The 144,179-nt window shown below is 32.8% G+C and overlaps 9 protein-coding genes and 1 long non-coding RNA gene across 10 annotated transcripts; 3 read left to right on the top strand and 7 right to left on the bottom strand.

Moving 5' to 3' along the window:
- Positions 1-15,473: 15,473 nt before the first annotated feature.
- On the bottom strand, positions 15,474-22,113 carry LOC132731550 (uncharacterized). Its single transcript, XM_060717741.1, has 3 exons — positions 21,165-22,113; positions 18,040-18,081; positions 15,474-15,521 (listed from the first exon to the last, which is right to left on the bottom strand). Exons 1-3 carry the CDS (start codon positions 21,498-21,500, stop codon positions 15,474-15,476), a joined length of 426 nt encoding a protein of 141 aa, XP_060573724.1. The 5' UTR covers positions 21,501-22,113.
- Positions 22,114-22,259: 146 nt separating this feature from the next.
- Positions 22,260-26,116, top strand: LOC132731565 (coiled-coil-helix-coiled-coil-helix domain-containing protein 2-like). The gene is made up of 4 exons (XM_060717756.1): positions 22,260-22,425; positions 23,986-24,154; positions 24,730-24,940; positions 25,718-26,116. The coding sequence occupies exons 1-4, from the start codon at positions 22,388-22,390 to the stop codon at positions 25,726-25,728; spliced, it is 429 nt and encodes a 142-aa protein (XP_060573739.1). The 5' UTR covers positions 22,260-22,387; the 3' UTR covers positions 25,729-26,116.
- A 1,165-nt stretch (positions 26,117-27,281) lies between these two features.
- Positions 27,282-52,104, bottom strand: LOC132731564 (kinesin-like protein KIF22). Its single transcript, XM_060717755.1, has 17 exons — positions 51,972-52,104; positions 43,911-44,059; positions 43,234-43,361; positions 42,173-42,330; positions 41,658-41,803; positions 39,898-40,062; positions 38,363-38,438; positions 37,877-37,921; positions 37,085-37,238; positions 36,051-36,171; positions 35,620-35,744; positions 34,775-34,966; positions 34,080-34,262; positions 32,239-32,337; positions 31,809-31,933; positions 30,959-31,018; positions 27,282-30,456 (listed from the first exon to the last, which is right to left on the bottom strand). The coding sequence occupies exons 1-17, from the start codon at positions 51,972-51,974 to the stop codon at positions 30,433-30,435; spliced, it is 1,953 nt and encodes a 650-aa protein (XP_060573738.1). The 5' UTR covers positions 51,975-52,104; the 3' UTR covers positions 27,282-30,432.
- Positions 52,105-58,536: 6,432 nt separating this feature from the next.
- LOC132731551 (DNA repair protein XRCC1-like) lies at positions 58,537-78,725 on the top strand. Its single transcript, XM_060717742.1, has 17 exons — positions 58,537-58,692; positions 60,839-60,931; positions 61,753-61,860; positions 63,144-63,302; positions 64,074-64,142; positions 64,823-64,943; positions 66,072-66,229; positions 70,797-70,962; positions 71,702-71,870; positions 72,496-72,609; positions 73,025-73,098; positions 73,615-73,647; positions 74,210-74,303; positions 74,777-74,901; positions 75,367-75,517; positions 76,196-76,271; positions 77,366-78,725. Exons 1-17 carry the CDS (start codon positions 58,642-58,644, stop codon positions 77,480-77,482), a joined length of 1,878 nt encoding a protein of 625 aa, XP_060573725.1. The 5' UTR covers positions 58,537-58,641; the 3' UTR covers positions 77,483-78,725.
- Positions 78,726-80,398: 1,673 nt separating this feature from the next.
- LOC132731548 (transmembrane protein 47-like) lies at positions 80,399-83,304 on the bottom strand. Its single transcript, XM_060717740.1, has 4 exons — positions 83,121-83,304; positions 82,623-82,794; positions 81,488-81,634; positions 80,399-80,634 (listed from the first exon to the last, which is right to left on the bottom strand). The coding sequence occupies exons 1-4, from the start codon at positions 83,154-83,156 to the stop codon at positions 80,399-80,401; spliced, it is 591 nt and encodes a 196-aa protein (XP_060573723.1). The 5' UTR covers positions 83,157-83,304.
- A 2,668-nt stretch (positions 83,305-85,972) lies between these two features.
- On the bottom strand, positions 85,973-91,110 carry LOC132731559 (uncharacterized). Its single transcript, XR_009625909.1, has 2 exons — positions 86,349-91,110; positions 85,973-86,298 (listed from the first exon to the last, which is right to left on the bottom strand). It is a non-coding gene; the product is annotated as an uncharacterized LOC132731559 (long non-coding RNA).
- Positions 91,111-93,404: 2,294 nt separating this feature from the next.
- On the bottom strand, positions 93,405-104,762 carry LOC132731558 (eukaryotic translation initiation factor 4H-like). The gene is made up of 7 exons (XM_060717750.1): positions 104,622-104,762; positions 100,840-101,020; positions 100,133-100,246; positions 99,704-99,818; positions 98,020-98,322; positions 95,126-95,358; positions 93,405-93,885 (listed from the first exon to the last, which is right to left on the bottom strand). The coding sequence occupies exons 1-6, from the start codon at positions 104,672-104,674 to the stop codon at positions 95,165-95,167; spliced, it is 960 nt and encodes a 319-aa protein (XP_060573733.1). The 5' UTR covers positions 104,675-104,762; the 3' UTR covers positions 93,405-93,885; positions 95,126-95,164.
- Positions 104,763-110,112: 5,350 nt separating this feature from the next.
- Positions 110,113-121,824, top strand: LOC132731547 (myb-binding protein 1A-like protein). The gene is made up of 12 exons (XM_060717739.1): positions 110,113-110,310; positions 111,449-111,631; positions 112,047-112,229; positions 113,298-113,420; positions 113,569-113,658; positions 114,112-114,217; positions 115,034-115,137; positions 116,300-116,422; positions 116,848-116,991; positions 119,521-119,591; positions 121,114-121,273; positions 121,819-121,824. The coding sequence occupies exons 1-12, from the start codon at positions 110,137-110,139 to the stop codon at positions 121,822-121,824; spliced, it is 1,467 nt and encodes a 488-aa protein (XP_060573722.1). The 5' UTR covers positions 110,113-110,136.
- A 3,290-nt stretch (positions 121,825-125,114) lies between these two features.
- On the bottom strand, positions 125,115-127,862 carry LOC132731554 (protein toll-like). The gene has a single exon (XM_060717746.1). The coding sequence runs from the start codon at positions 127,831-127,833 to the stop codon at positions 125,272-125,274; it is 2,562 nt and encodes an 853-aa protein (XP_060573729.1). The 5' UTR covers positions 127,834-127,862; the 3' UTR covers positions 125,115-125,271.
- A 7,558-nt stretch (positions 127,863-135,420) lies between these two features.
- On the bottom strand, positions 135,421-141,429 carry LOC132731557 (uncharacterized). The gene is made up of 2 exons (XM_060717749.1): positions 141,347-141,429; positions 135,421-140,183 (listed from the first exon to the last, which is right to left on the bottom strand). Exons 1-2 carry the CDS (start codon positions 141,349-141,351, stop codon positions 137,009-137,011), a joined length of 3,180 nt encoding a protein of 1,059 aa, XP_060573732.1. The 5' UTR covers positions 141,352-141,429; the 3' UTR covers positions 135,421-137,008.
- Between the last annotated feature and the right edge of the window lie 2,750 nt (positions 141,430-144,179).

Raw genomic sequence — 144,179 nt, 5'->3', positions numbered from 1 at the left:
GATTTTTTAAGTTTTTACTTTATGCATATAGGGAAAATCAATGACCCCCTGGGGCGGGGCCAATTTGGACCCCAGGGCTTTTATTTGAACAAACTTGGTAGACATTCACTAGAAGATGTTTCATGCCAAATATCTAAGCTCTAGCTCTTACAGTTCTTTAAAAGAAGATTTTTTAAGTTTTTACTATATGCATATTGGGAAAATCAATGACCCCCTGGGGCGGGGCCAATTTTGACCCCAGGGCTTTTATTCGAACAAACTTGGTAGACATTTACTAGAAGATGTTTTATGCCAAATATCTAAGCTCTAGCTCTTATGGTTCTTTAAAAGAAGATTTTTTAAGTTTTTACTATATGCATATAGGGAAAATCAATTACCCCCAGGGCGGGGGCAATTTTGACCCCAGGGCTTTTATTTGAACAAACTTGGTAGACATTCACTAGAAGATGTTTCATGCCAATATCTAAGCTCTAGCTCTTTGGGTTCTTTAAAAGAAGATTTTTTAAGTTTTTACTTTATGCATATAGGGAAAATCAATGACCCCCTGGGGCGGGGCCAATTTTGACCCCAGGGCTTTTATTTGAACAAACTTGGTAGACATTCACTAGAAGATGTTTTTCATGCCAAATATCTAAGCTCTAGCTCTTACAGTTCTTTAAAAGAAGATTTTTTAAGTTTTTACTATATGCATATTGGGAAAATCAATGACCCCCTGGGGCGGGGCCAATTTTGACCCCAGGGCTTTTATTCGAACAAACTTGGTAGACATTCACTAGAAGATGTTTTCATGCCAAATATCTCAGCTCTAGCTCTTTGGGTTCTTTAAAAGAAGATTTTTTAAGTTTTTACTTTATGCATATAGGGAAAATCAATGACCCCCTGGGGCGGGGCCAATTTGGACCCCAGGGCTTTTATTTGAACAAACTTGGTAGACATTCACTAGAAGATGTTTCATGCCAAATATCTAAGCTATAGCTCTTACAGTTCTTTAAAAGAAGATTTTTTAAGTTTTTACTATATGCATATTGGGAAAATCAATGACCCCCTGGGGCGGGGCCAATTTTGACCCCAGGGCTTTTATTCGAACAAACTTGGTAGACATTTACTAGAAGATGTTTTATGCCAAATATCTAAGCTCTAGCTCTTATGGTTCTTTAAAAGAAGATTTTTTAAGTTTTTACTATATGCATATAGGGAAAATCAATTACCCCCCAGGGCGGGGCCAATTTTGACCCCAGGGCTTTTATTTGAACAAACTTGGTAGACATTCACTAGAAGATGTTTCATGCCAAATATCTAAGCTCTAGCTCTTTGGGTTCTTTAAAAGAAGATTTTTTAAGTTTTTACTTTATGCATATAGGGAAAATCAATGACCCCCTGGGGCGGGGCCAATTTTGACCCCAGGGCTTTTATTTGAACAAACTTGGTAGACATTCACTAGAAGATGTTTCATGCCAAATATCTAAACTCTAGCTCTTACAGTTCTTTAAAAGAAGATTTTTTAAGTGTTTACTATATGCATATAGGGAAATCAATGACCCCCGGGGCGGGGCCAATTTTGACCCCAGGGCTTTTATTTGAACAAACTTGGTAGACACTCACTAGAAGATGTTCCATGCCAAATATCTTAGCTCTAGCTCTTACAGTTCTTTAAAAGAAGATTTTTTAAGTTTTTACTATATGCATATAGGGAAAATCAATGACCCCCCGGGGCGGGGCCAATTTTGACCCCAGGGCTTTTATTTGAACAAACTTGGTAGACACTCATTAGAAGATGTTTCATGTTAAATATCTAAGCTCTAGCTCTTAGGGTTGTTTAAAAGAAGATATTTAAAGATTTTTCTTTCGGTTGCCATGGCAACCAGAGTTCTGCATGGAATTAAATTCTTTGAACAATTTTTAAAGGTGACCACCAAAGGAACATTCCTGTGAAGTTTGGATGAAATTGGCTCAGTGGTTTATGAGGAGATGTCATTTAAAGCAAAAGTTTACGGACGGACGACGGACGACGGACGGACGACGGACGGACGGACGGACGGACGCCGGACGAAAAGCGATCACAAAAGCTCACCCTGTCACTTTGTGACAGGTGAGCTAATAAAAACTTTTCAGGGGCAAAATGGGCCTTTAAAGTGGTAGGATAAATCGTCGCATGTGTTAAACCTTCTCCCCTGGCCTCAAAACTGACAAAATTAAGTTTATATAATGACATATGAATGCTTTCTGTATTGGATTTATTAATTTTACAATAATATTACCTTTTATTAATCACAAAGCCTCTTAGTGAAGGACATACAAATAATATGACCTTTTTTATAGTTTAAGTTAATATTTCCTTCATATACAACTGTATACTGGATTATCAGGCAATAATGAAATCAAAATTTGTTTAATAAAAGAGTCATTTTACCATTATTAAATCAATAATATTTTCATTGACAGATATTTATGAAATGTTTTGTCATTGTTGGAAAAAAAATTGATGATATATCATTCAAATTTATAAAAAACTAGCAGGGGATCATTATTTATATATTATTGGTTCATTTTTCCCTTTAATTGAAGACGAACAAAAAGCTGTGACACCAATACCCATTCTAATTCAATTATTAAATTAATGATCTGCAGAGTAATGGTAGATCACATTTTTCAAATGAAATACATGAATGTACTTTCTTTGTATTTGAGGTGAAAAGTTTAAATACTTACCTCAAACATACATTACATTCAAATATCTAGGTTTCTGCAATGTAATATAATCCCATTAAATCAGCGATTTTCTCTCATTGTTGGGTCCAGTAAATATAATTCCTAATCAAAACTAATTATTTTTCCCAATTTGCTACCTAAATATTCTCAAAATGTAGATTTGAGTCAAGTAATGTCAATGACCAAAAATAATTAATGAAAAAACAAGAAGAATACACAAAGAGATACTGGAATAAATGTAAAAAAGAAAAGAATATATAGATTGTAGAATAAACATTCATAAATTGGTTAACAGTTTTACAATTTCCAGCTAGGGACTCTCCATTGAGGTTTTTTGACATGAGAGGACTGCACATAATTTTTTCAAATAATAAAATTAATGTTCGATTTCGATGAAGGTCTAGACCAGTAATTTGTGTCCAAAATTTTAGATGCTTCCCTTGCTCAGTTTCTCCAGAATAATTATTCTGTTTGTGAAAAACAGGGAGGTCTGCAGGGGCAATTTGCCCCCTTAATAAATGTCTTAAAATGCTCTTGATTCTTGGAGGTGCAATGTATATTTATTATAATAAATATCTTCAGGGGGATTGTTAGAAATTGCATTCTTTATTTGCTGCTGTGTATTATATACCTGCTAATTCTAAATACCGGGTAATGACACAATATCTTTTAAACATAATAAAGCCACAGCCACAAGTTATTCTGATTCATAATTGTTTACAGTACATTGTTGTTGTTGTTTTTTTTCTGAACAAAATATATCAGTGTATCTTTAAATTAGTGTCAATCTGAAGTCTTTAGTCTAAAGGTCACTTGAACATTAAGATGTATCTTAATTTTAATTTTTTTTAACTTACAAAACCAAAAGGACTTAATATTTTTTTGAGTATGATTATCTATGCATACTTTTAACAGCTTCAATTCAAAACTTTAAACACTTTTATAAAATGAAATCAAAATTAATAAAATCTGATATGTCAGAAGTTACAGTTTCTTCAACACACATTTCTATATAATTCTATATCAAATATCTTCTCATATCTACACCGTAAATTGTGCCTCTTGATATTGACCAGGATGACATGGACAAGGGAGGTAATTAAACTACACATTTTTATAACATTATGAAATGAAGTTACTTCCCTTGTTATCAATAATTTATGATATTTTATGAGCCAATAAAGTATTGGAAAAGTCATAAAAATGACATTAAACTATTTAAACACCCATAAAATTACTAAATGATATATATTTGCCTTCTGTGTTGATAGTGACAAGACGTAAGATAATTTTTATTTATTGCTAATGTTAATCAAAGCACTGAATGTACTGATGGGGAGGCTATGAGAGAATGTTTCAGACTTATAGTTTCTTTTCTTTTTGCTTAAAATATGCTACCAAAATAAAAAGATATGCACATTGCGCTATTTATCCTTACTGTTGTGTTCAACCATTCATATATATGGTTAATGAGGTTGACTATTCATTTTGTTAATATTCCAGAACATTTAATTAAGGTCTACATTCGGACTGTTAATCATGCAAATTTTGAAAAAAACTAAACTGTCAATAATAAATGAATACCAGCAAGTATGACGACTGTTCATTATCAGATAACAATAACATTTTACAACTGACGGTTCCTTATCAAAATATTCTAGGACTGTTCATCATAAATATTTTATGTCATTTTAATATTATTGAATGATAATAACAACTGCAGTGATGCAACATTTTTATTGAACATAAAAATTATACACGTTTAGATGTACCATAATTGAGATCAATAAGATACTGTCTTGTGATGAGTATTAACATTCATGCTCTACGGACAGAAGGTTGTCTTCTTCAGAAGCAAATCTCGAATAAAATCACGTTTCAGAAAATTAATCCCATTTCATTACTGACGGCGTCGGATAATATTAAAGCTAAATATTTCTTGAAAAAATACATCTCTGCAAAGCTTATTCAAAACTGAATCAACCTAAGTGAAAATTGATCAGGAAGTTATATCTTCTTTTTTTACCCCAACACTCAACACTCAACCAACTTATGGTAGTTAATCGATAGATTCTACGTGTATTTTTAAACCTCACTAGCTTGAAATATATACTGCGGAAAAATCTGTTGTTAACAGGGTGTGCGGTTATTACGTAGGGTTTTCCCTGTCGACCATTTCCCGCAAATAGATGAGAACATCGAAGCCGTCAGTGCTATGAATGGTGTTATAAATGGCGTGTTTTGGAAGTTTTTGTTGAAACTTCTCCAAATACCTCCAGAGGCGTGCACGTCGCGGAGAAGGCACACGGAAGGTCATAGTCAAGTCATCATAAGTACCAGAGGTGATTGGTTGACCTGTCGTGACTTACTCTGGAGGTTTGGCGCTAATAGATGCCGTTTTTGTTGTCGTCAGTCAGAAAGTTGATGCCTTGACGGTATTGTCGTCTCCTTTACCACCAAAGAACGAAGAATGGGCTTCCAGGAAGAATCTGCTTGAAAAAGACGTCCCAGATGCTATAATCTCGGACATATGGTTATTCCGGCGCCGAGTATAAATAAACTTAAAACACACACACTTTTGTTGAAAACAAAACAACATCACATTTTCTGTAGTAATTTTTTCAAGTGTTGTAAAATGAATAAGAAATTCCTCTTATGCCGCCCATTATTTTTAGAACACAACCATAAAAGTTCTTTTTTTTTATTTTTCAAATAAACATTTATCACTTCAGCGCGAGCAAATATCGGTTTCAAATTAAAGTTTCGTAAGATATGTTAATGACTTCCCGATGCTCGACTGTAAGTAATTTGTATATGTATGCGGTTTTTTTTGTTTTTGTTTTTTTTTTTGTTTTTGTTTTTTATTTTTAAAGCTTCTTATTCTTTAATATTTTTATGTATCTCATAATCTGTATTGAAAATTTGAATTTTATTACAAATGGACTATCAAATTATGATGTATGCCCTAGAATTGAATAAACTTTCTAATTACACAATACGGGGTCATACTGATCTTGCGTCTTTCTCTGAAATACTTATTTCCTTGTTAAAACATATCTGACCACATATTTCTGTCAATTAACTGTTCACTTTACTTCCGATTTTGTTGTACGGAAACACATGTTTCTATTTGTGTTTTCTAATCAATTCGAATCTATAATCAGTTTAATGGGATCACCACCGGGTAAACGACTACTAGGTACTTTGGTCATGTTTTTTACCACAAATATTTGAATGTTTCTATTGGGATTAAAATGAGCATAGTTAACTAAACAACTGTTTGTATAAATTCCTGACCTGTCTAATTCTAATTATGAGATTAGTGAATATATAAGACTTTCACTACAAAATATTCCTAAACAAAAGAGCACATGTTTAAATTTATTCCTATACAAATAAAAGATCAGAGTAGGGATCTGTCAATTACCAAAGATACTTTTATGTTAAAAAGTTTGATTAATGAATTATGTAAGATGAAAATATAAGTATTGCTTTTTTATTTTTGCTAATGTAAAATGTAATATTGTGCTGGGATTTTGTCGGAGGTCCTTAGGGTTTTGTAGTTAAATAGTTTTTTTTCGGCGATAATGGTTAAAGAATAAAATGTTTTTAAACTATATTGTTCATCACCATCAGTGAATTTTTAGTTAAATGTATGCAAAATATTTACTAAACAGCTATATGATTTAGCGGTTTATGAGCGTTTTCCGCGTACAGCCTCCTGGGGTGTACAAATAAGTTAGTTTTCCTTAGTTATCACGCAAGCATGATCCATGTCTCTGATGTAAGCGACAGTTTACAATTATTTGTCTTTAAAAAATATTAAGGACTATTAATAGTTTATAACAACAAAAGCACATGCATGATATTGAGAATACGTAGTTGCAACGTTCTAGTTAATGACCCGTCATAAACAGTTGGTCGCTGCGTAGTAATTGGAAAATTGTTATCAAAAATAATAAAGAATATTTGCCACTGAATTAAAGCATTTACTTATAAATTTTTCATTTATGCTTTTTGTTTAAAAAAATATGGATAAAGTTATTATTTTGAAGGGTTTTCATACCAGAACTATTTAATACAGACGTACGTAATATGCCTAAACCTGATTACCGCGGCAGTATGACGTCACGGAGTAGTGATTTAAACAAAAATCAAGAATTTTTCAGAGAATTATTATCTTTACAAATTGCAGATATGAAATTAAAGAATGAAAATATTTTCATATTGTAAATGTCTGTGATGAGTGATGAGTCAGCTTAGAAAAAATCAAAGTACTATTTTTTGACCTGATAACCGTGGCAGTATGACGTCACGGAGTAGTGATTTAAACAAAAATCAAGAATTTTTCAGAAAATTATTATCTTTACAAATTGCAGATATGATATTAAAGAATGAAAATATTTTCATATTGTAAATGTCTGTGATGAGTGATGAGTCAGCTTAGAAAAAATCAAGGTACTATTTTTTGACCTGATTACCGCGGCAGTAAGATTTGACAGACAGTTATTAACATTGGGTCGGCATAGCCTCCCCAAAAATGAAACAAGACCTACAAATTTATTTAATACATCCCTTTTGACAACTCATTCTTGATGTTTACAAAATTATTGTAAGTGCTCTGTCTTTAAAGCTGGTTAGCAAACAGGAATGAAATTCATACATTTTTTTTGTTCCTAAAGGCCCATTCAGCCCCCCAAAAAAGCAATTTTTACTTCTCAAAAACTTTTTTTATTTTTGATGTGCAGTTGCAATTTCAAAAGAAGTACTCATTGGCCATGAAGCCAACCCAGTTCTTTAATCGGCATCATTTCCCGCTCAAAAAGGAATATATATTTCCCCCTATTTTTATCCCTACTCCCCTGATTTTTTTTCAATTTTTACCTGCTTATAAGGAGATCATTAATTTTACAATAATCAATATCCTATTGAAATTTGCTTATTTTTTGCAGAATGAAATAGTTATCATCATATGTATTGTCACTATTGTCAAAACTTGACTGAGCAGGAAAAAATTCCCCATGTAAGAAAAACAACATAATAATTCCCCTCTCCAATACTGTTCCCCCAAAACACAGATAATACTATGAACAAGAGCCATGCCAACATGGCCATCCACCGCCGAATGTGTTTGCTCAATGGAAGAATGTATAATTATGTAGTAGAGCAGAATAATACAATTTTAAGAGGTCTTTTGGTAATGAAAACTGATGGCTGAAGTGATTACGATTTGAAACCTATGTGAATAATAATGGCTGAAAATAACAAAGGGCAATAACTCAAAAATTATGAAAGGTAGAGTTATCATTCTTGTACACTGCACACCTCCTGAGTGTGATCTATGCACCTGAAAAATAACAAAGGGCAATAACTCAAAAATTATACAGGGCAGAGTTATCATTCTTGTGCACTGCACTCCTCCTCAATGAAATACATCCGCCTATGAAGTTTCAAGTTGATACCTCAAATACTTTTTGAGATAAGCTCCGGACAAAATAGTATGAAAAAGAACAAAGGGCAATAACTTAAATATTATATAGCAAGGAGTTATCATTCATGCGCACAGCATTCCTCCTCAATAAGATCTATCCACATATGACATTTCATGTTGACATCTCAAACACTTTTGAGTGTAGCTCCACTCAGGTGAAAAAATAAGTATGAAAAATTACAAAGGGCAATAACTCAAAAATTATGAAAGGTAGAGTTATCATTCTTGTGCACTGCACACCTCCTGAGTGTGATCTATGCACCTATGAAGTTTCATGTTGATATCTCAAAGGCTTTTTGAGTTATGTTCTGGACAAAAATTAATTTTGAAAAATAACAAAGGGCAATAACTCAAAAATTATGCATGGTAGAGTTATCCTTCTTGTGCACTGCACTCCTCCTCAATGAGGTCTATGGAGTTTCAAGTTGATACCTCAAATACTTTTTGAGATATGCTCCGGACAAAAATGTCCGACGGAAGGACGGCAGATGGACGGACGGACGGATGGAAAGACGGAAGGTCGGACGGAGACTAATTCTATTTTCCTTGGGGGATAACAAGCCATGCTTTAAACGTTTGTGACATCACATTACAGCCAATTAATGTTCAATTACTACCAATCATAACATAGTTTACTTACAGCTACAAATTTCTTGTTTCCAACATCATGATACTTATAAGCCCGCTCCTGGCTTCTGCTAGATGATCCTGAAGACTTCTTAGATCTTTTCTTAAACATTCCGACTTGAGTTTATCTTTAAAACTCTTACACTATCAGAAATGTTACAACAAACCTTTTTGTCTATAACAATTATTCAGGTCACAATTAAGAATCCAATTATTTTCAGTTTTTTTTGTAAATTTGTTAAAGGATAATACGAAACTTTTTAAACAATAACATATGTTTTTAATACAATTATACAACATTGAATCTGCCAGAATAAAATTTTCAGATTTCACTTATAAATACATGTACAATGCAATTTAGTTCCAATATATTACTTTAATGTCAATTACTGTTATATAACCTCAATTAAAACACATTTTTTGTCAAAATGAAAAATAAATTCAGGTTACTCAATAAAATTCCACAATTAGCACAGAGAAAAATTATTCCGATAACCTTTTCAAATACAAATAGTCTATATTCAATTCTCCCTTTTTAATAATAATTTTTATTTTTCGAGTAAAAGATCGAACCTATCAGCCACTTCAAACTCCGTAAAAAATTACACATCAAAGCTTTTTAAAATGCAAACAAAGTCATTATTCCAACAGTTATCAATACCGCCAACATGGGAGCACAATTAAATCTACTTGTTTACAGAGAAAAAAATCAAATACTTTCATATTAATAAAAAATACTATGGTAAGTCATCACGGTCCGAGTCTAACGACACTCCATTTTCATTCAATACTATCAGTAAACACTTGTGATTACGGGTGATTGCCATTAAAAGTTACTATCTTCCCAATTAGGAACGTTTAAGGTATAGGGTACCCTGTTAACCTTGGTTTCTATAATTCAAGCCCGTTCAACAATTTTACCGGTTGAGTTTTCTAAACATTGTAAGACTTTGACAAGTAAATATAAATTAAAGAGCAACAGGTGATTAATATTTCATACATTTTTAAGCCATTATTCACTCAAAAAAAAAATGTAACAGATATTCTATAAAAGGGACAATATACTTGGTGAACATGATGATTGTAAAAAAGATAATAATATTTTACTTTTTTATCGATATAGAATATAATGATTGCAATATATAATATATATAATAAACATGTACAGAGAAAATTTTTTTTGACCACAATCATGATATCATTAATATCGAAAATGACAGCCTGTTAATTTGCTTAAAATTTTATTCATATGTGATTAAATCTTCCTGTATATCACATAATAGACTAAATAGACAGGTAGATTCTCTAATTACATAGTTAAAGAATTATTCTATGCTCAAATTTGATATTAGAAATTATTGATAATTGATACATGGTCTCTTTGTAAATATAAAATAAACACATGTTTTGACTTTACAAAAAGCAGATACATGTATGTGGTGTTTAAAACTCTACACACTATAGATGGTCACAATATGAATATACATGTACATACATGTATATAATGCCACTGACAGGTTTTTTAAGAAAAGACGAAATTTACTTGACCTGCAATTGGGAATGCAGCTCCCATACATACATATACGTTTTATTCAAACTAGACCAAGTATTTCATAGATTTAAATAAACTGCAATTAAAATATTTTACTTACGGATGTCATTGAGCATAGTATATCTTCAACATGTATTTGAGATTTCTTAACATTTTTTTTATTGGAACTTTTAACTACATGTAGTTTTGTTTGTTTGTTTGTTGAACATTTACAAAATGTAGTCACTGTAAAGGTCATAAGAAAACTTTCCAGCTTTACTGGTTGAGGAATATCTCAGCTGCCCCAAATGGGGTATTACAGGTATTTCAGACAGAAGCAGGCACTTTGTTGAGCCATCAACTATACTTAATCTAAACTGGATTAATAATATCTGTAATATGTTGCGGATTGAATTGGAATATCCGTTCCGAGGGGACTCCGCCCATTGGGCGGTAACGAGGCTTGCCAAGTTACCGGCCATGGGCGGGTTCCTGAGGGACGGATATTCCGATCCGAACCGCAAATATAATTATGTCAGATATTTTTTTATTTAAAATGGTTTACCTCAATAAGATATTTTTTCATGAAAATTAATGTCATTTCATCCGTATTTTCTTACAATAGCGTATGAATTTACAACTTTATTAACAACAGCCAAATGACATCATCCTAGGCACATACTTCCCTTCTAACATGACATCATTTTAATATGGTTCATTCATAAAGTGGGCTAAAATGACGTTTTTGTATGGCACGTGACTCAACTGGCACCCCCCATGCCAGATGAAATTTCCGTCATGGGTAAAACTAACGGAAACACCAGTCTGCTATGCAAGAAAGCTTCCTCACTTGAAAGAATCCGAAGTCCTTGATGTGTCTCTTAGAACTCACAGCGGTGAGGGGCAAGTGATGTATACCCGGTGATCTTAACCAATCAGTTTTGTATTTGTATAGCACTAAACTTAATCCTTAATCTCTGTATATTGATCTTTATGAACTCAGAGAAAATATATTCATTAGACCCTATTGTGTACCATGAAAAGATTTCTTGTATAGTTTATGTACATTTTACGTACCTTATTAATTTGCATCTAAATAAGAAAACCAGTTACCAATTAAATGTTAATTACGAAATGTAATTGAAATTTAATCTAAAATGCACCCAAAGACTTTAGACTGTCAAACTGCCATTACAATTATTCGAAATGAACTACAATTGAAAAATGTAAGACATTTGTCACTTGATGGTTGTTATTTTTCCCCTATTCAATGTTGTTTCAATGAAAACTCAATAGTATACAGTTGTAAAACACAAATTTAATGAAACCTTAATTAGCATTTAATTGAAATATCCCAGGTTAAAAACACTTTTTTTATAGTTTCTTTCACAGGACAATTTAACAATAAAATTTTTAGTGTTTTACTAACACTTATGTTTAGGTAATGATTTTTAAAATCGACAAAATTTAACAATACAATTTAGTACACTTTAGAAAAGGCAATGAACTGATTTTTTTGACATGGGGATCTTAAATTATCATTGTTATCATACAAATATAGGCATGCAACAGGCTGTACAATTAAATTTGATTGTAGGACTTGCCCAGTATAACCATACATGCAAAATATGCAATACTTTTTATAATTCAGCCCTGTATAATTTATATGCATATCTAAAACACTTTTTCCAAGAATTTCTTTATTTATACCATACCTTAACTTTTCTTGGTTGTCCACAAGACACCCTTTGTGTATTCATAACAATTCTATTATTGAGAAGATAGCTTTTACGTCTTTCAAGCATATCCGCAACATTTTCCGCCGCACTCATCTTGTATTATGCTTATTCGTTTATTTTTGCTGATGACTTTATTTAATTTATCACAGTGAACAATACTCAATTTTCCGCTGAATAAATTCCAATCTCTATTTCTAATCATCCATTCAAAGCTGTATCAAATAACCATTTTCTCCAGTCAATGATGAATAATCAGAAAAAAAAAACAAATTCCAATCAAATGTTACAATAGCGTTTTGAAAATTCAATTTGAAATTACTGCCATAAAATGAAATATATCCATTAAAAAAACTTTTTTCGTTTTTTTTTTCTGAATCTTTTATAAAATATTTCCAGTTAAACAACTGTTAGTTGCAAAACAAATTTATCAAATGCTGAATGCTTGTCAAAAACATTTTTTTATATTCCACGATTTTTGTTTATGACAAATCTAACGTTAATTAAAACAAACTGAATTGGGTTCTCGGGTAATGTTTGTTACACATGGACAATGTTATTTTAATCATAGTAACAGAAATCATAATAAATTATGGACGAGATTTCATGTTTATAACAGTAGACAATTCTCAAGTGCATCTCGTATCAAATGCTACTAGACAATAAAACTACCGCAGTTACTCTAATAATTAACCCAAAGGAAGACTATCAATTTGTTCTTTTAAAGGCACATTATGCCTCAGAAATGATAAAAAAAAAATTCATTCTTTAGACAGGCCAAAAATGAGATTTATAACATTTTAATTATGGTTCATACAATGTGAACTGTTTTCAATGATCAAGTGGGAGATTTTTCTTCAAAAAGAGGGAGATTTTAGAATTTGCAATAAACAATTAAAGAAGTAAGTTCTGACATCAAAAAGAGGGAGATTTCTTTAATTTGTGAAAATACCTCTTATCTTAAGAAAAATCTTTGAAAATATGGCTGCAGAAAGTGGGAGTCTCCCGCTGAAGAGCTCACATGTATGATGGTTTTAGACATGTTAGATGATTGTCACATGAACAAAGTAGTGCTGAATGTGAAATTATTTACAATAAAAGAATAGAAGTATGTTGACTTCCATATTACAAAATGCTAATTTATTTGTTACCTCTATACTTATTGCCAAAAAGCAAAAGATGGTTCAGGAAGATGGGCAATGATGCCAATGAGTAACTTTTTGGAAATTATTACAGGGCACAAAAAGTAAGAAGCTTTTGAGAAATAAAAATTAAAGCCTATTTCATATTTTCATACTTTGAAATTTTCCTTAAAAATGATAAATGATTTTGACAAGTAAATTTGAGATATTAAGTGTGGTAAGGGTTTAGTAGGCAGTTATAAAATAGCTGGCCGGGGATTCTAACCCAACAACCAGGTCAACCCGGTTATGATTAAACCGGGATTGCGTTATGAAGAAGGCCTTAAATGTTACTTCCTTGCTTTTGGTAAACTGTATTATCCAGATAAATATTTATTTCACAGTCTCTATGTTACATTTTATTCCAGGTTCTATAACAAACAATGTGCTTAGTGCTACCAGAAGTCACGTAAGAATATCATCTTAATAAATAAATGATTGATGACACTGAATATGCTCAAAAAAAAAAATTTGCATTCCCATTCCCAACAAAACCAGAAATATTCTTTGACCTGCTGGTATCCAAGGAGATTACATTTGTATGAATGAACAAGACGTATGCTTGACAGTAAGTTGTCTTAAATAAAAAACTTACTCATTTTAGGATAAATATTTTATATAATAATATATAAAAGTACAATATATTGAACTTGTGCCCATTCATACCATTTTCTATTAACTTACAGGCAATGAATTTCCTACAAAGTTAATGCTCCTAATAGTAAAATAACATATATAACTGTATTCGGTTTTCAAATAGATTTTTTTTAAAGTAAATACGGTTAAACAAATACTGTAAAAACTAAATTCTATTGTCAGATAAGGGCATATAAACTGTTCTCTCACGAGACGTAGGGTGACCATCAAGGGTACTTCAGCTGAGGAAACAATCTACTCTTCGTGCATTATTAATGTGATCAACAAATCGCAACACGCCACAAATACCCCGAACAAAATCAAGATAAAACACCACTATATCTTATAGCATACATGATAACCTTTGACCTCAACGTTAGAAAATACCAGGTTAATATTATAAAATTTTTGGTTATAAATAGGCTGTTAGAGGGTTTTAATTATATAATTACATCAATGGACAATATATACATAGTTACATACATGTACATATGGTCACCTTGGTGCAATAATGGGTTAACTCTTATAAAATTATATAAGGAGTTCACCCATTACTGCACTAATGTGACATTATATTTATTATATTATCATGTTCAACAGCAGAATTTTCAAAGAATTAAAGATAATAAAACTGTTTTATCAGGCAATACATGATGTACAAGTCCTTCAACATTATTGACAAACTACTTGATTTACAACTGCAGTTTTTTTTAATTTTATGATATTTCATTCCCCTAATAGTTGAATGAATAAATAATAGCTTTTAAAGCCCATACATACTTATATTTAAATGTTCAGGGATTTTTTTTAATGACATATTAGCAATAAACTTTTAAGTGAATCTTCAATACTGAATCTTTACAAAGGATCAGGATATCATTTAAATAACATTACCACATACCTGTGCCACTTTTGCGACTGACCGTAAAAATGGTATTGCATGGCCGTGCATATATTTTGATCTGACGGCATTTGTGCTATACAAACATACTTTAAAGACGTGCTTAATGTTATTGTTACACTATTAGTGCATCAATGAAATAGTTAATTTTTTTAAATCATAAACAGCTCTTATTTTGGATATGTGAAAAAAAAAGAGTATTATTTTTGTGTAGCTTCATTATTTATAGCATAGTGCATACAATATTGTAACTCCCCTAGTAGACCGAACATAAGACATTGGGGCTACATCTTACAATGAAACCAGCAGTACAATTGCATATTCTTATTAACCCATGTGGTTTACACCCATGTAAAATATAGACAGAGTGTTGCAAAAAGTTATCACTCAAAAAATTTGCTCTTAATAAGTAATATCACTTAACCCCCCTCCGCCACCTCCTAAAGAAATTCTCTGCTGTGATTCATACACTACAATTTTTTATTCCTCCACTTTTAAAATTTAATGTAATTTACTTTATTACATCATCAAAAATGTGCAAATACCGTGTCTGCAGCCATATAAAATAAGAAACCTTTGAGCGAGATGCATAAAATATTAAAATATTACTATATGAAGGTGCATTACAGTTCACTGCCAATTTAGACACTGAAAATTTTCGTTACACACATCCATCTTTATCATCATTAAGTTCCACTATTTCATTTTCCTAAAAAAAGAACATCAGCTATTTTTAATGTTATAACAAAGCTTTAACATATTGCTTTTAAAAAATGTTCAAAAAGTCTGGTGTTACAAGGAAGAATGCATGTTTCATATTTAGTTTATTCATACAAATGTGTTTTAGGTTCACTCAGATTGATGGAAGCTAAAAGCGTATTGAAACACTCAGTTCCTGGAATCTGTGTCTGCTACCATAACTAAGCAATGAGTGTAAAGTTTCTTGCTCATGAAATTGATGTCTTGCCTTGATGGGGTTTGAACACACCCCAGACCAGCAATTCTTACATCTTTAGCTAAAAAGACTTCAGCGAACAGGTTTTATAGTACTGCACAACGTCAAATTAAAAGCAACATATAAAGTTATGGAAGCCAGAACTATTAGATCTCTTGTCTGACCCTCGGCTGTGCCACCACAAAAGATATTATTTTGGTCTTGCATCATTATAATTGTGACATTCAATAAACTCCTCACTTATTTCAGTGGGGATATTTACAGTATATAATTATATAACTCGTTCAATAAAATCCTACATTATTAAAGGACCTGAATACTTTGAAAGAGAACCATAAATATCTAATGGATAATTACCAATGGATAGTTACCAAAAAATAATTTAGAAAAACACCTTTATGGTTCAACCCTGATCTAAAGTTTCTGTTTAGAATGCTTTAAAACCTAAGGGTAAAGATTCCCATTACTTATACAAATGGTACATAATGTTCAGGACAAAGGGAGGTAATTCAAAAATGGGACATTAAAGTAATAAAGATGATCATGGACTGGATCACATGGCTAATCAACTGCCCATATTAGGTACAATGTCTCTCCTAGTCTAAAATTGTTTGGCGGTGATAATAAAAAAATCATTATTCACCCAAAATTACCCATTACAAAATCTCAATAAAATATCTGCTGTACTTTTTTTTCTTCTGTTCATTAACTATTTACAAAGTCAAACAAACCATTACCCAAGATACAGAAAAAACCCTTAAAGCTAACTGTTTGATTGACCTTGTTTTAAATAATCTGGATGAGAATTTGTACAAATATTGAATACTTCTATCCAATAGAATAAATAAATATTGATAACTTTTGTTTGGTTAGCAGGCCATAAATTTAAACATGAACTTCAAGTGGCTCTAATCATGTTCGGTCAAAACTGTAACAGCATTTAGAATAGAGATTATTAACCACACTTTTCAGAATAAAAATCCTCTAATTTCTTTTTCTATTTCTTTAAAGTGTTTTAAACAGTACAGAAGCCTTGGTAACTGGAGTCTAAACTGATACCAATAGAAAAATCTAAAATGATCCAAAAACAATGGACAGATCCCTATATGACCCTAAAACTGCATTATTTAAATGATCACAATGATTAGCACATTACAATAAGAATTGCACCTGATAACATAATTGTTAGCACAAGAGCACATGTCAATGTTTGTGGTATTCAAATAAATTAGGGACAAATCTATCAATTATTTAAACCTGAGTTACAATACTGCATTTAAATATTATAAAATGGACTTGTCCATCTTATAATCTGGACAAAACCATTTTTTAGGTGAAAAGTTCAGCGGTCACGGATAAAAATCTCGAACCAAACTGGTTGTTTCATTGGTCCAGTAAAGAATTACTAGAGTTTCAAATTAACAACTCTATAGTGTCTGAAATAATAAGGTTTAAACAAGAATATTTAACAAAGCCTAAAAAGTCAGAGCTATCAAATCTGCACTCAGATGTTATTAAATTATGGCATGTGCCAGCTGATTTTGGTCTGCACTGTCTGGGTGAGAAGATGTAGATGCCAACAGCAGACTTTGGGTAAAAAAATAAAGAAGAGTTATATTTGATTCTATTTGATTCAATAACTATATTTGTCTTATAGACTATTATCACCATAGATTGGTCAATTTTGAATTTCAACTCAGATGTAATCAGACTGGTACGGGTTTACTGACACTTAAATTACATGCAAAAAGCTTTCAATATTATCATATAAAACCCCTGACTGCATGCTCTTTCTTAAAGAGTCATGAAAAATTATACAAAACTGTGTAATCTCTGAATGTGAGTACAACTCAAAATCTGTGAACAAAAACTCAACAATTGTTAGTGCAACACCATCAATGTTCATACCTTTCATTAGCTTCAAAGATATTTTTCATGTGTTACATTTCATAAGAATGATTAATTTATGAGTAATCTTTAAAACCTTACTCCTGTCTACAAGAAAAATTCATTTTTGTTTTGATTTATCTATGATATAATTAAGTTCCAAAGTGTTAATCAAGTGTTATTATTCTCAGAGATAAAAACAAGATATGTATTAATTAAATAAAAAGTACTTCACTTAATTCAATCTAAGGCAAGAAATGGCTAAATGTTGTCAAAATTAGTTTGTTTGTTATAACAATTGCTTTACGGTATATCAGAAATGATTTTATCTTCAAAGCTAATGAAGAGCAGATAACTACAACAAAATTTTAACACGTAAACTTACTCCAGTTGTCTGACCATGTCGTCCGCATAATTCTGGGGCTGTCTGATAAATCAATGATTTATATTAAAATGCTGTATAAGATCAAAACTAAGGAGATGATTGTTCTATGCTAAGCTTGATTAAGATAAAATAATACAATATTTACCCTTTATGTGCTAGAAACAACAGTGATCTAGTATAGATCCCGGACAGCCTGCATGCTGGCCAGGTGATATCACCAGGCTAGACTAAAGGGTTTTAAAAGGTTCTAAAATATGATAGACAAGATCAACAAGGAAAGACGGCGCTCAATGATCGCAACCCTCACACAACCTAGCAACAAAAACAAGCGTTATCGCATGACCGCCACAACTTTCCTTTGAAGATCGGCGTTCTCTAAATTTCAGTATTGGAAAACTTTGGGGTGCTCTAAATGAAGTATCAGTACGCTTTGGGGTGCTCTAAATGAGGTATCAGTACACTTTCTCGCGCATGCCCAGTTTATTATTTTATTTCAAATAATAAAATGAGCATACCTGAAAAAGAGCAAAAAAATACATTACACAGTTTACAGACTTTTTTTAAATACATGTATTTATATATCATCTCGATTTTTTTCAAAATCTGAAAATGCAGTTATTATAAAGATGTTGACTCCAGTGGAAAGTAATCGCCATTTTCTGCATCCTGACCTTGAGGACAAATCTGACACAATGGTCAAATTATTCTTTTTTTTTACTTTAAACAATGCCTTCGTTTTACAGGAGATTCTGACCAGTAAGCCATTCAGTAAATCACTACACGCATATGAACATAATATTCTAGCGTTATTATTAAAGGCACATTATGCGTCAGAAATCCTAGCATTTTTATTTCTCAAAATTTTAAATATTTGGTGTCTTGTTACAAGTTCCACAAAAAATAAATGAACTATCTTTGCATCTTTTGCTTTGCTGGCAATTGGTACAATTATAATGAATTAGTATTTTGTATGGAAGTCAAAATACTATTTGTTTTCATTTTGCTACCTTTCGACACATTACTGCACATTCAGCACTACTTTCTTCAGCTGTTAAATATTTTACATGTTCTAAATCCATTATTAAAACATTATTAAACATGTGTTTTACATTTCTAAAGAATTGAATAAAAAAGGATTTCTGAGGCATAATGTGCCTTTAAGTAAAACTCACTACATTGTCGTTAGTTTTAAAAAAATACGCGTACAAGATATACCTCTGAAATATACACCGGGATACTTATCGACAATATTTCCTATAATATTTTGAAAATGAGCTGGAAAGATGATTATTATTTCGCATTTAAAAAAAATGCATCAACTTACCTCGTGAAATGGTTATTTATGTCAAGTTCCTTTAACGGCATCTAATGGGTGTATTTCTGTGGGTATTTCTTAAAATATTTATATGTTTAAATAAAGCAAATTTTACGAGAGAAGAAAAAAGTCGTGATGGTCATGCGATAAAACAGTTACAGAATAAATACTCGGACTTCACCGGCTGGTATCAGCGCATGGGGCGACAACAAGGGTCAATCATAGGAAATTAATCGAGACGGAACGTCGAGATTAATTTTCATGATTGACCCTTGTTGTCGCCCCATGCGCTGATACCAGCCGGTAAAGTCCTCGTATATATTCTATAACTATTACGTAAGGAGCCCATCTAAATTTGATATGATAGAAAAGTTGGCTTGGTGGTTAAGATGTCAGTCTCTCCACCCAGAAAGGCTTGAAGCCATGCTTTCATATGACACTAGTTCATTATACTGTTTAGTTCCTGGAACCAGGCTCAAAAGCAAATGATTAAGCCTGCAAGACTTTGTTTGACATAACTGACCTAAAAGATGATAAATTTGTAAAAATATCATATGAAAAAAAAAGAATATTAGACCTTTAACTACTTATTATATCATAATATGCATGAAAATCTAAATATGTTAACCAATATAATTATTAATACCATGCATGTGCATATTTTCAACTTTTCATAAACAATGTTATCAATCAATTCTATTTTTCAAATTTAATATCAGTAAAACTTTGACAAGGTTAAGTCACAATATATAGCCATTAATGTGCAAACATTCATCTGTATTCTGATAAAAGGTTGGTCTACATGCTTAACACATAATGTACTGTATAAATAGAAGCCTATTTCAATACCTTCTGAAGTGTTTTAATGCAATACAATGGATTTCAATAGAGAAACTTTATACCGATGAATGGTAGTTAATGGTACAGCCTAAAGGCCTACACATTTTATTAACAAAATATCAAATTCCTAAATGAAAATGCATTGCAATTAAGATGTGAAATGTAATTAATTTATAAATACAAATACTGTCATTGTTTACTCCATAAAGTGACAGGACTGATTTATTTTTCATTACCTGTCCATTGAGTTAAACTATAAAGAGACTTAGCAAGTAGGCTTCAAAGACTTGAGCAAGCTTTAATCATTTCTGATGCCTTTTCCATACAGTGAAAAATAATGAATCCCAACCATCAGAAACATTATTGTGAAAAAAGTATTTCTTCCAATAAACTCTCAATTTTCTTCTATCTCAAGGACCTTTAAACATGACATGAGCTTAACTATCATTTAAAATATTTTTTGAATTATTTCTAATTTTTATTTTCAATACCTGTAGGACAGAAAAACAATCCCAGTCAATACATATGTTGAAGTTTCATGCCAATTTGAAACATTATTTCATGTAAGGAATATACTTCTATATGAATTTCAATTTCGAATAGTAATGATCTTCTTGTTCAGTCCAGTAAATCTTGTAAAACAAATCTCCTTTTCTATAAATTTTCTAAAGGCAAAATTTTATCATTATAATTTCTTTTCAATGAAACTGAGACTTTGGATAAAAAACAACAGAGAAATTATAACTAATATACCAAATAAGCATCTCTCGATTTTTTTATGTGCTTCTGATCTGCAAATCAACACTATCAGAAACTGTGATGTGATCCTACGAAATAGTGCTTATATTATGAATAAGCAAAAACTACCAACATCTGAATCCCTAAAAGAGAGCCATGTATACAACTATACATCTTTCTATTTCTATCATAAAATTTTTATGTACAATTTTCAAAAGTTAAAAACTCTTACCCTTCTACTGGCTGGTCTAGTGCCTGGTATGTGCTCAAAAACTGATCTAGTGCTACTTGGCCTGTCAGGTCTGCGGCTAGCTGGTCGTGGTGAGATACTCAATAATGGTGACCTTTTCTCACTTAAACCTGTCCCTGGTCTTTTCTCACTTGAGCTTGTTGAAGGTCTGTCATCAAGCTTCAGAATGTCAAATCCAACAGTTTCCTCATGGACTGGACTTACAGAAGTGATGGGTTCTTCAATGGAAGGCTTTCTTCTACCGTGACTGTGCCTGCAGTGCCGTTTACTTTCAGATGGCTGACCTCTTGTGTTTGTAGAATTCCTCTGAACATCCATCTTACTTTATCTTTAAGTGCAACATAAAATATCCCTACTTCTATCAAATCAGATATAACCTGACACTTTCCTGATTAAAAGTTGTATTACAGAATCAATGAGCCAACTATCAATAAAACTTATCACTAATATTGATCATTTTTATTAATGCAAAAAACAATAGTTCAAGCTAGGAATTTGTTTTCATACAAAGCAATATATCCATAGACACACAAGTTTACCATTGTCACTCCTTTATTCTGATAGTATCTCAAGTTAAACAGCTGAATAAATGAATGTTTGTTCAATTAAATAACTGTCACTTAAAAAATCCAATATCAAATTTAAACTATATACCAACCAAGATATTATGTATTATCAGAAAAATTGGACAATCCAAATGACATTTAAATACAACAAATTTATTCTTTTTAGTGAGAGGGGAAAGGTAAATATTTATACAATGATTTTTGTCGTTTATTTCACTCTCTTTTTTTTCAATTTGACATTTAAGCGTCGTGTTGCTATGGGCCTTTCTTTCATTTTTTTAAACGTGCGACAGGCATGCTGATCATTTTTTATCAAAGTGCGAAGTTTACTTAGTGTATTCGACTGGTGTTATCTAACCTTTGATTTATTACGCAATCGTGTCTCGCACGATTAATCCGGATTAAACTTTGATGAAGTTATTGGAGATTACATGCTTGATTACATTTCGTCATGGACTGTAGACGCATTTTATCAACAAGCATGCGCTGACACTGATTTGTATTCTAACCAATCAGAAATCGTCCTACATTTCTAGCATTTTCCTCTTTCGCAGGTCAAACAGAAAGCTTACGAAACTTCAGCAAATACACAGAGAAATTTCGTTTCAAGTCAGATTTTACTTCAATCGTCAATCAAATATGCCTAGACGTGGAAGATCAGGTGGAATGGGCATGAGGTTAGTAATATTTTAAGATTTCTAATAGTAAAATTAACCATCTTATAGCATCAACAGATCAAGGACATTCTGAAAAACGTGTTGCGTAAAAGATGCCCCTGACCATTTGTTATGGTTATGTAAGCTTTTATTTTCAAGAAAGTTAACCATAACCAAGTGACGATATCTATATAAAATTAATGAAACAGTTTTACATTAGAATTTAGATCATATTTTAATGTTTCTATAAAAATTAAGTGTAGTCATTTTGGCTATATTATTTTCGGATATATCCTGCAAATATGTAAACAAACCAATTTGCCATCGTTTTAGACATGAAATTATATCATATAATATATATGCAATGTTTTATCTATGGAAATGTAATGTCACTTAGTGTTGTACAATTAATATTCCAAATTAACACTGATAAATGAAAATATAAAACAATGTAACTTTTTGTATCAGTAGTATATACTTTATTTAGTTTAGTTCAGTAGTTTGACATGAAATCTTTTAAAGACTTGTTTGACACAAGAAACATAATATTAAAACAGGGTGTTCATTATTAACAAATAGGCAAACTGTATCATCCATTGAAATGCTGTTTAAATTAATAGTATTTTCAGCCTGTGGAGTATAATGTCCTCCTAGACCCTTGGCCATATCGGTTATATTCATTGGCACATCTGTTGCCTCAAATTAAAAATGAAACCCTGTTATAATGAATCAAGTTTTTTGGCAAAAGTATGTATAGATTCAATACCCTGAATAGATGGAATACCCTGGTAGATTAATTTTGTTACAGGTTATGACAATCACAATTTGAATCTTGTATAACCATCTTGAAGGATTTCGAGACGTTTCGGCCCCAAGACGTATCGGCCCCAAACTACCCAAGACGTTTCGGCCCCAGACGTTTCGGCCCTTTACCAAATCGGCCCCAGAATAAGAACTGTATTTTAAACCGATATATTAATAGCATTTCAATAAAAAAATAATCAATTAATATATATATTTAATCATTTTGTATAAAAACTAGATTATTATAGTAGTAGGGGGAAAGTAATCAATACAAACAGAACAGAACATAAACTTTATTTGAAAAAATATAATACACAAACAAACAATTATTAACCTGAATAGATAATATTTTATTTGAAAGAAGCAAGACACAAAACAATACCGCCAATTAGTATAAAATATAAACAGTTAATTAGTTACACTTAGAAAAAATTACGTATAGTTTAATTAAGATCAAAAGATAATGTTTTATAAGTAAATAACCAGCCTTTATTGTTTGTTACACCTTTAAAAATATTAACGTATATCTACATGGTTCAAGAGATCAAAAGATAATAAATAATTATTCAAAGAATTAAAGTGTCTTAATTGTTTAATTGTGATTAAATTAATTGTTGTTAATCAATCAAGCAATACACTATAGTGGGGCCGAAACGTCTCACGGAAAAGGGCCGAAACGTCCAGGGGCCGATTTTTAGACTGGGGCCGATTTTGTTTGGGGCCGAAACATCCTGTTTGCATCTTGAAGTGGTTAAGTTTAAAAATTTTATTTTTCAGCCGTCCAGCACCGGCCCCAGCAAGACCAGCCCCAGCACCAGCCTCAAGACTTCCAGCTCGTGCTGCACCAAGTCAGCCACCTGTACCAGCAGGTGCCCAACCAAAACAGCCTGGTTTGATGGCACAGATGGCAGCTACTGCTGGAGGTGTTGCCATTGGATCTGCTGTGGTGAGTCCCAGTTTTAAATTACACAATATTATTGTAATTATTATAATCTTAGTCATTACTGTTAATAATAATATCATAAATAAAATGGATACAAACCATAAACTTGTGTTTATTTTATACATCTTAAATTCACAAAAACTATGCCCATAATGATGTTCTTAAAGGCACATTTTACTTCAAACAAACAAATTTTACTTTAAAAATCAATATTGTTTAAATAAGTGTTTTAGAAAATTGTTAGCTGTTTTAGAAAATTGTTAGCTTGTTAACTGAAGAAAGTAGCGATAAATGTGAAATATTTTAACATAAAGGTAGCAAAATGTAAATTTGACTTCCATACAAAATACTAATTCACAGAACTGTATCTATTGCCAAAAAGCTACAGATGAAAAAGATGGCTTTGGTAATTGGCCAATGAGTTAACTTTTGGGACACTATAAAAGTTCAAAATTATAAAGCTTTTGAGAAATAAAAAATAAAATATTAAGTCCATATTTTGATCACATATATAAGAGCCTGAGAGGCATACATGTATACAACATTCATATGTTATCTGTATTTTGTTTCTTTTCTAGGGTCACACTATTGGACATGCAATGACTGGCGGTGGATCACAGCAGGCACCAGTTGAGCAATATCAGGCTCCTGCTGGCCAACAACAACAACAATATAGCAGCCCTTGCCAATATGAACTTGATCAGTTTCTTGAATGTTCTAAAAACCAATCAGACTTATCTATGTGTTATGGATTTAATGAAGCTCTGAAGGAGTGCAAAGTTCGATTTGGTAAGTTGAAAGTGTTACATGCTGTTTTATGAGCATTAATGTGAATGGTTATGACAAGTTTTCTAAAAATTACTCCTGAAATTTTGACTAGTGTCCGAAATTTCTTGTTTTCCATAGAAATTACATGTATTAGAGTTTTTAAGACAGTCTATTGTCAACCTTTCTGCAGGACTTGAAATATAGAGCAGAATAAAGCTCTAATTTTCTTATTGGAAATAAATCCCCTTAAGGTGTTGTTTTGTATTAAAATCTCTCGAAATCTCTTTTTCAAAAGTGAAACAAATCAGTTTTCTCATAACAAATAACAACAAATTTACATCTTTTTCAAAAGCAATCAATGTTCTTCTACATAATTGGCTCTAGATTTTTTTTGGGAAAGTATTTCTTAAGATAAAATTTTGGAAGTATAAAAGCTGTTACAAGTCTAGAATTTATTTTTTTGTAAACAGCATATTTAAAAAAAAAAAAATAATTGGGTGGCTTTTTTAGGCCTTTGATCATGTTACTAAGATGGCATTTGTAAGATAAAAGAAAGACTTGTAACACCAGAGTTGAAGCGGATTTAATTATTATTGAATTTAATCAAAACTTAATCGGCAGGATTTTGAAAAGACAGTTTCTTCCACTTGATTTTATATAACAAAAGTACCACAGAACTTGGACCATTCTTTTAGGTCATGCTGTGCAATAAGGCAGTTTACATAAGGTTTATTTACCTGTGTTTTTGGATGGTTTCCAGTTCTTTTATTATTAATTCTTTCCTATTCCTTATTTCAGGTCAAGCATGAGATGGGAGTTGTTCCAAAATATTTATGACTGTTACATAGGCAGTGATTTCATCAGAATAGGTGCATTTGAAATCAACAACAAAAGATAAAACAAATATGTTTGTTTTTCGAACATTTTCCTATTTGGACATTGCCATTCTGTTGACTTGTCATGCATTTCATTAAGTAAAAACACCTTTCTTTGTGCTGTTTGGATTAGTTTTTTTCTTTTAATGTTATAAATGCTATTTCTTTTCTGGGATTAATTTGAACATTAATAAATAACATAGCTTAGATAGTTTACTTGTAACTGAAGACATTTGTTTAATTGTTAAATTACTTAATTTTTAAAAGAGAGAGTTATTTATGAGTTGTACAGATGAAAATAAAATGGATTTTTATCATTATATATAGTTATTTGTTTTGATACTTTCATACCTCAATTTTGGAATGATCTGAGGAAAGCGGGGGTGCTTTGTGCGTTTATCATCATTTTATGTTTACTATTGAGAAACAACTATCATATAAACAATAAACATCCCTGTAACCTTTACCCTTCAGATTTTTAAGCTTTGAATATAGAATAATGAATTTCTGTGTGTAAAGACTACTTGTAAAGAAGTCACAGTATTTTGTTAAAATTTAGAGCTGTAGTCTGTACTGATAATATAATTATGTAACAAAACTTGCAAGAAGAAATGACGGCTTTCAAGTCCGATCTCTTACTGACAATTCATGACTGACAAAATAAATATTAAGGAAAGGATCATTATTAATTTCATACAAGAATAAATACAAGTTAAATTCTGCATTAGTTTGAAAATAATTTATTTTATCGAAGTTGGCATTATACATGACAATATTTTTATACAAAATATTGTTTTATATATGTACTTTTGTTTAATCTTATAATCTGTTGTTACCGTCATAGGATTTGCCATTGCCAACAGAATAGAGCCAGGTCAGCCTGCATTTCTATGCAGTTTGACCAGGCTCTTTATTGTTGGCTGACCAACAGGTAGGGCATTGCTGTGTTGAGTTTGATCTATGGTTGGGCAATGTTCACTATGTCGATTTGATAACAGTTTTCTTACATTTATTTGTCCTCCACATGGGAATTATGTGGAGAAGTTGTCAGATACTTGCTGAGAACAGGTATGAACTGACTGGTACAGAATCTAGGTATGGTTAACTGCCCACCGATACATGACTGAAATTATCAAACACTATTGAAAACAGTGTTAAACCCCAAACAAACAAATGTAGATTCCACATATCTGTAGTTATGTTATTTCTAAAGGTGGCGAGTCTTCAATAGCATGATTGGTAGACTGCATCATGAATGATTTTTAATATGTGAAGTTTATACAAGCATTATTAAGAAGGAAATGGGTCAGGAATAACAAATCTTGGTCCGTTCTTCCGCTAAATATTTATAATTATCCAACGAAATATTTTTACTTTGCGGAACAAAACTGAATTTCAATAACTTGAGTTTGTGCACAATGCTGAATGTAATAATGATATTTCAGCTTTTTGGTACATGTTATTTCACATTATATATGGCAAACATGTCTTTAAATTTAATTTAATTCTTTCCTTCTGCAAAGTATAAATAGCCATTTATTACAACACAATTTAAAAATCAAATCTTTTTACAAATTTAATACAAAAATAATTTATGACATAAATCAGAAATAAAACTTAAATATCATATTTGTTGAATTAGTCTACATGCATATAAGTTAATATGAAATAATGCACAGAAGGGTACCCAAGGTCTTCCTCGAACAGTAAAGCTGGAAAGTCGCCATACGAACTACTGTGTCGGTGCCATGTAAAGCCCAATCAAACAAAATCAAATATAAGTTTACAGCAATAACATTTAGAGATCATCTTTTATTAACTTTCGTGTATAAAGCTATATATCTGCTGCCTGTAGTCTACACAATTCTTGTTTTGAAAGAGTATACATAGAAAATACCTGTATGAAAGAAATTTGTTTACTTCCTGACAAATGAATGGAGCATGCAAAAAAAACATTGCCAAACAGTTAAAACCCTACTCTAAATAAAAGCATAATATTTTGTTCCTGAACATTTTATTCTATTTCTGTATAAGGTTCATGTGTGTTAAATGAGCCACGTCACAACAAAACCAACATACCAGCATGGATCAAGACCAGCCTGCGCATCCAAGTAGAGAATATGATAGCGAACAGCATGGATCCTGATCAGACTGCACGGATGCATCCATGCTGGTCGCAAACCCATTATGTTGGCTTTGTTGTGACGCGGCTCAAATGATAAAAACATCCTGTGATAAAGCTGTTTCAAGAATCAACCATAGGATTATTGCAACAGCATAATTTTACCTTATATAGATTTTATAAAGTTGTTACATAAGATGAACCTTTCAATACAGAAATAATTATATAACATAATAAAATATATAAAACTTTTTTACAAAATCAAAGATAAATCATGACATCAATGCTAAATGGTTAGAAATTATAATAAAATCCATATACAGGTATTTTAATGTGGTGACAAAATTTCTAGGAAAACAAAATTTGATTGTGGCAGGAAAATACAACAATGCAATAATTATAAAAATAAATATAAAAATCCTTATTTTAAAGATGAGTGGCTACCCAAGTGAAAAATGATCATTTTCATAACACAAGACCGAAATAAATTCTGTATTTATCAAAAAATTTGAGGATATACATATTCACTTACTTGACATTATAAGAGAGCCCAACAAGACACCAGTGAAAATACAAAAGATATGTTTCACTGCAGTGAATAAAAAAATTTTACGGTGACAATATGGAAAATGAAAATACGCATTTTACTTCATCAATATTTCATTTACAAGTATAATATAAAAAACTTATTTTCATGAAATATTCACATATACATCATCTCTAAAGATTTAACAAATCAACAGTCAGAATAAGCAGTTTATCCCTTATTATACTAAATATTTTAAATGGACTTCAGAGGCGGCAAAATTACTTGTCAGTGTTGCCCAGGTTATCCCACAGCCTGTTCGGACAAGTGAATTTTCTCAAATATTTACTTTATAAATATCATATGGACAAGTGACTAAAAGATTTGATCATTCAGAAAATGGAAAAGTAAGACAAAATCAGATTTTGCCGGCCCTGGACTTGTTAATCTGGACATAAACACATTTTAACGGAAAACTTCAAAACATTTACTGAGTGAATAATAAACAGTGCAGACCAGGATCAGACAGGCATGGATATACTGGCTAACCTTGGTATGCATTGATTACATAGTCTTGGTCTGCACTGTTCATATTGGTACATAATCACATATACATATATATTTTTGGAGCTGCACTTAAATTATTGTATTCTTTCAGTCTAAATCAATCAATATTAAAATACTTTTAATCCTGACCACACTAAATGTCATAAATGGCCTTGCCCATCTTTCAGTTTGGACAAAACCATTCAACCATTTCAGGTAAATTTTCAAATGATGTATTGACTGAATAACAAACAGTGTAGACTATGATCGTGGTCATGGTTTGACAGAAGTTACAAACATATATGCAGGAGATTTTTTTCTTTTTTAAGTATTTCAAGTTTTAACTTTTTGCAATAGGACTTTTGACTAGTTTTTAAAACGTCATTTGAAATAATCAGAAATGAAGAATAATGAGATTGTTTCCTTACTGATCAACAAAAGATGAGTATACAAGTAACTTTCGTACCATATACTCAAGATGCGGAGCTGATTAATAATGGTTAGATATAAAAAGTAATATTACAACTATCTGTACCAGAATGGTGATTTTTAAAATGCTTTTTTTATTGTTATTACATAATTTGACAAATACATTGTATGCTTTTAAAGAATAGTAAACAAATTTTAAATATCATATAAATACATGTTTATAAATTATTTGGTCCAATTTTCGGAGGTATGTAAACAATGTAGTTAAAATCAAACAGAAAATGAATATGAAGTTATGAATAATATGAAATATTTTTCTGAAACATATTTAAAATATTACTTCAAACAAGACAACATTCTGACAAAATTATATACACAATTGCACACTTTTATAATGTTACATTCTCCTCTTCTATCTATATACAAATGTACATGTACAAAGCTTAGATTAAATTATCTTAAAATAGGCCAAATATCAAATATACTTTTAAGAAACACTGGTTGATGACACTAAGAGTACTGTGATTTGGTTGTGCCTTAAAACTGCTATGTTTGTATAATGGACTTTCCTTGTTTTGAATCTGGAACAGTCCATTAGTACATTAATGGGGAGATCAGAGTCAAGATACTAAATATAGCCAATAGGTAATAGCAAGGATATGAGCATTGTAGCACATTCTGACCCCGTTTGTTATTTGCACCATACAAAACACATATATATGTATAGAATATTAAGTTGTGAGTGCTGGAAGAGTTAAAATAATTATGTACACAAGAATCTAACTCATTCCTGTATTTTCTTCTTTAATCATGAGCAGTTAGTAATTCATGCCAAAGCAGAATCCACTACATCCATATCAATGAAACTATGCTTTCCTGAATAGAACTGTGAATATTTTGACATTGTTTACGAGTATATTTCATATTTCATCCTGCCTGTAGATTTTATATATACATATTGTGTCACATGATTAACTTCAGCACAATAATTTTCCTAAGCTCATTTGTTCCTCCATCAAGTCACTGTCACTAAATTACTCTGAAATACCAAAAAATAAAAATAAATAAATAATATTTTAATCCTTTTATCATTGCTAATTCTGATAAAAATAATGACATCTGCATGGTGAATTCTACAACTTCAAAGCTAATTATTTTCCAAAATGAATCAAAGTGACCCTTGGTGGTCCAGTTTTGAAAAATAAACCACTCTATTGTGCTACCTGTCTATAAGTATAATATATACATGTATATATATCTAAACTCTGTATTATGGTTCAAGGCAAAACAATTAAAAAGATGTTGAGTTTTTTTATTTTAATGTAGAGCAAGAAGAAGACAGGAATTTGTGTATGTGCAGGCAGCGAATAAATCCACAAAGACAAAATGATGAATTTTCATCATTAGTATTTTCATCATCATTTTCAATGACTTCCTGAGACTTTTCAGTTCAGGAGTTACATCTAAAATCAATGTCAGAGTTCAACCACAAGCATTATATTACATGTCACATGCAAAAAGAAGAATTTTTTCACACTTACATGTAAAAGCTTTTGAAATGTTTTTTCTGTAAACCCAGGTATTTTCTTCAAATCTTCAGCCTATTTAAACAAAAGATCTGAGTAAATAAACTATGTACACATGATACAGAAATACATGAAATCTAATACTATTTCTTGAAAAGTAGAAATTACCCTGTTGGACAGATTATTACCATAAGCTTAACCCTTAACTTGCTAAAACCAAAAGTGAATACACTTTGTGACCAGTATAGATCTTGGCCAGTCTGTACTCCTGAGCAGTCTGACCAGGCCCTATACTGTTGGTAGTTCAATCTTAGTATCTTGATATTGAAAAACCTTAAACTTTGAATGGACCAATTCACTTTTCAAGAAGGGCAAATTCATTACAAAAAGTAAGCAGGGTGCTTGCCGCAATAATGACGTCCATATGCCAAAAGTATAGTGCCAGGCCAGCCCGACGATTCATGCAGACCAATCTAACCAGGTTGCTATAGTACTGTTAAGATAATAAGTTTATGCATTAGTAAAACTGGTTAAATTTTTTCTGTCAGATTACAAACACAATTCATCAAAGTATTCATTACAGAAAAAGCATATAAAGAAATAAGTTATGAAACTTTTCTGGATATTTATTGAACATCCCAGGACCCTCTTGTTAGCCTAGGGCAGGACATATTATATGTTTACTTAAATAAATTTTAGTAAAACAGTTTAATAAATTATCATAAGATCTGCAGAAATATCTAAATTTTCAGGTTTTTCAAAAATAACTAGTTTGACTGTAATAAGACTTCCTTAAAGCTTACAACAAATAATAAACATATCTAAAATTAGACATTTACAAAAAACAACCCCAAAGAAAACTTACCTCTGAAAAGGACCCATATGTCTCCCTCCATTCATAGATAAGTTTGGCACGCTTTGCTCCCACTGTTTGTAAGGACTGGAGATCTTTTACTGACGAAGTGTTTAAAATCTGTAAAAACTCTTCATCTGAAAAAGATGTTGTTACATGTATTATCATATCATTATTTTCTAAGGAAAATGTAAAACACTTCAGAAAAGTTAGAAATGCCCCTGTTGTCTGTCAGAAATTGTTGTGCTGGGGCCACTTGCTCAAAGTTCTGTTGAATTTAATCCTCTGTTAACATAGCTATTTAATTTGCTAATTGCAAAGTCATTTCAAAGGTCTATTACAATTTTAAATTAAAATTTTCTGTTAAAAACCTGAATAATTTACACCCTTGTATTTGTAACAGCTCAGTTTTACCCAAAGCTTTTACTAAGTGTCCACTTACTTCTTTTCTGTTGAGATACTGAATTGAGCAGGGCTGATTCTGCTTTTGCTGATGTTTTCTTTTCCCCTTTGGCTGAATTCTCTTTACTTTCATCAGAATCTGAAAATACAAAATAGCCAAATGCATTATCGCTTAAAATATTTCTATTTTTATTTCTGAAAGCATGTAGATATTAAATAAATTCTATCATGCAGTTTTCATTTTGCCTATACAACTATATGAAAATTTAAGCCTACTCCTTTAAAACAAAAATGATATGGATTGAAGAAATTTTTTGGCAGGTTTTTAAATCACATGAACACTGTTAAAGGAACTCCAACAATGAGGTCCAACAGCCTAAAGCATAAAATTCGAATTTCTTAGGACACTTAAAACAGAAAGGTATGCAAAAGATATTTAGCAATATACTCAGAATAAATTGAAAATCATAATTTTGTTTTATTGTAGCTCTGAGTGAAAGGTGTTGGTAAAAAATTTTGTTGTAAAGAAATAATGTTCATTCTTATTAAGTTAATCCATGTATTAACTCAGTGTTCAATCTAGAACAAATTTCCAGAGGGCCCTTTGGGCCCATAAACTTTTCAAAAGGGGGTCATTTGAGAAAAAAGGGGGCCCACACTTAAAATGAACATCAAATTCAAATAAGGTATTGTATCTTTTAAGTTCCTTGTTCACGTACCATATATAGACCAAACACGGTTGCAAAATTCGATGACAATCAACTCAACTAAAAAAAATGACATTATTTGGACCTTTTTGGAGAGATCTGTTAGTGTTGATGCAGGCTCAATTTTAAGAACTGATTGGTAAAGAAACAATGACATAATGTTCAAAGAAACATATGAATCTTATTTTATTGTTACCTGGGATATTTGATAATAATGTTCAGTTTTTTAATCAGCGCCCGATATTATAAAGGAAAATTATATTTTGTTGATGAAGAATATAATCCTACAATAGTCACTAAAACATTAACCCTTCTCAATATATCCAAGCAAAAAACAAAGTGTCAACAGGTGCTAAGAAAATGTATATTGACATACCGGTACCTTTGAAATTTTGTCAGGGCAGCAGTTCTTAGTTCTTACGCCACGCTTAAGATGTCTGTATTGATTAATGATATGCACAATGTTTTAGCGCCACCAGCCAAAGACCAATCAAAGTTAATCTAATCAATTGTCAGACACTCCCTAGCCAATCATGTTTGATTAGCTCCATCTTTAAGACTTTTTTAATTGGATGAAGGCGTGTTTGTAATAATTTATGTACACTTCTCTATAATTAACTCGCACCTTTTCACAAATATAGTTTTTTTTCCTCCGGAAAGTTATTACATATTTATTTGTTTTGACCGTTAAAAAACTATTAACTACACGCACGTATTGGATTATCTGTGACAATTTGTTTTGTTTATAAAAACTGTGACTCAAAAGTAAGTAATAGTTATGGTACGAAAAACAGGTCTGCATAGTATTTTAAAAGGGTTACCAAGTGTGGTAACTATCTTACCATCATACTCTTGTTTTTCTATACAAACTTCAGTTTAGAATTCAGTATTTATTAATATTATTCACAAGAAATTTTTTTATGTACTTAATCAGGTTTAAGAAAGCATTCTAATGTCATTTAGGGCATTTTCTACCAGTGCGCCCGTCTGGCCCACGGTTGAATTTGTTTTGCGCCGGCGGTCTTTTCAGGGGGTCAATGGCGCGCTCTAGATTGAACACTGTTAACTTATTATCTATACTTCATAGTAAAAACATTATCACTTTAAAACAATCCTTTATGCAGAAAAGAAAAATTATTGAGATTTTAAAGATGCAAAAATTGATTTGCTTTACCTTTTATACTAGCAGTACTAGCTGACGATACAAAGTTTTTCTTCTTCATTTTGCCGACAGGTCGAGCAAACAGGGGACTACATGAGAATTCTTCAACCTTCTTTCTCTTTATTCCACTAATTGGACGCTCAAACTTCTCAATTTGTGGTTTTGGCAGTTCTGACTTCCCTGAGTTTGTCTTGTCTGAAAGAAACAATGTTATCTTTCTCATAGGCAAGAAAATAATTTATGATAGTTTGTACTATTATATCTAGTAGAAAATATGATGAATAAAGGTCAAGTTAAATCTGGTCTACTTGAAGGTGGTGTCCGAAGGGTTATGATTGCCAAATATGAAGAAAAGTAATGATTAAGGTTAAAGTTTGCGGACAGCAACAGGAATTCCACCATGACTGTAACAATACTTCTATATTTTTTTTCTTCGGAAAAAAAAATGTTGAGTTAAAAACCAGCATTCAAGCACACTTTATACTTTATTCTTTACTAAAACCATGGCATTAACAGTTTAAGAATGGAGGTTTCTTCTGATGTCATGCATCAAGCACATGAAAACAATGTGAGACAGACTATACTGATTGCATAAACTTATTATTTTGGTTCAATTACGTTAAGGGTTAAATGAACAGATTTCATGTTTTCAAATACAGTACATAAAATTAATTAATTTGGATTAATAAATAAAAATCAAGCATTACCATTTAAGATATGTTTTTCTGGTTGAACTGGTATAACAGGCTTCACAGGGGGTGGGGACTTTACAGGGGGCGGAGACTTCACAGGGGGTGGAGACTTCATATGCCTGCTAGTCAACTCTTTTAACTGAGCATGACTAGCTGCTAATTGCCGCTGCATTTCTTGAATTGCCTTTGTTTTGGGGGTCTGTGCACCTGAAATTGGAAAAAAAAAAAATTTTTTAAAAATTTCAGCCTGACTGGGACTACAACCCAGGACACCCAGAATACCATACTGCGGCTCTACCGACTGAGCTATCCGGCCACTTACACAATAACTACCCTAATTAGTGAACAGTTCTGAACTGTGACAATAAATTCTTAAAAAAAAAATTTATACCCCAGTCGAGATTCTAATCCACAGCAGTTAGGGGCAAGTGATTTGAAGTCATAACCCTCAGCCACAGATGATCCTCTTCAGTAATTGTATGTGATTGTTATGCTACAATGTGGGGTATAAAAATGTTTTCAATATTTACCAACAGGGACACAAGCAGGTAATGCAGTGTGGATTGTACGAGTTATAATACAAAAAAATATTAAAATGTTCATGATATGTACTGACATGGACAACAACAGGTAATACAGGGTGACTGTCATGTAATGATGTGTGGAGGAATAAAAATATGATAATGATATTTACCATCTGGGACACCAGCAGGTAATGCAGTGTGAATTGAGTTATAATACAAAAAATATTAAAAAATGTTTACAATATGTACTGTCACAGACAACAACAGGTAATTCAGGGTGATTATTAATAATTATGTTATAACGCTGAGAAATACAAATATGTTTGTGATATTTACCATCTGGGCCACCAGCAGGTAAGACAGGATGAATTGTTTTCATCTGACTGATGAGATTACTCTCCAGTTCTTGTAGACGTTTGTTCACCGTCTCCTCCCACTGCTCTTGTCTCTTCATTAGAGGACTGTAAACAAACAATGCTGTCATTTCTGGTGCCTCAATATTTAATAGACTTTTTTAACATTGATTTTTTCAAAATAGAAATATAAATGAAAGAATACAAAGGTGGAGAAAACTATTTTGGATGATTCCCTAGGTAAGTACAATATAAATTCTCATGTTGCACATGTGTATGCTAAGTATATCCCCAAAGTGTACAGAATTTTAAGAGGGTATATATTCATTTTTCATTGAAATATGGAATATATTTTCACAAAAAACTTTCTGATACCCTTTATTAGTAAACGCTTGTTTTTTTGGTTTTTTTTACCTTAGTGACGGTGCATCACTGGAGATAGAATCTGTGCTACAATCAAGGCGTGGTCTCTTCACCTTGGACTCCGACTCCCTCACAACTGGAGATGCTTTCCTCACCTGAGGCACTGGTTTTACTATATTAATGCATTGACAAATAATATCATTGACAAATTATATATCATAAATTTTCCACATCAAACTTTTGATATCTTACATATTTTGTGTTTTACTAAGAGAAAAAAAATGTTCAATTAAGGCCCATTCTGTCCCAGTATAATTTTATTTTCATTGCTCAAAAGCTTTTAATTTCTGGTATCACACTATAGGCAATTAATACAATATATAGTGAATTAGTATTTTGAATTGATGTCTAAAAACTACTTTATTTAAAATTTGCTATTTTTATGACAAATAATTTCACATTAAGCAAAACATTTTGCTTATTATAAGCGTCTAACAGACTCTAGAACCATTACACTACTGCTACAAAACTCATGCTTGCCCTTTTTCTAAAGAATTAAAATTTTATTTGTTTTTAGGCTTGATGTACTTTTTAAGTTACACAACATTTGCAGCTAAATTTTTAGTACAGTTATTTTCTTTTCTTCTTATTTAGCAGAAAATGCTATTTTTTAACATATGGGAATAAAGTTTCCAAAATTCTATAAAAATTCATACTACATGTATTTATTTTTTTCTCAGATTGACAACTCAAGCATTTCAATATTGGAGGAAATAGAAGCCATTTCCAAAAGGATGGGTAAAAAAAATCCACAGAGTTTAAACGTATTCCATTCAAAATACACGTGAAAAAATAAGACAGTGAATTCTATGACCATGTGCTAGACAAACATGTTTTCCTGACCTTTGACAATCATTGCTTCAGATTTCAAACAAGAGCATATAGTCTTAGCCTTACTATATTTCCATAAGTATTCTGTACACCTGAATCAAATATTTCTGAGGAATGTATAACACAACATATTTATCTGGAAAAAAAATACAAGCACCGAGTTTATCTAGAAGTACAGAAGTTATTTTTCTCACCAATGCCTACAGCAGTTTCTCTGACTGCCGTGTTATTTACAATTTTCTTGCTTTTAGTGGCGAAGTTAAGTGTACAGTAAGTGTCATAATAATATCTCTCCTCTGGTGCAATGTTTGTTATCATTAATGAATGACAAGTTCCACCAATAGAATCCTGAAAAACAATTACATTAATAAACATGACTATCATAGAGATCCAGTCTCGAGAAAACAGAGGCTAAGTTGTTATTTGTTTGTTTTGGGTTTTTACGTCACATCGACACAGCATAGGTCATATCAGGACGTTCCAGCTTTACTGGTGGAGGAAGACCTCAGGTGCCCTTCCGTGCATTATTTCAGGCACAAAGGGGCTAAGTTGTTGTGGTGCCTACCTATTACCAAAGGTCTGATACCATAAGAATATCAAAGACCAGAACCCATCATTTGCTATGGTTACTGTATATTCACACCTATCACAAAACTTTCATTAAAATATAGTGTAAGGCCTTGCAATGGCATTGTAAAATTTTGTTAATCAGCACAGACACCCTTAATATCTTAAGTTTAAAAAGACAAATTCTTATCTTAGTTTCAAAAAGATAACATCAGAAGTTAATAAAGATGAGTGTGGCTTTAGCAAAAATATAGGAACTATGAATCAATCACATTTGACAAAAGTTTAGATTAACAATGTAACATGTGTCAGGTGCCTGTCCGTTAATTTAGGCACAAGGAAATACCTGTACACTGTAATCTTGGTGGATCATGACTAAGATAGACATGATAATAGTACATATATCTAGTAAACCTTACCTGTAAGAGTCGGGTCAATTTGCTGTTTCTGTATGGAATTCTTGGCTGAAAGATAAAATATAGGTTGAAATTTTATTTTATTTTTCTTCACAGTTGTATTTTGCCTGTTTTGCCTGTTCTGACTTACAATTAACTAAACCAGCATTGTTGAAAATTAGTTTTATCTTCTTCACATAAAACATCAAAAGTCTGTATAAGGCAGGCTGTGGTAGACAATCTACTTTAAGACATGCAGTTTTCATTATTGATTAAAATGAATATAAAATGTACTATTTTTAAGGAAAAAACCTTGGACTTGTCGAGCTTCAATATTTTTTATTAAATTTTCCATAATCAAGTTTGGGGATGTGAATGAAAATATACAGTTGGGCTACCCCCAGTAAAAATTCGGGCTTCACTGCAGGGATGTGCAGACTGTCTTGGCTCTATGCTCGTGGTAAAGACCAACCACTTTTTGTTCCTGCAGATAATAGATAAATGACTTACTAATCCTGAGTTGATGGCATCTACTACTTCTCCCAGAGAAAACAAAGATTTGTTTATTGCTCCACTTTCTTTCAACCTGGAATGAAAAATGCATATGCTACAGATAAATTCTGTTGTGATTATACAGCTTAAAAAAAACAACTTCAGCTTATAGATTGGCTGCAGCCATTTTCACAAAAAAACTTACGAAGATTTTTATTGTCAATAAATCTCATTTTCACGAAATATCTTAAGAAATCTTAAGTGAAAATTCTGTTTTAACTTTACGATAGGTGTCCCAGATTTGTAAGTGTAAGTTTTTATCTCTTTTAGAGTAAATTATCATGTATCTTATATATAAACAGAATGAAAACAAACAAAGAATGGAAGAAAAAATAGCAAACAGTATGCTATAAATAACACAAATAAAGTAAAAATTATTTTTCCAACATTAACATAAATTTGAGACATCATGACCTGGTGACATCATAGTGGAAAGGATTATGGATAGTTTATAAGTGAACTATGTAGAATTCTTGACAACTAATGTTTTGTACAATTTTTTGGGTTCGATTTCATTGCTAGCATGTACTAGTGGCACCCTTTTACTTACTTATAACATAGCAGACCTTCTCTCTGAATCTTTTAGATATATATAATTATTTTCAATTAAGATAGAAAATATATCAGTTTGAATCATTGTTTTCTTCTTATTGTGTGTTCAATACATATTTCAAGCTCTTAATTACTTGATTTTAAAATCGGAAACAAATATAGAGCATGCACATCAACATCAAATGAAAGTTGCAAGGGATGTTTATATTGTAAGATTTATCGTAAGTGAACTTTTTATTTTAAGATAAAATTTCAACTTACGAGTGGCTTTGTGAAAATGACTTAAGATCATTTACAATTATCGTAAGTCAAAAACTTAAGATAAATTGTAAGATATTTTGTGAAAATGTCTGAAGAATGCCAACATATGTCCACTATCAAATTTCATTTCAAAACTAAAGTATTACAATGTATAGCGTAGTAGATTTAGTTTTAATAACTAGCATTGTAAGATTGGTCTTCTTATTAAATAAAGATTTAGCAAGATCTGTGAGACAGATAGCTTTATTGTCTTCTTTCAGTGCTTGACAGTAAAAGTCTTGATAATGCAGTTAAAAGTAGATTTCTTCAATGGCACACAAGAAATTGTGTTACACTAATGCCACAGCGCGTACTGTATATTTTCAGGAAATCCAAAGCAAATTGGAAGTGAAACAAAATTCTTAAAATGAGAAATATGCCATGTTTGAGAACCTATAAAAAATGCCCATTTTTCTCAAAATAGAACTTTAAAAGTTCTCTATGACAAAGAAAATTCTTAATTGGGATATTGTTGTTTTTTTCTCCCTAATCGGTTTACCTTATTTCATAACTTGAAAATTTCGAGTGAAAATTTCTACAAATCACTTCCTAGATTGGTGGCTCTTACTGCACATAATGGTAGTTACCAGCAGATATTGTAACTGATAATTACTCACAAAACAGTGGAAAAATTATTATACCTGATACCCTGGTTCCCTGTACGTCTATTATCTTCTGAGCCAGCCAGATCTATGAGATATATTTTCCCGTGCAGTGTCCGGCATGGCTTTGACTTTGTGACAGTCAGCTGCACTATACTGTGACTTCGACTTGAGTGTTCATTCAACTTGGTGGCTGCTACAGTTCTGTAATATATTTATATAATATAACTTACACTTACATAAAGATGAGTACATAATTCAGACAGGTAGAGTTTTAAAGTGATGGTTTTAATATATATCAACACTTACTGCACTACATTTACCTCGAGAATTAAATACTTTTTTTGGCACCAGTTATCATATTCAAATATTCTACATTCATTAACAATATTAACTAATTAGATTTTACCTTAATCAATCATGGCACAATTTTATGCTTTAACAAATAAATATGGAAATTTATTTGTAACTGAACATTCAAAAAACAGTACACAACAAAAAAAAACAAGAGCTGTCACAGGAGACAGCCAAGCTCGACTAATAAAATACTGGACACAGTAAGGAGGACAAAACTATGAAAGGAAAATCAATTATGTATAATTATGTATTATGTTATAGTAAAAAAATAACATTTGTTAAAATAAATTCCAAGATCAAGGGAAATAATTCTAGAAATAGTCACGCTAGAGTTATGAACCTTGTCACACAACATGCATGTAATGATAAGCAGTATATATTTGAAGTTTGAAGTAGATACCTTAAAAAGTAACAAAGTTATAATATTTCTTAAAGAAAATCCTAAGTTCAAAGAGAAATCAGTCTGTAAAAATTACTTCAAGAGTTATGAACATTGTCACATAAAGTATAATTGATTATAAGGAATAAGTATTTGAAGTTTGAGGTAGATAGTAAACTAACATTTTTCTAGTAAAAAAATCTAAGTTGATGAGGAGATAATTCTTGCAATATTGGTGCTAGAGTTATGAACCTTGTCACATAAGATGTGGATGATGATAAGGTACATATATTTGAAGTATGAAGTTGATCCCTTTAGAAATAAATAAGTTACAGTAAAAAATAATATTTTTTAAAGAAAATTCTAAGTTCAAGGGGAGATAAATCTGAAAATATTGGTGCTAAAGTTATGAACCTTGTCACATAAGATGGGGATGATGATAAGGTACATATATTTGAAGTATGAGGTTGATCCCTTAAGAAATAAAGAAGTAACAGTAAAAAATAGTATTTTTTAAGGAAAATTCTAAGTTCAAGGGGAGATAAATCTGAAAATATTGGTGCTAGAGTTATGACCCTTGTCACATAAGATGGGGATGATGATAAGGTACATATATTTGAAGTATGAGGTTGATCCCTTAAGAAATAAAGAAGTAACAGTAAAAAATAGTATTTTTTAAGAAAAATTCTAAGTTCAAGGGGAGATAAATCTGAAAATATTTGTGCTAGAGTTATGAACCTTGTCACATAAGATGTGGTTGATGATAAGGAACATATATTTGAAGTTTGAAGTTGATACCTTAAGAAATGACAAAGTTATAGTGAAAAATATTTTACTGCACCAAAACTTTAATCTAAAATCTGGACGCGGACGCCGACGCCGACGCCGGGGCGAGTAGGACAGCTCTCCATATACTTCGTATAGTCGAGCTAATAGTACAAAGAAAAACATTTCCATTGCTTGTCAATATTTCTGAATCTTTTGTAACACAAATCAGATAAAAAATTCAAAGGTGAAACATAGAAATAATCTCTGCAAGAACTTTGTAACACATTTAACATACCGATTATTGGAAGCTGGTCCAAAAGCCATTTTAAATTCATCAAAGCTGTGTATTTCTTTTCTGGCTAGCCCTGGAATAAGTATATTCTTATCAGCATCTTCCCTGATAGGCAAGTCTGACCCAGATGGCTCCAACAAATCTTGAACCTGAAAAAATGCATATGCATCAAATGATATGTTACATAACACTGGAAGATAAAACTTAGATGTATAGCAATGCAAACCCTTGGTGATCTCTTTAAACTTTAAGCAAACGACACCGCTACTGCACAATGCATAATATCCAGCGGTAACCTTCCACAGACCTCAGATTCAATAACCAAAGCAGAAATTAAATTAAGCCATATAAAAGATCAGTACTAGATAACTCTAGAGCATTTTTGTATGATAAGATATGCAATGCTATGCAATTGTATACAATCAACTAATTATTACTTTAGTCCAATAACACAATAAATTACTGTGAATCAATCAGTGTAAGTCTACATATTCATATTGATATAAAACAAACCTTACCTTTTCATTATAAATTTCCAAAAATGAAAAAGTGACTTTATACTGCCATTCATCCTCTTCTGATATTTTGTCCTCCTCAATCTGTTCAAACAGACCATTTATAACTCTAGGTATGACACCTGGATTAGATGATGTACCTAACATAGTATGGGTCTTACCTGAAATTAAAGAAACATTAAATATGAAAACAAGTGACATGAAATTGTCATAAAACAAGGTTGTCAACAAGTATTACACCTGTGAAAGATGAAAAGAAATGGCTAAAATTCCGACAATAAATACCTGTAATTCTAATAATAAAGATTTAAACATAAAATCCTGACGAAATAGCCATGACTCTTGATGACAATTATTCTGAAAAAGTTTGGATAATATCTCTTGAGAAATGTAAGAGGAAAAAATGTTTCAAACAGGAATTCTCCCATTTCAAATTGAAAACATAACTAACAAACCTTTGCCAGTGTTTGAGTGATTTTAACAGAAAAGTATTAGTAAGTACTCATATTCATGCTAATTTCACAGTACTATCCAGTACAATCTTACTGAAGGGAAAACTTTTTTCAAATTCCCTACAACAAATAATGAAAATTGAGGCTTTGAAAGAAAAATTAAACTCAATCAGAATAAAATGTACCAACATCACTGGTCTCAAACAGCCATGAAAATTACACTCTCACCCAACGATTTTCTGCACCTAGTCTAAGTACTGGTTAGGTTATCAGTATTTCACTTTCCCAGTAGGAAATGACTTTCAAAATCCCAAAAAGCTTGAGTCAATGAAAGACCTTCATGCATTACATAATACCTTACATTATGTTCTCTTCGTTTTGAATCTGGACTAATTACTAAATTAGCATAACTCTATACAAATCCCTATCACCATGCCTCTCGCCAAAGTAAGTACTATCATAGAAAACTATCATAAACACCTATTTTGTATTGACTGATAGTGATATCAAAGATAGACAGTATTTTTGCTTTTATTACCTGTTGTACATGTTGTATTAATGAATTCAATTTGGGGAAAAAAACACTTAAAGAAACAGCCCAAATATACTCACCAGCACCAGTGGGTCCATAAGCAAATATCGAGACATTCTGCCCTTTAAGGGCTTTTGGTAAGACTGGTTTCACACAGTCTGTGTAAATCTGAAGCTGTGTGCTCTCCATGCCATAAACAGCTGAAAATCTGCAAAATATAAGGATTGTTATAAATGTGGTTATAAATTTTGTCTTCAATGGTGTCAATTTCTTGTTTAAGCCATTATAACAAACAATAATAAGTCTAAACTGGAAATGATATAAAATGTTTTAACAATTCAAGAAATTAGATACTTTGCATACACTGTACAAATTGATTGCTCACATCATAATCTAAATGTAAACAAGAATTTAAGCAACAGAGGTTATCATGATTGCTCTGACATTGAAAATTAAATACCAAAGATACATTTGTACTGGTGAAAAAATGAAGGAGCTGTGTGCTACGAGAAAATGTGTGACAAAAAGGGCAATAAGACAAGTTAGACAACTATATTCTTCTCCAATATTTATTCAGGGCAAATAAAAAGCAGTTGGCTAGAAAAGCTCTAAGTCACTATGCAGTAAGATGAGTGTACATTTTTGGCATCCTTTCCATTGGATGAAATGATTGCAGAGTTTGACTACACCAGAAAATAATAAGTTTTTATATCATATATTATAGCTCAAGATAAACTTTATATATTGTTGCACGTACTGATATTGTATATTTTCCTTGACATTTCTGTGATTGAAGATCTGTACACTATCACTTGTAGCACTGACACTTGTCTTGTCATCTGGTTTCAAAGGGGGTCGTACCCTAATTACTACCTTCACCTTACACTGTTTCTTTTCCATATCCTTCTAATATAATAAATAGAAAACAACAATATTGTACTCATTAGTATCAAACTGCCCTTAAAAAGATAGATAATTTGATTGACTATTGACATTAACACAGCAAAATCAAATTAAGTATTTATCTAACATGTTTAGTATGCTTCGAAACTTTGTGTTTATATTTTCGAGACTGCAATCTTTACTTTTAGGAGACTTGGAGGAACATGGGTTTTTTTTTTATTCTTATGGGAATGGTTTAAAAAATAATTTTAATGATTAAGATGAAATGCCCTAGTTTTTATTGACCGTTCAAAAGGGCGGTTCATAGCGGGCGAAAAAGGGTCTGACCCCCAAGTTTCTATGGCTTTATGTAACTTGAGACAGTCCCATATGGCTAGCCACTTTCTGTAATAAACCCATTGACAGTTTCTATATAAACTATGTGAATAACAGAGGTATATTGAGTGTAAAAACTCAACTTGGCTGGTTCGCTTATCTTCCAGTAAAATCGATTTATATCTAATGCTAAACCAATACAAATTTTGCCGTTTTTAAACAGCTAGTTAATTGCAATTTATAGTCCAATTTTATTTTATATTACATCAATGCAAAGCTCGTGATCTTAGCTTCATCTCAGTATATAAATCAACATCTCTTTAGACAAAAGTATTTAAATTAATTGTTAAACCTACCACATGGCAGGCCTTAAACATATGATTTATATAGAGAGACACGCAGCCGGTAATCTCTTCTCACAAAATTACTGATGAGAAAAACCTGTCGTCTGCTAGTTCGTAAACTGTCAATTGGTGTTTACATCACTTATTTGGATTGGAACTCACTGACTTGGAAGCAGGTAGTACAATATATAGCAGACTTCCCGAAAGTTGAAAAAAACTGTCAGACATTCGGTCTGACAAACCATGAAAATCCGTCGGACCGAAACGAAATCTGTCGGACCAAATAAAATTGATCAAAATCAAAGAATAACTTGTGTTTGTATTTCTAAGACACTTTTTGTTTTTAATTTTTTCGCCGTAAAAATCGGCACATTCCTTACAGCGCATTTTCATCTCCTCCCTATCATACACCAACAATTCACTGTCTTGCTTCTATTTTTCATTAAATTTTGTCTCAGGTCTATTCTTTTTATCCTTTTACTGCTGTTCTGCCTGTTCCTCTGACGTAAATTTTTTATTTTCCCAAGGTTTGGCACCTTTAGCGACGCCATTTTGTATACATGCGGCTTGGATAAAAGCCGGACAGTCGGACCGATCCGGAATAAAAACTCGTCGGACCTGATCGAAATTTATCGGACATGTCCGTCGGACCGACGTATTTCGGGAAGTCTGATATAGTTACAGGTTTGTTATAGTTTATGTCGGTCAAGCCTGAAGTCTAATAGTTATTGCTCATAAAAATTTCAAAAAAGTCTATTGTCTTGCCTTTCAAGCATTATTCAAAGCTTATCTTCTTTTCTTTCAATTTTATGCTCAGTCAATCATTAACAAAAACTCTCAAACAATGTACTTGTCACGGTTTAGAACTGTTCACTATTTAGGGGAGAAAAATGTGCAGCCTGACCAGGACTCTTACCCGGAACCCTCGGAACCGTTCCACGGCTCTACCGACTGAGCTATCCGGACGCTTAATCATATATCAATTTAAAATAAAATATTAACATCAATCTATTTTTGTCTATCGGCATATGCAGTGTCTATTCTAGAAATTCAAAAATAGGGGTGATTTTCCCCCCTCTATTTAAAAAAAGGGGGCGATTTTCAAAATCAAGGGGTGCCAACAAAACTGCCAAATTTAAATCGTCTGCATTAAGTTTACACTGAGGCGTTCAAAAGATGAAATATTTAAAACGAAAATATTCATTTAAGGCAGCAGAAGTTGTCCTCCCTTAATTTATGAACGAAAACAAATTATTATAGAACTGTCGCGATTGATTATCAAGGGATTGACAATACAAACAATCGACTTATCTTTTACGTCATAACCGTAGCCTAGCTAGGAATTGCCTCATTTTTCTTGATTATTTACAATACTAAAATGGCGCCTAACTGTCAGACCTAGCACAATATTTCCGGTCGGTATGGAACATTCCGTTAATTTCCGTCAACTCACATAACCAGTACCATACGGTACTAAATTATTATAATTAGCTTACAGTTACCTCCCTTCAGTTTCCGGTGTAAATGTAAACAAAACAACCAAATAAAATGCGAAATGGAATTATGCATGCGAGGGATCACTTTGTTTCCAGAATTCTTTTACGATTTTATTAACTTTTTTATAGATGCGCGATTTTCACGCATATGATTTTGAATTGTGCGCGATCTGTTAAATATTAGCGTGAATCCCGCAATCGCGCGTCCTAGAATAGACACTGCATATGGTTAAGTAAAGGGCTTTACAGATTGATTCCAAATTTTTGAACGGAAAAAATATATTTGAGTGACAGTACATGGGCAATTATTTTGTTCAAAAACATACTGTTAGAAACTTCTGACTCATTTTAATGCTTGCATTTTAATTAGCCAACCATATGTCGCACACTGTATGGGTGGCCATTTGTTTATCGGCTGCATAAGGAGAGGATTTAATCATAATTTTTCTGATGTGACAGTTTTATTATTTTGTTAAAAGGTATTTATTTTTTACTTTAGTTCATAATTAGGTCAAAATTAATATAAATATACGCTGTCTTAACTGTTTTTTGTTCCCCAGATTTTCTTGCAGTTTGTTTGTTTGTTTGCTTCATTTTACGCCTTTTTCAACAGTATTTCAGTCATATAGGCGGGTAGTTACCTAACCATCGTTCCTGGAGAGTTACACCAGTACTAGACTACCTTCCTCCGCGCTAAACTACCAAAGCATCTCCCGGGGATCGAACCCACGCCAGAGAGGTAACTGGATTAGAAGTCATCGACTCTAACCCCTATACCACGGAGGCGGTCTTTTCTTGCAGAACGTGCTTTAGGTTTTTGAGCAATTTTGATATGATGTTGCCTTGCCTTGAAGCAAAGATATCTCAAAGTGACGTCATTTAATAGGACTAGGAAGCAGGAAACAACTGTTTCTAACCTCCCACTCCTAAAAATAGTAAAATATATAAACTAATAGCGAGCTTTACGGTAATGCGAGTACCTGCTAGAAGATGGTTTTGAAAACTTTCGTCCAAAGTACCGAATAACACATCGCAACTTTTGGAATTTCAAGATTACCATAAAAGCCAAGTTATTCTGATTGAAAATGGAAGCGTAGACTGGTGTCCTACGCAGTTATTTGGGAACCATAATAGAACTTGCTTTGTGGCTTTGCCTTTTTCATATTACAGATTCCTTAGTCAAAATATATTGACGTGCCAAAGCTTGATTCTGAGATATTTTCGTTCTGGGGCAGAATCTCGCTTTAACGTCAAAACCAAAAGGAGACCTTTCTGTGGTGAAACGTGGATTTCGATGTTATGTAAAAATGCAGACAATTTAAACTAAGAATCTATTCAACAATACAATTTTAAGGAATCAACAGCACAAAAAGTGCTAGACTATCAACTTAGAAGAAAGTAAACCACGTGAGTTTCATTTCACCGTCTCGTTTGTGTACCAACGCCGCCATATTGTGATGTTGCTACAGTAATGTAACATGTACGCTAAAAATCGATATTGTTCGGTACCGTGCGTGAATGTTGTCATTTTTTTTTGCGTGGCAAAAAAAAATATGAACAAGAGCTGTCCGTAAGACAGCGCGCTCGACTTTTTTATTGCTTGCCAATAAAAAAAGTTTTTGCAGTAAAAGGCAATACAAGAATCTCTGTATTTTTAAAGTGAACAATGGCCATGAGCATTAAGATATTTAGTGAAGAATTATTTTACTGAATTGTGTGATACCCTTGAACACTGCAGCAAAGTTTGAAATGTTTAAGTCAAAAGAGGGCTGGACATGTTTGGGAATCATGATTGTAAACAAGTATTCCAACTTTCAAATTAATATCTCAAACAGTTCAGTCAAAAAGTGGACTGGTACTAAAAACTTAACCAAGATTCTAAGTCGATAAAAGGCCTTAATTTTTAAAACAAATCCTTGACAGAGTTACCTTCTCTTGCGTACAGATGGGGGTAATGATGTGAAATAGCATTAAAAGTTTCAAAGCAATATCTCAAAGGGTTAAGGCAATAAGTGGATTTTACCCATATTCAATGTATTTTCTAAGTCAAAAAGGGGCATAATTCTGTCAAAAACCTTGACAGAGTTATGTCCTCTTGTCTGTTGATGAAGGTCGTGATGGTAAACAAGTATGGTCAGTTTCAAAGCAATACCTCCAATGGTTTTGAAATAAAGTGAGGTGGTACAAAAAACTTAACCAAGCTCAATACACTTTCTAAGTCAAAAAAGGGCCATAATTCTGTCAAAAACCTTGACAGAGTTATGTACTCTTGTCTGTAGATGGAGGTTATGATGGTGAACAAGTATGGTAAGTTTCAAAGCCATACTTGTAATACTTCTGAAATAAAGTGGGGTGGTACGAAAAACTTAACCAAGGTGTGACGCCAACGCCAACGCCGACGCCGGGGCGAGTAGGATAGCTCCCCTTTTCATAGAAAAGTCGAGCTAAAAACTGTTAAACAGTGCTTATTATTCTTTAATCTTGTTATTATTATTTATATTTATTGCTACATTAAAATAAATCACCAGGAAATAATCTTTAACTATTTTTTCTAATTGATTGAAATCTTTAAAATGATGCGGAGAAACTTTTAATTTAGACCTCTATTTTTATAAACATGTTTATTAAAGGATAAACACATACTGTATTTAATTAAAATTTATATTGTCACCACTCTGTAGTATTATCTATGTTAGAATAATTATGTTAGTTACAACTTGCTGCGTATTAAAAACAGCAACTCCTTGCCTAGGAAAGTTTTGTTTTCCAAACGTGCATTACGCTATGAAAGATTTTTTGATTTCAAATGGTGAATTCTTGCGTTAATTTTTCATTCCTCAACAGTTTTCAGAAAAGTAAAACTCGTTACTCCGAGCGCCCATTTTTCGTTTGTCTGCGTGTACATGTACCATTTATCCGTGTAATAAAAGACTATAATCATAGCATGGCGTAATGGCCTGGATATTTGGGTGTTGTTTAAGCGATATTCCAGAAAAGTTTTTGATCCGGTATAGAAAATATATTCAACCATGTATTTATTTTTGAAACGTTACGTGTCAACTATTCCACAACGCCGACACCGGTACGCTGACCAATATTCAGTTCGGAAATGTTGACACTGCGCAGTTCTGTTTCTTCCTTACTTAAATTCTTTGTGTCAACTTAAAATTTATAAGATTAAGTTTTAAATAAATTTGATTTATAGATAAGTATTTAAATTGGAGCCGTGATTCCTATCCGGAATCAGTTAAACAATTTTCCATGCTAACATGGTCCAAATTGTAAAGAAAAGTTAGTTTTAGATTGTAATTACATGTATTTATTTTTTCAATTTATAATTATAAATATACTTGATGATGATTCATTTTAAAGACGATAATCTTATGCTTAAATTTCTTTCTAAAATTCATTTATGAAAATTGTTTAAACGGTGGTAAGAATTTAAATGTGTTACGGTCACGAGTTTCCTCGGTATATTTTCCCGACTCTGAATTTACGCAAGATATACCAACTTTTTCATTTAATATTTAGGAACTATTTTCTGGTTTTCTATCTAAATTCACTACAAGGTTAAAAATTATTGAAAAAAAAAAAAGAACTGAAGAGGCGCCGTGTTTTCTTGCCGATTTTAAAAGTTCGTTCTCCAAAGCAACAACTTTAATACTTGGGGCAGTAGCAATCTGTATCATATTATTGTTTAAAATGAGTAAACGTGTTGCATAACCCTTAAATCTTATATGATTGGACAAGAATCAAAGAAATCACAGACACTTTGGGTGTGGTGCTCAAAACGCCTTTAAAATCCAAATGAAATGTATATTTGTCAACGTTGGGGTGCCACGTTTGAATTTGTCGAAAGATTTTGACGGCGATAATCTCGATGTTTATTTCGGCTGTTGCGTTGTTTATATTGATGTTGAAGTTTAAAATTGACCATCATCATGAATAATTATATCTACTGTGTCGGTGGGCCAAAGGATTATGTGAAAATATTGGAAACGGAATATAATACATGGTGTTTTTGACGGTAGGTGTGCGGATTTTTTCCGGCGAACATTTTTATCTTGTGTATTATTATAGACGCTGAAATATGATTTTGTTTTCAAAACGGCTTATATTTAGTATTTATATATATATATATATATATATATATATATATACATGATCAGTACATGTGCTGGGATTGACAAATATGCATTTCTTTATTTTAAAATCGTTTTGAGCTCCACACCCTACACCTCTGTGAAAGAAATTAGCGGCGCAGCGTTTTGTTTATGTAACATTGTAAAATAACCGCGTTGATTCTTCAAATCGCACTTCGCAATGCGTGTATTTTAAAGAAGAAAATAATTTCTTAGACGGGATATAAGTGAAATATATGGAATAAATCTTTACTGTATACCAACATTATGAAAGTCTTTTGCAAAACAAAAAACAACAAACAAACAAAAATGGAGCGGGCACCTGTTTCATGAAATATTCCGTACCACGGTCATTTTAAAACAATTTCATACCTACGTGTGTGTGTGGTTTTTTTTTTCTATAAACATCTTCAGAAAGCTTTTTGGAATAAACTAGCCAGAATTATGGACCTGCGTGGATGAGAAAATAAAAAAAAAATTACATGGAATGTTGTTTCCGCACATACATGTATAATGTCGAGGCACCGCGTTTGACATTCATTCGTTTTATTATTGATAATAAATATTTTGAACATTGAAAATATCGTTTAATAGTTAATCAACATTAATATAAATAACAGACTGTCAAATTCCTTCGAATGGTGTCCTCTCGTAGTCGCTAAGGCACTAGGAATCCGTTCGTTTCTCTTTAAACATCTAAACCTCGTGTTTCTGCTGTTAACATATTCCTATTTTCATCATAAACGTGGGGGAAAAAATCTATAGTTACCAATAGGTCCAATGTCCTATATTGACTGGGAAAGCTGAACAAAATAAAAAAAATTTATAAACTAGAAAATGCTTTGTGAGGAGTCCATTTACAGAGTAGCTTTTCTAAAAAGATACTGTAATGATGATTCTGATATTTCTAAGAACGCTCTGACAATAACGAATAAGTTTTGCATCTGCCCCAATAAAATAATATTTTCATCCTTTCATAGTTATTAATTTTTTTGCATAAATAAATGTCTTAAATATAACATTAAACTTGATATTTTACTAAGAGTGTTTCGGCGTTTCTCAGTAACGCAGTAACGCAGTACCGCATACACACCAGTGTAGTTATCAACAGTGTATTTGTCACGTGACATTAGCGGCGATGTCTTTATTTTGATGGTTCATGTGTTTACTTTTCTATCAAAATCTTTATGTTAGGAATATTTTCACAAATAAAACATGAAATTGATGTAGAAATGAATAATCTTTAAAGGTATCGTAACAAATTTATTCAAATATGAATTCTAATACGATTTTAGACGGTCCAAAGCTTGCGCTCAAAATCCCGGCGCAAATTTCACCACAGAAAAGGTACTTTTTATGTTGTACGTAGAGGCGAGATATTGCCCAGACACGAAAATAGCACAATATCTCGTCGCGCAGTACAATTAGTTGGACTAACAGATTCCTCTGCAATGCAAACTGCAACAGCAGCATTTATTTGACGATTTTATTAATTTAATCCATTAAAGTGCATCTACATACTTTTTTTATTTTTGTAAAATCGCGAAAATATGTGAAAAATTATTTTCTATGTATAATGGGATGTTTGGCAAAAAAAGAACAAAAATGCAATGAATACCATTTAGCATGTAAAGTTTTCTTTTAAAGTTACTACTTGTAAGCGATGAACAACGACAATTAAATCATTTTTTGCATAAAAATAGCTTTCTTTGTTTTGAAATTCCCTCTTCCGGTTAGTTGACCAATCGGTAACGAAACTCAGGTTTGGTTTATATAAAACCCGTAAAGTAACGGCTGAGGTATAAAACCCGTTGGTGTCAAATGAAAGATTACTAGAGATGCCTTTAAATTAAAAATAAATTAGACAGAAAAATGTTTTTCATTGTTTGAAAGTTTACATTTTTCTTCTGAAACCACACTCCGAAATTCGATAAGAAAAACACGGCGCCCTACAAACTTTTTTCTTTTTTAATTTAAGCTTTAATTTTCTCCAATGGGGTTTTTATATCTAATTTTAAGTGAATCTTAATTTTAATCAGCTCTTTTACAGCCGTTTATTAGATAAGCCAGGAATGTAAATCACCACGGTTAACCTTTTTGTCATATTTTCCATTATTATCATGAGACTAAGAACTAAATTGGTGCAAAAAATAGTTCTTTTTAACAGAGATGTAGATATCCCATGTTATCTATGTCTCTGTTTTTAAGTTGTTTTTCCTAAACACAGAAAGAATCCCATTTAAGAAATAATTATTGAAAAAAGTAAACATTATATAACAGTGTAAAGTATAAAGATTTTTGTTATTTGTTACTGACCGTCAACGACTTGATGAACTAATTAAGTACTTTGTCGTATTATCTAGTAATTTGTTAGGTTGCTGAAGGCTGGTCGATATGTGATATGTAAGGACAAATATTTTTTAAGAACAAATCATTAATTAACGAACACAAGTCTGGATTAAGGAAATGTAATTTCATTGACACGTGTCTAATAATTTAACTTTCTGATTGGATCCGTACAAAGGGTTACTGGTATGGTATTTCTTGACTTACAGAAAGCATTTGATACCGGACGTCAATCGTGATATTTTGTGTGATACATTAGATCTAAATATTAGGTGTCATATCTATTTTTGTGTTGAATTCATTCTTGTCAGGAAGGTATCAAAAAATGTGTATCGGTAACGCTGTTTCAGACTCAGTTCCTATTACATGTGGGGTCCCTAAGGGCAGTATCTTGGGCCCTCTTCTATTTCTCAGCTACATTAATGACATGGTAACTAGTATTTCAAGATTCTGATTGCAAGTTATTTTTATATTAAGATGAAATTACAATACTGATTTTGAACAAGGACCCAAAAACTTAGAAAGGTTTTTGACGATACTTGTTTAGTTGACAATAAATTATCACTACACGTACCTAGGCAAGACTAAATGTACAGTAATATGGTTTGGATCTAAATCAAACATTAAAAAATGCTTAAGTTTTCTATTTCTTGCAATGATCAAACAATAGTCTTCGTCTGAAGTTAAATATTTCAAATTGGTTTGAATATCGATTGTTCCAGGTGTCAGGAGAAAAAAATGCAAAGAGCATTCTGTCAAAGGTGAATGGAAGAATACATTTTCTATACCGTTACAAAAATTGTTTATCGGGGAAAATAAAGAAACAGTTATATATCATGCCCTTTTACTCAGTCACTTTGATTAATAACTCTTCATCTTCTTGGTTCGAAGGACTGCTCGAGTAAGTAACCGAAGCGCAAACTTTAAGTACATGTAGCTCAAAATATGTTGATGATAAACTTTGAATCGAATACATTTTTTGATTTTAAAGTCTCTCTTATATTTTACTAAAACATTTGGGACTATTTCTAAAGATATGACCCTCAGCATATTACTGCGCGTGATATGAACATGAGCGGTTCTTGACAGGTTTTTGATTCATTTGAAATTTAAAGAAGAAACGCATTTCACAATTGCAAACATGCTAAATAGAATACCAAACAAATGTCTGATATAATAAAATTTATCATGCTCGTGTTGCTGGGTCGTTTGGGGGTTGCGTTCATTGAACGCCGCCTTTCCTTAAATATCATATTTTATGGAAAAAAGAAGAGCGAGGCTCTGCCCCAGCAACCACATGAGGTTGTATTGAATGTTAGTTGTATATGAAAGTTTTTAGACGTCAATCCAACATCATTTATGACATAAATCCAACATCTTTTCAACGTATATACACAACTACTTTCCACCAATTCCCAAACATTTTTCAACGTGATTCCAATCAGTTTCTAACATATATCTAATTAGTTTCATAAGTTATTCCAACCAGTTTCCAATGCTATTCCAAACAGTTCCAAACAATTCCAGCCAGTTACTAACATAATTCCTAACAGTTTTCAATGTACATACATAGCCAAACCGTGGAAAAATTTCTCAATAAAAAGACAACAAAGAACTCTGCATATTCAAAAATAATGTTTTTATTCTGAATTAAAGAATAATCAGAACAAGCAATATAACAACATATAAAAATGCTTACTTTATCCATCAAAAACAAATTGACTATTTATAAAATAAAAAAGAGCATCTATGTTAGACAATAACAAAAAATCAAACTATTATATTCTGTTCAAATCAATTGATAGTATTTGTATCAAATGTTATACCAAAAAGAAGCATCTTACACCAAAAAATATGTGAAATACATAATTCAACTTTGATTCTAGATGAAAACCCAATCCCCGTATGGTATGTTTTGTCATTCTTTGTGGTCAAGACTCGATTTCCTACACAACCCCCCATGGAAACGCTTCTCTTTTATCTCCTATCACGCCTTTCTGTTGAATGCCGAGCTAACGATTTTGTCTGTCCAACTCTAGTATGTTACAACCCATGCCTGAAAGTTCCTGACTGACTACTTGTCCTTGGCACATCACTATGTCTATCACTGGACATAATTCCTGAACTAAATTTTTCGTATGATCTTGGAGTGCTAATAAAATGGCTACAAGGGATCTTTATGACCTTGGCCTTCTTTCCGATGACCTTTCAGGGCTGTTGTATCTTGATGAAGGTGACCGTTTCTATAATGTGGTCCTCGACCCTCTAGAATCACTGTCAGAAAACCTATGGGACATTGGCCTACGACTATCCATTGACTGCCGAGAAATAGACCTTTGCGACAGTCTATTTTGAGATGAAAAAGATCCTTACCTTTGACTTTCTCTTGACAATAACCTGTCAGAATGACTCGCTTGTGAAACTGACATTCTTTTATCCCTCCGGCGAGTTTCATTTAGCTGTAATGACTGCCATGAAGATATTCTGACCTTGACGTGATAGATGATGAAGACTGTGACCTTTAAGAGGATGGATAATCCCAATCAGACCTTGATTACGGTTTATCATTATGATACCTGTCCTTTATTCCTATTGGCGACCTTTCACTACCCTGGACTACTTCAGTCACTGAAATTTGGCTCGAGGCATGGGAAGCAGGTCTATCACGGGACTTTGTTTTGAACTGCCTTTGACCACCCTGTGACTCTTTAAACCAACTTTTTAAATGATTTCCAGAAACCCCCTGTAAAGAGGCAATCTGTGAAAATGAATATCTTGGCCTGTCCGTTGATGATATACTGTTTCTATCTTTTAATTTAAACAGTATCTTTGTTGACAGGCATGTTTGGTTAAGACCTTGGATTTTCAGCCACTCGCTTCTCACCTGAATCCTTCATTGACAGTTTAAGGTGACAATGGAAGTACAGGTACTCCTTCATCTACAGGTACAAAATATTTAGCGTTAGTTCTAATACTAGACGTGTAGATTATTAAAGTAAATAGTTATAAAATTTTATATGTATTCATCTAAATTTTAATAAGGGTGACCAACAATACCATCCTATTAAAAAGTTGTACAGTATATTACTTAAAACATAAACCTTTTTGACAAAAAGGAAATAACCTTTACTGAAAATATTGCTACTTGGTTAATATGTACCTCACGTATATACAGTAAGTAATACATGTACATATTTACAAATAGATTCAAGTAAATATTACAGAATACATACCAGATAAAATAGTTTCTTGTGAATATTCGACAGCTTGTTTACCTTGATTTACGTCACTGCTCCTCCCCTTCATTGATTCGTCGGTGTTCACTTCATTAGCTTCGCTTAAAAAAGCACATTGAAATCATTATATATAAATAAAAAATAGCAGTACGAAAAAAGGACAATTCAATAAAAATGGCTAGAACTAGAAATTATATTACTATGTTACTTTTTCGCGTAAGTTACACTTTTTACACATTAATAGCCAAGATATATTTCTCCAGTAATCTTGCGACGTATGTAATTTCAAACTCATAAAAAGATGTTTGGTTGGGTTTACCAACATTTTAAAAGCTTTACAGGTCGATGAATACCTCAGATGCCATTGTGTGTGTTATTCCAGGCATGAACAGGCACTCGAGTAGAACCACTAAAGGTCCGTTACATAACTGGATAGCTTCCTCGCATGAATTTATCGAATCCCTGGAAAGTGGTTTTTAAGTTAGCCCCGGAAGCCCCTAAACTCTCATGATAAAAGGAAACATTTGATAAATAGAGAATATTAAAGTGTAGATTAAAGAAAAATGAAAACCCCCAAAAATATATATATTATATAATGAGAACCTCTGGCCAGCATAATATGTTACAGATTTATTATTAAAAGTATATTGTCTAATTTTATGACTTCATCATTGTGTCAAGCCCTTTTTTCTCAACCTTACCTGATAAATTGTGTAATATCAGACACTAGCATGGTATTCTCTGCTTATCTACTTTTAATTTGACACATTTTTATCTGGATTTTGACAAGGGTACGTTTTTTTGGATACGTTTCTGGATCCCATGCAAACACCGATTATATGAATTTTTCAAGATCATGTACGAGAAACCCTGATGATACGAGAAACAGTGACCCATACTGAATATGTTTGTGAGTAAATAGTTTGCATGCTGCTTTATATAATGTTAATTAATATTTGTTATAAATAAATCGACGTCAGACAAAATTTATTGTTCTATGTCATAACCAAGCATCGTCCTCTAGCCTCTATTACGGAGCTTTATATGAAATCAAAGGGCTGCACGCTCTGTGGTATTTTCTGATCTTTGCAATATAAATCGTATTGTATATCTGTATGTATTTTTCTGTATAAGTTTATTTTTATATACTATAATTCATCTTACAGGGCACCGAGATGCAGCGAGTGCATTTAGATTTTTAACTACATGTATAACAGTTTGAGTTTGATACATACGGAATTTTTGCAAAAAAATCATATATGTTCATCTTTTATGACAGCTACACTTTATCCTTGCATATCGTGGCCACTTCCTTCAAAATACACTTAAAAATATAGTTGCTGGGGTTTGAACTCAAGACCTCTCACACCCTTAACGAGTGCGATACCCATGCACCACGAGAAGTTATATGAAGAAAGCTTGAATAACATCAAATAATTCTAAATTTAGAAATTCCATTTCGAGTTTGTAATCCTTATTAATTTCGAGTTATTTCGTTCACGATAAACCTGTTGTTTAACACCGATTTAAATAATTTTGCGAATTCTTCTCGCCAAAACAGTCTGACATGTATATATTCCACTACTCGACATTTTTCCATTGATTAAAATGATATTATTCCGCGTAATTTGTGATTGTGCATTTATTGACAAATCTATAAGCCAGCGCTACTTTTAAACTTTGAATGCGTAGTAATTTGTTTGATACTTGTAACAAAATAAAAATATTTCTTTCTTTTACATTGCTAGTTTTAAGCTGTTTTGAGAACTACATGTTGTTAGGTTTGTCTTGAAATCTGTGCCAGAGATTGAATGTCAGCATTGTATTTCTTGATCTGCGATCAGAAAATACAATAAAAGTCTATGACTCCTAAAATAAAGAAAAACAGAATCCCTAAAGAAAGCCCAACACGGCAAAATTGAAAATGTTGTAGGCTCGGTTTGATTGAGCCTGTTCATGGACGGCACTGGCAATGCAAGTTACCGTCCACGCCCCCTAGCACCAGCTTAAGCAGAATTCAACATTTAAACACAAAAAATGGTGAAATTTTGAATTTAGAAACATCCGCAGATGTGTTCATACGGCGGTTATCATGGAACCTTCAATGTGACACGGTAGTGCCATTCCATGAAAAGCGGCATATACATGTATGGTCCGGCCCCTATTAAAAAATGCTTGTGCCCTAAACGAGAAAACAATGGGCAGAACTAAATAAAATGGAATTTTGAAAGGGGATTTGAGGTTATGAAGCCTGCATATCACAGATAAGACGTCAAAAGACAATTTAAAAAGCAGGCAATATATCCTTAATTAGGGTGATTAGACAGTATTCAAGTAGGAATACTGGAACCACCCAAGTTGAAAAAGGCCAAATAAAAGAAACTAAAATACCACATAACATGTAAACACAACACTTATGTCGTGCTGAACGATCTCCAAGGATAGAAAATATAACATCTTGGGGAGACTTTTTACGGCCTAAGCCTTTAAAATATTACATTCGGCGGAAAGATAAATTCTTTAGTGGTGTTCAATCTTTTAGTTTAATTTATTAGTGTTTTGAAACCTTAGTGTTCGGTAATTTCCGACTATCACGGAATTTGACGACTGCATCCCGGCAAGTTTGTAAACAAAAGTTACAGACTAAAAATATTTACCCAAACATCAAAGAAGTTTATAATGCTGATGTGAAAGCAAACACTGAAAATGCCTGAAATAAAGCTCCAACATATTGTTTCATTTAGTAGTGAGGAAAAGGTATATGATAAAAGATTATTCAGCATAATTTCTTGTGCAACAAATTTTCGCGACATTGCCTTTGTGAAGTTTTAAGAAAATTTTAGTTTTTACCAGCTTAGATGTCAAAGTTTAGTGTTAAGTTAACATTGAAAACTATTTTAAATGATCTACATACAGAAAGCTTTGCATGATTTATTTACTTTCTTATTCATATAATAATATTGGCTCATAGTGTCACACGGAAATCGCAATTTCAGCATTTTTCAAGCTGGGTTCATCTACATTATACTGCTTAACAATCAATTCTGATTTGACTAGCAGGCGAAAGTATATATAATAGGCTCATTCTATATTTGTAGTATATAAAATTGACAGTGATAAACATACCGGTCTGTTCAAGGAAATTGCTCAATCATCATGTGAATAGTGCATGGCCAGATTCAGTAAAATTTGGTACCCACAATGCCAAAGGTGTTAGACACATTTGTCAGAGTGTCTTGCCAATTGACCTTTTCGAAAACCTAGCTAAACACCGTTTTCCGGTACGTTACGGATTTAGCTCTGGGGAATTACACCAAATGAAGTACATAACACAGTTACATGATATTTCTATTTTTCTATCATTATTTTACCGTTTAAGGTGAACAAAATTGATGTTTTTGAAAATTATCAATATTACTTTAATATCTTTTGCAAATTTTTAAAAAAATAAATTGTTTATAATGAAAATCAATAAAATTTATACAGACGTAGTGGAATCTTCCAAAATAAATAAGGTTATTTTCTGCGTAAACTTGTGTATTTACTTTATTTTTTGTATGGAATTATTCATACAATGATATTTAATTATTTTCTTATAAAGAAATAATTTTTATTTCAATTTAATTTAAAGAAAGGGCCAAAAACATCGAGTTCGCTGTTACACTCCATTAGGTGAATTTACCAGAGCTATGTACAGAATGTACCGGAAAACAGCGTTTAGCTAGGTTTTTTGAATTCGTGAATAATGGTCAAATAATCATAAAATAATATCCACTTGATCATCATGAACAAAATAACTATCCATATATATAAAATATATACAAGTTATATAACTCACCGTAGCGTATTTCTTGGCATGGTCAACATATAGCTCTCGCATTTTTTTAAATAAGACATATTTTTATACCTATACAGGTTTTTTTCCCCCACATGTTTGGGAAGCAGCCCTGCCCTTAAATTTGGGGGAAAATTACATGGTTTATTTGCAAAAAGGGAAGAAAAAACTTGATGTAAATTCAATTTTTGGGGAAAACTGCATGATTTTAAAGAATTTTTCTTTGGGGGAAGCAGCCCAGTAACAGCCCCTGCTATAAACGGAAAAAGGGCTCTGCTATTTTTGCAAACATAGCACAATAGATGTATCTTTCAAAAACCGTTAAAAATATTGAGCCATCAGTGTCTTCATTTATGATAAATGAAATATCAAACTTGAGTCATGAAGAATTACCTAAATTTTGCTTGGTCAACATGTTATGTGCAATTGAAACTTACATATCCACGGTAGAACCACCATGAGTAAACATACATTTAGCTGTTTGCTTTTCATTATAAAGTCTTCCATTCTTAGTTTTGAGATGTTTTACTTGCATACTAATGACTCAAGGAAATTGTACTTTAGTCTTTACAAACAAAAATTTTCAGACTGATTTTCATTGGAAAATTTGTGGCACAGTGCATACCAAATAACCAATTCATGAAAAAATACATATTGAGTGAATATCAAATGCGCTATTTTAGTTAGGACACTTTTAGTCCAAATTAGTCTCTTTCTTTCCTAATGTCAAAAAAAAAGTGGAGAAAAAAACAACAACCCAACGTTAGCTAAAAAATAAACTTTTTCTCATTCTGAGAAAAAATGAACTGTATGTCTTTTATGCAATGTATATAGTAACTACACTTTTCATACATGTATATTAGAATTATGAACAGTTTTTCATTGCTTTTTATGCACTCTGCATCTGCACTCATCCCATCCCATAAATTAAAATATTATTAGACATATTGATATTATTTTTCTATAAACTTTTGAAAACAGGGTTTACCTTGTCATGTACATTCAGACCAAAGTTTTTAAGAATTCATTTCAAGCATTATGACTATCATACTTTTCTTTACTTACTAGAACCATCCAGCAGACAATCTACTGAAGCCTGAAGGGACATATAAATGGAAATGTGCAGCACCGGGTGAAAAGAGTGTATCTGTAGTTATTCAGGTATTGTATATTAAAGAAGACTTTTTAATGTATCATTGTGTCATCACCTGTATAGAGTAGCTTCAACATATAGAGATCAGTCTAGTCGTGCATATTGTAGGCATTTTCCAGTTAAGTGATTTCTGTAAGAGTTATTGCCATCCAATGATTTTTATTTTCAAAATTTGTCCGGACTACTTCTCTTTTACTACTGATGCAATTTGAGTGAAACTTTAGAGCATTGATCGATATCTCAGGCTCAAGTACTAGCTTATGTTTTATGGGTTTTCAGCTGAAATGATTTTTAGGTGAGTTAGTGTGTTGTGTTTCTTGCTACACAGTAGCTGCAAATGCAATGAAATAGCAGCGACATACAGTGAACCAGGGCTTCCATTAATGGAAGTTTGGAAGTCATTTACTCCCTGTTTTTCCTTGTGACTTCCAAAATTTAAAAATGTTCCTTCTTAGCCTATATGCTGTGACTTCCAATCTTGGAGACTTGGCAGCCTCTGACTTCCAAATTTTGAAACTTAATGGAAGCCCTGGTAAACAAACTGGTCAATTACCTCTTGATTCAACGCTTATTTAGCTATCGTCAGGCGACACATGGTCAGTGATCGCTCTTGTTTTTAAACATGAAAAAGGCACAAAGGTTTTTGATATTTGAAGGGAAAATTTCAGCATTTTAATAATATTGGTGAAAGAAAAACATCAATTTTATATGAGAAAAGTACTTACCTCACCTGGTAAAATTTTAAAAAATATTTGCCTAATCAAATTGATTATACATTGATAATATGTATATAATACAATAATTTATATATATTTGTATATCTTCACAGTTTGAGAAAGCGTCACAAATACAGAGTATAGATATAGGAAATGAAGGGTCAGCATTTGTAGAGATTCTGGTTGGCAGGTCGTCTGCTGCCAATGATCATGACTATCAGGTATGATAAAAATATTAAGGGGAACGGTGGCCTAGTGGTTAAGGTGTCTGCCTCTCAACCTAGGGATCGTTGTTTTGAGCCCTACTCGGGTTACGATCATGATTCCTCATATGACAGCAGTACTGGTTAGTTCCAGAAAGCGGACTAGAAAGTGCTTACCGTAATAGAGGCTGCAAGAGTTTGTTTCACAATCAAGCTAAAATAAATATGTTTAAACTAATAAAAATGTTTTTAAATTCTTTTAATTATATAATAGTCTTTGTTATGTTACAGTCAATCTTGTCTAATCAACTATGGTCATTTATGATACACAGCAGCATTATTGCAATTTTCATATCTTTAGTTTGGTGACATCATCGAATACCCACGGTTTATATTAGATTATGTATTATGTACAATTACATACCCCGGGTAACCAGCAATGGTTTGGTGACAACTAGGTAGCATTGACTATTGTATGGGTTCAAAATAACTCTCAGGATGTCTTATTTACATGGCCATTGGCCATAGAAAGCAAGTGATGCTTTAAACTACCTTTTGTGTAGAGATTTTAATGATTGGAAATCAACATACAAATGACAGTGACTATATCTCATTAAAAAGTGAGATTTTGAAAAAAATTAAATTCTCGAAAGAGTAAAGCACAAATAAAACTATAAAATAATTCATTTTTTAAAGTGAGAGATATAGCCCATCTTCACTAATAAGATACACATTTTCTGTAAATTTAATGGCACATTTTAATAATAGGTCTCAGAAATGAATAAAATTTTCTTCTTTAGAAAGAGCAAACATGAATTTTATGATTGTCTAAATACACGCATGACTGTTGATATCTTTTCACAAGTCGACTGGTCAGCAAGTGGATCTGCGCCAATTAGTCTGGCTTCGAATGATAATTAGTATGGCTTCGAATAATAGGTGTGAAATTCTTTCATAATTGTATAATAGGGATTGAAATTTACGTCGAAAAATAGGATGTATACTATTCGGATAATGCATTTCGAATAATACGCTTATATTGATATTGATTTATATAGAGATAAAAACGGGACCGCCGATCTACTTCAAATAATGCTAGGTATTCGAATAAAGGGTTGTCAAATAACTGAGGTCGGACTGTATATTAGATTTGGTTTTTTTTTAGATGTTTAAAGTGCCTTTGAAATTAATTTTAAAGAGGTAATAAATTGAAGATTGTGTTCTTAGCAGGAAAAGCCTAAATTAGATTTATGTCTTGTTGAAAACAAGATAAACTTTAAGAAATTGTTATTTTTACTCAGGTATTGTTGGTTGCATCATCATTTATGACGCCTCTAGAAGCAAGGAATGGTACAAATAGAAACAGTGTACGCATGTTTGATGCACGTAAATTATCAGCTGCTGTCTCCAGCCAAAAATGGGACAGGGTGAAAATTGTTTGTACACAACCATTTAACAAGGTATACTTTTTTGTTTCTTCTCCTTTTATTATGTTCCAGTTAAATAAAAAAAATTCATATCAGAATTAAGTGTAACATACAAGTCAGTTTATTTATTTCCATTGCACAACATTTAAACAATTAAAAAATCCATGTATGTTTAATCAACTGTACTGTAAGCATAAAATTAAATCTTTAACTGCTGAATGTCTTAAATGGACTTGTCCAGCTTCCATTTTAGGAACTGTCCATTACCAAACTTGGGGATATCAGTATAGAGCTTGGCACAGATGTGCAGGCTGGCTCTATTTTGGTGGCAAAGGCTATATACATTGCCAGCATTAGGTCATTAGACATTTATGTCAGAAGTTCTTGTCTGTGGTATGGGACATGTTTGCTTACAATTTTGCTGATGGCACTGTATATAATAACAATCTTCCTTCACCAGTTATTCAAATGATTTACATTGAGAACTATGAGAAGATAACAGTTCCTGGTGGAATTGTAAGTTATCAAACTCAATTCAAATTAAAATCAGATCATCCTTTTCGCTCTGATACTCTTTGCTGCAAAGGGTAGTGTGGAACAACAGTAAGGATATGATTTTAATGAGATTGTAAAGTCCATGCACTGATGTTACATGAAAAGGGAAGTTTTATAAGTAAAGCACTTACAGTGTATTTGACAGAAATATATGTATTGCAATATTGATGTTAAGCTCAAAGCCTCGGCAGCAAAACAACGAAAATATTTTTCAAAAAAAAAGATAATGTTGTTCCATTATGATTTCAGACAAGTACATTTGGTTTATCATTCATCAAGTTTCACAGTCCATCACTACCTGGAGATAAAGGTTCAGGGGTAGGTATTTAGCAGGTTTAATATGTATCTGACTTTTGCAACAACATTTGAAAACTACAAAATTTATTACATCTTTAAAGTAACACAGTTTTTGTGACAGAAAATTTACAGGATACTTTGTTTAAAGCACCATCTTATTTTCTCATTTCACCTATTGTTCCATCTCATACTATCCAGTTCTTGTAAACTTATGGCCAGTTTTCTCCTTGTCCTTCTTGATGTGATCAAGTTCAGAAAACTTACTATTTTATTCACCCTCTTCACTATAAACTACATTGTATACTAAACAGTAAAAACATGGAGGAAAAGGGATATTATTATTACTTTTTATTTTATTCATTTATTTCTCTGTATTTAGATTGAGATCTTTATATATACATATAGATGGAGTTAATGCTTATTTGAACTGTCTTCTTGAGTTGATCAGGAATGTATTCCATAAACTGTTATTAAAAGTGTCATTGAAATAGAAAAAAGATGAAAACACCTAAAATAGTTTAAAATAGAAAAAAAAGAAAACCGGTCAAATTTCAAAAATGAAAATGTTGCAGACTGTCAAATTTAGACTGTATTAAAAGCCGCATATTATCATACAATTACAGATATCTTTGCCTCTTAAAAAGTTCACATATTTTAATGTTGTAAATATATATATGTTTGTTCAACCCATTATGACATAGGAAGGTGAAAAGAAGGTTGGATTTTTCAAGCTGAAGACAGATGATAAGGATGATGTTAAAACAGGAAGTCTGTTTTCACACCGGAAGCCAGAAACCAGTACCCCTTCTACTCCATTGTCAGGTATACTTTTTATTTCCATGCTTATATTTAATTGTGCACCATAGTTTAATGACCAATGGATTGTAATGTTGTTGGATGGGATGGCAAGATAAATCAACATGGACATTAGCCAGTTTCTACCCCACTTATCAGTCTTTCCAGCTGTAATGTATTAGTCAAATACAAATGTATTTTGTTTTCCTAATAAACTTTTGCTTACTAAGCATGTTCCTTAATTTCCGATGTATTATATATTTGTTAGTTTGAAACATTATTATTTAACTGTACGTTATTTACATGTAATCCTTAACATACTAAAGTTTTACTGGAGACTTTTGTAATGTTAATTTGAGGGATTTGATATTTAATGGTTAATTTTTAACCCTGAACCTGCTGGCGGTAAAAGATTCTACCCATGCCCCCATTGCAAATCAAGATCAGATTGCACATCCACACTGCCAGATCAAGGTCTCCTCTATTCTTTTTTCAGTCAGTACTTATCTTATAACTTTCACTATAAAAATGATGAATGGTTTTGTCCAGATTTAAAGATGGACAAGTCTGTATAAGATATTTAGTGAGATAAGTATTAAGTAGTGAACTGTAAACAATATAGTCACACTGCCAGGACATTTCTTTTCACTGGTTTGATAGTTTAATGATTATTGCTATTAATCACTGAAGAAAACAATAATAATAGTTTGAAAAAACAGACTAAATATTTTAAATATTTGGTTCATACCAACTGTGTATGATATATGTGTATGTATGATAATTGCCAAAAAATATCAATATTCATATTATCGATATTGTAATGTAGCGTTTGCATTGTAACCATTCGATATTATGACACAGAATATTTCTAATTGCTGAGGTTTTATTCAGGTTTTAGGTTCTATTGCTACCCATTAACAGATACAATTGATAGATTCCTACTCTGCACTTTCATTTGAATAACAATAGATTTAACCACAAACTTTGACATGTGCACAAATAGGTTGTGATGAAATTCTTATCGTATCCACTAATCTGAAGTTAAGGGATCTATGCATTGTAGTGAGTCTGCGATTTTCACTTTCATTTCAGTACTTTTCTGGTGTTTCACTTGTTTAGAATCAGAACATAACACATAAAGATAAATATTTACAGGTGCTGCAGCTGTGAGGGCAGCATCAAGGTTAGCGGAACAGTCTAAACCATCAACCTCTCCATCGTCATCATCTACACCTGCCAAACTAGCAACTAAAGCTACTTTTGAATCCCCGAAAGAAGAGCCCAAAAATCAGGGAAAGAAAGTTCCCACCCCTGTAAGTAGCATATCTTATATCAAAGATTAACAAAAAAAAAATAATCTATAATGGTGGGTTTCTTTCTTTCTTTGTTCTGAAATTTGTGAGGGTTGTGTAGATGATATTGAAAGGTGCAGAGTGATGAAGGTTTCCAAAATTGCATCGCTTTCCACAACTGCAGTGAGATCAAATCCTGCTTGAGGCTTTGAATTCTTTCAGGCTCAGAAGCTACAAAGCTAGCTCACAGAAGGTTGGTGGTAGGCGGTTCTTCTTATATGCCTGCTTATGCCAGAAATAATGCTGGGGAAGCGTCTGAGGTTTTCTAGAAAGTCTCTGTATAATTACCTTTACATTGTCACGGGGGAGGAAGTGTTACACGAAGGATGGAGTTCTTATGATAACTTGTTTGGAGTTCTTATGATAACTGTCACGGAGTTCCTGGAAAACGTTACGGATTTCTGTGGAAAACTTTTCTATTTACTTGGAGAACTCACGTGAAAAATGGTCATTTTTACCTTTAAATGGGGAGTTTGAGAGGCTAAATTAAACTTTGATAATTAAGCTTGCCCTACATATTGTATTATGTTTCAGAAAAACCTTTTATTCCATTTTTCATCACCTTTTTTTTTAAAAATTTGGTAGTTTTGAGTAAAATTTCCAAATTACTTGCTCATTCGTACATATTGACCTTTTCATTTGTGATCTTCTTCGTTGCTATACATAATTACATAATTATAATGCAGAGTTGCAAACATAAAGCCCAGGCTAATTAATTTATACCCGATTTTTCAAATGTCACGGAGTTCTTGTGATAACTCAAAATATGTTCCGGAGTTCTTATGATAACTTTTGTTACTGCCAGTGTGTTTCTTGTGCTAAATTACGGCCCGTTTAAGCATATTTTATTAGTCAATAAGTGTGTAAATCATTATGAAGCATAGTACGCGTATCATTTGCACACACATTTGGTTATATAACGGTGGTTTAGAGTGTATTTCAGTTCAAGAGATATTTTTCTTACCTCCGTTTCTTGTGTTTTTAGCTCACCTGTCACAAAGTGACAGGGTGAGCTTTTGTGATCGCTTTTAAATGACATCTCCTCATAAACCACTAGGCCAATTTCATCCAAACTTCACAGGAATGTTCCTTTGGTGGTCACCTTTAAAAATTGTTCAAAGAATTTAATTCCATGCAGAACTCTGGTTGCCATGGCAACCGAAAGAAAAAACTTTAAATATCTTCTTTTAAAAAACCCAAAGAGCTAGAGCTTAGATATTTGGCATGAAACATCATCTAGTCAGTGTCTACCAAGTTTGTTCAAATAAAAGTCCTGGGGTCAAAATTGGCCCCGCCCCAGGGGGTCATTGATTTTCCCTATATGCATATAGTAAAACCTTAAAAAATCTTCTTTTAAAAAACCCAAAGAGCTAGAGCTTAGATATTTGGCATGAAACATCTTCTAGTCAGTGTCTACCAAGTTTGTTCAAATAAAAGCCCTGGGGTCAAAATTGGCCCCGCCCCAGGGGGTCATTGATTTTTCCTTTATGCATATAGTAAAACCTTAAAAAATCTTCTTTTAAAAGTCCCAAAGAGCTAGAGCTAAGATATTTAGCATGAAACATCCTCTAATGGGTGTCTTCCAAGTTTGTTCAAATAAAAGCCCTGGGGTCAAATTTGGCCCCGCCCCAGGGGGTCATTGATTTACCCTATATGCATATAGTAAAACCTTAAAAAATCTTCTTTTAAAAAACCCAAAAAGGTAGAGCCTAAATATTTGGCATGAAACATCTTCTAGTCAGTGTCTACCAAGTTTGTTCAAATAAAAGCCCTGGGGTCAAAATTGGCCCCGCCCCAGGGGGTCATTGATTTTCCCAATATGCATATAATAAAACCTTAAAAAATCTTCTTTTAAAAAACCCAAAGAGCTAGAGCTAAGATATTTAGCATGAAACATCCTCTAATGGGTGTCTACCAAGTTTGTTCAAATAAAAGCCCTGGGGTCAAAATTGGCCCCACCCCAGGGGGTCATTGATTTACCCTATATGCATATAGTAAAACCTTAAAAAAATTTTCTTTTAAAAAACCCAAAGAGGTAGAGCTTAGATATTTGGCATGAAACATCTTCTAGTCAGTGTCTACCAAGTTTGTACAAATAAAAGCCCTGGGGTCAAAATTGGCCCCGCCCCAGGGGGTCATTGATTTTTCCTATATGCATATAGTAAAACCTTAAAAAATCTTCTTTTAAAGAACCCAAAGAGCTAGAGCTAAGATATTTAGCATGAAACATCCTCTAATGGGTGTCTACCAAGTTTGTTCAAATAAAAGCCCTGGGGTCAAATTTGGCCCCGCCCCAGGGGGTCATTGATTTACCCTATATGCATATAGTAAAAACTTAAAAAATCTTCTTTTAAAAAACCCAAAGAGCTAGAGCTTAGCTATTAAGCATGAAACCTCTTCTAGTGGGTGTCTAACAAGTTTGTTCAAATAAAAGCCCTGGGGTCAAAGTTGGCCCCGCCCCAGGGGGTCATTGTTTTTCCTTTTATGTATATAGTTAAAACATAAAAAATCTTCTTTTAAAAAATCTTAAAAGCTAGAGCTAAGATATTTAGCATGAAACATCTTCTAATGGATGTCTACCATTTTTGTTAAATTAAGGGCCCTGGGGTTAAAAAATTGGCCCGGCCCCGGGATCATTGATTTTCCCTATATGTATATAGTAAAAACTGAAAAAATGTTCTGTTAAAAAGCCCAAAGAGATAGAGTTTAGATATTAAGCATGAATTATTTTCTAGTGAGTGTTTACCAAGTTTGTTCAAATAAAAGCCCTGGGGACAAAATTGGCCCGCACAGAGGGTGTGGGTCATTGTTTTTCACTATATGTGTTTAGTAAAAACTTAAAGATTTTCTTAGAGCTAGAGCTTAGATATTTATCATGAAACATCTTCAAATGGGGATCTACCAAGTTTGTTCAAATAAAAGCCCCTGGGTTAAAATTAGCCCCGCCCCGGGGGCCTATATACAGGTGAGCGATTTCAGGGCCATCATGGCCCTCTTGTTTGTGTTTGTTTGGGTTTTTGGGTTTGTTTGATTGTTGTTTTTTTCCATTTCATTGGAATGACTGAAAACATACTTGATGTAGAGCATTTACTTACAGGATAAAACTACGCTTTGAATTTAATATTTAAGCATGATTTCTTCATGTATACATTATTCCTGGCAGTTCTAGAGAACATAAAGTAATTATGCTATCGGTCTGCCGAAACAAATTACATGTAAATGGATGGTTTGCAGCAAAAGTATGCACTACCTTTATCTAAATTTAATGAGGTGGGTGTCATCTTTAGATATTCAATGGATATCTTAATTTCTAAAACGTATCAATTTTGTCATAGAAACGTAAAAAGTACTATGACAATGATATGACAATAGAAAGTAAGAATTTAATAATATATGTGAGTCACCATTAAAGGCTTACTTTCTATTGTCTTAGAACTTAATATGTTTCTATGACAAAATTGCAACCATTTACATGTAATTTGTTTCGGCAGACCGATAGCATAATTACTTTATGTTCTCTAGAACTGCCAGGAATAATGTATACTGAAGAAATCATGCTTAGATATTAAATTAAAAGCGTATTTTTATCCTGTACAGTAAGTAAATGCTCTACATCAAGTATGTTTTCAGTCATTTCAATGAAATGGAAAAAAACAACAATCAAACAAACTCAAAAACCCAAACAAACACAAAAAACACAAGAAACGGAGGGAAAAAAATATCTCTTGAACTGAAATACACTCTAAACCACCGTTATATAACCAAATGTGTGTGCAAATGATACGCAAACTATGCTTCATAATGATTTACACACTTACTGACTAATAAAATTAGCTTAAACGGGCCGTAATTTAGCACAAGAAACACACTGGCAATAACAAAAGTTATCATAAGAACTCCGGAACATATTTTGAGTTATCACAAGAACTCCGTGACATTTGAAAAATCAGGTATAAATTTATTAGCCTGGGCTTTATGTTTGCAACTCTGCATTATAATTATGTAATTATGTATAGCAAGGAAGAAGATCACAAATGAAAAGGTCAATATGTACGAATGAGCAAGTAATTTGGAAATTTTACTCAAAACTACCAAATTTATTTATAAAAAGGCGATGAAAAATGGAATAAAAGGTTTTTCTGAAACATAACACAATATGTAGGGCAAGCTTAATTATCAAAGTGTAATTTAGCACCTCAAACTCCCCATTTAAAGGTAAAAATGACCATTTTTCATGTGATCTCTCTAAGTAAATAGAAAAGTTTTCCACAGAAACCCGTAACGTTTTCCAGGAACTCCGTGACAGTTATCATAAGAACTCCAAACAAGTTATCATAAGAACTCCATCCTTTTTGTAACACTTCCTCCCCCGTGATTGTGGTGTGACTTTAAACTCATTCTGCCATATTTGCAACAAGAAAACATGAGCAGAGGTAAGGCATTTGAATCAAGCCTTCCAATTTGGCTATAATAATGATATTATATTTATTAAAGGCTACTATTCAGATATTATGCTCTTGTTTTCTAGTCACAGAACAGAGAGAAGAGAAAGCACAATGTTAGTGATAATGATGACACGGATGAGGAGACTGATGACATACCTGCTCTACGTAAACAATCTACCAGTCTTAGTTCTGTCGCATCTAAAGACTCTGGAAAGTCCCACAAACAGCCACCTTTGAAGAAAACCAAATGTAATTTGTGTGCTAGATTTTTAGTAGAATATAGGGAGCTATTTGACTTTTCGTGTCATTGGTTTACTTTGTGCAATTTCATTTCTTATTGTTAGATATACAATTTCATTTCTTATAATTAGATATACTATGAACTTCACACATGTGTCTTTAGGATTCATGTTTTAGGGCCAATACCTAAGACCCATAACTCTAGCATGAATTTTTATTAAATTTTAAGCACTCCTATTTGTAATTTAGAAATTTTTTGGATTTAGTGCAAGACTTGCTCAAGTTTTTCTTACAATTTTATATCTCATTAACAATTCACTAGCAATTTTATGTAAGTCTTCAGAGTTCAAATTGTAGGTACATGTATAACTCTAGCAAGAATTTCTGAATTATTTCCCCGTCTGGGATTTAAAATTTTTCAATGGCTCCAGTTTAACAAAAGTAAGAGTGCACTTTCCATATGACAGCTCTAGTTTCATAACAGCCTAACAATTTTAAATATACTAGTTTGTAAATGGAATGAAAAGATTTCAACATTTTGAATTTGATTTAATTTGTAGTATAACACAATACAGCATACTCTAAGATAAATAAACGTCAGTGATAATTTGGTATAAATACTACTGATAATAAATAGGTACAACTGTGAATGTTAGTTTAAAATTTTCTTCTTGCTTGATACATGTATTTAGTATATTTCATGTCAAGTCTTATCCACATTTTAAACAGCAAGGTTAATTATTTGCAGCTGAGCCACCAAAAGAGTCCCCAGTGAAAGAGTTCAGCAAGTTAATGGATAGAGTGACATTTGTAATGAGCGGGTACCAGAACCCATACAGAGCAGAGTTGAGGGATCGAGCCTTGTCCATGGGTGCCACTTATAGACCAGACTGGGGGAAGGGATGTACACATCTTATGTAAGTTTTTTGTTTTGTTTCTCATGCTACATTGATTGTCAGAAATGGTTCTTGTTACTATAAATAGTTAATTTACTAGATATCAGCAAGACATATTATGGAGTTTTCTGGATTGTCTTAGAGAAAAACCTACCTTTGTATTGAATCAGGTGTAAATATGCACATGTAGTTCATTTGAATCCTAGTGTTCTTATTTTAGAATTTTAATTCACAGATACGAGCTTGATTGTATGGTCACATGTGCTTCTTTTATGTAACAAAGTATGTTTTTTGTTTTTGTTTTCAATTCCAAAGGTGTATGTTGAAAGAGGCAATTGAATAAAGATAAAAATGTTATGTTAGACTTGTTAAAAGGATTCCTTTCATAGGTTAAGTTCAATAAATTTCTTCATATGTTGAATTTGAATGTGAAAAAGTAATCATAATACTGTTCTCTTACTAGGTGAGCATGTCACAGGGTGTAAAAAATTTTTCAGCCTGTCTGAGAAGCCGACCTGGGACACTCTTAAGTACTGTTCCACGTCACATCCGACTGAGATCTCAGGCCGCTTACATTTGATTTTCCCTAAAATATTGAATAGTTCTTTACAGTAATAATAAGTAAGAAACGTTATATTTATTTCAGATGTGCATTTGGAAATACTCCAAAGTATAATCAGGTTAAAGGTCGTGGGAAAATTGTGGATAAAAAATGGATAAATGACTGCTATAAACAGAAGAAATTGTTGCCATGGAGAAAGTAAGAAAATCTTAAATATCAACAAAACTGTTGTTACACATGCATGGCAATATGTTTAGCAATTTCATAAGTCATTCTTGCTGTTTGTTTGTGTGATGCCATTTGAATTGTAAAGTGATATCATACTTTATGTAATATATAACATTATATACAGTGCTTGTGACCAATGGTTGTATTCCTTTTAATAAGAAAGAAATCACTTTAAGATTGGTTTTTAAGAAAACTAAATGTATACTAACTAGAACTATATATATGTGGTATGCAATGTTATTTGTGACAGACTTAAGCTTTGCGGGTTAGGTTCATTTAAGAAGAAAATTTGGAGCAGAGTGTAAATTTTCATTTAAAAAAATGCTATTATGTCTAAACTTGTTATTCAGTAAAATACACTGAATATATTGTTTTGTTTTTACAGTTATAGAGTAGGTGATGCAGAGTCACCAGATGAAGATTCTGATGAGGAGGTTTTACCTGTTAAATCTAAAACAGGTAAACAGACAACACTATTTTATCTATAATAAAGTGCTTATTCATAGATTTGTGTTGTTGTCTTTTAAACAATTGTGTAAATGAAAATTTAATGAACACTGAACAATTATAAAGCCTTTTTTTGGTTGCTATAAAATATTCTTTGCAGAACTCTGTGTATGGAACACATTTCCAGCATTTATATAATTCATAAAGAAATTACTAAGGTGATTCCCTGCCGAATTTATGTGATAGATTTGCTGTGTTTCAGTTTGTATCAGTCCATGTGAAGTTTAGGGAATTAAATATCATAATGTAAAAAAATTGAGCTACCAACACAGTATTGAGCCTGGTCAGACACAGAATTGCAGTGTGGCCAGGCTTTGAATTGGTTGGTTTAAGCTGGTAATGCGTTAATCCATCCAATTTTTTATATAATTTCATAAATGAATCTAAAAGACATGCACATAATAGAAAATATAAGAAGTAAAACTTGTTTAGAATTGAATTCATAAAGGCAATTTTTTTTCACTTCAGAAACACCGAAGCAGAAAACACCTAAGAAAGAAGGTAAAAGATTTCCTCTTGATTTACTTGTTTTGTTGTGCATCTTTTATGTTAAATGTGGCACAGTGCATTATAAATTGTTTGCAGTTGACAAGGTAGAGAGAGAGAATAAATTATTTCTATAGTTATATGATCATGTGTGAGCAAGTAAGAGAAGGAGTATTCTTTAAGGTTGTAGACTTCTTACTATCTCAAACACTTGTTTTCCACTATGGTTCTGTTCCTTTGGAGAATGATCAGCGTTAACATCATCATTAACAGATTGATGATCAGTATTATCCGATTGGTTGCCTCAGATAAAAATGAAAAGTCTGATGATTTTTTTTGCCACAACATAGCATGACATTATTTGATTCTATTCAAGTTTCAAGCAATTACCAGAAATACTGTGGTAAGAGCTGGTTATGCTCTCAGTTTTAGACACTCGCCTCAAGTATTACAGTAAAAGTTTGTGTTTATGCTTTACAAAAAACTACTGCTGTTGAATATTTTGTTCTCTGTAAATGTCAAAAGAATGAGATTAACCTAAAGCCTGTTATAAACCTAAAGTGGTTGTAAATTATAGAAAAGACACCAGTTGTGGATGTTGCCGATAGTGATGATGATATGTATGGGGGAAATACTGACTCAGGGGGAGACACTGAAGATGAAATAAGAAGGTAAATCATTATACAGTCTAACCTGTCAATAAAGGACACCTGCAGGTAGCTTTGTATTGATAACTTATTAGACATTGTTGTTTTATTGTTGTTTTCCACACTTAAATATGACATTTTCCATATAGTTTGAAGCATAAATCTGTGCTACATACATTATGTAAATTCTATTAAAGTCTTTTTAAAGATCAATGCATTATATTCTCATAAAATAAAAGAATCGAGAAGATTTAGAAATTTTTTATCTTCTAGTTCTCATAAAATTATGCTTCATACACATATATATATATATATATATATATATATATATATATATATATATATAATATATATATATATATATATATACATAATACTGATGTTTCCGTGTCAGGAACCTGTACAAGATTGTTGTCAGTTCTGATAATTTGCAATTTCTCTTAGATTCTATACTTACTGATTAAGATATAATTAACCAGTCTAATCACAATTTTAAGGATAAAAGAGGGAAAAGGTAAGAAAAAGAAGGCAAGTCCAGGGAAGAGTCCAAAGAAAGAAAGTCCGAAGAAGGCATTACCAGCAGATCCATATGATGTAGATACAGATGAAGATGATAAACCAGGTAAGACAATATCATCAAAGTTTAATGTTCTATTCCAAAAATAGAAAATATCATCTTATTTGCAATCTTGTATATACATTACAAGTGTTTACACAGAGGTGCGATATTTTGTGCCCAAAAGGGAATATAGTATTTGATACAAGTGTCACAGGGGCGTCTGTGGTCAAGTGATTAAAATTGCCTTCTCCAAATCAATTGCACTTCTGCACTGTGTGTCCAACTGCGGTGAACCTGAAACAATGCACAAAGGGACACCATAGGTCTTCCTCCACCAGTAAAGTTGGGAAATTGCTTTAGGATCTTAAGAAGTGTTTGTATGATTTTAAAACCAAACGGAAACAAACTTGTCTTCTCCTGATCTAAATCTGATCAATGGACAAGTAAGATAGATATATCTACAAAGCATGTCTCATTGTTTTCCTGGTTCATTTCCACATCCGGCATATTTTTTTATTATTATTTCAGGACCGAGTGAAAACAATGATGCAGATTCCGATGGTGATTCTGGTTTGCCGGAACTTCCTGACTTTTTTGCAGACAAACATTTCTTTTTATATGGTGAGATGGAAGCTTCAACGAGACGTCTGATGACCAGGTTTATCACAGCTTACGCTGGGTAATATACTTTATTCTGTACATACACACGTTTCTCTTTTGTGGCCACCGTTTAATCCCTGCATGATTGTAAGAGGTGACTAAATGGGTTTGAATTATTAGAGTCTATGCCTACCTTAGCTCCAGCAGGTGCAGTGGTGTTGACCCCTGGTGTTGCTTTAAGTTTGTAACACCCAAGGTTAGCCAAATCATCTTTCCTCTTAACGGTGCCATTTGACCTAAATTGTGTTATTGTAAAACCAAACAAACAAACAAAAGATACACTTGTTTCATTTGACCTATTTTCTAGCAACTATTTGGCTATAGTTTTGGGTAGGATGTTGAGCATAAGTTAAAATGAAATATTTTTCTTAGTAAAGTGTACATGCTGAAAATAATATATATTATGAATTAAGATGCTATCTTTGCCAAATTTAAATCAAGTAGTTTCTCCTATTTTTAAGCAAAACATAGCAAAATTTAGAAATGTCTAGGGTTTGTGTTGGGATTATGTCCCAAGATTGACCACCTAAGGCTGTAAATGTTCCTAAAATTCAAGTTTTGAGGTAAGGGATTTTTTTAAAAATGTAGAGTTTTTGACAATAAATAAAAATAACAACCTTTTTTTTGTTTTTGAAATTACTACCACTTTTATTGTTAAGATTAAGTATTTTACATTAACCTTTGATTAACATTTCAGTGAGTTGGAGGAATATATGAATGACAAGGTGAAGTATGTTGTCACCTCCGCTAAATGGGATAAAAATTTTGATGATGTAAGTTACTATTTTTGGTTGCTGTTTTTATTGAATTGAGGAAGTGTAGTTGAACAATTGTGTATACTGGTCGCCAACCAGTATATCAGTAATAATCTATTATAAATGAAATGAAGATGATCTGTTAGCCTAGTGGTCTGCCTTTTAACCAAAGGATCATAGGATCAAGCTCTATTTAACATTGACAACAATTTTTTCCTCATATGACAGGTCCATTTCTGGTTAGTTCCAGGAAGCCAGCTTTATAGTAGTTCAAATAATCCTTAGTTTTCATCACAATTATATGGCATAAAGCACTATACCAAATTTCTCTATGCCAGTAGTAGGCAACTTTTTTTCACATTCCTACACAATCGAGGTGATGGGTTAAAGACTTAGTCTTTAATGCAATAGTTATTGCCAAAACTTTTATTATCTTTATTTAAAGCCTTTCAGGAGTATTTGACATGTGGGTAGAAGTCATTTTTGGTTATAATGAATTATCAGCGATTTTTTTTTTTTTACATAAAATATTCCTTTATCATTCAAGTGCAGTGGTACTAAAATGTCAGACAGTTTTCATTGACATATTGTAAATGTATTATTCAGTCATTTCTTCTCATGTGGGGGAAGATTTGAGCATGATGACCATGAAAGTGCAAATAAAAGTTAATGTAAATCATAGTGAAGTCAGTAACTATACATACTAACCTTTGAGTGCTAACAGTAACAACACCTTGTTTAAGCAATAACTGATTCTGTATGATGGATTTGTCCTGCTTAAAAATCAAAACTGTTTGCTGTAAAGTTTATTGAATAGAGTAATAAATGCATGGGTGTAAGTTAAAAATATCAGAAAACCTGAAAGCCCTGAATTTAGTATTATTTCAGTTGGTTTTATAAAGGAAAAGCTCTCAAGAGAAGGAAAAAACCCTGAACTTCAGGGAAATGCCCGAAAACTTGTACCCATGTAAATGTCTGGTAATACTGCAGGCTCTGGTGACATAGGCAAGTTATCAGGACTGTTAACACTTTAAAAACAAACATTTTACAATTGAATTATTGATTTAAATTTATGAATATTCTTATTCAGTTTTTGCTCTCTTTTTTTCCAGGCATTATCAGAGAACCCAAACCTTGTGTTTGTGAAACCTAAATGGGTGCAAATGTGCCATGAGAAATTGAAATGTGTACCACATCAGCCATACATAGTTGTCCCCCCTGAAGACTGAAACAAAATTGTACAGATAATTGTCACACATAGAAATAGAGATTAGAAAATTTAGAACCTCCCTGTGGTGATGATTAAAAGCTTGCTTTTACCAATGAATTTTGAAAACTAAATTGTATTAATGTGACATATGAAATGAAAGTTAACCATGTGTTTTACAGCTATGCTGGATAGGGTGGGGAGTTAGTATAAATTTGCAATAAAACATTTTAGTAATACTAGTATTATGTAATAGAAAGGAACACATCTTGTTGCATAAAAAATTTAAATTATAACTGTTGTAGGTTAGAATTTTGGACATGAAGTTTACAAAAGTCCTGTTGTTTTTTTAATGATATATGTGAGATATTATTGTATAGAAAATTTTTTAGTGTGTTATATAATACTTAATGAATTTTGATGGCAGCTTAATGTGAAATGTTATTTAACCATTGGACTTCGACATCACATTTATCCAAATACATAACTCTAGAAAAGCTTAGAAAACCTGGCAGCTTTTCACCTTTATTATCTTTTTGATTTTCTCTCATAAATTTTACTGCAAATTTTCAGTGAAGCATCTTTAAGTGTTCCTTACCCTCTGTTATACTATTTGGTCCCTTTTATTGAAATATTTTGCTCTAATAAAAAAAAACTGTTTAGTTAAAGCATACAGTAGGTAAGTTACTAACTTGTATGTGAACATTGTAGTGTCATCAAGGGCTCACCCTCTTTAAAAAAACTCGTTCTAATTGCAGTTTTAATGATACAAAATTTTACCTTTTTCTTGAATTTTAATGAAGAGTTTTAAATAAAAAGGAACAACAAGCAATATAAGTTCCGTCAATTTTATTGAACATTTGTCTTCAAGACTATATTAACATATTACAGACAACAAAAGCAGTTAAATTCTGACAAATATCTTATATTCTCTTTGGTTAACTACCACACTAATCTCATTTATTAAATAAGTATACATGTACAAACTTAAGCTGAGGTAGAAAGTAAAGCCATTAAGATAACAATAAAAAAAATAACACTTTAATAACATGTTAGCAGCTTTACCCTTAATCTGCAGAATTTCATAATGGATTTGCCCTAATTAGAAATTGGAATAGTCCATCTAGCTGCTAACAGTATAGGACCTGGCAAGGTTGCACAGATGTGCAGGCTGCCCTGGCTCTAGACTGGTGGCAAAGGGCAATCACTTTCTGTTTCAGCCGGTTAAGGGTTTGAATATCTATTTCATATAAGAATTAAGACTTATAAAACAAAGAGATAATGTACATCTCATCTTTAGATACTAGTAGGTTAGAATATAGATTTAACTTGGTAAGACACTACTAAATGCCTCAGTGGCAAGATCTAGGCTTTAAGATGCTAAATCATTACATGCAAATAAATAAATAAATAAAAACAAATAGCTATTTACAATATGAGTATAAATATATTAACAAGACAAATCAATGGGGAATGACTGTGTTATATATTGAATGGAATGTTTGAAAGTGGTTTTAATTATTTATAACACATTTTTATTTCTATTATATTTTTTACATTATGTTGTTAAAGATACATTAAGACTGTGTTTAAGTATTATTGAAGAAAGTTGTTCTGAACAAATGAAATTTTTAATTCAGTGAACTTCGATTACCTGATTACAGAATTTAAAATCAGAATTTGTGTCAATGGTTACTGATTTTGTCCTAGTTTATTGTGTGTAATGTAAAATCTGTTTAAAATTCTATTGTTTAAACATTATTGTAATCTGATTCCCTTTTTGAAAGATGTAAAAATCTGTAAACTAATTTATCATGTTTACATTTATAATTATATAAACACAGGGTTTTTCCTTAGAACATTATTGTAAAAACATTGAATAATGTATGTAAACTTTTTGTAACTTTAAAGAAAATTTGGATTCAGTAAAACATATTACTTCAGTAAATGTGAACATTTGGTGTTATAACTGTGTTAAATTGTAAACATCCACATTTTCTTTATGAATACAAATGGTGAAATCACCTGTTGTTTTATCATATGATATCTGTAAATTGTTTTAGGTGTAAAAATTAACATTGATTTAATGAACAAATTGCACCACATGTAACGAGATGGAGATCAAATCTTTTGAAAGTAAGCATTTTGTAATGTTATCATCTTTGACTGTTAACATTTGCATTCAATTTACATGATGTGACATTATCTATCTATATTCCATAAAACAAGGCATACTATTCATATCACTGTGTCAGCTAATCATTTAACCAGGGTCTTTCAAAAAGAATGGTCTGGAGTCGGACCAATTTTAGGAAAAAAGATGTCTAGGTTGAATCACATGATTAGGTTGTGATTAGGTTATTTACCGACCATGATCTGGCATAGTACATGACCATTCAAAAATCAAATTATAAGATAATGTTTTGTTAAATCGGTCAAAACATTACTGAAAACTAATCCTGGCTACATAACATTACAAGATTTTGCTTTTAAAAGGGCAGTTTTATAGATTTGCTATGAAAATTGAAATACCCTAAATTTAACTTAGCATGTTTTACACCATCTTGTAAAATCTGTAAGCATTTGGTTTAATAAACATATGGTTTCGTCAAAGTTTCTTGTAAACAGTTAAAAATGTTTACCATATATCATGTAAATGTTTACCATTTATCATATTGTAGACAAAAATACCAGTGTTTAATTTGCAAGTATTTATCATTTTAGCATTTGATTTGATTGCCATAAACGTGTTTGATAATAGTCAATTGACTAAAACGCACCAATTTCATCTCATTTAAACTGTTGTTAAAAAAAAATAATTAACTTAATTTGTGTCCTATTTTTAATGTAAACAAAATAATGATATGTCTATATTGTCTTTCCCATATTTCTTTGTTTATTTACAACGCATTAAGCATCTACGTGATTATGATCATAATTAGGGCTCCGGGACGCTTGATCCTTTAGAATATTCTTCATTTCTGTTATCAGATTTTATAGAAAGGCATTTCATAGGCATGACAAATGAAATTGCTGCACCTATACTAAAAATAAGTCCTCCCCATGCGAACCCATACGCCCAGTCAAAATCCCACCTCCTAACGGCCTCCGCATACCGGATATCCTGACCAAACTTGACCGGAAATATAACCACGACCATAAACTCTAGTAAAGCTGAAAGAGAAACAAAAAACACCTATGTCAGGCCTCGCAGGTGTAAAATTTGACATAGTTGTGCCTCTTTTTTTCGACTAGCAGCACTTTTATCTATAGCAAGCAAAGACTGTACTATACAACAGTAAACTTGCGCGGTCTCGTTTTGACCGATTGCTCAGACCTTTTATGACATTCAAATAGAGGCACGTGGTTCTGAGAAAATTATACGTGTCAAGGTACTAAAATATTCTTAGGATAATTTTGTTGTTTTGTTATTGTAAACTCTTAGTGTTGTTGTTATATGAGAATAATTGTAAATACATATATTTTTGGTAAATAAAAACATAGATACACATTTAGTTTATCATCGTTTGTTTGATTTACTCAGGGTCTTTCAAATATTTGAAAGACCCAGATTTACTTTACTTTTAAATAGTGTCACTCACAATGAAGGTGATGACAAGCTTTTCTTGTTGCCTGGTACAGCAAACAAACTTAAATCAAAATGTTATGGTAAAAATCACAGACATGACATGTAGGACTGTCCTTGATGGCAGTAAAATCTTTGGATCCGGCTGGCTGCTTAGACAGCTAGTGCTTGTTTCTAGTTGGAGATATTTTAATACGAAGGTCCCATGAATAAGTGTTTTACATCTGTTTTATTTATAAATGCATCGTTTTTACTTCTCAAACTTCTTGCCATATCCTCCAGAAAATTACACTTCTGAATGGACTCGCTCATACAGGTGATTCCGGTGGCGTCTTTTAATAAAACAAGATTCTAAAATGGATTTAGACATCGACCAAAAGTGGTTGCTTTTACTAGCATTTATTTGTCTTTACAGAAAGAATAATAAAGTTGATACTTTACCTACGACAGAGAGAAACCCGGCGGCAACTTTATAGAATATGTTGGGTTTATTGTCGGGATCGCGCATGCCCAGTAACCCACAAACGGAGGCCGCCATTGACAGGATCAGTGCTATTATACTGAACACGAGACATACTGTAATCCAGTCTGAAAAATAAAAAAAGTTTCATTATTCAATTTAGGAAATAAATAATTTAGAAAAATAAATAACCGGCTGCTAAAGATGTTATAGCTCCGCCTACAAGATCACGTGGACACTGAGCAGTTAATTTGGCGCTTTATGATGATAATATTTGGCGGGAAAACCACAAATAAAGTGACTATGCAAAAAATAAATGCCATCAGAAAACTTACTTAGATATGGGAGATTTCTTTTCGCCAGTAATTGAAAGTTATGAATATAATTATAATAAATGAATAAGTTCGAGCGGATAGGCCGCCTGCCAGCTTCGGCAAATATGTGCAGTTTGTGTAATGAAAGTATGATGTTATAGTAACCACATGTCAACTTTTAAATTTATTGAAATTGTAATGCAATTTTCTCATCAGTATAAACACGGACTTAAATTATATAACTAAAGTCTGTGGTATAAACTATCGAGATAATGTAAGTAGAAATTTTCGTAGGCTGCGCATAATGTATTAAATCATTTTTATGAAATAGATGATTTTGCCTTACAAAAACAAAAACGAAAAAAGACAGGCTCTTTATCTGCCAAAAGCATGTTACGTTTAAGGAAAATATGTACGCGTATATCTTTTTGTACGACAGAGACAATCATCAATACATCAACTAAGTAGGCCTGCCTAATGGAGGGGCTTCTATCCAATATATCACTTTACTTCGCTTCAGGACATCAATAGATTCTTTATTCAGTATTCAATGTTCGTTTATTGCAAGCGATACGGTCTGTCTGTGCAGAAAATAAAACAATAAAACACTAAAGAATCAACATGTTTGTTAATTTATCAACGGATCTTTTTGGCGTCGACTGCAATTGGCAGCATGTCAAATACGTACAGGTCTTCTATTATTTACAAAACAAGCACTTTTAAAAGAAAGTGAATGTATCTAGATCTATTTTAAGCAGAAACGTGCATTTACAAAACGAGTGAACGAAATATATACTATTACCTTCATTGACACAGATAATTAACACATCTTCGAGTCTGTTGCACGTTTTCCAGAGTCCCCAAGTCCAAGTTTGATCCTCGAAGTACAGGAACCGAACTACCACCCAGCCTTCCCCTGCCACTGCCACAAGTAACCATACTACTGTAATAACGCATAGAACTTCTGCCACAATCTAAACAAACAACAATTAAAAAAAAATAGGAGAAGATAGCAGACATATAGCAGACGAACTAAAAGAACTGCTGAAGATATATTTAAGGGTTTCTAATTTGTTACGATTTGCTACTAGATGTAACGCCGTTAGTAAATGGTAAAGGAATTCTGACCATTCGTCAATGTGTCAAGACAATTCTGACTACCATAGCATTCTGCTATTTCCAAATCGATAAAATATTTCCAAACGCTATAAGGTTTAAGGCCATATGACAGATCCGTTCAGCAGTTGATTAATGCAAAGTTAACATATCTAAAATCAATACAAAATGTAAATTGACTTACTTTCGCAGGCGTAATAACAATAATCTTTTCTCCCATTATTCCCAGAATTGTTGCAGATATTCATTTGATATTGTTAGTTTATATAAAGTTATCATCGTGATGCACGATTGTGAGCAAAAAACATCCAAATTCCCGAGCACGAAACAAGTGCATTCCGGACGGACCGGAAATTTATCGGTAAACTTCGGTAATTTCCGTAAGTAATATGTGTGTTCATTAGAAACGTTCATCGTTCAAGGTGCAGTTGATCGTAGCATTCAGTTTAGAGCAAATTTGATTTGATTGTAGGCGTATGATACATCCTGGAGTCTTGCTAAAAAGGACATATGTTAAACTCGTATGTAGGGGTACTGATAGCCTTATCTTTATAAACAAAAGTTTTTCCATTTCTATTCGTACTCCTCGATAGTATAGTGGTGAGTATCCCCGCCTGTCACGCGGGAGACCGGGGTTCAATTCCCCGTCGGTGGGAGGTGTTTTTTTCTTCTTTTTCTTACAATATTGTTTTTATATCACCATTCATTATTCAATATTTGCTATTTTTTTTTAATTTATCTTTTATACGGTTTCAATCAGATTAAAATCAGCTGCTAAATATCGCTATGCATGAGCTTTTACATGATAGATCTGAATCTTAGTCACATTAATACAATTTACAAGAACATTTGATAAGATGTTTCTGTAACATTTAAATTGCAAACTTTTGCAAAGATTTTCAATGCTTTCTGTAAGTAGTGTAGGAAAGTGACCTGCCCTGTAACTTCCGTTTGTATTGACGCATCAAGGTTTTTTTTTTTTGTTTTTTTTTGAGAATAAACTTTTTTATTTTAACAACCTTGGTAGATGATCTCTCATTTTGTGAAATAATATAAAAACCAGAGTAAAAGTGTTGTTTGAAGGAGAAATAGACCAAGGCCTTGTGTGGTCACGTTTCACAATATTAAAAAAATTGAACAATCTTGATAGTCATTGTCATGTAAATACGAGGGATGATTGATAAATTGGCAATATTGCTTTATTAATGAAACCTGGATTTAATAAAAACAAGCTTATTGGACTTGATGCCATCATGGTATACCGTATTTTTTCATTTATGTAAAAATTTTTTGAAAACCTGTTTTGTCGTTGTAACAGATGTCCCATACGTGTTTAAATATTAAAATATTTTTGATAAGAGTATTTACAGGGGCGTATCACGTTGGGGCAGGTTCTGACCCCAAGCGTCTGTGTCATTATGTTGACATCATGCGCCTTATGGACAAAAGGTGTTTCTGCGTAATAACTTCTAAACATTTGTATGACGCCGAAGTGTCACGCCAATGTCATTTGCGTTCGCGCAAAATTTGCGTTAAACTAAACATGTTTAATAAATTCAAAGTATTTCAAGTCACCAAACAGTGGTTGTAAGAGATACTATGTAATTCTTCTTCTTAAGTATTAAATATCTACTCACCTAACTAATGACAAAAAAAAGAGAAAATAAGTTATTTCACTTATACATGTAACGAGTTTTCTTGTATTTTGATGAAGAAAGCCGTCGTTTATCAAACTTATAAAGAGGATTTTCAGTTATTCTTTTTGGCTTACATGGTAATGAAAGTTCTGAATAAAATTGAAATATTCTAACAACATTCAAGGATCTCCTGTGAAGTTTTAATGATACCTACCCAGTGGTTGAGGAGGTGCTTGGACAAATAGACAGACAGACACACAGTGATTGATCAGCATGTTGTTCATAACAAGAGCGATCAGTAATCACATGTGTCGCCTCATGATGGCCAATTTCATGTTGGGACAAATTTTGTGACAGACAGACGGACAGTGCACAACTAGACTTGGTACTGATCATTCCTGTAAAGTTTGGATTGAGAGGTTTGGAAACCAGACTTGGGGACATACAACGACAAGCAGTGATCTGGAACTCAGACATTTGTTCATAAAACACTTATTATGTATACATGATATCGACATCGAGTCAAATTTGAATAATATAGATGTTGCACCATGGAGCCATTCACAGTCTACGACCAGTTAAGCTGACCACAACAGTGTCAGTCTGGTTTAGAAACTAATTAAAATCGTTGCATTAAAGTGAAAATTTTCATACCATTAATAAACCAGCAATAAAATCAATACAGATAAACGATGTCTGTACAAAATATGCGCATTTTTACTGCCTGCAGCGATTTGCAGTTTACAAATGTTAGATACAATTTATTTCTTAATTCAATTAATGTATATACAAAGCATTTTGTTTCAAATTTAAATCAGAAAGTATTTGCCAATATTATAAGAATTATCATTTTGAATTTCAATTTGTCTGCCAATGAAATTTTTTTGTATTTTAAAACTTGCCAAAATTTAATTATTCCAGTCCGTTCATACAGTTTCCTTTCTACGGTCATTCGCACTGTACCTATGCTCTGGCATGTACCAGAAGTCAGTTCATTGCGAAAAATGAAGGCAACTAATATTGTTAAACTACTTGGAGTCTGCCCCGAGGAAAGATGTGCAGGTTGAACTGCGCTCTGGTAAATTCAATGATCCAGAGAGAAAACTACCAACACCACTCCAAATATGGTGGAAATAAAGTACCTATCTCTGATAAATGGAGGCATTCCCAATATCTTAATGTGGGGCATTTCCCCAGTTGGTTACGTTTTCTTTGATATATTATTTGAGTGTAGACTTTTGACAGATAACCCCTTATTTTTTTGTCATTAAATGAATATAATAATTATTTGTTTACAGTAAAACAAATAATAGACAGTCACAGTGAGTGATAAAAGTAGCACATATTGAGGATCATACTGAGCTCAGGTGAGCTAAAAAAACAACAACACATTTCAATATCTCACTTCATTTAAATTTTATTCTGTACAAGGCATTTTATTTAAATTAATATGCCATTTACACAAAAAGTTTCTAAGCTGATATATATAACAGGTAACAGTTTCATGTACTCTTGAAATAAAAACAAAAACACACTTCATAAACTGTACAACAGAGATCTTGAAAACATTACTAATCATAATTACTTCCCCTGATAACCTACAGCAATTACTTCCCCTTTTAACATAGAGTAATTGCCTTCCTTAATTACCTCCCCTGTTTACCTGTAATTACCTCTCTCGATTACCAAGAATATTTACCTCCCCTGATAACCAAGAGCAGTTACCTCCCTTGATAGCCAAGAGCAGATACCTCCCCTGATAGCCAAGGAGTTACCTCCCCTGATAACCAAAAGTAATTACCTCCCCTGATAAAACAAAAAAAGTTTCAACACAAACCCTTTCATACCCTTGCTTATTGCGATTTTTGAATAATATCAATATATGTATTATATTATTTTCTTGTCAAAAATAAAAACCAAACTGTTTTCTGCCTCTCTACTATACAGTCTTTTCCTACGGACGATGAATCTATTTACAAATGTACATATAAAAATGTCTAAATATAAATTGCTGCAATTTTTCAATGGGTGGGGTAAACACCTTATAGACTACATGCAATTATTCAAAACAATATCATTTTATTTTTTTTAATAATTCATTAAAAAATAAGCTCAAACATTACTAAGAATTTCACTCATACTGGTGAAATATGGAGAACATAATTCAGTCAATCCATTTAAATAAATCTTTTAGTTTAAATATTTATTTTTTGTTAATTAGATGCCAATGAGATGTATACAATGCCCAATTTTTAATCTCAATTTCTGACCTTGACCTTATGGCTACGGATACAATATGATTTTTGACATTTTTCATTTGAATACAATACACGATGATGATTTATATTATTATTTATAAAAGTTATACAAAGCTCATATAATTCTGTAGGATTTTTGTTTTATCCAATAAGAAACCAGAATTGAAAGTATTGATTGATTGATTTTGATAAAAAAATAGTTAATGGCAAAACCAATCCCCTTAAATAAGACAGAGAAAAATAAAAGAAACCAAATTATAAACATCCCTTAACTTTCCAACTACATCATCGCAGCTAAAAAAACAAAATTCTCGCGGAAATTTAGTTAACATGATGGTATAAAAGAACCTATATGTTTTGTGTCTGAATTATTTCATGCAGTATATTGCAAGTACATGTGTGCTACAAGATTTCACTCAACAACAAAGGGGGGTCATATTGTAATGGTGAACACATTTTTACATTTTTAGCAGTGATTATAATATGTACAGTTAACCCATTACCCGCTGAATTTCTTCAATGGACCAGTCCAGCTTCCATTTCTGGAACAGTCCATTATCAATCTTGGGTATATCAAGATGAACATTTTGAATCTGCTTAGTGTTGAGCCAGGCCTTACTGCATAGATATACAGGTTGGCCTGGCTCTATACTGATGGCAAAGGCTAATCATTTTTGTTTTCCAGCAGGGTTTGAGTAAATACTATGAAAAGAACACTACCAGATTATCTTGAATACATATCTAGGCACAAGAAAAGAAAAAAAAAAAATATGAATGAACCTGTAAGAATCTTAACAGATCATGTTCAAAAACTATTTTAAACTTACCCAAAAATTTAATAATTCTTTAATACATTTAAAACAGTTGATGATTACTAAGTAGTAAAAATATTGACTTTCATCATGGTCAATGTCAATGCATCAATATATCTTAAAGGGGGCTTGCTTTTAAATCAAACTGTCAATGTAATGGTTGTAAAGTTCATATAATGTAAATAAACATCATTAGTTATTGCCTTCATTAAAAAAGAAAAATCTTGGAAAAAAAAAAGAGGAAAATATTACCTTATTCTAAAATGTGAATAACAAATTTATGCAGTACACTATTTTGAACATCTAAAGTCTAAAAGTCCTGAACTGAATTTAAAATTGAGCCGCTTCACGACAAAACCAACATAATGGGTTTGCAACCAGCATGGATCCAGACCAGCCTGCGCATCCTCGCAGTCTGATCAGGATCCATGCTGTTCGCTGGCAGACCCTATAACAAGTAAAGAAACTGATAGCGAACAGCATGGATCCTGATCAGACTGCGCGGATGCGCAGGCTGGTCTGGATCCATGCTGGTCGCAAACCCATTATGTTGGTTTTGTCATGACACGGCTCAATTAACCCTTAACCTGCTGGAACCTGAAGTGTTAAACCTTTACCATCAGTATCACCAGGCCAGCCTTCCAAGATGTCTGACCAGGCTCTATACTTGCTGATAACTCTAAAATTCTGTATTTTGATATCGAAATCCCTTATACTTTGAATGGACTGTTCCAAATTCAAAGCTGGGCAAATCCATTATCGAAATTCAGCAGGTTAAGGGTAAACCAACCTTCAGTCAAAAGAAAGCACCAAATAAGGTGAAAATATGATACACAAAGTAAAAACAAGGAATGAGCCACGCCATGACAAAACCAACATAGTGCATTTGCGACCAGCATGGATCCAGACTAGCCTGCCCATTCACGCAGTCTGATCAGGATCCATGATATTTACGATCAGTTTCTCTACTTGTAAAAGGGTTTGTATAAACGAACAGCATGGATCCTGATCAGACTGCGCAGATGTGAATGCTGGTCTGGATCCATGCTGGTCGCAAATGCACTTTGTTGGTTTTGTCATGGCTAGGCTCAAATATATAGTTCATATATACAATACACGGTAAAACACTTCAGTCACATTTCAACTTCATCAAGGGGCAGCCAGTCATATGCTGTATAGTTAATACATGGCAAATTTCTTGCCTTCAACAGAATATACATGCATTATGTCATATACAATGAAATTCTGTAACACACTTAAATTATAGAGGAAAAAAAATCAATGTTTAAAAAAAAAATCAACATTCCAAGAATACACATTTATACATGTAATAAATGAAGTAAAAAACATTTTGTCATGTACATGATACAGAAAATGGTAGATATATTTTACACACACACAAAAAAGTTCATCTTGATTCACTATTACCAAATTTATGCTGTAAAAAAACTCGTAATTCAGTAAAAAAGAAGTTATTATTGTAACTCAATGAGTAAAAATGACAGATATTTAATCAGGGACAACCATGTGATTGAAAATTTGTCTGTAACCCTTATCACGCTAAAAATGTTAAATGGACTTGTCCGTCTTTTAATCTGGACAAAACCATTTATCATTTTTAGGGGAAAAAATTCAAAATATACATTGAAAGATATAGCAAACGGTGCAGACCAAACAGAAATTTTGTTTTTGTTTTTATGTCTTACGCAACCATAATATTTTCATGAAAATAAAAAGTAAAATAAGGAAACATTTTATTACCCGGAATATGAAAGGAAATATGCATATAATAATAGTTATGTTTTAAGATATCCCACTCAATGTAATGACCAAGGTGAAATGGACATGTATGATTCAATCCATTCTTTTTTTACATTTAGCATAAATTGTGAAAAATTTGATGTTACATTGTAAAGTTAAACATACATGTTTGAAAATGAGAACATTTCATGTATTTCACCACAAATTGTCAAGATGTTAAGATGAGGGTCAGTTTGACCAAGAGTAAAAAAGAATACTGTAACCTCACGGGTTTTCAAAATAAATGATTTAATGGATATATAAAAGTGATAAATTGGCTCAAATTTATACTAAAATATTCACATTTTAACCAAGTTTCTTAAATGGACTAGTCTAGATAACATTTATGGAACTGTCCATTAACAATTTTGGGGGATATCCAAATTAAAATTTACATTAAATCAGTCAGGAGAATAGAGCCAGGTAAGACTCCACTGATGTGAGACAGGCCTTGCCTTATACTGTTATCATATCATGCAGGACAACTGCCCTATGCACTCAGTTATAAGACGGGCTATTCACCAACTATTAAGAGGGCTATAACTTAAATCTTAGCCTTATAGACAGGTCAAAAAGATATTTGTTCATTAGAAGCAAAAAACACCCAGTATAAGTGTAAAATATATGTAAACCTGTGATGTCTAGTAAACAAACTAATTTTATGTGTAAAATAAATGGCGTGAAATATGTAGTGTCTTCAACTGGTGTAAACAGAATAGATGAGAAAATGTGAGAAAATAATGGTTATATTCCAGAATAATATGTAATAGTTTGATAAAACCCTGCACTAACCTTATAACTTATAAAACTAAGCAAACTACAAACAAAAAAGAAGAAATCTATTTATGATAATGGTATGGCAAGAAGTAATTAAATGCAAATGCTAATATGTTAGTGAGAATGATTAAATAAGTGAATGCTGTATGCAAACTTATACAACAGGGAGGTAAATCGTAGAGACACACGTCATAACCATAGTCAAATAAACAATTAACAAAACATGCGAGGATCCAGAGTGGTAGTTTTGGGGGTTATAAACCCCCCCACCACCCCTGGGGCTAGTATGATGAATCCCACGAGATTTGTATATCAACTTATGTAATTTTTTTTATGAACATCAAGCAATAACAAGTGAGTCACGAAATACGAGCCCTATGGAAAATAAGTAAAATATCAACCAACCTTTGGAATATGCATTAACTTTTATCAAAATTTTGTGACCCACTCTGATGAAAAATCCTGGGTCCACACCTGCTATAGAATACACAGTGTATAGGAGTTAAATGTTTATTTCACAATGATTAGGACTCTTGACTAGACTACTAGAAATTGTGAATGAATTTATTTTTTACTATTACCCTTGTTTTATTTTTACGGGCTTTCATTGTGACCCAGTTGCCAAGGAAACTCCCAAGCAACATGTTATGAAACTGCCCAGCTTCTCTTGCTAAGGTTCTATTACATTCATTCCTGCTACTTAAATGCATGTATAACCTAAAATTTTTAAGAAATGATCCAGTTTTGGCTTTTTTCCCCCAAATATAAAAAAACCTCTTAATTCATATGATTTTATGCAAACCTGGAAAAATAATATTCTTGCTAACTCTACATATATAACATATAGTTGTATGCAATGTATATAATATTCCCATTAAAACTTGACCTATTGTTCTGGCACTGATGGCCAAATTAAACTATATAGAGACAGGTAACAAAATATATAGGCAGTTTATAATCTAGGATATTGTAATATCTTCAGCAATAGCATTTTAGAAATGTTTCAGCTCAGGGATAAATTTCACAAAACTCACAAGAACCATAAACAGCAAGATAAGAAAACCAGAGTTGTAGCAAAACATAATATTTTATATATAAATGCCCGATTGGTTGGAAAATGTCGATTTATCATGCAAATCATTACACACATCATGTACACTGAAGATGATGACTCACAACATACATGTACATGTAGTTTCAGATGGGTTGCCATACATTTTTACATACCAAAAAACATGATGGGAAAAGATAAAATTTCTCTATAATAATGAGATTGACAAAACTTCTTTCATAAACTAGTATGACAATTTAGGGAAGATGAAGAGGAATCCTGAGAAAGCTAACTGTGTTTATAATTCTACAGTAATCTAAGACATTTAACATAATTCTTAGGAAGTGCTTGATCAACAAACTAGCTATTGTGTACATGTACTTACTTTTATAGTTTACGCGTATTTGTTTAAGAGTAAGTCCAGAAGAAATCTTATTTCGCTACCATTCTCAAATCAACTTCATAGAGTTATAAGCAGTGGTGTCAAATGGAGAAAACATGGTTGTTTGCCAAGTAGGACTTGAACCCACATCCCCTTGGTTAAGAGGCAGACACCTTTACCACTAAGCCACCGCTCATTTAACGCTGTTAAAAAGGTTAATAAAGGAACTTGTTCACAGGAAATAATTTTTAACTATCTTTAAATCTAGCATTATGCAATGGCAAGCTAATTATAAACACTTCCAATTTAAGTACCAACTTCAAATACTAGTATCTTATAAAGTAATACTTGTTTTGCATCATAATTGCTTTACATTAAAATACGTTACATGACTTTAAAGAACTCACAGAAAGTAAATGTATTCATTGATGTAACCAGAAATTGCAAAGCACTGACATGATATTTATACACAATATTACCGCTATTGAGCTAGATTTATAACTATCTAAAACAAACAATCATTTTTCATTGAAATTATTTCTACATACATATAATTATATCTTAACATTTATAAGCTCACCGATTGTTTCATATTTCACTATCTTGACATATATAGACTAAATAAAACTCATGATATCTTACATACACATGAACTTATTGCGACGTGACATCTCCATAGCAACACTATATACAAAACAACCATGAACAGTGTCAGTTCATTAATTAAAATAGTAAGTATACATGTTTTCAAGAAGCAAACACAAACTGTTTGCTTCAGTATCTGTTTTGTTTTTTGAATACGAAACATAATTTAGGCAAGAAAAAAAAACCTGGTTGTTTTTTGAATACAAAACATAATTTAGGCAAGAAAAAAAAACCTGGTTGTTTTGTTTGTTTTATTGGGTTTTACGTCACACCGACACAGTTTAGGTCATATGGTGACGTACTAGCTTTACAGGTGGAAGAAGACCTCATGTGCCCTTCTGTGCATTATTTCAGGTTCCTGAGTAGAACCACCGACGTTCCGTAAGCTAGCTGAATAGCTTCCTCACTTGAAAGAATTCTAAGTCCCTGTCAGGATTCGAACCCACAGCGGTGAGGGGCAAATGGTTTAAAGTCAACGACCTTAACCACTCGGCAACGGACGGCAAACCAGGTTGGGATGGGTCACAGAAACCTAGTGTTATCAAGCCTTGGCCTGACAATGGTTGCTCCGCAACTGATATTTATACAAAAATATGTAAGAAGAAACTTACGATTAAGTTAAGATACCACCAAACAGTTTGTGTTCACTAATTGTGTTTTTATCAATTTACAATCATACACAATGTCAACATAACAACGTTGTCATTTCATTAAAAGCAGGATTCAGGTAAAAAAACTGTAACTTGATTAAAAACAACCTACAAAACAATCGCATTTCCCCATTACTGTAAAATATTTGTTTTTTCTATGAAGATTTTGTTTAACATCTACCTACAACTGATTTTAAATATATATCTTATGAATGAGTTGAAAACAATATTTCATTCCGAGTTTTTACCATATAAATAAAAGTGCTAATGTGGTTTTTGCATGATGATAACTATACATACTGCAAATGTAACATAACTATTTAAAGACATTTTCAGTAAATGATTGGTTTTAAACATCATATAAAGTTTGTGATTGATACATTATTGAATAAACAAGTTTGAATAACTGAGTTTTAGTATAAATATTTTCCTTTTCCAGAGAATTTTGTGTTAAGAGAAGTTTACTGACATCAATTTTTGACTTCACAGAAGTATTCTGTTTTGCATCAACTAATGTTTCACATTTTGCTTGATCAATATAAAATGCATAACGTAACATTTAAAAAAGTAATTTAATACATTTCATTTATAAAAAAATAGATACTTCTATAGTAGTTCTATGTTCGATCAATCATTTCTACCCTACATGCCGGTCACGATTCACCAATATATAATGCCATGGTTTGTTGAATGGTATACTATTATAAAGTTTCAATTTTCCAGAAACTCTGTCTATGCACCCCTTCACCGAGGCCCTCAATCACACTTTATCAGTGCAAACATACGATGACATAAATGGCAACCTTTCGGAGGGCCTCCTCACACCTGGGCATATGACAACAGCTGGAGCGGGTTAGAGCCCCAAGTTATTCACTGCCGCTAGCACTTGTTGTGTTGATGACATATACAGATTCTATACAGCTCCTTTAAACTTCATCTGAAGAACAGGGAAAAAGATTTTTTAAAATGCAATATTTATACACATACAAGATGTGTCATTTCCAGAGGGGTTTTTAATATTACTATAAAACTGGCAGCATTTTATTTTGACTCTCAAGCAAGGTTGTAAGGTATCCAAAAGTATTTAAATCAAAGGGGAAAAAAACCTTGTCCAATGGGCAAGTAAATGTGGAATCATACCAGTCTTTCAGATAAAGACAATAATTAGTCTTTCAGATAAAAGACAATAATCATTTGTAATAAAATATCAAAAAATTTATTATTCCTGTTTATTTCGATTTGAACAAATCTACAGCACACTCAAGTATATAGAAGAACATGTATATTATGGTGTTTTCTGTTTCCAGCAATAAACCTTTCCACTGTTGATTTCTTGTAAAAAATGCTTATTCCTGGTTATATATATATACTTTACGTCAAATAATGTACATGTATAAATATATATATACATATAAATATACATATTTGGCACCACAATAAATGAAACCAAAAGGTTTTCAGTACTGTTACAGTTTATTATGATGTTACATCTTCAGAATTGGTAGGTCACATTTTCAAAGATATCTTAATATATATATAAATCTCTTTCAAATGCCAAATAACGGAATACAATTTACATGGGGCTACAAAATGACCAATGGTGTCTTACTAATGTCAAATCATGGCAGCATCATAGCATGGTGTCATATTCATCTCACAGAATAATCTTAATGTAATAATAAAATAACAAGATTCAAGTTATCACTTAGCATCTGCCATTATTTTGACCAATTAAATCGGCACACTTCCACTCAGCCGATGCAACTCGAACTAGAATTATGGGCTTAACAATTAATTAAATTTAAAGCAGCATGCTTCCAGATTCATGCTAATTTTCATGAAAATTTTTAAAAAAGTAAAACATTATGAAGTAAACAAAGTAATTCACACATTGCAAAAATGGCACTTACAATCCACATAAAATACCAAGAAAAGGTCAAAATATGCAATAATAGCCCTTACTGCATTAGTCAGGAAGTAGAAATATGGTGATAATTATGTACTGCAAAAGCTGTATTTAATTGCACATTCCGTAACATGTTAATTATTACTTGAATCTTTAGTTATTACTTTTCTTTAAATCTTAGTACATTTTTTCTCAAATTTGATTTTCTTGAAATAATTTGACTCATCTGGAAGCATGCAGTTTTTAATGAGAAACACAATCGTCAACTCACCATAAAAATAACATACAGACGGGAAAATATGACTGCTACTCAATGTTGACTATTTTGACTGGTTTCACTAATTGTCCTACTTCGCTCGCCATCATCTGCATCCTTGGGCGATTTCTCTCGCGGTTTCCCCGTACCAAAAATACTGGCATTTCTTTGAGTATTCACAAAGTCATTAGGAGGGTCACGTACAGTTCTCGGTAATAACTTTAACCTTGGTCGAGCTGCAGCTGATTCTAAAAATAGACAGGGAAATCCGACTCAGTGAAACCTTTTACAAGTGGTAAGTTGATTAAAAAAAAAAAATTTAAGATTTTTATCTATAGCAAGTGCATTATTGCACGATGAAGTTTAGTATGAAGTTCAAATCTTAAAGTAAAATTATCACATGGAAAGTAGGTCATTGAGATAGGTTACAAAGTAGTTTAAGTACTTAAAACAAACAATTTTCATGAATTAAATGATAAAGTCCCTAAAGATAACACATTTTTTCTATATAAGCAGGGTTCTCAGTAAGTTTCAGGTCAGCAGACCAAATTTGTATTCTAGCAGGCCTCCTAGGGGGGTACGGGGGCATGCTCCCCCGGAAATTTTTTATATTAAGCGCTTGATTTCCTGCATTCTAGGCCATATTTTGGTAGTTTAAAACTATTACAGAAGACCAAATGTAAAGGCATAATTTGAAAAAAAAAACTATATAAAATTTCTCACACTTTTAAATTCTGTAAAAAATGTGTTACATTATGAGTAATCCAGTATTAAGAGTGTTGTCAAATATATTTTGTGTGATTAATTAGAAAAAAAGTGCAGTTTTGCCTTAAATACAGTTTTTTAATTCATTTTAAACTTAATGACACATCATATCCTGCAATTCATTTTAAAATACTGGACCAATACAGTTAAGTCGGGCATTAATTGCAGACAGGAGAAAAATATTAGAAAATTACTGCATAAAAATCCCTCTTATTCAATAATAAAATATCATGTGCCAGATGCCAATCATTGTGTTTCATTTTTTAGGGATTAACGCTTTCATCGAACAGCCTGACATTTTAAAATGACTTCCCAATTATTTGAATACTCACCTGGCAATAAATGATTAAATAAAAAATAAGCAAATTATGTGTTGCTTGTCAAGCTACAGACATGACACTAACAAGATTTCAATAGAGCTTATAGTTTCACATCTACATATATATACATCAGTTTACAAAATCAAAACAGGCCCAGTGTTCACAAAAATTTAAGGGTCAGGATCAAATTAAAAACTAATATTCTTCATTGTTTATCCTCATAGATTATATATCTAATATTAATTTGATGAAGTTGGGTTTGCGATGGCAGGTTTTTGAAAGTTTAGATAAATTTATTGCTATTTTTGTAAGATTAAGGATATTTTACAGTTGATCCACTTAATATTGATCCTGATCATAAAACTGATTCTCATTTTGAAGTTAAAAGCTTGAACAGGACCTAAATGTGTTAGTGACATACATTCTATAAACTTATTTGTCAGACATGGAACAGAGCAAATGTCACAAAAACAAACTTTTACTATTTATGCCTACACATCTCAGTACATTTAATTCACTAAAAATGTATCAGTTATTTGGTATAAGACTTGAGTAGGAACATTGGACTTATATCTTTTGTCCCTGATTTGAACAACAAATTATAGATTTTAAGTCATTTTGATCAAAGTATATTGCTCTTAATTTTTATACCTAGGGTATCAAAACTTTGATAACAAGCTTGTTATTCATACTATATTACTTGCATTAAAATTGCTTATTCATAAATAAGCATTGTATATATCAGTGTATGAAGATCAGTCAAAGAAAGATATTTTATTTAAAACAATTCTTTTTTTCTTTTATGAAATTTTTCCCAATCCATAAGTGCATGTCCGAATAAGTTACATCCGAAATCAGATCTATTTTCGACAACACATGAATGTATTTTAGTACACATTACCAGTATAAATGACAACTATCAACAATTGATTTTACGATTTTATAGTAAACAAATCATGTTTTTTAAAGTTTAAACCCTTGAATAGTGTCCAGTTTTAGCAAGTATTCTCATTGCAATATTGCAGTAGGCTGGAAAAATCGGCAATGGAGTTAGACTTCCGGTTTCACTTAATGCAAATTTAATTAAGATTTATTTGCTAATGAAAGTCTGTTTTCAGATTTATTCCAATCATTTATTGTGTTTCTACTGAAAAATTAATAATTATCACGGAGCATCAGTATTTGACAGTCAAATTCTGTTCTCAGTTTTTGGTATTAATTGAAAATTTTACAAATTTCAGCCGGCCAAAAGTGTTTTTAAACGGTCATTTCGGCCGGCGGCCGGCTCTTATTGAGAACCCTGTATAAGTACTGCAAAGTGATATCAATTAATAGATGAGGATGCTTATTCTAGATAGCATGTATTATATATTTATAATGAGGGAGGAATTGACAATTGTTCCCTATAATTCAACCCTGGGGGCAGGGCAGGGGGGAAGGGAGGGGCTATGCCCTTTTAACATTCACAGTAAACTTGCTTATTTAATTAAATTGGTTGAAAAAAAAGTTGCCAAGAGAAACCTATTGGAGAGTTCACACAACTTCAGAATTATACAACTTAGGTAGAACAAAGCTGCAATAATATTTTCACCTTATTGCAATAACTGGTTCACTCCTATTAAATTTAGAAGGACTTAACCCGTCAATTTTTTCAGGAAGCATAACATGTCAATAATAACCAGTATTGACTATCTTTCATTAAGACTGAACCGAATTTTTATTCTTTAAAAAGCATTATTATGTTACTCTTAATTTAGATTTCATTAACTTATATACAATTTAGTAATATCTCATTAAAGAATTTTTTTTAAATTTTATACAAACCAGGTGAAGGTTCCCGTAACTGCTCTACTGGAGGTCCGCCGCTGTTTTGCCGTCTTCGTCCGCCACCCATTTCATTATCTCTGTTATCAAATCTATCATAGCCGCCACGTCCTCGGCCCCTGCCACCACCACCGCGACCACCATAATGATCAAAGTCGTCGGATCTATCTTGGAAATTATTAAATCCCCCTCTGCCACCCCTGTTATCATTGAAGCCACCCCTGTTATCATTGAAACCACCACGTCCTCCACGGAAATCATCAAAACCGCCTCTTCCACGGCCACCACGCCCACCTCTAAATCCTGCAAGTTAATTAGTACAATAGATAATTTCACTATCTTTGTGTTGCACCTGTAAATAATTTGGCAGTTTAAACAGTTGTTTGTTTAATTTGGGTGTTAAGTTTTAAAACTATCACAGTCATATGGTGGCTTTCAAAATTTAGGATACATCACGTGCTTCTGAGCATTTCATGATTTGTAGATAGTTGCTTGAACCCAACACTGTCATTGATAAACAATACTAAATGTGAAATATTAAAACTTTGTTAAACGAATTAACATGCCTTAAATTTCCACAAAAAAAACACTCTAGTAACTATTCAGTTAAATAACCAACAAAAATCATTTTAAATAGAGATAATTTCTTTCAATTCATATGAAAATAACTGAAAATTAATGTACGACAACAGTTTTGTCTTCTGATCAAAATGTTTTGTTTTTTAAAATTATAATTCTTGATTTCCCCCAACAATAGACTTGAACATTCTCAACTTTCAGACTTTAACAAAGATTGGCTAAAAATGGGAAAATATCAATGTGTGAATAATTTTTAAATTTTTTTTTCAAAATTAAAACATCTTATTTTTTTTATTTTTCAAAAAATAATAGGTTTATTGTTTAAAACTTTTTAAAAAAACCAAAAATTTATCAGTTGTAGCAAACGAAAACCCCCCATCTTGGACACAAATTTTTAGGTCCATTTGTAATTATTTTCAAGGTGAATTTTCAAACAAAGTTTGAAGATTAAATCCTTCAAGGCATATAGAATATATTAGGCAATGCAAAATTTCTACACGACCTTTAAGTGGACCTGACAAGAACTGGCACAGAAGCATATTTGTTACATCTTTATGAATATTTTAAGCCAAGTTTAAAAAAAAAATCTTCAAGGTGTAGGGTTCATAAAAGGCAACAACAAAATTTAGAGCCAAAGTAACCAACAGAACAACCAAAAAGCAACAAAGTGATTCCCATATAACTCCTCCCAACAACATTTATATGGTGAGGGCATAAAGCCAATAATTAATAGTTCAAGAAATGTAAAATAATTCACAATCTTTTTCGGCATTTGCATTCTTTTATACAACATATAATTTATTTTACTGCATTCACTAAATACTTCAACCCTATACTTATGAAATAAGGGCTATTGAACCTATTTTTACTTATTTTCATATGTTCTATGACCCAGATCATTTCTGCTGATTTTAGGTGTCTTTGGCTAGGTGAAATGATTAAATCACATTATTTGCACACACATTATTTTCAACATTTTATTATCAAAGCAATTTCTAGATTTTCATAAAAAATAAAACAGTACTTTGAGCAGATTTCAATTCTAAGTAGCAATAAAGGATGAAACCTAGCAGTGACTTTGAATAGAGTACATGGCATGATTTACCTCCCCTGTCATCATTCCATCCCCCTCTGCCTCCGCGGCCACCACCTCGCCCACCTTGCTGTCTGTTCTGTTTCCCTTCTGCAATGTCCACTCTAATGTTTTTGTCTTCAAAGAGCTGAAAGTATTATGCAAAATGTAAAAAGATATTGAACACACAAAAGCTTATATGTAACATGCTACATAATCTTTAATCTGACAAAGATGTATTATCTAATCAAATGTCAAATTTAGTATCTGGTTCCATTTAGAAATAAAAAAATTCTATTCATTGTTTTAATACATTCTTACATACTTTCAAAACAGTTTAAGATATGAACAATTTAGAAAATTTTCGAGTTGTGACATTATTCCATTTAAGGAGATAAAAAAGTGATTTCCCTTTCATGTAGGCATTTTTTTTTATTGCTGAAACCAACAAATTTTACTTACAGCACCATCGTATGTCAATGCCTCTTTGAGGGAGTCAAGATCTTCAAATTCTACATAAGCAAATCCTTTAAACTGATCGGTCTCCTTGTCTCTAACTAGTCGTACACTTCGTACCTGAAATTCAAAGTGGTTTTTTGTTTTTAAAAATAATCTTTTAATCGGTCTCCTTGTCTCTAACTAGTCCTATACTTCGTACCTGAAATTCAAAGTGTTTTTTTTTTAAAAATAATCTTGTCAGCTTTCAGTGAATTTATCCCCTATATTTTACAGCCAAATAAAGAATGTTTTCACTGACCCAAAGTAGGTATATTTTCCCCTAAATTAAATGCTGTATTTTCCCCTGACAAGCCCTGTGCACATTCTTCACCAGAACCATGACCTAAACAGCAGTTGACTTATATCAGCTAATTGATAAATTTAATTGACTGACAGGCAGAAAGTCATGCTAACCTGCTGATTCAATTATTATTGCTAAATCAAGGAATATCTTATTGAATGATATTTGTAGTAAAAATCACAATTTTTTTCATATCTATCTTTGTTATAATTAATATTTTTTGAAAGACCAAAACTCAAACAACTTTCTATGTTGAAATTAGCATCGAAATAATTTTTAACAATGGAGAAACTTAACGATACATTCAATAAATTAGACATTTAAATTTTTAATAGTGATCTTGAGTATTCGGATGTAGTCTTATACTTACTCTTAAATCTTTAAATATTAATTCTAAATCTCCTTGTACAATGCCATTTGGTAAATTGCCAACAAACACTGTGTATGGGGGTTCAGTGGGCATTGGTTTTCTCCCACCTCCCCGACCGCCTCCTCTTCCACCGCCTCTACCCCCTCCATATCCTTGATTATAGTTGCCTCTGAATCCACCACTAAAATATACATATAAATTTTGTTACTTATTGTTATCCTAGTCATTTTAATATCAAAAGTTAGGGGCGTCTGTAGCCAAGTAGCCGTTGACTTCAAAATACTTGCCTCTCACCACTGTTGGACTCTTTCTGAAATTCATGAGGAAGATGTCCAGCTAGATTACGAAACATTGGTGGTTCTACTCAGGTTCTCTTACATGCATTATAGCAGGCACAAACATGCTTGAGGTCTTCCTCAAGCAGTAAAGCTGGAAAGTCACCATATGTCAATGATCTATACTGGGTTGGCAGTGATTTTTTCCCTGCATTTTACAGCAGAATAAAGCCTAAAAGGCGGTTTCCCCTAGCCCTAAATAGGTATATTTTCCCCTAAAAATGCTACTATTTTGCCCCTTAAATGCCCTTGGCACATTTATCACTAGAGCCGTGACTTAACAGCAGCTGACTTATATCAGCTTAAGACAGAACGCTGTCCCTACAGATACCCCTGCATGTATCATGGATGTTAAACCGAATTGAAATTGAATATTCTAAAACATGGGTGGGTAAACCATTCTCAGTTGTTAGAATTTGATTTTCCCCTTTTCTGATTTATCGCGCTATATTTTCCCCTTCAGAAAGCCACAGGTTGTTTTGAAAATTGAAAAAAAAAATCACTGGTTGGTGCGAAAATAAAAAATAAATAAAAATAAAAAAAGTTACAATATCATTAAATAATTGTAGACTACATGTATTTAATTTTAAACATTTATTTCATTTGCTTATATTGTCATGATGGAAGATCTGTCTCACGACTTTTCCTACTTTTAAGTCTCCAAAAATTTGTGTCAAACAATGCTATTCATCCCTTTGCAATTTTTTGATGAGTGAAAAACTGCCATATCAAATTTTTTTTGCAAAGGTATGTTATGCAGGAACAACATATGCTTCATTTCGCATTATCATAACTTTTATTATGTTCAACTTAGCAAAATCCTGTTAACATAGCAAATTTATAACAGAAGTAAAAATATAGACTGAAGTGTCCCAAATATCTAAACTAATCTAACTACCTGTATTTAAATAGCTTTTGTCCAGATCACACAAATTTATTGAATTACAGCATGACATAAATATGTCATGGATCTGGTTGACTTCCGATACGGGATTGGCTTCAGCAAACATGTCTAGCAGTACTATAAAACCTATTTGCTAAAGTATCTTTAGCTAGCTGGTATTCTGATAACAAACAATAGCGACTTTTCGGATTAATAACAAGAGTATTCTATGTGAAAATGGAAGCGGTGCATCAAATACCAAATGACACCTTTAAAACGGAAAAATGAACTATTTCTTAACCGGCTTCCCCGTTCCTAGGCTTCTCCTTATTTCACAGCGAGCTCGAAGAGCTGGCCCGAAGGGCCTGCTTGCATAGCGAACTTTACGGTAACGAGAGTACCTGTTCGATAGTGATGGTTTTGAAAACTTTCGTCCGAAGTACTGAAATGACACATCGTAACTTTTTCGAATTACAAGATAACTATAAAAGCAGAATAATTCTGATTGAAAACGGAAGCGTAGACTGGTGTCCTCTACATCTACATTGTACGTCGGTGCAATCACACTTGATTATGACGCGACGGGTGGTGCTAGGTCAAGAAAAAGAAATATACAAGAAATGATAGAAAGTTAGAAGAGGTTGGATAGTACAAAGGTAGAGATATAGACAAAAAGTATGGCCAGCTATATTTCGCCTCTTCAACCCAAACCTCTCCGGTTACGGTGGCCGCTGCCGGCACAGCCTTGGATATCACTAGTGGGTACTTGTAGCTGGGCCCATAAGGCGACTTAGAATGTGAGGGCTGATAGCCCCTGCTTGAAGGATACCAAGTCAGGGGCCTCTGCAACGGAGGCAGGTAAGCTGTTCCATATTGTGGCTGTAGTACGATGTAGATGTGGATGGTAGATGGAACTTCTTGGAGTGGTCACTTCTAGTGCGGCTCGGGGCAGGGGTGAGATAATCGCTGACTGGTATGTCCACAAGGTCATTGGTGATCATGAACATCATGGTCAGCTGGGCTTTGGTCCGTCGTGACTCTAATGTCTCCCACTCCAAGTGTTGGATCATTGAGGATACGCTGCTTGTGTTGTGGTAACGGTTCGTCACATATCTTGCAGCTCTCCTCTGGACCATCTCGAGCTTGCGTGTAAGGTCCTTGGTATAAGGGTTCCAGACGGTGGAGCAATATTCAAGGCCTGGTCGCACGAGTGACATGTAGGCTGTGCTCTTGACCTGTTCATTGCTGATGCGCAGGTTGCGTCGAAGGAAGCCGAGTGTACTGTTGCCCTTCTTCACGATCTTGTCAACATGTTGATTCCAGGAGAGGTTTCCAGACATATGGACTCCGAGGTACTTGGTTATCGATCTATCTCGAGTGTGTGGCCCTTCAAGGAGTACGGGACTCAGTGATTTTTCTCACTTCATTGGGAAGAGGCCTATGCCTCTTGATTTTGGGAAAAATTATCGCTAAAATTGTTGATTTGGGAAGTAAAAAAGCTGATTTAAGTTCAGATTTTTGGGAAAACTGCATGATTTTAAAGAAAATTTCAATTGGGAAGAGGCCTTTTTTCGGAGTCTGTTATATAAGTAGGAAAATCACTGCGGGTATATGATGGGGTTCCTCTTCCTGTGGACCCTGATTATGCTGCACTTCTCTGGGTGGAAACTCATGCCCCAGCGTTTCTCCCACAATGCCAACTTCTTCAGGTCATCCTGTAAAACGTGGCAGTCCTCTTCAGTGTTGATTTCCCGGTATACCACACAGTCGTCAGCAAAGAGTCTGGCTTTGGACGTGACATGAAGTGGCAGGTCATTGATGAAGACCAGGAAGAGTATGGGTCCGAGCACACTTCCCTGGGGTACTCCGCTGATAACGGGTGCTGGGTCGGACTTTGCTCCATCAACAACTACGCTCTGAGTGCGGCCTGTGAGAAATGCCTCAATCCACTTCAGGGTATGGTTTCTGATGCCATAATGATGGAGCTTGACAAGCAAGCGACTGTGTGGGACTACGCACTAACATGGGAACCATAATAGGATAGGAACCAGAATAAAAGGAAGCAGTATATAAAATACCAAATAACAATTTTAAAACGGAAAATGTAAAATAAAAATGAACGATTATGTTATTACTATTTCACGATAAAATTAAATTCGAGCTCGCTTTGAGGCTTTGCCTTTTTCATACTATTACTGAACTTCTGTGTTCTGAAAAAAAATTTCTTAAAGCTTTTGCAAATAAAGTTCATCAACCAAACTCATAATCTAATTCGTGATATGTGATTTCTATAATACGTTTGGTTTCATAGTAGCACTATAAAAATCATTATACCATAATTGTTACTGAACATATTCTTTAAACCATAAACAGTTTAAACATAGAAATGTTTAATCTTCAGAATAATACTTGAAACATGTGATTTTTGCAGGCAGCCAATATGGTGAGTTGTAGAGTAATTGCAACGACTGACAGCACAAGAAAATACACATGTCTATGTGCAATATTTATTCTCTCAATTGCAATGTACTGAAAAAAGATTTAACGCCACTGATTTGACGTACCCGCCAAAATTTCCTCCACCATATCCTCCGTGATGATCATCAAATTCGGCCATGTTTAGTTAACTTGGCCCGAATGGTTCCCAATATTACAAAAATCTTGGTACTTTGGCGCTTTTGAATCTGTATTTCATCCATCTTTTTACAAGCGTCTTTTGATAATATAAAAATGTACCAGTCAAGAAATTACTAAATTCCGTTTTGACGTACATCACTTGCCTGAAGGTCAGACTTATCTATTGATTAAAATAACATAGATACCACAAAACTGAGTATTCATCTTCAATTTATTTTTTTTCTATGAGAAAACATATCAATGACTTCTTAAAATCATTTTTTATTTCAAAAAATGCCTGCAAATAGGAATACTCCTACCCCTTCTTTGAAGTTAAGGACTGAACAATAATCACAAGACCAACATGCTTTTTTTAAAGTCCTAAACCCATATTAATAAATCCATGATTTTCAGAGAAGAATGTTACGTATGTTTCTGTTTTGCCTAAATCATTAAATTTAGACAACACACAAACGTAAATAACGATACGATAAAATTGTTCTATGTACTGTTAAGGCACTAAAGGTTTCATTTTTAAGCACAAATTTATAAGTGGTGATAATCACCATATTAAACTCTCAATTTGCAATAAAATATTTGATGATAATAAAGTTATATTCCAATCTGAATTTTAATATAATGACTGACGTAATTTTTGATATTCAAATGATCTTAGTGGACAAAATCTTATTTAGCATATTAATTCTTCTACAGCTTACATGATAATTAATAATATTCATTTCGAATAGAAGATGTAATGTTTGTGTACTGACTGTGTATATTTTTTGTATATTCTAATGTTGTTGTTTGCTTTAGATGTCATTTTATGTTGTGCCTATTGTAAATATGTTATGCTCTCCCGTGTGGAGGAAATAAAAGTATCAAGTATCTAACTTTATCACATAAACCGCGGCGCAGGAGTCGTAATAAAGCCATTTTAATAAAAACGACATTACACTAGTGTTATAACACCTTGACGTGACGTCATTTGCGCTATATGGAAACATAGCGTTAAAGTGCGCTAATGTTAGCGTTACACTATGGGCGCGTCATTGAATAATCACTCATTTTAACAGTTTTTTGTTCTTCTTTTACATATGTGATAAATAGAATATTATATTCGTGTAGATTCAATACTAAATATATTGAACTCGTTGAATTAAACAATATTATGCTCACCAGAGGCTCGCATAATATGATTTTATTCAACTAATTCAATAAATTTAGTATTAAACTATACTCAGTAAATATCCTCTATGTATGCAAATTGTATACATGTCCCAGATTCCAGTATTTGTTGCACCTGCTGAGCGAAAAGATTTATGCTGTGTATTTTGGATGTACAGTACCTGCAAATTAAAACACAATAATTTTGAGTTCTATGTGCTCTTCAACATAATATATCATAAAGAATCTGCTATAAATCAATTTCATACTAAAATTTCATGGATTCGTTGATTTTAGTTTCTATCTGAAACAATACGATTGAAGTTTCTGAAGCAGCGTTCATCGTCATTACAATCAATTAAAACATGAGAATAAAAGTCAGCAAGGGGGAGCACATTCATGGAACGTAGTCTCCAATATACTCTATTGCATATGACACTAGTAGGGGCATTAAAGGGGATTGAATTTAATGCGACTGGCTGGTTGAGAGAATAAAAGAAGAGGAGGAGATTGGGACAATTAATCAACAATAATATCCATCAAGAACCATAAGTATTAATAGAATTAAATTGCAAGTGGCAGTGGGTCTACACATATGTTTTCATCTAAATCTACCTCATACTGCTTCAAAATCTTTTACGATTACACAAAGAAGGTTCGTTGTCTGGGAAAAGCTGTTAAACAAATGAAGTGCAAATTTATATATGTACATGTATAATATAAAAGCAAGTTAAAAGAAGACTTAATATAGTGATCTAAACTGGGACTAGCTTGTAAGGGCACAAGTACCCCATTCCACAGACGAATATTTCTTGGGGACATGAATTGGAGAGATGCTGTGTCATTGAGTATGGTATTAGTAGAAAGGTTCTAGTAAGTGTCACATGATGATGGTCGACCCTCACAAGATTGTATTGGATTTTGTAGAAAATGATATAACAGAGCTGATGTTGCGCCTCTGCTCTAGAGTTAGACAATTATATATAAGATCATTTAACATTTTAGATACACTATGTTATAATTGTAGTCATTATATACATATCTGGCAGCTGACCTTTGAACTTGTTCTAATTTGTAAACCAAATATTTTGTGAAGAATGCCATACCTGGAAACAGCATTCTAACTGAGGTCTAACATAAGTTTTATAGGCAGTTTCTTTGACCTTTTTTGTTGAAAGTTTATTATCTTTTTTTTTATAAATATATGTGTGAGTTATTTGCTTTTGCTGTTATGTTATTTATAGCATTGTTCAAAGATAGATCTTTACTTATTGTTACACCTAAATATTTTGAAGCCTCAGTGGATTTTAGTTATTGACCATGTAGTTTATAAAGGAATATTACTGGATGTTTTTGTTACTACCAGTAATTACCAAGGAATCTATGAACTTAAATTGTTTAATTTAGAGAAATGCTTCATTTTTCATCTACAGCTCATTGAACTAGGAATGAATTCATAATATTGATTATTGCTGTTTTCCAACAGACACTTAGGGTGTGGAGCTCCAAACGCCTTGAAATCCAAATAGAATGTACATTTTGTCAATTCCAGCACATAATTATTATAAAAGAGATGGACATATGACTTTTTCAAATATATTAAGTTTTATCGAAATATATCATAAGCATATGTGCTGGGATAGAGACAAATTTACATTTTTATTCGTATTTTAAGGCGTTTGAGATCCGACACGTCCCAAGTATCTGTACAAATAAGTGTACGGATATGAGGTCAGGGTCTTACATTGTAACATGGCCAACGATTGGCTGAAAAAAGTGCAGGGAACACCTTATGGTCTAATTGGACATGAGGTGATTGGGTGAAAATGGGTTATTTTTAAGTATAAAAACTTCTTCTTCTTCTTCTTTCTTCTTCCAATATACTGGCCACCTTCAACTAACTGAAGTTTACTGCCAGGTTAATGCGCAAGACGGAAAGAAAGAGTAAAAATAGTGAGAAATATATACAGTGCAGGTTAAAAACGGACAAGAGTGTGGTTTAGATATAGAGTTGGGACAGATGAGTACGGAATGACTCAACTGTACCGGCTGACGTAGTGTCTGGAGGTAGGCTGTTCCAGTCTTTGATGGTACGTGGGAAGAAAGATTGTTGACGGTATTGTGTACGGCAGTAGGGTATCTTGAAGGTTAGGTTGTGTGAATTTCTTGTAGATGTGGAGTTGGAGGGTATGAGTTGTGAATTGTCTAGAGCGACCTTGTTGTTGATGACTTTGTAGAGCATGATCAGTCTGGCCTCCTTTCGACGTTCTTGTAATGGTTTCCATTCAAGATCTGCAAGCATGTCTGTGACGCTGGACCTGTTGTGGTACTTGTTTTTAACAAACCGTGCAGCACGTCGTTGGACCATGTCTAGACGGTGTATGTCTCCCTTCTCGTGGGGGTCCCAGACAGTGCTCGCATACTCTACTGTGGGGCGGACTAGAGCTTTGTAGGCTGTTTCTTTGGTGGAAGTAGAGGCGATGTTGAGGTTTCTTCGCAGGAAGCTGGTGGTGCGGTTGGCTTTGTTACAAATGTTGTGTATATGTTGGCCCCAGTCTAGGTTGTTATTCAGGGTGCATCCAAGGTATTTAGCTGATGTGACGTGTTCTAAAGTATGACCATGAAGAGTGTAGTTATGGCAGATGGGGCTTCTTTTCTTGGAGATGGTGAGGACTTGGCATTTGTCTGGATGGAATGACATTTTCCATTTCTCTTCCCAGACAGCTAGTTTGTCGAGGTCAGCTTGTAGGGTGGAACAGTCAGACTTGTTTGTGATGGCAAGATAGGCCAGCGTATCATCTGCAAATAGTCGGACGACTGCGTTGAGACCCTCTGGGATGTCATTTATGTAGAAGAGGAACAGACTCGGGCCAAGGACTGAGCCCTGTGGGACGCCGGATTCTACAGATACTGTATCTGAGGTTACCCCTTCCAAGACTACAGATTGGGATCGGTTGCTTAAGAAAGCCTGAATCCACAGGTTGGTCTTGCCTCTGATGCCGTAGTGCTCCAGTTTGTGGGATAAAAGGCTGTGACAAACTTTGTCGAAGGCCTTGGCGAAGTCCATGATAAGAACATCAGTCTGTTTTCCATTTTCCATGTTCCGGGTTATGTCATCTGTGAATTCAAGAAGCTGTGTTTCACAGGATCTGCCCTTTCTGAAGCCATGTTGGAGAGGATAGAGAATCTTTTGTTTTTCGGCATGGTTCATGATGTGGCTGGTGACAATGTGTTCTAGGAGCTTGCAGCAGATGCACGTTAGGGAGATAGGGCGGTAGTTTTCTGGTTTATATCTGCTACCTTTCTTGTAGACTGGGGATACATTGGCTTTCTTCCAGTCATTAGGGATGGTGCTATTTTCAAGTGACAGAGTGAAGATGGTGTTGAGTATTGGAGCGATGTCAGATGCCAATTCCTTGAGGATACGAGGACTTATGGTGTCGGGTCCTGCAGCTTTATGTGGGTTCAGTGCGAGAAGGAGTTTGGTGATTCCATTTGTGGTTATCGATATTTCAGGGGCTACAGGATGTGTTGATTGTGGATTGACGTAGTCCCCCTTCTTGAAGTCATCAGCAGTGATCTTGATGTTGTCTGTGAATACAGATTTGAACTGCCGATTTAGAATGTTAGCTTTGGACTTAGGATCGGAGTGGAGTTGTCCATGTTCTTTTAGTCCAGTAATTGTTTGATTGTCTTTCTTCTTGTGTTTTATGAAGGTCCAGAAACGTTTCTGACTGCTGTGTATGTTTGGATCTGAGGGCTGCGGCGTTACAATATTATCGACATATGTCCAGTAGGCTTGTCGGAGTTTCTTCTGCACTAAGTGTTTGCAGGTCTTGTAATTTCTTTGATGTTGTTTGTCTTGAGATTTTTTCATTTTCTTATGGAGAAAACTAATTTAGAAAGCAACACTAAATTGTTTTCTGAAGAAAATGAAATATTTGTCTCTATGATAATTTTTGACTTGGATATATGCATTTATAAAAAGTGTAGATCAGCAGAAAATTTCAATGAAATGGGGGTACAGTAATCCTCTTTGAAGTCATTTTGCAAAAAAAATGGTTGGCTACCCCTATAAAACAGGAACATTTTTATGTGTCAGGCATTTCATTCTGCTAGAAAAATCACATCTTTAGCATGAAAACTCAATTTCAAGGTAGGATTAGGCCTAGGGACCACTTCTTATAATGTAAGTCTATGGAAAAATCAATGTGAGTGTCTGACCATGAAACTTATTTACCATACGGGTTTTCGGGTTTTATACTCACCAAATTGTGCTTACATGCAAGTAAACACATGTGCACTAGAATCGAGATGGAAAACTTAAGTGAAAACAGTCAAAGAAAGCTCCCAGAGAGAAATATTTTAGATTTATTTGTAATTCTGACAAAATCTGGTGATGTAAAAAGGTGTAACGCAACCAAGTGTCTTTTGGATCATCTCCAGAAGCAGCAAGCCAGCAGTGGCAAGGCACGAAAACTAATGCTTTTAATATTCGTACACAATATATATCGTACTTATTGTGAAACATTTTTAATATTTTCAACGATTTTATGATCGGGTCTATTTTTTTTAACAATAACAGGGACTAAGTCACACTGAATAGATAACAATTTTGATACTGTATTTCAGGTTGGAGAAATAATTTGAAGTTAAGTTTGTAGGATTTTGTTATTAGTTTATATAAAAATTATTTATTAATATTTAACAACTTCCAGGAAATTTTAGCATTTCTTTTGAACATATGCATCATAGGAACTCGAGAACGGGACCGCAGATTGCGGCGTATATTTTCGATCTTGTAACGGTTTTTAAATACGTTTCTGCTACATCTAAATATCTTTTAGTATTATCCGAGTGTATGGACTCAAAAAATATATTATCAATTGAACCCAATCTGTCTCTTTTAAAATTGGTCAAATTTTACGGTATTATAAAAAAGACAAGGAGTGACATCCGCCATTTGCCGCAACGTTTTCGGCATGAGTTTTTCCCCTTTGGCTACAATTGATTACTATTTTTTCAGAATTTTGTTCCCGTTATTTTTGTCAACTTTCAGGTATCGTCCGGACGTTAACGGTTTATTGTTTACGGTTTATTGTTTACACGTGTTGACATGTATAGGCGGCATTATAACGGGCGTATTCGTGTTTTGATTTGTTAACTTGGAGAAAACAGACACTTTAGTAATATGGTCCAACTGATTGTGCCTAACTGAAAAAAGGAATATTAAAACATGATCCATAGATAAATATTTTAGGCACTCATCTGGTATTCATTACTAAAAAAATTAAAACAAAAATCAAACATATCAAGGGGGATAACTTACGCCGAACGTTGCGGCAAATGGCGGATGTCACTCCTTTTCTTTTTTCAATATACCGTAAATTTGATTGATTTTTAAATTAGCAGATTATATTTAATTGAGATTAGATAATTAAAGACCACCCGCTCGCATCATATGAAAAGATATTCAAAGGTAGGACAAACAATATGTAAAGCCAGTACGGATTCGGATTTATTCGCCGCAATTAATATGCGGTCCTGTTCCAGAGTTCCTATGATATGCATGCCATTTATTTATTTATATTGCTACATTTATTTTTAGAACTTGTGTGGGGATGTCAAATACACAATTAAGAGACTAGTTCAGGGCCTGTCATCAGATAGAAAATATACAAGAGTTGGTTTTTCCACAGCACTTTGCCAACTTCTAAGAACTGTTGATACTATAGCCAGTAGTGATGTCTTGAGTTGTATAGCACATTCTGCTGATAATACAGCTAAAAATGTAAGATATAAATTTTTTTGATAAGTTTGTCTATAGGCCTAATTTCTTGCAGTAGATGGGCTTTTTGATACATGTTTGGGAAGGGCCCTTCCCTTAGAATTTTGGGAAAATAACACGTAATTACTTTTGAAAAAGGGATGAAATTACTTGATTTAAATTGAATTTGATGGTAAAACTGCATGATTCCAAAGAATTTTCCTGAGCATTTGCTGCCACACCCTGTAGCCACTTAGTATCATTTTATAAGCTTTATTGATGCATTGTATAAAAAATGTTTTAGAATAATTTCAGGCATGTGTCTATTCCCTTATTGAAAGATTATTTTTGATAGCTCAAAAAGATTTGCTTCGGGTGTATATTTCTCCTCCTTTATTTTGCTCTTGCTCAAATTGTAATTGTTAATGTTTTATTTCAGGAGGAAAGGAATGTTTTTCTTGGGAATGCATTTGGTCTTTTAACTCTGATCAATTCAGGTAAAATCTTGACAGCAAGTTCAGGGGAGATAAGCGATATTGTTGACAAGTTACTTCAGCTTTATAACAAGAAGACCTACTTACAGCTCTTGTGTCTAAATGGCATTTTGCAAATTATTATGCAGGTATAACATTTTAATTTGATTCTGTACAAATGTTTATAAAGAAAGGATTTGGGCTATATATCACTATTTTTCGTTTAAATTGGGGAGTTATCCTGATCCCTAACATCCATGGAAAGAGAGGATATCAGTGGGAATAAGCCAAGATTTTACCATCTGGTTGTCTGTGCAGGGCAAGGCCTTTTATCCCAAGGGTTTGAAAGTTTGAAATAAGAGTCCCTACTGTTTGCTTAATGAAAATGAATGACATTATGCCCTTGTCCAGTCTAGTATTGTGAAAACGTATTGTTACATAATGACATTTTATGTGAAAGTAACCCTAATAATAAGAAATGTTTTTGTTTATATATCATAATAATATATTTATGTTTAAAATTACTCTGTAAAAATCAAACAATATGAGAATTACAGTAGCATTAATTGCTTAACACTTCATTGAGGTGAGTTCATACCACATGAATCACTGAAGTTGAGCACCAAGTTAACCACCCTGATCCTAGTATGAATTTTTACTGAGTAGTGTCTGTTTTGTAAGATTCCTGGTTGAGGTTGTGTATGCTAGTTTTATCTTCATTACCATTGAACATATTCACTTGAAAAGACACATGTCACCAGGGTGGGTGTATGACTATAAAGGAAGTTTCGAACCAAGACCCACAACTTTGTCATAAATTTTCACGGAGTTATTTCCTTTGTTAATGTAAAAGTTCTAGACATGTCTTTCTAATGTTTATTCTCAAGCTTGTAGAATAGCGAAAGGCTCTGTCCCTCTTGACTACTGCTAATTATTACTTCTAGGGTCGCTCTTTCGATCATCGGTCAATGAGTATTTCTCTGTGACTATTAGATCTTGGAAATTGCCTGATATTGCTGATTCAAAAATCATGTGGGATTAGTAGTTGGTCAGTTGCAGAGAAATTGGTAATTACTGGTTAGTTATCCAGGAAAGCCTGTTAGGCTGATCACTCACCAGGATGTAACCAAAACAAGTGTTAAAATCAGCATTAAAAAAAACAACAGAAAGGCAAACAAATTTAATATAGTAATTAACAACATTGAATATGATTTCAGGTATCCCATGATGTGTTTAAGAATAGTGTTTTGCCTCATCTTCAGCAGCAGTATGCTACGGGTTGGGATGTTTGCACACCAGATACCTTGCAACTCCTTTTAACATCTTGCAAATATCACCCAGTAAGTATTTATATATTATCACTGAAACATTAAATGATATGTGTTTGAATTGCTTGAAATGGATACAGCTTGAGCAGGGTTTTTGGATGCTTTGACATGATCTGTTACTTCAATATGACGAGACTGTATTTTTTTTCTACCTTTTCAGGCCAGTGTAAAGAAATTTTTAAAAGATCATTGGTTAGGTGACCAGTTGATCTCAGAGAAAAACTTTCCACATCTAGGTACTGTTGTTTTGGTAAGTACTTTCAGCTGGTTAGCTGTCACTTTTCAAATAAAAAAGTGTGGGTATTGTCATGACCCTGGCAGGCATTGTCCATTGTATAGTTTTGGTCTGGGTATATCTTTTGCATACAAAGAGGGGTTTTAATATAACTTGATAAAAATGTTCACTGCCATAAGACAGTGTGTTAGTGTATGAACCAGGTTTCTAGGTCAATGTTAAATAAATTGAGTTTCTTTAATTTCTAACTCTTGGTAAGAAACATATTATGAACTTCATAAAAAAAACCCTGAGAGTACTGAAAACATTCAGGGGTCAATTATGGGGGTCTTTTGCAAAGCTGCATGTACATGCCAACATTGGACAGAGTGTTTTTCTGTTGTCTTATTTGTAATAAATTCTGATAATTTCCTGGCGAGTAGTGTTATACTTGTATTGACATTTAAGGTTGTTGTTGTTTTGTTACAGAAAAGCACAAGTCTGACACATATGATACACCCACTGATAGACGAGTTGTTGGCAGTTGTCAAAGAGAAACATCTAGACGTTGGCAAATTCTGGAAACATGTTGGCAGTAAGTTGATAATTATCTTTATCACATAAACCGTGGCGCAGGAGAGTAATAAAGCCATTTAATAAAAACGATATTACACTAGTGTAATAACACTTGACGAGACGTCATTTGCGCTATATAGAAATATAGCGTTAAAGCGCGCTAATGTTACGCGTTACATTATAGGTGCGTCATTGAAAAATTACTCATTTTAACAGTTTAACGTTCTTATATTATATATGTGATAAATAGAATATGATATTTGTGTAGATTCAATACTACAGAGGCTCGCATAATATGATTTTATTCAACTCGTTCAATAAATTTAGTATTTAACTACACTCATTCAATATCCTCTATGTATAAGTTATATATATCTGAAAAATTTAATACCATACCTAAAGTTGTAAGATAAAAAACGCATGTGAAATGGCTGTCATAATTATGATTATAGATTTAATTAATAGCAGAATTTTTTTTTAAACTGGTGTTCAGGTATGTCAGTCTGAATTTCCTGCCAATCAGTTTGACCACTTTGCTCAGGTGTAGGGAGAGCATTGTATTTGTAATCTAGGGGTCACCAGTTAGATCTTTAGTTTCCTTTGTGACAATTGATCTCAGACATGGAGTCTAATGTTCATTTGTCTCTCATCACTTATTTAGAAATCATGTGGGATAAGTAGCCTGTCATTTGTGGGGAAATTGTTTATTACTGGTTAGTTATCCAGAAAAGCCATTTATGTGGAACAACCGCCAAGATGAAGCCATAAATGTGTCAAAATTGGCATTAACACACAAACCGACAGACTATCAATTAAATATCAATTAATTTTTCAGAGACTTTACTAGCATCTGACAGGAGAGTTAGGGTAGGACCTAAACAAATCCTAGGACTGTACCTGCTTGAGAAAATACTGCCACTTATTGACACTCCAGAAAAGGTAAGCATTGTCCTTTTCAGATCTATATATTTTCATGCATGTCACAGGGACCATCTCTGATTAAAGACCATATTTAATCCATGTCCATGCCAGCATTTTGTATTTCTTCTTGTTTAAACAATAACAATTGTATATGTGAAACTTTTTTCTTTTCACTTTTATTTTACAATGCTCCAACACTGTGAAGTCATATGGCAATTCCACCTTTACCGCTTGAGAAAGGTCTCAAGGGCATGTCAGTGCATTGTTTCAGCCTGAGTACAGTGTAACTTCCGAAAACCGAACACCCATGGGACTTGTCATAAAGTTTGGATTTCAGAGGTTTCCGGAATTCAGAGGTTTATGATAATGCGGACAAGACTAAGCCACTTAATATCACTAAATGTCAAGGAAGAAGTGGCCTTTACTGTAATATCATATATAATAGTCTTTTAATCAAGATAAAGATGTGAATGAAAAGAATACATTTTTATCTTACTTGCAAATGCTTCTGAATTTCTATCAGTTTGTAGAAATGTTGTTAATTGCATAAACTTACATATCGTCCCATGCTAGATAACTAATTATTACATCAAATGCAATAAAATCCCTAAAGACTTTTGATGCATACATTGTCCAATTAATTGTCATTTAATCCGCTAATATACACTTCAAATTAACTGACCGCCGTAAATTACTTTGATTAACCGCATCACTCCAAACATACCATTTCACAGTTTGTGATTTTAACGCGTGTCAAATTACACGGTCACCGCTAATAAGTAAACAATCGCTGGGGAGATTAAATCTTCCTGCAGGGATTACAATGTATTTCACACCTTTGGATGTTTCTGGTTTTTGGAGGTAAAATTGCATTGATTTGACTCTAATTTTTCGAAAATATCGTCCGGAATTCAGAATTTAGAAGTTCCGGAATTCAGAAGTATTATATTAATAGAAAATAGAAGGGAAAATATCGGGACCGAAAAAATTGTTCGGTATTTAGAAGTTTCCGGATTTCAGAAGTTCTGGAATTCGGAAGTTACACTGTAGAACCACTGACGTTTCGTAAGGTTACGTACACGCAAAGTGAAAAAAACAAACAAAAACAATTTACATACTTAATAGCTCATAAACCTACGTTTTAGTTATGGTAATACACTTGACTTAATATATCATACAGTTGAAAGCTGTGATGTTACCAGACATAGGGAGTGTGTTAATACAGCTCTGTTCTAAGAAGATGGAGGAGGGAACTAAAGGTGCTAAAAAAATAAGTGATGTTATAAGCAAGATAACTCAAGTGGTAAGTTTAAAAATATATCTCACTATTTTATACGAGTGCATACTGTTTTTATAAGAGGCTTTTTTTTTTTTTTTTTAAAGCTAGGCAAATCCATTGCAAGAATTCAGCAGGTTAAGGTTTATGATTGCTGGTGTTTATCTGTTGACTTTTGTGCACCCAGCTCCTGCCTGGTAAATAGGTATGCACAATTGTAAATGGAGCAAAAAAAAACAAAATGCTTGAAGATAAAAACTGTAGGATTGAGATAATGGCAAGCTAAATATTACATGTATTTTTCACCTTTACTAGTTGATATAGGCTCATATTTTTCAATGGCGGGAGGGGATAATAAAAAGTTTTAAAAAAATGCAAATAAGATAAGATTGATTTGACTCTAAGTTTACATTTGATATAAATATTTGACATATATCCTGTAATTATTACAGCTGACAGCTTTGGTTGAGTTGACGGTAGCTAGTAAGGATGCCCAGTTTCAGCTAGAGATGTTGAAATGCTTGATCTCACCACCTGGATCTTTTGAGTTTGACAACCAGACAAATACAACAACCATTGCACAGATATCAAGTCAGGTATATGATTTGATGATAATTCACCAGATTTATTTACTAAATATCGTTATGTACATGTTAGGGTAACAAATAGTGATGTCACATAGTAACATTGCTTTTCGGTCTGCTGGCATTACCAAATAGCATGTGATGCATACCAGGCATCCGTTCTCTTTCTGAAATTTTTTTTTAGTACATTTGTAATGAAATAAATATCTCATCCCATTGTCCTTTAAGGGTTGAGGCATCAAAATTGCAGCAACAGTTTACCCCTGTGTGATTGAAAGAGGCAACTAAATGGGTTCAAATTACTGGAGTCTCTTAACAGATGAGGTGGTTTTGACCCCAGGTGTGGCTTGAAGTTTTTAAAACACAAGGTTAGCCAAAATCGTTTTGGCTCCATATGACATATAATGTGTTGATGCACTATTAAACCAAACAAACTAAATATCACATCCCACTGCAGGTGATAGATCTGAACAAAACATTAATGGGAGACATGTTAATGTCAGTCTTCGTTACTGCCTTCATGGACATCACTTGTCTTGGGTGAACATTATGTTCTATCACCCTAAGTATGTGATACTTGTAAATTGTCAAATGATTTTTAGCTCACCTGTCACAAAGTGACAGGGTGAGCTTTTGTGATCGCTTTTCGTCCAGCGTCCGTCCGTCCGTCGTCCGTCCGTCCGTAAACTTTTGCTTTAAATGACATCCCCTCATAAACCACTGAGCCAATTTCATCCAAACTTCACAGGAATGTTCCTTTGGTGGTCACCTTTGAAAATTGTTCAAAGAATTTAATTCCATGCAGAACTCTGGTTGCCATGGCAACCAAAAGAAAAAACTTTAAATATCTTCTTTTAAAAAACCATAAGAGCTAGAGCTTAGATATTTGGCATGAAACATCTTCTAGTGAGTGTCTACCAAGTTTGTTCAAATAAAAGCCCTGGGGTCAAAATTGGCCCCGCCCCAGGGGGGCATTGATTTTCCCTATATGCATATAGTAAAAACTTAAAAAATCTTCTTTTAAAGAACCCAAAGAGCTAGAGCTAAGATATTGGGCATGAAACATCTTCTAGTGAGTGTCTACCAAGTTTGTTCAAATAAAAGCCCTGGGGTCAAAATTGGCCCCGCCCCTGGGGGTCATTGATTTTCCCTATATGCATATAGTAAAAACTTAAAAAATCTTCTTTTAAAGAACCGTAAGAGCTAGAGCTTAGATATTTGGCATGAAACATCTTCTAGTGAGTGTCTACCAAGTATGTTCAAATAAAAGCCTTGGGGTCAAAACTGGCCCCGCCCGGTGGGGGGGGGGGTCATTGATTTTCCTTATATGTGTATAGCAAAAAATGCTCATACATCTAAAAGTATATGGTACTTTTACTAAATAAATGAGATTTAATACACTTGTTACTATTTATAGTAACAAAATTGCCTATGATTTCAACTGATTATGAGTGTCATGTGACCTATTATGAGTTTGCGGCCCGGGGCCGAGAACTAGTTATCAGCCCGCAGAACATGTGCACGTGCACAAACTGAAACAATGACGTCATATTTTACGTCATCAAACAGTTAACTGTAAAAGTGAAAGTAGGTTGTCAGCACGAATCGCTTTATTTCTATTATGAGAGCTATGTTTAGTACAAACACATTTTTGTTACTATTGAAATTTGAAGAAATAATACGACAAATTCATTCCGAAAAAAAATGAAAATAAAACTTGCTTCTAGATTCTACTGCTTTGAACACACAAACAGTAAATGTCTCTGTACAGAACAGTAGAAGGGTAGACAAAAATTTCAACGAAAGAACTTCAAAGTATTTGTTGGTTCTTTTTTTTGGTTTTAAAAAAAATGCTACTATTAGAATCTAGATCTACCAAGTGTATTAAAGACATTAATACAGAACATGTGCACGTGCACAAACTGAAACAATGACGTCATATTTTACGTCATCAAACAGATAACTGTAAAAGTGAAAGTAGGTTGTCAGCACGAATCGCTAGCTTAAGCGTATTTAGTACAAACACATTTTTGTTACTATTGACATTTGAAGTAATAATACGACAAATTCATTCCGAAAAAAATGAAAATAAAACTTGCTTCTTTGAACACACAAACAGTAAACATTTCTGTACTGTACAGTACAGTAGAAGAGTAGACAAGAATTTCAACGAAAGAACTTCAAAGTATTTGTTGTTTTTATTTTTTTTTTTAAATGCTACTATTAGATCTACCAAGTGTATTAAAGACATTAATACACGTCAGAGTATGGCCGGAAGGTGATAATCGGCCCTGAATGAATAATTGCCCTCGGGTCCATTATTCATTTTGCGGGCCGATTATCACTTTCCGGCCCTCTCCTGCCGTGTATTAACCTCTTATTAATACACGTCAGAGTAGGGCCGGAAGGTGATAATCGGCCCTGAATGAATATTGGCCCTCGGGCTAAAGCCCTCGGGTCCATTATTCATTTTGCGGGCCGATTATCACCTTCCGGCCCTCTCCTGCCGTGTATTAACCTCTTAATATTTGTAAATTACAGTTACTACCTGAGGCTAAACATGAATATATTGAGGAGCTGATGAAAGCTTTTAGGGGTGAACCATCCTGGATGTAAGTATATTTTATATAAACAACACTTGTCTCTCAGGGTAATAGTGCATATTAGCAACCCAAGAACTATAATAACTCCCGAGGGGGGCAGCCAACTCATTTTAACTTTTTACTATACAGCCTAATGTGAGGTAACATGCTGTTATTTCGATCAATCAAACTGGAAATGAATATCACTCGGTCAGTAATTTTTTGCAATTTTCCCCAGGGGCAAGTAATCTATATAGACTTCTTGAATGTTCTAGTTCTTTCCCCTGGTCGCTCTGCTCATGTAAACCTTTTACTATATTAAAATGTTTTACTATATTAAAATATTGATTTAACTGAAATAACACCATCAACTCCGTCTCGGGAGTTATGTCATTAATTGGGTTGCTAATTGCTAATATGCACTTTTACTCTGAGAGACATCATCACATGCGTTATTTTTATAATGACATATTTGTAAAAACACAGATTCAAAATATGCAATGTTTAGCTGACCTAGGAGCGAACAGTTCCATGGGTACAAGTTCTCAGGCATTTGCCTGAAGTTCATGTGTTTTGTTCTTTAGAAAGCACTCTTTTTCTATATAAAACCAATTAAAAATATTACTAAATTAAGAGGTTTCAGGTTTTTCGATATTTTTAACTTGCACACATGCAGTTCTTTAATTATTGCATAATGTGTTAAGCTGTTTGGTCTGACTAGTGGGCCTTTTCATAGTGCATTACCTTTTTAGATTCATATTAATAAATTTATAACATAAACCACAATGTATGCAGAAATGTAATTAATGATAAAATGATATTACACTTGTGTAATAAAAATGCAATGTACCATCATTTGTGTTAAAAAAAAAAGACATAAAAACACCCTAAATGTTAACATTACACTATAGGCATGTCAATGAAAAAAAATGTTCTTTTAACTGTTAACAGTTCTTAATTTTTGGGCATGTGATAAATTGAAAATTATATTTATTTTAAAGGTTCAATTCTGAATTTGTAAAATAATATAATATTATGTTCTCTAGAGGCTTACACTATACAATTTTATACAACTTATTCATTAAAGTCAGCATTTAACTTACTTTCAATTAATATATCTTTTATATATGATACGAAAAAAAAAATGTTAATTTTGTATCACACTGATGAAGGCTTTTGAATAGCCAAAACGTAGGTCTTTAATAAAATTACTGAAACCTAACTCACTTTGTTTGGTGTTTTTCACATCCCTTATTCTTTTTACAAGCTGAGGGATATAAGACTTAAGACTTATATGGTATTTGCTGTCTACTGTCACTGATTGTGTTACGGAATGAGAACACCTAGTATAGGGGTGTCCGTGGCCAAGTGGTTAAGGGCGATGACTTCAAATCACTTCCCCTCACCGCTGTGGGTTTGAATCTTGACAGGGATTTTGGATTCTTTCATGTGAGGAAGCTATCCAGCTAGCTTACGGAACTTTACGTAAAACTCAATCAAACAAACACCTAGAAAATATCATTGATTTGTCATTATAATGTTATTATTTCAGAGCTTCAGAGAATCAGTCTGCTTCTTTGCCACAGTGGTGTGTTAAACAGCTCTGTTTGATGTGTGGTAACACAGAGTCGTCATGGCAACTGAAGATTTTTCAATTCTTATTTCTACACAGCTTCTTCACTGTGAAAAAATATAGCAAAGATATACCCCATGTAAGTAAAACAATGGAAAATTTATATAAAAAAGTTAGTTCACAATTATATTTTTAATGAACAGTATTGTGACACAACAAACATCTTTGTGTAGTTATTTCTTAATCTGTTGAATTTCCTGAAGGGATATCCATGGCTGAGTGGTTGGACTTCAAACCACTTACCCCTCATTGTGGGAGGTTTGAATCCTGCCAGCAACTTTGTATTCTTTTATGTAAGGAAGCTTTCCAGCTAGCTTACGGACTGTTGTTTGCCCACTTGTGACTGAATTGATGCACAAAGGAGCACCTGAGGTCTTCTTCTACCAGTAAAGCTGGAAAGTTACCATATGACCTCAACTGTTTTGGTGCAAAGTAAAACCTGACCAAAAAAAAGTTTTCTGAATGGACTTGAGTGGCTTGCCTTTTAGGAAAAGCCAATTTTTAATTCATGGATATCAAAATGAAAATTTAAATACTGATTTGCTTGAATAAAGAGACCATAAGGAAGTGTTAGACTGCCCTAATTCTATTCTAGTGGTGAAACATTTGTTGATTATGTTTCAGAATTGAAAAGCCTTTTGTTGTTGAATTGTAATATGAGTTATAAAAGACTTCATTTGTTGAAGTAGCATAGCTTTTATCATATAAACCATTATTTGAATACACAGGCTTATGAAGGTGGCTGAAATGAATAGTTCAGAGTAATGGTAGTTAATAAATATCTTAATATTTAAATGTATTACAAAGGGTAGTTTCCTTATAAATAAATATCTTAATAATTAAATATATTACAAAGGGTAGTTTCCTTATAATGAAGTATCAGGAGCAGGTGTGTTCAGATACAGGTTTTACATTTGATTATGTATGTTTATTCAATTCCATGCTCTTCTCAAATGTAACCCCCGCCATGATGTAAAAGGCCACAAACATGTATTTGTTCATATGCTGAATAAATAAATTAAAACTATTTCTCCAAGTTTATTTATCAGTAAGAAAAGCATGTATGAATTATATTTTAATTTTGACTTCCTAAGGTATCATGTTTCCTCACAAAGTTTAGGACCTTTGTGGCCCAATGGATAACTTCAAACTTTTGCCCCTCATTCCTGTGGGTGCGAAGCCTACCATGGCTTTTGGATTCTTTAGTGTGAGGAAGGTCTAAAGAGGTTGTAAGGAAGGTATTTTGGTTTTACTTAGGTGCCCACTTATGCCTTGAGTTCTTCCTCCAGTAAAAATGAAAAATAGCCATATGGCCTTATTAGTGTCAGTGTCAATCTGTGGATCACTTATATAATTTATTATCATTAGAGAAAGGTTCTTTTGACAATACAAAATTATAGAATTAAATAAGTATTATAATCATTGATGTAAGATTGTTAAATAAAGAAATAAATTTTTTATGTTTTTACAGTGCAACCGTTGTCGCTAGGGAAGTCCAAAAAATTTTAAAGAGAAAGGTTTGTGGCGGGAACATTTTTTTAAAAACACAAAACCAATTTGCTGAATAAACTGAAAAAAGGTAAGTTTAGTTTTTTACCATTCTGAAAAACCCTTTCCCTTTAGACAAAAAAAGTGTTAATTCCCCACACAAAAACCCAAAATTTGGGTTTATAAACCGGACAAGGTCCCTTGAATGTTTAAATGCCAAAATTTCGCCTTTTCACCCAACAAAATTTAGTTAAAAACATCCCATTCATTTTTTCCCCCGATTTTATAAAAGGGAAATTTAAATTGAAAAATGTAAAAATCGGGCGAAAAAAGCAATTTTTTTTCCCTACTTAGTGATAAAGGGATTTCTGAAAAGAAATAAAAGAGGTTTGCCCCAAAACCCAAGTAGTGAGTGAAAACCCTTCCCCTTAAAAACGGGGTCAGATAATGGTCCCGAAAAAATTTTAAAACGGGAAAAAAGTTTTTTCCAAAAAGTGTTAAATAATTTTCGTTTTTTTTGAAATCTTAATTAATTTTAAATTTTTAAAATTGCTAGTATGAAAAATGAGAACTCCCCCCAGCCAAACTGAAATTTTCAGTAATCCCAAACAGATGGCCGGCTGATCTTTGTCAGGGCAAGGGTTAAATTTTGGTCAAAAGGGCTACACAAAATTTCTTTTAAAGTTTGGAATACTTTCTTTGAAAAATTTAATGAAGAAAACAAGAAAAAAAAAATCACATGTCTTTACTTTTTTGTATGAACAGAAAAATATATTTTACTAGGTATAAAAGTGAATTAATTTTTCAAGAAATAAGTTTTCAACCCCCCCCAAACAAAAATGATATTTTTTGTATAAAAAAAAAGCGCTTGAATGATTCAATGCTTAAATCTTATCTTTCAAATGAGCTTTATAACGTTAAAATCATTCTTTTACACCAATTTATATACGGTAATGAATGAAAAATGTGAAAATCAGCGAAAAAAGCAATAAGTCACTAGTGATGCAAAAGCCAGAAAAATGAAGAGCTGTCATCGATAGAGACAATATCGATGTATCGTTGATATTTTTTTGTCAATCAATAATCGATACACATTTGTAAAAATCGATAATTTTGGTTAATTATTTTGATGTCTATAAATTTTGAAAATTCGACCAAAGCATATACAAAAGCAGGTGACCATGTCTAACACCAAGCTGTTGTTACATAATTGACACATTTCATAGTGGTGATTACAAAAAATTGGTTAGGAGGAAGTCCTACAAAGGACATTTATTAACAGGACACATCATATTTGTATATACAGAACATATGTTTTAATAGGTATGAAAGTGAATTATATACAAGAAATAAGGAGTATATATCAATATATATTGTTGTATCCGTGTATCTCTGATATTTGTCATCGGATATCGATGTATGGTCAATATGCTTTGCTATGAATCAATGACAGTTTGGAAAAATAGAGTTGTGTCCCTTTCTTTTCATTCAATGATAAATTATAATATCTAAAATATTATTTGTAGCTAGAATTTTCTGCAACCAGTTACTATTTTGTGCTGCAATCATCAATGAAATACTGATTTTTCAATGTGATAAAAGGGTTACCACCCATTATAGTATAGTCTGATTTTATTGACCTGTCAATTATGAATACATTATAGCACTCATTTAAATATTCGATCCTACTTCGGTTTTGTCCGTTTATTTTACGAGAATTGATATGGAGTATATAACTAATGTTTGGAAAACTCCCACTAGCTTAATGTAGGTTCTCGTAACATCCGCAATAGCAAAGTCGGTTAAGTGATTGCCTAATGTATGAGAGGTCCGAGGTTCGATCCCTTCTTCTTGACAATTTTTTTAGACGTCACTTAATTTAGAGTTATTTTTACTTTTATTTTTAAGTATATTATAATGGAAAATGATCAAGCGCTTTCAGAATTTTCTACACAGATATGAAAAAAACTAAGAACACTGAATTGTCACGTTTTGTATTGTATTTTACGGCACTGAAAATGACATTTATTGATCTTTAACCCAAATGAATTTGTATTATTATTAATTTCTTTAACAATGTTATATAATAAATTATAGTGTTAACAAAAAAGTGCAAACACCTATTAAAACAAAAAAAAAACATTAACTTCAAAAATTTTGAAAATAGTTATGATTAAGAAAAAAAATGCCTGGACATACGCTGTCTCGATCTTACAACACGTAGGGCATTGAGAAATTATATACCCGTAGTTTACCCTATTGCGCTATAACGGTCAGTGTAACTTATGCATAGAAACCAGATGAATTTAATCATATCTTACTGCTAAAATCTCACGGAATTTACCGAACATTTAGCGGCTATTAATATATTCTGTGCACTGACCGTATAATCAGTATGGAATTGACAGGTTAATAAAATCAAACAATAGTGTATTGTGAAATTTATTGATACTTAGCAATAGTGTTTATGTAAATAAAAGAATTAGCAACATTAAAAAAAACCCAACAAACAAAAAACATCTTATAGGTTGAAAAGATTTGTTGAAATACACCATTTTAACAATGACTTTACAAATATCTTCAATGGAGTCACTCCCAATACTTGTGTGATCCTTTGACTGGCCTTTTCATTTCTTTGATCTCGATACACCCGTCTCTAAATGTCCAAATATCTTTCACAGATACCCCACTTTCGTTATCAACATCAGTATTGTACTTTCTATTGGCATCACTCTCGCCCACACTATAGTCTTTACTACTTGTATCAGATAACTCATTTCCTTCGTTATCATAAAAGTCGTTATCGGTGACATCGGAAAATTCGTTCCCCTCACCATTTTTATAGCCATCGATGAGGTTGTTAATATTCGTTTCTGGAAAAATGTCCAAGTTTTCTATTGTACTAGCATTATTCTGAGCCATCTTGCAATTATCAATCATGAAAGTGGTTTCGGCTTGAAATAGATGAGCTGGATTGAAAGCTTTTTTACCGTTTAACTTATCTCTCACAGAATATATTGGTCCAAGTTTATTGCAGATAAGTTCTAATATGTTTCTCTGTGCATTGACAAAGTCTATTTGACTGCCAAACCTGAGGAAAGCCTTTATTTGTTGATGGTGAACATCAAAAGATGACACGTGGTCATAATTTATAAGAAGGATGTTTTTGGTTGGGTCTGCTTTGTATATATTCCAGCCATACTTCCATTCATTATCCGTCCAGATTTTGTCTTCTTGATTAAGATAGCTTTCAGAGAGAATCAAAACGAAAGTACGCGTGGACTGTAAAACATCAATAGTGGCGTTTGATCGAACCTCACCAAAAGGTAAGTCAAGCATTGGTAAAAATATCTTATAGCCTAATGCTTCAAGGTATATTTTTAAGGTATTGTATACCCAGTTACGAAGGTCCTCATTTTCTGTATCAAAGGAAAGGTATGCATCATACTTAAACAATGGTCGAATGGCATTTGGGTTTTTCTGTCTATATTTAAGGAAAATTACCAAAATTTCGTGCCTGAATTGTACGAGCAGGGCTACAGATAATATCAGTGCAATAAATATGCTCGCTACTGGTGCACTAACTGTTACTAGAAACAAACTGTTATCAAAACAGTCTAACATATCTTTACTGAACTCCCCAGCTGGCATGATACCGTGACCTTCTACGTGGCAGAAGACTTCAGTCTTATTTTGGCACTTTTTTACGTGCATCCAGCTCTCCAGCCATTCCGACCCGCATCCGCATTCTAAAACAAGGTTGTTCAAACGTATAGAGCACAAGCTCTTTGACTGAATGACCTGTGGTAAGACCGTTATTTTAGAATTACCAGATATATCAAAAACACTTGCATTCTGTAACCTTTTCGCAGCTTCGTCAGTGATTTCTTTAAGTTGGTTCTGGGATAAGTCCAAGCTGGATATGCTATTTAAGTACGAAACATTTCCTATTTCAGTGATTTGATTGCCAGACAGGTTCAGGTTAATTTTGTGTGAATACTTTAAGGTTGGGAGCTCGGGTAATTCCTTAAGTCCTTTGTTGGCACAGTCAACGAACAGTGTGTTCTTACTAGGTATATTTTTACAACTACATCCAGGGGGACAACCCTGGTTTGGCTTAATATCACAGATAAAATCGTCTAAAGTGACGTTTATAACGGATTTGCCCTTGAGGTTTGGTGGAGAGTCACACTTTACATCAAAATAGTCCCTCCAATAAGTTTTTACAAAAGATTGCGCTTTTTCCATATATGGCTCCATTACACAGTCACATCCTATACTTGTTTCACGAAAATCAAATCCAAGATTCAATATAGCGCCAAGTTGTTCTATACTGCTAAGATTGAGTAGCTCTGTGAAGTCTGGGAAAGTTTCAAACAGATTACCCTTTAGCGAGACAACCCCGCCCCCGTATTTTTTGCTTGTGTCAAGACTGATTTGGTGTAGATTAGTCAAACTTTCTATCTTATTTCCAGAATAATCCAGCCCACAAAATGGATTTTCGCTGATAAAGTTTGTGATATCTAGGTTTCTAAGTTCATTTTGGCTAATATCTATGTCAGTAAGATGCATTGTCTCCCCTGCTATGATAAACGTGTCCATTGATTTAATTCTATTGTACTGTAACTTAAGGACCCTAAGGTGAGTTAAACTTGTGAATGATGAATTTGAAACGTGTTCAATCCAGTTAGAAGATAAATCTAGTGTATCCAGGGCTGTTAAACAGTTGAGATCACTTATTTTACGCAGCTTGTTATAAGAAAGATTGATGTTGACAATTCTTGGCCAGAAGGCGGATATGTTTGTGAGATAGGATGCTTCTGTGATAATCTTTTTCAGTATTTTGTCTCCTTGATAACGATTGTTGCAAATATTTATTGGAATTTCTGTTAATTCTGCACCTATATGCTCAATTTTATACACATTTGCTGCATTAATATCTTCATTATGTAGAACAATTGCTTTTCCTTGCACAGAAACATATTCAATAACAAGTTCTTTCTCTTTGTCTTTCCAAATTGGTGTAGCATAGCAACGGCAATATTCATTCTTGGTCATTGTAGAAGGACAATTTTTCAAATTGCATTTAAGGTCATGTTTATCAGGTACTCCTTCTGGATGCCACTGGCCAGAAAATGTTGAATTAAGCATATCCAAAACCCCTGATAACTCACACAGCAGGCCTGGAAATGGTTTTTAAAAAAACAAAAAGGAAATTTTAAAACCAGTACTGAAATAAAAAAAAATTTTTGAAAAAATTCGCCCAATTATTTTTAAAACTTCGGGCTAGAATATTTTTAAAGACTGTCCCCAAAAAACAAAAAGCAGAATGAAATCCAAAATTATTTTTTATATTTTTTAAAAATTTTTTGTACTGCAATTTTGCTTTTTATTTAAAAAAAATAAAATTGAGAAAAAAATGCTATCTGCTAATTTGTTTATAGATCTATAAAGTGTGTCAATTGTTCCAATTTATTCTTTTGATGGGATTAAAATGTTAAACTTTTTTGTATTTTTTTTATGGTTTTAAGATGATGGTTACTTGTGTACATAGTTCTGAAAATTGATGCAATAAGCACAAACATTTCAATAAAAATGGAACTTTAATTTAATAGTAAGAATGACTTACCTTTCCATGTTTTGACAGGGCTGCTTTTACTGAATCTGTGATAAGTACCGGTATGTCATGTGTTTATAAACTTTAAACCAGTCATAACAAATTTGAGGCCAGTATTGATTTGGTTCTTATCATAGATGTTTACATGGGAGGTAAAAAATGTAGGATGCTTAAGATTTTTGATGTTTTTTTTTTAGTTCGATGTTGAAAAAAAATTAATATGAGCCAAATATTTCAAGAAAATCAAACTGAGAAAAGAAAAGATTTGAAAAAAAAAAAAAAAAAGATTCAAGATTCAAGTAATGATTGTTATGTGTCACACAATTGACTGATTTTGTAGTATTTATCATAATTTTGTAACTATTTTTTAATACTGCTTAATTGTTCTTTTGATGAAAATAGAAAAAAAACAATGCAAAAATTTGCAGGGGCCTTGTTATAATTATGGAAAGCACAAAATACAAGGTTGTCAAATGAAATTGAATGTGTTGATTATAATATTGGAATGATTCATGAGGCCAAGAAATACCCTTTTTTATTGGCATACCAAGTCTTGCTTACTAAATCTTTCCGATATGGATTTTGTCCAATTTTGTGACTTTAAACAAGTAACGGGTGCATATTGATCTGTCTTTACAGAAGTTTGTGTGATGTAAGCCACTACAGGAAATGTTCATGATTGAATCGAATACTTGGTACTAAGTATTAAATATTACTTCAATCAAAAGCAATCAGATATAGAAATCTTAATATTTTTGTTAGATTTATATTTAACTTGCTGGAATTGAAAGTGATTAGTCTTTACCATTTGTCAGTCTGAAAAGGCTATAATTATATAGAGGATATTTGTTTAGTTCAGTGTAAGATCGGAATATATTTCACAGAGTGAGCACCAAAAGGTATATTTCATGAGTGGCGCAGCCACGAGTGAAATATGAACTTTTGGTGTTCACAAGGTTAAACTAAACAATTTTTTTTTTTATAGTATGCAAAGAAACGTTTAAAAAGATATTTAAACCTAGTACTAAATGAAAAGGGCGCCAAATAATAATACAACATGACGTCATTTACGACATCACATCATTAAGTTGGTTTCCAGTACTGTGAACGCTTGTATTTCACTGAAACAACGTAAAGGGCTCAAATATTCAAAACAGTGAAAATATTAAATTGATAATTTCACTGTTTATTACAGTGAAATTATCATTTTTTATTTCACTGATATATTTCTATAAACCACCAAAGATTGAGGTTAGTGTTACAATCACATTGGAGGGTGTGTGTGGGGGGGAGGTGTATGGGGTTATCGGAGGTTATCATTTGGTTACAGTATTAGTAATCTGTCAGAGGTTATCATCTAGTCAGAAGTTATCATCTAGTTGGTCTTTTTTAAGGATGATTACTATAGAAATTCAGATACCCTGTGAAGCATTCATCTGTTAAGGACATTAAAACAAACACAAGGTAAATGAGTGTTTCATTTTGGGTAAACAAATGTCATAACTAGGTCATATAGTTGTGAGCGAAATAAAAAAACTGAATTTTTAGCTTTTGGCTTATTTAAGCAACAATTATCTTCCATATTTTGACATTAAAAAAGGACTGGCTTTGCATCTTAGACATCTGAAAGAGAAGAAGTTGTGGACTACATTATGCAGAAGAACCAAAATAAAAAAGAAATATACTTGCAGTTTAGTTGGAAAAAAAAACAGGGACGTCTGTGGCCAGGTGGTTAAGGTTGTTGACTTCAAATCACTTGCACCTTGCTTATGAAACCTTGGTGGTTCTACTTGTGTGCCTAAAATAATGTACAGAAGGGCACCTGAGGGCAGTTAAGCTGGAAAGTCAACGTAAATCATATACTGTTTTGGTGCGACATAACCCCCCACCCCCACTTCCAAAAACAAAAAAACAAAACAAAAAAAAACAACATGGTTCGCATGATTTAAGCCTGCTTTCTGCTCAATTTTGCACAAAAAAAGATTATTCATGGAAGAAAAAAGTTATATAAAATTTAAGTTTGCACGTTTGCACATAAGTTTGTTGGTGCAAAAAAATGAAATCATATCAGGTTTGAATTGTGCAGAATTTATGTTGCATCTGTATTTTTTTAAAGAGTATTTCCGTACATTGTAAGTGCACGTGTTGATTGATGTAAGAATGCAAATTTTAATTATGTCTTTGTTTTTTTTTACACATTTGGACCTCAGTGGTGTTCCTTTAAAATACTTGAACTATAAACATACAGTACTAATAAGTGATGATAATAACAGGCAAAGACATAACAAGAAAATCAACTGGGAAAAATATTGCTTTTTAATGAAATTCAGAGCTATTGCCCTTGTTTTTTTATTGCAATATTATTGGCAAAGTTATAAGCAAGATAAATCATGACATATACCTGTAGGTTTTTTGTCATGCAAATAGAACAGAAACTTATGGAAAACGACGAGATTTTTTTATATAGACCATGCAATTTTATCCTTATCTAAAGCAGTTACTACTAGGGTTAATGGAATTTGAAAATGAAGACAAGTCCAAAAATGTTTGAAGTGTTTTGTATAAAGATCAGTTGGTGACCTATAAACATTGTTTTACTTATTGTGAATCTCTGATAAGAAACCATCAGTTACAATTTGAAATTCAGAAGTTTTGAATAGTTTTAATTCTCTCTAATGTATAAGTTGGATTTATTAACAGTTCTCTATTTTTCACCTTGCAATTTAATCAGTTTATATGATTCAACACTGTTTTATATATTGTGAATTCCTGATAAGAAATATTGAACCAGATTTTCTTAAAATAAATACCCCACCCCCCCACTGCCACCCCCACCCTTATTTTGGCAGATGGAATGCTGGTGTGAACAATTATTGGCATAGATGGAACACTCCGGTGCAGACCATGAATAGAAGGGCCCCCCAAAAAACCCAAAAATCCCCTTTATTGGGGTTTAATAAAAAAAACACTTGGGGGTTTGCTTTTGTTGGCCCGGTAAAAAAATATGGTTTTTTTTGCCCGCCGCCACATGTAGGCTAAGGTTAAAAATTGACGGTTTCCAATTCAAAGCAAGACAATCTTTATGAGCCACGCCATGACAAAATCAACATGTGCGTTTGCAAACAGAGCCTGCGCATCCGCGCAGTCTGATCAAGATCCATGCTATCAGTTTCTCTACTTGTAATAGAGTTGGTAAGCAAACATCATGGATCCTGATCAGACTGCGAGGAGGCGCAGGCTGGTCTAGATCCATGCTGGTCGCAAACGCACTATGTTGGTTTTGTCATGGCACGGCTCATATCATCTTGGATAATCTATTTGCTTTGGTTTAAACTTACATGACTGCTTGTATAAACATCACTAAGTTTAATATATATACTGTGTTGGAAGTACTGTTCTCAGCAGTATTGTCAAGGAGGAGATATATGTGTTGTATTTGTGGTCTGAACCTTTAAAACTGAGGTCCATAGACTTACTGTGAAAGCTTAAAGCTGCATTAAATAAATTTCATAAAAAAATAAATAGCATCATTCCGTTTATTAAATGTGTTTCATATCAACTCCCGTCTCTATTCAACCTTTAGTGTTACTGCAGGGGTTTTCATTTTAAGATCGTAACTTATGAACAATGTTTAATGAGATTTACAACAATACTGTTAAAACCTACTTGACCTGTAATAGTGAACGCAGCTTCAAATACATAGTTTATTTATTCTTTTTTTCAAATAAGACATATTCAGTTAGAATTTCATAGATTTCAATAAATTTCTGTGATTAAAATATTTTACTCAAGGATGAACATAGTATATCTTTAAGCAGACGGAAAAAAAAGTTTACTTAGTTATTTAATGCAGCTTTAACCTGCTGAATTTGTACAATTTATTTTCCCTGCATTGAATCTGGGACAGTTTGTTCAAAATTTATCAGAATTCAAAATAAAATTAACAGGTCAGACTGCACACTGGCTTGACATGTAATTACCTGTAGCAATTCAAGGCTATCAATCTTAGGGACAGGAAGCAAACATTGAAATAACAGTCTGCAGGCCGTAATGATAAAACGAGAATGAGTTTTTTGTGCTAAACAGAAATTCTTTGTAAGATCAAAGCCATCATTTTGTGAGTGTTGACCATTGGGTCTTTTCTTATGTATGATTGACCTTAAATATTATCAACCAAAATAAATAGAGTAATTTTGATTATCTGTGTGAGTTAAGAGTTGTATTGAAAGAAAATCAAATAAAACATCATTTTTTACACCATGTTACGGGGCAGTAGTTCTAGTAACTCTGTTAACAAGATAAATAATGTAACCTTGCCTTTGACTTTAAAGGGTAATAATGAAGAAAAATGTGACCAAAAAAAGGAAGTGTTAAATACGTGATAAATATAACCATATTGTAAGAGGTGACATAGTGTTGGCAAAGATTTATCTTCATTGAATAAGCATTTTCTTTCTTGTTTGCAATTTCAGAATTTATCAGTGATTGAATTGAGGTAATTTTAAGCTCAACTGAGCAGTTTTTGCTCAGAGATTAGCTTTTCTGCTAAAATGATGTTCGTTATGTCATTATCCATGATTTCTTTAAACATCTTCTCCTCTTAAACTGCACAGCAGATTTTTATTAAACTTCACAGAATAAGCCTTAGTTGCTCCTCATCAAAAGTTGTATAAATTGTTCATGTCTGTTCCACAAGTACCCTATGTCACAGGAGGTGAAAATAGACTTTAAAAATGAAATCTTAAATCTTTTGTTCAAAACATTGCAATGCTTCATGCTTAGATATTTGACATGAAGCATTACCTTCTGGTCCTTTAAAAATTAAACGGTACTTAAATGACATAATGCCTCTGAGGGTTAAATTTGGCTGACCCATTTAAGTTTATATAGAACTATATTTGTGAAGCTACAATTACCAGAACTTTGATATTTAGCATGTAGCATTAACTAATGGACCTCTTCAAATCTTATACAAATCATGCCTTGGAGTTGAAAATTGCCCCACCATGATCATCACATATTCAATAGACCTGTGTAGTAAAAGTATGTCTTAAAAATCTTCTTCTCTAAAACTTTATTGCCCACAGCTTAGCTGTTTTACCTGTTTAGCTTCAGCTTGTGCATGGTTCTCTACAAAAATTATATAAATCATGTGTCAAGGTCAAAATAAGCCATCCTGAAGATCACTTAGTTATTATAGACTTACGTAGGGAAACAATTGCAAGGTATTTATGTCTTCTTATGTAAAACTACAATCATGTTACATGTAGCTTTGGCATGTAGCATTGTCCAGTATTTCTACTAAAGATATAATTATAAATCATGCTTCTTGGTTTGTCCCTGGGTTGAGGGGTTGTATGTGGTAAAGTGGTTTAGGTTGTTAACTTCAAACCATTTGCCTCTTAACTGTTGTGGGTTCAAATCCCTCCAGGGATTTTGTGCCTGAAATAAATCAGAGGGTCACTTGAGATTTTCTTTCACCAGTATAGCTGAAAAGTTTCCATATGACATATATTTTACATGTTGCAGTACCAAGTTGAAGTCTATACAGTTTTATAAATCATGTTGCTAGGGAAATAAATTACATTTCCTAAATGTGATCAAATTAACAATTCAAGCATTGAAAATTCACGACCATTTTTAGAAGTGAATTTCAGGTGAGATAAATAGTGCCATTTCTGCCCTCTCGACTATTACTTAATTTGATTGGACAGTTTTTGTGCATATTTCTGTTGATTATTTGATAATGGTTATCAGATTTTATTAACATATTTTCAATGTTAACCCTGAAACTTTAATCTGCTAAAAGTTAATATCAAAACAGACAGATAAAGATCAGACGATAAGTGTGTTGAACTTCCGCTTTATTTCAGAAGTTTTCTTTTTAGAAAGAAAATAACTCTAAAAAAACCTGTAATTTTATCCTTAGATATCAAGTGTTTTTTTATTAATAATTGTTTATATACAAGTAACAAAAAGCAAACAGACAACACAAGCTGAATGATTTGTTATATTCAAAATTTTTAAATATATAAAAATATTATCCCAACCCATCCATTTAAAATTTTCGTTTGACCATTTTTCCTTTACGAGGCTGTCTATTATAAATTCAAAATACAGAGCTCTACAATCTACTAATTTCAAAATGTTTAAAACATGTATAAAAATGTTATCCAACCCCCACCCATTATTAAGTAAACTTTCGTTTAACCCTTTTCCAACTTACGAGTGCCTAATTCAAACTACTGCTACAATCTACTAAATTTTAAAGTTTGTCCAAAGTTTCTCTGTCAGAGGTACATTTTTGATAATACTCACCTTGTAGTTTTGATTTCATTGAGACTTTGAAAATATTGAGTACAGTGTAACTTCCGAATTCCGGAACTTCTGAAATCCGGAAACTTCTAAAAACCGAACAATTTTTTCGGTCCCGACTTTTTTCCTTCTATTTTCTATTAATATAATACTTCTGAATTCCGGAACTTCTAAATTCTGAATTCCGGACGATATTTTCGTAAAATTAGAGTCAAATCAATGCAATTTTACCTCCAAAAACCGGAAATATCCAAAGGTGTGAAATACATTGTAAATCAGAATGTTTTACCCTGCAGGAAGATTTAATCTCCCTATCGATTGTTTACTAATTAGCGGTGATCGTGTAATTTGACACGCGTTAAAATCACAAACTGTGAAATGGTATGTTTGAAGTGATGGGGTTAATCAAAGTAATTTACGGCGGTCAGTTAATTTGAAGTGTTTATTAGCGGATTAAATGACATTTAATTGGACAATGTATGCATCAAACGTCTTTTAGCGATTTTTTATTGCATTTGATGTAATAATTAATTAACTAGCATCGGACGATATGTAAGTTTTATGCAATTAACAATATTTCTACCAACTGATAGAAATTCAAAAGCATTTGCAGGTAAGATAAAAATGTATTCTTTTCATTCACATCTTTACCTTGATTAAAAGACTATTATATATGATATTTAGTGATATTAAGTGGCTTAGTCTTGTCCACATTATCATAAACCTCTGAATTCCGGAAACCTCTGAAATCCGAACTTTTTGACAAGTCCCATGGGTGTTCGGTTTTCGGAAGTTACACTGTACCATATTTGATAATTAGATCTAGCTAATTTAGTCAATAAATACCTATAATGATTATAGATGTTAAAAAATCACCTGTCTCTGTCTAAAAAGGATTTGAGAGATATATTATAATAACATGGCTAAAGGGAAGTAACTTGTCCGTGAACTTGTTCTTATTACTTCCCTTACCAACCTCAGACACTGCCAGTGACATTGAAATCATTCAAATGAAAAAGTTACCTGGTTTCATGATTAAGTCATAAATAACCTGAGGGCCTGAACTTTGAGTAAAACTAGAATGACCTAAAGCATGTTAGTTCTAGGTCTCAATTTAATTATGATACAGCCTCACAAGGCTATTTAAATTGTGGCTATTTCAAACTGTTAACATCAGAGTAAAATTTAGCGACTATGAACTAAATAGAAATATGAGTTTTAATCCAAAGAAAGATACAAACAAGCAGAGAAACTATTGTCTGCATAATAAAACAGGAACTTAATACTTAGGGAAACATGTTGATATTCACTGTACAATATGACAAACATGTTGATATTCACTGTAAAATATGACAAACATGTTGATATTCACTGTAAAATATGATAAACATGTTGATATTTACTGTACAAAATGATAAACATGTTGATATTCACAGTGCAATATAACAGACATGTTGATATTCACTGTACAATATGGCAAACATGTTGATATTCACTGTTAAATTTTACAAACATGTTGATATTCACTCTACAATATGACAGTTTCATTCTATGAGAAAAGAATAGGATCAGTATCGCTGAAAAAGATTGATATTCACTGTACAATATGACACACATGTTGTGTGAAATGAAAAGGATCAATATTGCTAAAAAAATTAAATTTATTTTATGCTACAACAAACAAGATTTTATATGAAAAAAAGTACCGTATTGTTTCCAGGGAGTTACATTTTTTGAATGTGGTCGCTAATTAGGACTTAAGATATGTTTATTAAAGATACAATTCAATTATAAAAATCATTATTCATTATAATAATGTAATATATAATACAGGATTATTTGTTTTAATTATTTTACATTACTTAATTGTTAATTATTAATTTGTAATTTTTATAATAAAAATGTTTGGATTTTTTGGATTGCTCTTTCATTATGGATTATTAATCTATAAGGTAAGATTTTTTCCTCTACAAAATGTGGTTGTGGCGCTAATTTAGAGAAGGAGCATTAAAATGGAAACAATATGTCAAGTTTAGAGAGGAAAATGATTGTTTTGATATACTTATTATTCTGCAATGTTCTACATAAGATCTCTCTCAGGATTGCTATTGTTAAACATCACAACCATTTAAATATAACTCTTTTTTTCCTGAGATAATTAAGTAAGAAAATTTACAGGCAGTTCACATTACTTTTTTTTTTTTAACATTATAAACTCTTTGCAAAATATTGGACAAAGGTTTTAATACTGTCACTTTTAACAATTTGAAAACACATTTATAAACCTGTATATTGAAATTGATAAGTCAAAATATCTATATAAAAAAATTGTAACTGCTTCCTCTTTGAAACAAATTTGATTTTCCATGAAACATACATGTCATATCTTGTTTTCTAAGCATAACTTATTTCTGTTAAAGTTGTATTATTTATATTCTTTGAATTAAAAAACAAAGTTGAACTACCAATACTTGTTGTGGAGCTATTTGAAGAACCTCCAAGGCTTCTTGTTTCAGATCCATGATCTCCAAGGCTTCTTGTTTCAGATACTTGATCTCCAAGGCTTCTTGTTTCAAATACATGACCTCCAAGGCTTCTTGCTTCAGATACTTGACCTTCAAGGCTTCTTGTTTCAGATCCATTAAAGTTACTATCCATAACAACAGACAGACTTCTCTCACTGTTTGTCAAGTTCATGTTCAGCTGAAATAGGTCCTCATCTTCTTCGATGTTTTGATATGTAGCTTTATTCTCAGGATCATATGAAACAACCTTTGTAAAATTTGTCTCGCCTCTCCTTGCTCGTTGCTTGGTACTTGTATAATAACTGCTCTCAGTTTGTTGATCAAACATTGGAAAGATTGATTTAAAACGTTGTTGTTCACTGTCAGAGCTCTTTCGTTTACATGAAGGATTTATGTTAACAGACTTGCATAGTTTGTATGTTTGTGAGAGCTCTATTGCAGACTCAGGAGTTTGTTGTTGGGAAAAGTTATGAGAAGTCTTCATAGATTTTTGATTTTTGGTGTGTGAATTGATAGGTCTTCTTTCCAACTTTACTTCATTGTGCATCAATGCATGTGACTGCCTTTGGCCTTTGTGTTGTTTATAACTGCTGTCTTTTGTTAATTCATCATTTTCATGTCTTTCAGAATTTGATAGATTCTGCAAGTATTTCTTTCTTGTATGAAGGTCATTCTTTAGAATAGGAGTAGTAAGACTTGTTTCTTGTTCTGAAGTTGATTGTTCATCAAAATTAGCAGTAAATGATACATTTTCTGAAAGTTTAGGTTTCATATTTTCTAGACCTCTTGCATCTTTCATTTGAGGATAAAATGGCTTTCCAAGTTTCCCACAGACATCTTTTATGATTTTTCTGTGATGATTTCTGAAATCGATTGTGCAGCCAACTCTTAAGAATGCCTTTATTTGTTGCTGATTGACATCGAATGACGAAATGTGATCAAAGTTTATAATGATAAGGTTCTTGTATTTGTCCTTCATAAAGTTGTGCCATCCATATTTCCATTCGTTTTCTGTCCAAGGTCTTATTCCTTCATTATCCTGATTTAAATAGCCGTCAGATAGGATAAGAAGAAAGTTGCATGTTTTATTGATTGTCTCCAGCACTTCAGAATTTCGCTCTGCACCAAATGTGACATCATGACCTGCTTGAAATACTCTATATCCTGCAGCACGTAAATTGTCTTCTAGGGTATCATCCACCCATTTTGTGACAATTACATCATCATCATTAAACGACAGGAATACATCGTAGTTATAATGAGACAAAACCTTCCACCTATCTACCTGTTTCAAACGAATATATATAATCAGCAACTCGTAGCGAAATTTGTAAACTGTTGTACTCAGTAGAATTAGAAAAACAGTCACTGCTGTTAAAACATAAGGTAGATATTCAGGTGTAGAACAATCTACATCTGTTGATCTGAACTCCAAAGCTGGCTTGATATCTTTATTTGGAAGCTGACAGTTGAACATTTGTTCTGCCACGTTGCATTTCGATGACTTTAGCCATGTCTCAATCCATAAAGAGTCACAGTTACAATCAATTAAAAGATTTTTCATGTATGTAGTGCAAACATTACGATATTGAAGGAACAACTTTGGTAATCGTTCCATATTAGAATTATTTGATAAATCAACGGTAGCATTTTCAAGAGCTTTTACAACATCATCGTTAATTTCCCTGATGTTATTGTTTGATGCCTTCAGCATTTTAATATTCCTGAGTAGAGTAATATTTGAAATGTCTGTAATTCTATGGCCAGAAATATCCAATTCTATAAAGTTTGAATGCTTTGACTGATGAATTGCAGGAAGAGTGTCTAACCATTGTTTTTCATCTTTTATAGAACAGTCTACATATAAAGTGTCCTTTGATGGTTGATCTGTACAATTACATTCGGGGGTAGGGCAACCAGAATCGGCTGGTAGTTTACAAATCAGTTGATCTGCTTGGACCTGCGGTATGGTTTTTCCTGCTAATTCCGGTGGTCCTACACATTTCACATTCATGTGATCCCACACGATTGTTTTAAGGACATCGGCGGCCAGAGAATGAAACTCTTCGAAATGACAATCACATGTTAATGGGATATTCGAGAAATTAAAGCCAAGATTTAAAAGACTGCCCAGCTGAGTGATATCATCCAGGTGTAATAATTCTTTGAAATCGGGAAATGTTTGTAAGTCATTGTTGTTGAATAATACAAAACCTGGTCCATATGTTTTAGTTGTGTCCAATTTAAAATTAGCTTCATTGACTAGTTGAGTTATTTCATTTGATTCAAAACCAATGGCACAGAATGGATAAAGTGACAGCATATTTGAAACATCTAATTCTTTCATTTTGTTATTGCTGAAGTCGACATCAAATAAGTTCATAGGCACTGCTGTAAGAATACCTGGGTCAATTTTTGTGATTAGGTTCCCAGAGAAGTATATTCTTCTCAGGTATGTAAGGCTTGTAAAAGATGTGTTGGATATATAGGTAAGTTTATTGTTATTCATATTTATTTCATCAAGTCTGTGAAGGCAAGTAAGATTTGTAAGTGTACTGATCTTGTTGTTTTTAAAGTTTATTTTCACCATTCTTTCCCATATTTTCTCCATGCTTTCAAATTGTTCATGGTATCTAGGTTTTAAAATTGCGTCATTGTCCCAATTACACAGATTGCTTGGCATTTTTGCTAATCCTCCATTTGTGTGCTGAAGTTTAAAGACCACATCAGTGTCATTGGGTGTATGCTTATATATAATCAAGCTTTTCCCTGACACTGATATCAATTCTAAAAATAGCTCAATTTCAGTGCCCTCCCAGACAGGACATGATCTACAAGCACAGCATGTGTCATATTTCTTATATTTGAATAAGGTGGTTCCATTGGTGCAGTCCTCTCTATCTTGTTTGCATCGTAAATCCTGTCTTTGGTTTTCATGAATCCAGGAAGGTGTCCATTTTCCCCCCCATGTTTCATTAATAGGTGGATCACAGGGCAGCATTCCTGATACAACAGGAATAAGTGCAGAGAACAGAAGGGCATATCTAAAAAACATAAAAGAGTGTTTATAAATGAAAGGAAAGATTAAAGCTCGACCCGTATATATGCATTGTTAGTGTGACTAAATTTTATAATTACAGTCAAAATTTGTTCGCTCGAATTCAGAGAGCCAGAGCAAATTTGTCCTAGTGATTTAAAGTTCAAGCCAAATAAGGTTGAAGTATTATCATGTATTATAAAATTGTTTACTATGGGAGACAATAGGTGTGATGGTAATCCTTGTTATTTCCATATAACATAACACCTCTATTCATCGCAAGAAAATTGGTAGAATGAAAAATATGTCTACACTAAGCGGGCAATTACTTGGAGCATTATAATAAAGGAAGGTACACATTCATGATCCAAATTTGAGCGAACAAAGTTTAACTGTATTTAAGATGTATGTAGAACAGTTGGTATGAAGACAAAACTTTTGTATTGGTTTGATATGAAATTTTCATGTCCTTTTGTGTTGGAAAAAAAAGTGAAATAGTTGCTAGTATATCAATATAATTTGAAAATTTGATATGTTGAATTTATAAATTTTGTTAATACAGCATGCCTCCAGATTCCTGCTAATTTTCATGAAATTTTTAAAAAAAATGTATTAAAATGTAAAATATTGTGAAATAAAATTTTACAAAGTAAATGATTTACACATTGCAAACAGCACTTATAACCAATGTGATGAAAATATGCAAAAATAGCCCTAACTGTGTTGTTAGTAAAGCATTAGAAATATGGTGACAATACTGCGAAATTGGTCATTAAAAACACATAACATGGAAATTAATACTTTTATTGTTAATCTTTTTACTGTTCTTCAAATTTTTTCTCACTTTTTGATTTTCCTGAAATATTTTGGCTCATCTGGAGGCACGCAGCTTTAAATTAATGGGTTGCAAATTTTCTATGTTTTATTATTTTTAGAACTTGTAAGTCTCATTACAGTTTTAATATATGGTTAATTTCAAAAACATAAATAAAGGAAGACTTCAGTATCTTTAATAAAATTCACTTTTATATATTTTAGTAATATATTTCTTATCATAAATATTTTATTTCTTATCATAAATGTTTTACAAGAATTAAGAAATTTCAGATGTTTCAATAAACTGTAATTTGAAAAATGACAGTTTAGATAATATATAAGATTTAGACAAACCTCATTTTTTGTGCTTTCTAAAATTCTCAGACTTTAGCGTCCTTTCTATTCCACTGCTCATGTCTTTTCTATTCTACAGCTCAGAGATTTATATATAGAGCACATAGGATGTTCAAATAGAAAAAAGTTAGTTTTTTTGTTGTGTACTTTTTTTGATTTATGTATCAATTTATATTTAAAGAAAGATAACAAAAATAGGCAAGTATTTTCTATTGGTGGGATACGAATTAGTGGAAATACATATTAGTTTGAAGAAGTATCTAGGAAGTTATCTGTATTGCGATAATAATGGGGGGGGGGGGGCGGAGTGATAATGGAATTTTGGGATATGATCAATGCTGATATCTTTTGTCATTTATATATTAATTTTATATATCACTGCTGAACTTCCCTTCACACTACTAAATACCTAAGGGGGCGTCCGTGGCCGAGTAGTTAAGGTGGTTGACTTCTAACGCTTGCCCCTCATTGCTGTGGGTTCGAATCCCTACAGGGACTTTGGATTCTTTCATGTGAGGAAGCTATCCAGCAAGCTTACGGAACATCGGTGGTTCTACTCAGGTGCCCGTTCATGCCTGAAGTAATGCACTGAAGGGCATCTGAGGTCTCCCTCCACTAGTAAAGCTAGAACGTCGCCATATGACCTATACTCTATACTGAGATGGTGTAACGTAAAACCCAATCAAACAAACAAACAAAACTAAATACCTTAAATAGACTTGTCCCATCGTTCATCCAGGACTAATCCATTCATCATTTTTCAGGGAAATTTCATACTGAATAAGGAAGTAGTGCATACCAGGATGAGATAGCACAGCAGAATGCTGATCTTTGCACTGGTCCCCTGCATAGAATCTTAAGTTGCCAGATGGCTTTGGGTTTTATGTAAGGTCTACCCAGAAGTGGGCATGGAGCTGCTTTTCTTTCTATGGGATGGGCCCAAGTTTGTGATTGCTAAATAATTTTTGCTTTTGCTGGGACATTTTTCCCAAAATTTTCCTAATTTCATAATCAAGAAATTAAAATGAAAAGAGTATTTTTGAGAAAAGGAGAAAACACAGGCAATTTGTACATATTTTCCATAATTAAAAAGGTTGAAGAAAATGTATGTCAAACATGATTTTCTTTGAGTAATTCATATATAAAAGTTTGCAGTCACTTAAATAGAGATAAGTTGGTGGGGCGTCCATGGTCGAGTGAATAAGGTTATTGACTTCAAACCACTTGCCCCTCACCGCTGTGGGTTCGAATCCCAACAGGGACTTTGGATTCTGTCATGTGAGGGAGCTATCCAGGTAGCTTACGGAACGTCGGTGGTTCTATTCAGGTGTCATTCGTGCCTGAAATAATGCATGTAAGGGGGCACCTGAGGTCTTCCTCCAACAGAAAGGTTGGAACGTCGCCATATGACCTATGCTGTGTCGGTGTGACGTAAAACCCAATCAAACAAACAACAAAAGAGATAAGTTGTTCTTAAATCCACCTGTTTTACATTACAAGAAATGAGGTAATATTACATGTTAAATTTGTAGCTATATATCAAGTAACAAGTGATATGTCTATATGTCAAAATATGTCACAAATATATATATTTCACAAATTGTTGAAGGTTTTTCTGAGATCTATATTTTTTTAATATAGTTTTGATAAGTAATCTCTTTATCTTTTTAACCAGTTTGAGATTTCGCTTAAGAAAACTTGAAACTTCCTGATCTATGACCTGATTTGATGCTATCTCTTGCTTCTAGTAAACTTTTTATTGCATAATAACAGGCCTAACTTCTTGAGATTAAATAGCATTTAATTTGTATGTTTCAGTCCTGAATAGTTTTTTTCTGTCAACTGATGTTTTGAGTGTTTAATGTGTACTGACCTGGACACGTCACCAAACAATTACCTTTTAAGAGAAATATAGAAAGTGAATTAGATGCAATTGAGTGTAAGTGAAAAAAGTTTCAATCTAAAAGCAGATAACCTCATACACAAAATTTACAAGGAACCTTTATGAAAGAATTGCCCTTTCTCATTTCTAAATGGATTCGAGTTAATGGAGTCTATGCATCTGTTAGCTCTACCGGATGTTTTTTTATGCCACCGCAGCATCTGCGATGCGGTGGCATATAGCGATTCACCTGTGTGTGTGTTTGTTTGTGTGTGTGTGTGTTATATAGATTATATAGTGAACTTAAAAAATCTTCTTGTGAAAAACCACTAGTCCAATTTCAACCAAACTTGGCAGGATTGATCCTTGGGTGTAGGGCTTCCAAAGTTGTTCAAAGAATTTCATTCCATGCAGAAATCTGGTTGCCATGGCAACCAAAAGGAATTATAAGAATAAATTTAAAAAATCTTCTTATAAAGACCCAGAAGGCCTAGAGCTTAGATATTTTGCATAAGGCATTGTCTGGTAGACCTCTACCAAGATTGTTCAAATTATAGCCCTGGGGTCAAAATCGGCCCCGCCCCGGGGGTCATTGATTTTCATTATATGTACATATAGTAAAAACTGAAAATACCTTCTTGTAAAGACCCAAAAGGCCCAGAGCTTAGATATTTTGCATAAGGCATTTTCTTGTAGACCCTTACCAAAGATTGTTCAAATTATAGCCCTGTGGTCAAAAATCGGCTCCGCCCGGGGGTCTTGAATTTCACTATATGCACATATAGTAAAAACTTAAAATACCCTTCTTGTGAAGACCCAAAAAGGCCTAGAGAGCTTAGATATTTTACATAAGGCATTGTGTAGTGAAAACCTCTAGCAAGATTGTTTCAAATTATAGCCTTGGGGTCAAAATCGGCCCCGCCCCTGGGTCATTGGTTTCTTTATATGTAT

Source organism: Ruditapes philippinarum, unplaced genomic scaffold, assembly GCF_026571515.1.
Source record: "Ruditapes philippinarum isolate M1 unplaced genomic scaffold, ASM2657151v2 ctg2187_1_1_1_1, whole genome shotgun sequence".
NCBI classification, from domain to species: domain Eukaryota; kingdom Metazoa; phylum Mollusca; class Bivalvia; order Venerida; family Veneridae; genus Ruditapes; species Ruditapes philippinarum.
The sequence above is the reverse complement of the archived record's forward strand: the minus strand, read 5'-3'. Positions and strand labels throughout refer to the sequence as shown.

Coding starts and splice junctions, on each gene's coding strand:
- LOC132731550 (XM_060717741.1), bottom strand. CDS start 21,500: ATGGATGTTCAGAGGAATTCTACAAACACAAGAGGTCAGCCATCTGAA. Junction 18,082..21,164: donor CTAGACCAGCCAGTAGAAGG/GTAAGAGTTTTT, acceptor TTGATTTATCAG/ACAGCCCCAGAATTATGCGG. Junction 15,522..18,039: donor GACATGGTCAGACAACTGGA/GTAAGTTTACGT, acceptor TTCTTTTTTTAG/GAAAATGAAATAGTGGAACT.
- LOC132731565 (XM_060717756.1), top strand. CDS start 22,388: ATGCCTAGACGTGGAAGATCAGGTGGAATGGGCATGAG. Junction 22,426..23,985: donor TCAGGTGGAATGGGCATGAG/GTTAGTAATATT, acceptor TTTATTTTTCAG/CCGTCCAGCACCGGCCCCAG. Junction 24,155..24,729: donor TTGCCATTGGATCTGCTGTG/GTGAGTCCCAGT, acceptor TTTCTTTTCTAG/GGTCACACTATTGGACATGC.
- LOC132731564 (XM_060717755.1), bottom strand. Junction 34,263..34,774: donor AGAAAAACATATCTTAAATG/GTAATGCTTGAT, acceptor TGTTTCTTTCAG/ACAAGACAAACTCAGGGAAG. Junction 31,934..32,238: donor AGTATCTCAACAGAAAAGAA/GTAAGTGGACAC, acceptor CATCTTTTTCAG/ATGAAGAGTTTTTACAGATT.
- LOC132731551 (XM_060717742.1), top strand. CDS start 58,642: ATGCCTGAAATAAAGCTCCAACATATTGTTTCATTTAGTAGTGAGGAA. Junction 61,861..63,143: donor CCAATGATCATGACTATCAG/GTATGATAAAAA, acceptor ATTTTTACTCAG/GTATTGTTGGTTGCATCATC. Junction 66,230..70,796: donor GAAAGAAAGTTCCCACCCCT/GTAAGTAGCATA, acceptor CTTGTTTTCTAG/TCACAGAACAGAGAGAAGAG.
- LOC132731548 (XM_060717740.1), bottom strand. CDS start 83,156: ATGGGAGAAAAGATTATTGTTATTACGCCTGCGAAA. Junction 82,795..83,120: donor TTGTTATTACGCCTGCGAAA/GTAAGTCAATTT, acceptor TTGTTTGTTTAG/ATTGTGGCAGAAGTTCTATG. Junction 80,635..81,487: donor CGGGTTTCTCTCTGTCGTAG/GTAAAGTATCAA, acceptor TTTCTCTTTCAG/CTTTACTAGAGTTTATGGTC.
- LOC132731558 (XM_060717750.1), bottom strand. CDS start 104,674: ATGGCCGAATTTGATGATCATCACGGAGGATATGGTGGAGGAAATTTT. Junction 100,247..100,839: donor TAATATTTAAAGATTTAAGA/GTAAGTATAAGA, acceptor TTTGAATTTCAG/GTACGAAGTGTACGACTAGT. Junction 98,323..99,703: donor ATGGAATGATGACAGGGGAG/GTAAATCATGCC, acceptor ATTAACTTGCAG/GATTTAGAGGTGGGCGTGGT.
- LOC132731547 (XM_060717739.1), top strand. CDS start 110,137: ATGTGCACTAGAATCGAGATGGAAAACTTAAGTGAAAACAGTCAAAGA. Junction 110,311..111,448: donor AGCAAGCCAGCAGTGGCAAG/GCACGAAAACTA, acceptor ATTTATTTTTAG/AACTTGTGTGGGGATGTCAA. Junction 111,632..112,046: donor CTGATAATACAGCTAAAAAT/GTAAGATATAAA, acceptor GTTTTATTTCAG/GAGGAAAGGAATGTTTTTCT.
- LOC132731554 (XM_060717746.1), bottom strand. CDS start 127,833: ATGCTTAATTCAACATTTTCTGGCCAGTGGCATCCAGAAGGAGTACCT.